The 144,179-nt window shown below is 35.3% G+C and overlaps 12 protein-coding genes across 12 annotated transcripts in view; 11 read left to right on the forward strand and 1 right to left on the reverse strand.

Annotated features, from left to right (window-relative positions):
* Positions 1-17,688: 17,688 nt before the first annotated feature.
* LOC105973590 (putative disease resistance RPP13-like protein 2) lies at positions 17,689-24,597 on the reverse strand. The gene is made up of 3 exons (XM_012998624.2): positions 23,874-24,597; positions 18,061-20,278; positions 17,689-17,964 (listed from the first exon to the last, which is right to left on the reverse strand). Exons 1-2 carry the CDS (start codon positions 24,369-24,371, stop codon positions 18,083-18,085), a joined length of 2,694 nt encoding a protein of 897 aa, XP_012854078.2. The 5' UTR covers positions 24,372-24,597; the 3' UTR covers positions 17,689-17,964; positions 18,061-18,082.
* Positions 24,598-31,983: 7,386 nt separating this feature from the next.
* LOC105973586 (putative late blight resistance protein homolog R1A-10) lies at positions 31,984-34,867 on the forward strand. Its single transcript, XM_012998620.2, has one exon. The coding sequence runs from the start codon at positions 32,042-32,044 to the stop codon at positions 34,169-34,171; it is 2,130 nt and encodes a 709-aa protein (XP_012854074.2). The 5' UTR covers positions 31,984-32,041; the 3' UTR covers positions 34,172-34,867.
* A 2,260-nt stretch (positions 34,868-37,127) lies between these two features.
* Positions 37,128-40,170, forward strand: LOC105973413 (putative late blight resistance protein homolog R1B-16). The gene is given in 2 exon segments (XM_012998433.2): positions 37,128-37,508; positions 37,511-40,170. Coding segments are annotated over 2 exon segments (2,745 nt in total). The 5' UTR covers positions 37,128-37,182; the 3' UTR covers positions 39,930-40,170.
* A 6,742-nt stretch (positions 40,171-46,912) lies between these two features.
* Positions 46,913-51,772, forward strand: LOC105973559 (putative late blight resistance protein homolog R1A-4). The gene is made up of 2 exons (XM_012998595.2): positions 46,913-50,007; positions 51,366-51,772. Exon 1 carries the CDS (start codon positions 47,264-47,266, stop codon positions 49,994-49,996), a length of 2,733 nt encoding a protein of 910 aa, XP_012854049.2. The 5' UTR covers positions 46,913-47,263; the 3' UTR covers positions 49,997-50,007; positions 51,366-51,772.
* A 10,931-nt stretch (positions 51,773-62,703) lies between these two features.
* LOC148771215 (putative late blight resistance protein homolog R1A-4) lies at positions 62,704-65,471 on the forward strand. Its single transcript, XM_088816954.1, has one exon. It carries the CDS (start codon positions 62,717-62,719, stop codon positions 64,076-64,078), a length of 1,362 nt encoding a protein of 453 aa, XP_088673080.1. The 5' UTR covers positions 62,704-62,716; the 3' UTR covers positions 64,079-65,471.
* On the forward strand, positions 64,397-65,287 carry LOC148771216 (putative late blight resistance protein homolog R1A-10). The gene has a single exon (XM_088817540.1). It carries the CDS (start codon positions 64,397-64,399, stop codon positions 65,285-65,287), a length of 891 nt encoding a protein of 296 aa, XP_088673666.1.
* Positions 65,472-115,994: 50,523 nt separating the features above from the next.
* On the forward strand, positions 115,995-117,524 carry LOC148771217 (putative late blight resistance protein homolog R1A-3). The gene is made up of 2 exons (XM_088817541.1): positions 115,995-116,081; positions 116,865-117,524. The coding sequence occupies exons 1-2, from the start codon at positions 115,995-115,997 to the stop codon at positions 117,522-117,524; spliced, it is 747 nt and encodes a 248-aa protein (XP_088673667.1).
* LOC105973296 (putative late blight resistance protein homolog R1B-8) lies at positions 117,107-119,417 on the forward strand. The gene has a single exon (XM_088817668.1). The coding sequence runs from the start codon at positions 117,661-117,663 to the stop codon at positions 119,119-119,121; it is 1,461 nt and encodes a 486-aa protein (XP_088673794.1). The 5' UTR covers positions 117,107-117,660; the 3' UTR covers positions 119,122-119,417.
* Positions 119,418-121,056: 1,639 nt separating this feature from the next.
* On the forward strand, positions 121,057-124,149 carry LOC105973591 (putative late blight resistance protein homolog R1A-10). Its single transcript, XM_088816955.1, has one exon. It carries the CDS (start codon positions 121,281-121,283, stop codon positions 123,993-123,995), a length of 2,715 nt encoding a protein of 904 aa, XP_088673081.1. The 5' UTR covers positions 121,057-121,280; the 3' UTR covers positions 123,996-124,149.
* A 2,978-nt stretch (positions 124,150-127,127) lies between these two features.
* LOC105973295 (putative late blight resistance protein homolog R1C-3) lies at positions 127,128-128,814 on the forward strand. The gene has a single exon (XM_012998316.2). It carries the CDS (start codon positions 127,218-127,220, stop codon positions 128,604-128,606), a length of 1,389 nt encoding a protein of 462 aa, XP_012853770.2. The 5' UTR covers positions 127,128-127,217; the 3' UTR covers positions 128,607-128,814.
* Positions 128,815-136,917: 8,103 nt separating this feature from the next.
* On the forward strand, positions 136,918-139,564 carry LOC105973581 (putative late blight resistance protein homolog R1B-16). The gene is given in 3 exon segments (XM_012998614.2): positions 136,918-137,515; positions 137,517-137,898; positions 137,901-139,564. Coding segments are annotated over 3 exon segments (2,340 nt in total). The 5' UTR covers positions 136,918-137,041; the 3' UTR covers positions 139,385-139,564.
* Positions 139,565-143,646: 4,082 nt separating this feature from the next.
* LOC105973483 (PLASMODESMATA CALLOSE-BINDING PROTEIN 3) overlaps positions 143,647-144,179 on the forward strand; it is a 3,437-nt gene continuing 2,904 nt past the window's right edge. The window contains exon 1 of the mRNA XM_012998512.2: positions 143,647-143,945. Coding sequence (XP_012853966.2) covers positions 143,891-143,945 — 55 coding nt within the window. The 5' untranslated portion in view covers positions 143,647-143,890. The remainder of the gene's footprint in view (positions 143,946-144,179) is intronic.

The raw sequence follows: 144,179 nt of genomic DNA on the forward strand, positions 1-144,179 counted from the left end.
ATCAATTCCATCCATTATGCTCTAACTTTCTTAATATTACACATTGACCCCTTGATTGAAACAAATATATCACATTAACCCCCAAATTTTTTTTTTCAGAAAATAATTTTTTTTTTGAATTTTTTTTCCCGGCCAGATTCCGGCGTTGAATTTTTTTTTATTTTTTTTTTGAATTTTTTTTCTTAGAAAAAAATATATTTTAATTAATATTACTGTCTTGGCTACTAAATTACTGTCTCAGACAGTAATATTACTAGGGGTGAGCAAAAAAACCGAAAAACCGAGCCGTTTTAAACCGTACCGAATAGCAAACCGCATGTACGGTTTTTAATTTTTGAAATACCGAATTATTCGGTTCGGTATGGTGGAAAGGTAAATAACCGAACCGAAACTATAAAATGACTTCATTTTATATAATATATGTATTATTTTACCCTAATATTTATTTTCTATCTTTCAATTATTTGTCTCATTCTAAGCATTTGTTCATAAATTGAGACATTGTATTTTATTTATTTAGTAATTAAAAATTTACTTGAGTTCATGGTTTTAATAATGTGGTAGATGAAAGTAGGAAAAAAAAATGAAGCATAATACATCATCTATAAATTACGTCAAGTTCTATGAAATTAAATATTTTATATTTTCATTGCATTAGTAAGTTGTGAAAGTAATTGTAATTGTATTCTTTTGTTTGTACAACTTGAATATATAGTTGCGCTTGAACCGAAAAAAACCGAAACCGAACCGAAAAAAACCGAAACCGAACCGAAACCGAAAGCAACCGAACCGATAAAAAACCGACATACACGGTTTTTAATTTTACAAAAACCGATATATTCGGTTCGGTTCGGTTTTTGGCTAAAACCGAACCGAACCGACCCGTGCACACCCCTAAATAGTCTTGGATGTCCTGTGTGTTCTCATAGTTTGTAATCTCTCCATGTTTCTGGCCAGAGCTGACTAAGTGATGATTAGAGAATTCGATTATCTAAGTCATGCACGTAACGATTACAACACTTAGAACGATCTCACATCCATTGAACTACTAAGGAGGTCTCGATGAACCAATGCCTCTAGTTCGGGACATATGAATCGAAGGGATTGTACTGTACGCTAACTATACCAAAAGGTTCTTGCAGGCACTTCATTTGTATCTAGGGAATCATGACGCGTAGTTGCTAGACGCCAATCTTGATTCGTTGGGTGATTAAGGTGAAACGAGCTTCATCTTAATCGTAACTCTAAGGGACGAGTTTTTACCATAAAGGGTTGTGGGCCGCTGGCTAGCTTACACCTGAACCATCGAGGGTCACACTGCTCGTGCACATGAGATCTTTGAATAAACGGTCAAAGGTAAAAATGGTTTATCTTTGCATGATTGGAAGTCAATATGATTGGGTCCAACATTCGTAATTTGGAATTATGAATGAGAACAAGAAAAGGAAAAGAATAGGCGAACATCTCAGTGGACTTTCTAAATCGGGAAGTTTCCAAATTTATAAAGTGCACTGAATTAGGGTTTCCACTTTTAGAAAGTTGGAAATTGAGAATTGGCACTCGTAATGACAAGGACCTTATAATGATTCCGAAAATTTAATTGTTACAATTTTCCGATCATCGAATTGAGCCTAAGTATTCTTTGGATTTTCACAAATCGTTGTTCGGCAGGGGATCAACAAAACTAAAAGGTTGAGCGTAAATACCTATTATTCTTTCAGGTATTTTCGGTGAAGTCGGTTAACATATTTTCTAAGAATTTGTATTCAATTTTTTTAACTCAGTCATATTAAAGCTTTTGCAAAATAATTGTATTTAAATTTATTTTTCTCATTTTAGTTCGATGAAACCTTTTCCATAATAGCTGTATATTTGGTTTTACGCTGTATTTTTTTAAGAGAGTATCAAACCTTTCAGAATGCCAAAAGGGATATGCAATATGCAAAAAAATTTCAAGAAAAGATACAAAGAATTGAATTGTAAGACTTCACGCTTTGAGCTCTTAGTTTGAAGTAAAATATGTATGAACATCTCATATATATATATATATATATATATATATATATATATATATATATATATATATATATATATATAACTGGATGTCTAATAGAATAATTTTCTTTGAAAATAGAAATATCAAGTATATTTTTCATTGTGTTTTGGTTTTATACACTTTTCACGGCTTTCCCAAATGTCAATCTTGAGGATGTTGAGAAACAACAGAGCATGGGAAATGATGGTTTGTTGGACTACGGCAATCTATGAATCCTTTAGTGTGATTGCTCAATAGTGAAAATTATTGTTAATTGTATTGATCAAGTTCTTGACATTATTAATTCATCTACTTACAATTTTTTTTAGTGTGATGTATTCTCAATTACTTATTTTGTTATGTTCAACATATTAAGTTTATCTTTTTACTCTTTTGTAATAATCCCCGTGCAATGCACGGGGCATGGTTACTAGTTTTAATGAAAATAGAATCAATTGTTATGGTAAATTTTTTAAGGTTCAATATGCTTTCAGAGAGAATATGCACGTCCTGCAATTATCTAGTGAATTATTGTGATTTTTTCAAATGGGTCGATCCTCCTTGTGTGAACGAGCACGAGTTTGTGGTTGTATTATCAACAAAAAGATTTTAGAGCTTAAGAAAAAACGAAGAGCTTCAGCAAATGGTTGAACATTTTTCACGTGCAAATGAGGAACTAAAGGCAAAAAGTTTAGAGTTAAGACTCAAAACAAAAGAAGTTGAACAAATAATTCACCATTTCTGTACTTTTCAGACCTTGACTAACGGCTTCAAGGTCAAAATCGTGGAAATTGACGGAAAGGGTTACATGGACAATTGTACAAGTCCACAGGGTAAATCTATGCAATTGAGACTACGAGGGGATAAAGTAATTTGAAGTCAGAGGACGAAGAGAGAAAGTGAAATTTGTCCTCAATAAATTTATATATTAAATTGAAATATGAAATTTCAAAGTAAGTTATGATATATGAAAGCAGGGGGGTAACTAAGGTACCCAAGGGGGGAGCCACTCCTCCCGGAAAAAAAAAATTGATTTTTGTTTATCAGTTTCTTATTTATATTTATATGCTTATATTACATTAGTTAGACTTTCGAATTATTTTAGCATTCTAAAGAATTCAAAGAAACAAGAAAAATTCTGGGGCGTTGCCCCGAACCCCGTAAACACCCCCCCCCCCCCCCCCCCCCCCCCCCCCCCCCCCCCCCCACCACTCCCTGGATCTGCGCCCCTGGATGAAAGTATTACAAAATATATGAGAGAAAACATAAATTATAAATTATTCTTGATATTTTCTTTATGGGCAAATCGCAAATAGGCCCATGACAAGGGTCTTAAATGCACATAGGTCCAGACAAAAAAAAGTCTTGCAAATAAACACATCCCCAATGTCTTTTGTCTAAAATACCCTTCACAATATAATTTTCATCAATTCCATCCACTATACTTCAAATTCATCAATATTGCATATTGACCCCGGATTTGAATAAATATATCACATTAACCCCCATTCTTATATTTTTTTCAGAAAATATTTTTTTTTCATATTTTTTTTTCAGATTTTTTTTGGCCAGATTCCACCGTTGACTTTGTTTATAAAAAACTTTTTTTTTTCTAATTTTTTTTTCCAGCCGGTCAACCGCCGTTGACTTTTTATTTTCTTTCTTCTTGAAACTTTTTTTTCTCTCTAAATTACTGTGTAAACAACAAAATTATTACTAAATTAATTTTTTGAATACCAAAACAATAATATTACTAATATTACTGTTCCAGACAGTAATATTATGAATAGAAAAAACAAGTTTTCTAAAAAAAATCGACGCCGAAAGCTGGTCAACGGCGGTTGACCTGCCGGAAAAAAATAATTCAGGAATAAAAAAAAATTCAACACAGGAGACTCGCGGTCTCTGGCGGTGGGGTCAAAATTGAGATCAAAATTTGTTAATTTATGAAATTGGGGTGTAAACCATGAAATTGGAGGTGAATTAGGGTTTTAAGGAGTTGGGGGTAATTTATATATATAAAGGTTTTCCACCCTTATTTGCTACTCCCTCCATTCCATTTTAATTGTCTTTCTAGAGATTTTTTTTCATTTCAAAATAATTGTCACTTTAGGATTCCAATGAAATATTTATTGTGTTTTCTCAACTATACCCTTATTACTATTTAGAGAATTAATGGTTAAACATTTAATAAAAGTGGTTTTTTAGTCATTTTATTTTGATTTTTCTAGAATCCATGCACATTTATTAGTTTTCTTAATATGTGTGAATTAGGCCAAAAAGACAATTAAAATGGCATAGAGGGAGTAATAAGTTTGGATGAAGTGGATTTATTTGGGAGACAAAAAAGTTGGGTGTCCCTATTTTAATTAAGTGCTCTTGTCATGGGCCTATTTGCCATTTGCACTTTCTTTATACCGCAGTTCTTAAAATACTACAAAAGTTTATAATAATATTTTATATAAAATAAAATTTTATTTTTTCTTAATAAGATATCACTTTTTATATATACGGAAAATGGTTATACATTAGCATTTTTTCGTGTCAATCTATGTGATTTTTTTTATGACGGTTTCTAATTTCTCAATAATTTAATTATAATTGTATTTTCTCTTTAAGTGATTCTATTTCTAATATAGTCTTTAGAGATGTGTCGAAGAAAAAGAAAAATATCATAATAAAAAAATAATCGCATAAGAAAATATTTTTCAGTAAATATTACAACTTGATTAAATAAATGATGATGCTAGAATTTCGAGAGAAAAAAATGTCACCAAAACTGGATTAGATGAAAGAAGAAGAATAACGATAATTGTTACACTGGTCTTTACAAGTTTTTAAGTAATGAATATGAATATTATGTTATGCACTGTGCTATATCGAGGTCAAGCAAAATCAATATGATCGGAAATCTACATAAACCTAATACTAAATCATATCACTAATTTATTAAATATTTATTCATAGGGGTTATTCTATATACACCCATGGATACCAAATAAACTAGGGATAAACCCAAGCCAAAATCATCCTTTGACATACCCCCTGAAGATGTGAAAGTACTATACTACCCTTTTATGCAATTTTCGACCAAACTGCATTCAACATTTCTTGTCCTGCATTTAGCATTTTCGCTGATTTATTTATTATTATTATTTTTTTAAATAAACCTGTTTGTTTAATTCATATATATATATATATATATATATATATATATATATATATATATATATATATATATATATATATATATATATATATATATATATTAATTTAATTTTGTTTAATTTTTTTTTAAATAAATATGTTTACTGTACTGAAAATAACTACATGTAACTATAGTAATTCATTGTTATGTTTTTTTTACCCCATATTTTAAGTCGATCAATTATGTACACACACGAATATTGGCTTATACTAATAAATTCATAAACCCCAACAACAAAAAATTACAAATTTCAATATTTTTATTATAAATCACCTCAAAACCAATAAAATACAAATAGAAAATACACAAATATATGCATATGTAACTAACTACATATTACTATATGTAACTAGTAATGTATAATAAGTTATACTAATGTATACAGTCTGGTGAACACTGTAACTTGAAGCAGATGTAATATGTAACTAGTAATGTATAGTAAGTTATACTTATGTATACAGTCTGTTGAACACTGTAACTTGAAACAGATGTAACTTCAACCAAAATTTTTGACATCTTCAAGGAAAGAATCAATGGCCTTCATTAAGCTGCAATTACAAAATAAAAAAAAAATATTTTAGTGCAAATCAACAAAATTTGAAGAAACATCAAAACACTCAGAAATCAACAAACACTGAGAGAGAGAGAGAGAGAGAGAGAGAGAGAGAGAGAGAGAGAGAGAGAGAGAGAGAGAGAGAGAGAGATGCCATAGCTGCGAAATGCTGCGAATTTTAGACCAAATTGAGAGAGAGAGAGAGAGAGAGAGAGAGAGAGAGAGAGAGAGAGAGAGAGAGAGAGAGAGAGAGAGAGGGAGGGGGGGGAGAGAGAGAGAGAGAGAGAGAGAGAGAGAGAGAGAGAGAGAGAGAGAGAGAGAGAGAGAGAGAGAGAGAGAGAGAGAGAGAGAGAGAGAGAGAGAGAGAGAGAGAGAGAGAGAGAGAGAGAGAGAGAGAGAGAGAGAGAGAGAGAGAGAGAGAGGGAGAGGGAGAGAGGAGAGGGAGAGGGAGAGGGAGAGGGAGAGGGAGAGGGGGAGGGAGAGAGAGAGGGAGAGAGAGGGGGAGAGAGAGGAGAGAGAGAGAGAGAGAGAGAGAGAGAGAGAGAGAGAGAGAGAGAGAGAGAGAGAGAGAGAGAGAGAGAGAGAGAGAGAGAGAGAGAGAGAGAGAGAGAGAGAGAGAGAGAGAGAGAGAGAGAGAGAGAGAGAGAGAGAGAGAGAGAGAGAGAGAGAGGGAGAGAGAGAGAGAGAGAGAGAGAGAGGGAGAGAGGGAGAGAGAGGAGAGAGAGAGAGAGAGAGAGAGAGAGAGAGAGAGAGAGAGAGAGAGAGAGAGAGAGAGAGAGAGAGAGAGAGAGAGAGAGAGAGAGAGAGAGAGAGAGAGAGAGAGAGAGAGAGAGAGAGAGAGAGAGAGAGAGAGAGAGAGAGAGAGAGAGAGAGAGAGAGAGAGAGATGCTGCGAAATTTAGAGAGATTGAGAGAGAGAGAGAGAGAGAGAGAGAGAGAGAGAGAGAGAGAGAGAGAGCCATAGCTGCAAAATGCTGCTAATTTTAGACCAAACCGCCAATGACTCCTCACCCCAAGCACCTTCTACAAAAACTCTAGCCGCCGCTAACCATCCAAAGTTCCGCACTCACTAATGAAAAAAAATATAGAAATAAGTATGAAAATAATAAAATGAACGAAATTACTTCAAAATATAGATCTCGACGTGTGATAAGTGTTCGTTTTGTGCAACTTTTACTTATCTAATCTTCGTGTTTTGGTCTTCATTCGTCCGAGTTTTCGGCTTTATTTGTATATATTATGTTGTTTTTGTTTTATTTATATTTTAGGTAAAGAGAAGCTATTTTTGCCGATTCGAAACGATTTTGGAAGCGAAGCCGAAAATCAAACCAAACACGTGCAAAAGTGCATTCTCGCGGATTGTGGCAGTGTTTGGTATTTCAAGCATAACTTTTGCATACGACCTCCGATTGAGCTGATTCAAGTGTCCTTAGAAAGCTAACTTCAATATCTACAACTTTTGTGAAATGCACAATTGTCGAATTCGGACTGAAAAAGGGTAAAAAAGGTGTTTGAAGTTGATGCAGAGGCCAGATCGCGATCCAGAATCACCGGATCGCGATCTGGTGGCAAATTCCAGTAGCAGCGAAAAGTTGGGGCAGATCGCGATCCGCACTTCCTGGATCGCGATCTGGAAGGCGGTGCGCAGTTTTCGAGGTTGCCAGATCGCGATCCAAGAAGCCCAGATCGCGATTTGGGCACAGAAATCGAGACTAGTGTTTTTCTTTGATATCTAACTATAAATAGAAGGTCTCCTTTTCATTTTTCGACCTCTCGATAATATCTCAATTATCTCTCGACTTTTCTTCGGTTTTCTCTTCGGTTCTCGCCAGTTCTTCGCGGGAAGCTTCGACGAGGGTTTCGACTCGGGTTTTTCATAAGCTTTTCTTTACGTTTAGTTTATGATTTCTCGTGTTCTTCATTTGAAGGCTATGTTTGTAATGAACTGAGCATTTTCTTTTAGGGGAAATGAAACCTTGTATATATTGATTTTGATTTCCAGATCTGTGATCTATTTGTCGTTCTTTGATTCTGTTTATGTTTTCCTGTATTAAATGCTTTCGATTGTTTGGCCAACAGTTGAATTGATTCTAAATGGGAATGAACTCGAGAGAGGATTTCTCGTTTGATTTTAGGAAAGCATAGCTCGGGTTGTGGAAACGGAGACGTGATGCACCTCGGGTAGCCCTTAAGGACTTGACCTAAATGCTCTCTTAATATCAGGTTCTGAACGGAGACGTCGGACCTGTGGGTAGACTCTAACTACACTGGAGACGGGGGTTAGGGTACTTTAGTGTCTGGGTTAGCGAACATAGAATTGACAATAGATTTCGATTTGTAGATCTTTATCGATAGTACACTGGTGGATTTTACCCTAGAAGCCATCACACGTTGGAATTCCTCGCGTATACTGGCGGACCGTTGTTTTCATTATTTTTGTTTCCTTTTGGCTTCATGTCATCTCCCATCTTTTTCTCCCGTCTAGATAAAGTTTAGGATAGTATAATTACGGTACTTGGTAGATTTAGGAACTTAATTCCCTGTGGATCGATATCTGGAATTCACTATTCTACAAAACGCGATACTGTACACTTGCGGTTATTTATACGTAGGTTTTACGCGTATCAAGTTTTTGGCGCCGTTGCCGGGGAATTAGTTAATCTTGAATTTACTAATATCGTTACCAACTATCCTTACTTTACTTTAGACATTTTTTTTTCTTTTTTTTCATTTGATTTTTTTTTTTTCATTTGTTTTAGCAGATTTGTATACATCGATGGCCTCGATTTATGATCTCTCTCTTTGCAAGATTCAATCCAGAGCTGATTACATTCAACATGAGTTGGAGGATATTGAAAGACATCGAAGGTTGAACCCAGAAAATGGAATTGCACAAACAAATGAGCACTTCTGCTATCTACAAGAAGAACTCCACTTTTTGGCAAATATTTTCGAAAATTTTCAGAGATGTCACATTCATAAACCACATCCGACCATCATATATGAAGACAACGAGGTATTTATAGATTTTCGTATGAACGACGAGGTTGAGCACCTTGAGGGAATTATTCATCCCAGTTCTGTAGATACTTTTGCGTGTGATGAGAGTGGGATGAAGATGATGGTACAGGAACTTGACGAACTAAATCCTATCCACATTGCTACTCCGGATTTGAGTGTGAGCGAGGAGACGAGTTTCAAATTTGAGGTAGAGCTTACTCCAAAGCTCGAATATCTTGTGTACGAGTTTGAGAGATCGGTAGGCAAGCAACCCATCCTAGTCTCCTACCGACTGATTTCTAAAGCAAACGAAAAGTACCATGGGTTGGGATGGTCATTACAAGATTGCAATCTAGTCCACGATATGATTACAAAGTATGTATCAAGACTGACGGATGGATGCGCAATCTACAAGGCTTTGGATTGGACATAATCCGTCCAAATTGTGTCGAGCCGTCGACTGTAAAACAGGCGCTGAATGGGAGGCAACCCATTATTTATTTTTCGTCATTTATTTTGTTAGTTTTCTTTTATTTTGCATTTTTTTTTATTTAAAGCTAGATTTCACCCATTTTTCTTGATTTTTGCCGGTATCTCGTTCCCAAGAAAAGAAGAGTTAGAAGTCGGGAAGTCTAGGCAATTCTGGCAATTCGCCCTCGGTGCCAAAATTCATGGCACCCCGTGCAACCAAAGAACACTTTCGCAACCGTAGAACACTGATCAATCTGCGGCACGACTGTTCAGGGCATATTTCTTTCTCCTTTCTTTTATTTTCGCATTGAGGGCAATGCATGATTTAAGTTTGGGGGGAGTTTAGCTAATTTTGATTTGGTCTTTTGCATGCATATCATATAACTTAGTTTTATTTATGTATTTCGATTTCCGTAATTGTGTTATGTTTGTCACATGCATTTCATTTAGGATCGAGTGTAAGTTGCATTTCCGGATTCTATTGAAGCAAAGCAATTAATGAATTAGTAGATGGGCTAGTTGATTTTAAAATTGAAATTATGGATAACCGGCTAATTATAGATGTACCTTCCGACTGCGTTTTTGCAACTTGTGTGGATAGCCTTTCGAATCCTTTCCGATTAAGCTTGAGCGCACTTTTCTGAGGGGTATAATAGTCTGACGTTTGGGGGGCGAGTTAGAATTGAATTATGTGTTCACGATTTCCAGGTGTTGGCTAAAAGTTCTATCAATGGTCTTTACGTTTTTATTTTATGTTCGATGTTAAAAAAAAAAAAAAAAAAAAAAAAAAAAAAAAAGAGAAAAATAATAATTTGTGGTATTGTTGTGATTCACGCTCTGATTTCCCCGCCTTTCTGACTCGAGCTTAACCCGTTGGGTGCACCTCGTCGCCTAAGTCTCTCGAGTTGTCAAGCTTGGGGGTTTCTTGGACTAAAGTTCGATACATGGGTCAGGGAGATAACACAGTGGTGTCGAGCCTTGCACGAGTCACGATTATTCCCGTTTCAAAAAAAAAAAAAAAAAAGAAAATAGTTGTGATGAAAATCACAATATATCGTTGTTGTCATTTCTTATTGAATAAAAAGACCTACTTATGCCCAGCTCGAGTTTTTGAATTTCAGAATCAAAACTTACTTTTCACCCACATTTCTACTCAAAACCCTCGATAATTGTGTTTATTGTTTAAATTACGGATTCTTGAGTCTATCTTTCATTTTGGTGTAGAAACAACTAATTGCGTCGGTAAGAAAGTCGAATACCTTAAGCCGTATGCCATTCTAAGATTTTAGGTTATCTAGCTCGTTTCATCTTTGGAATTAATTGCAATGCTTTGACCAATCCGGCAACTTTGTGGGTGTGTTGTCTGAAAACCCTCACGAGACACAACTCGTCCTTTGGGGGTACCCAGGGGTTCAACGGCTTGTTGCATACGCTAAATGCAATCGTGATTCCCTACGTTAGTGGCCTAGGTTTAGTTTTTCTTTCGTTTGTCGTTTTTGTTTTTGTGTCGTAGTTTTGTTTTGATTTACTCGGGACGAGTAAAGATCTAAGTTTGAGGGTGTGATAAGTGTTCGTTTTGTGCAACTTTTACTTATCTAATCTTCGTGTTTTGGTCTTCATTCGTCCGAGTTTTCGGCTTTATTTGTATATATTATGTTGTTTTTGTTTTATTTATATTTTAGGTAAAGAGAAGCTATTTTTGCCGATTCGAAACGATTTTGGAAGCGAAGCCGAAAATCAAACCAAACACGTGCAAAAGTGCATTCTCGCGGATTGTGGCAGTGTTTGGTATTTCAAGCATAACTTTTGCATACGACCTCCGATTGAGCTGATTCAAGTGTCCTTAGAAAGCTAACTTCAATATCTACAACTTTTGTGAAATGCACAATTGTCGAATTCGGACTGAAAAAGGGTAAAAAAGGTGTTTGAAGTTGATGCAGAGGCCAGATCGCGATCCAGAATCACCGGATCGCGATCTGGTGGCAAATTCCAGTAGCAGCGAAAAGTTGGGGCAGATCGCGATCCGCACTTCCTGGATCGCGATCTGGAAGGCGGTGCGCAGTTTTCGAGGTTGCCAGATCGCGATCCAAGAAGCCCAGATCGCGATTTGGGCACAGAAATCGAGACTAGTGTTTTTCTTTGATATCTAACTATAAATAGAAGGTCTCCTTTTCATTTTTCGACCTCTCGATAATATCTCAATTATCTCTCGACTTTTCTTCGGTTTTCTCTTCGGTTCTCGCCAGTTCTTCGCGGGAAGCTTCGACGAGGGTTTCGACTCGGGTTTTTCATAAGCTTTTCTTTACGTTTAGTTTATGATTTCTCGTGTTCTTCATTTGAAGGCTATGTTTGTAATGAACTGAGCATTTTCTTTTAGGGGAAATGAAACCTTGTATATATTGATTTTGATTTCCAGATCTGTGATCTATTTGTCGTTCTTTGATTCTGTTTATGTTTTCCTGTATTAAATGCTTTCGATTGTTTGGCCAACAGTTGAATTGATTCTAAATGGGAATGAACTCGAGAGAGGATTTCTCGTTTGATTTTAGGAAAGCATAGCTCGGGTTGTGGAAACGGAGACGTGATGCACCTCGGGTAGCCCTTAAGGACTTGACCTAAATGCTCTCTTAATATCAGGTTCTGAACGGAGACGTCGGACCTGTGGGTAGACTCTAACTACACTGGAGACGGGGGTTAGGGTACTTTAGTGTCTGGGTTAGCGAACATAGAATTGACAATAGATTTCGATTTGTAGATCTTTATCGATAGTACACTGGTGGATTTTACCCTAGAAGCCATCACACGTTGGAATTCCTCGCGTATACTGGCGGACCGTTGTTTTCATTATTTTTGTTTCCTTTTGGCTTCATGTCATCTCCCATCTTTTTCTCCCGTCTAGATAAAGTTTAGGATAGTATAATTACGGTACATGGTAGATTTAGGAACTTAATTCCCTCTGGATCGATATCTGGAATTCACTATTCTACAAAACGCGATACTGTACACTTGCGGTTATTTATACGTAGGTTTTACGCGTATCAAGTTTTTGGCGCCGTTGCCGGGGAATTAGTTAATCTTGAATTTACTAATATCGTTACCAACTATCCTTACTTTACTTTAGACATTTTTTTTTCTTTTTTTTCATTTGATTTTTTTTTTTTCATTTGTTTTAGCAGATTTGTATACATCGATGGCCTCGATTTATGATCTCTCTCTTTGCAAGATTCAATCCAGAGCTGATTACATTCAACATGAGTTGGAGGATATTGAAAGACATCGAAGGTTGAACCCAGAAAATGGAATTGCACAAACAAATGAGCACTTCTGCTATCTACAAGAAGAACTCCACTTTTTGGCAAATATTTTCGAAAATTTTCAGAGATGTCACATTCATAAACCACATCCGACCATCATATATGAAGACAACGAGGTATTTATAGATTTTCGTATGAACGACGAGGTTGAGCACCTTGAGGGAATTATTCATCCCAGTTCTGTAGATACTTTTGCGTGTGATGAGAGTGGGATGAAGATGATGGTACAGGAACTTGACGAACTAAATCCTATCCACATTGCTACTCCGGATTTGAGTGTGAGCGAGGAGACGAGTTTCAAATTTGAGGTAGAGCTTACTCCAAAGCTCGAATATCTTGTGTACGAGTTTGAGAGATCGGTAGGCAAGCAACCCATCCTAGTCTCCTACCGACTGATTTCCAAAGCAAACGAAAAGTACCATGGGTTGGGATGGTCATTACAAGATTGCAATCTAGTCCACGATATGATTACAAAGTATGTATCAAGACTGACGGATGGATGCGCAATCTACAAGGCTTTGGATTGGACATAATCCGTCCAAATTGTGTCGAGCCGTCGACTGTAAAACAGGCGCTGAATGGGAGGCAACCCATTATTTATTTTTCGTCATTTATTTTGTTAGTTTTCTTTTATTTTGCATTTTTTTTTATTTAAAGCTAGATTTCACCCATTTTTCTTGATTTTTGCCGGTATCTCGTTCCCAAGAAAAGAAGAGTTAGAAGTCGGGAAGTCTAGGCAATTCTGGCAATTCGCCCTCGGTGCCAAAATTCATGGCACCCCGTGCAACCAAAGAACACTTTCGCAACCGTAGAACACTGATCAATCTGCGGCACGACTGTTCAGGGCATATTTCTTTCTCCTTTCTTTTATTTTCGCATTGAGGGCAATGCATGATTTAAGTTTGGGGGGAGTTTAGCTAATTTTGATTTGGTCTTTTGCATGCATATCATATAACTTAGTTTTATTTATGTATTTCGATTTCCGTAATTGTGTTATGTTTGTCACATGCATTTCATTTAGGATCGAGTGTAAGTTGCATTTCCGGATTCTATTGAAGCAAAGCAATTAATGAATTAGTAGATGGGCTAGTTGATTTTAAAATTGAAATTATGGATAACCGGCTAATTATAGATGTACCTTCCGACTGCGTTTTTGCAACTTGTGTGGATAGCCTTTCGAATCCTTTCCGATTAAGCTTGAGCGCACTTTTCTGAGGGGTATAATAGTCTGACGTTTGGGGGGCGAGTTAGAATTGAATTATGTGTTCACGATTTCCAGGTGTTGGCTAAAAGTTCTATCAATGGTCTTTACGTTTTTATTTTATGTTCGATGTTAAAAAAAAAAAAAAAAAAAAAAAAAAGAAAAATAATAATTTGTGGTATTGTTGTGATTCACGCTCTGATTTCCCCGCCTTTCTGACTCGAGCTTAACCCGTTGGGTGCACCTCGTCGCCTAAGTCTCTCGAGTTGTCAAGCTTGGGGGTTTCTTGGACTAAAGTTCGATACATGGGTCAGGGAGATAACACAGTGGTGTCGAGCCTTGCACGAGTCACGATTATTCCCGTTTCAAAAAAAAAAAAAAAAAAAGAAAATAGTTGTGATGAAAATCACAATATATCGTTGTTGTCATTTCTTATTGAATAAAAAGACCTACTTATGCCCAGCTCGAGTTTTTGAATTTCAGAATCAAAACTTACTTTTCACCCACATTTCTACTCAAAACCCTCGATAATTGTGTTTATTGTTTAAATTACGGATTCTTGAGTCTATCTTTCATTTTGGTGTAGAAACAACTAATTGCGTCGGTAAGAAAGTCGAATACCTTAAGCCGTATGCCATTCTAAGATTTTAGGTTATCTAGCTCGTTTCATCTTTGGAATTAATTGCAATGCTTTGACCAATCCGGCAACTTTGTGGGTGTGTTGTCTGAAAACCCTCACGAGACACAACTCGTCCTTTGGGGGTACCCAGGGGTTCAACGGCTTGTTGCATACGCTAAATGCAATCGTGATTCCCTACGTTAGTGGCCTAGGTTTAGTTTTTCTTTCGTTTGTCGTTTTTGTTTTTGTGTCGTAGTTTTGTTTTGATTTACTCGGGACGAGTAAAGATCTAAGTTTGAGGGTGTGATAAGTGTTCGTTTTGTGCAACTTTTACTTATCTAATCTTCGTGTTTTGGTCTTCATTCGTCCGAGTTTTCGGCTTTATTTGTATATATTATGTTGTTTTTGTTTTATTTATATTTTAGGTAAAGAGAAGCTATTTTTGCCGATTCGAAACGATTTTGGAAGCGAAGCCGAAAATCAAACCAAACACGTGCAAAAGTGCATTCTCGCGGATTGTGGCAGTGTTTGGTATTTCAAGCATAACTTTTGCATACGACCTCCGATTGAGCTGATTCAAGTGTCCTTAGAAAGCTAACTTCAATATCTACAACTTTTGTGAAATGCACAATTGTCGAATTCGGACTGAAAAAGGGTAAAAAAGGTGTTTGAAGTTGATGCAGAGGCCAGATCGCGATCCAGAATCACCGGATCGCGATCTGGTGGCAAATTCCAGTAGCAGCGAAAAGTTGGGGCAGATCGCGATCCGCACTTCCTGGATCGCGATCTGGAAGGCGGTGCGCAGTTTTCGAGGTTGCCAGATCGCGATCCAAGAAGCCCAGATCGCGATTTGGGCACAGAAATCGAGACTAGTGTTTTTCTTTGATATCTAACTATAAATAGAAGGTCTCCTTTTCATTTTTCGACCTCTCGATAATATCTCAATTATCTCTCGACTTTTCTTCGGTTTTCTCTTCGGTTCTCGCCAGTTCTTCGCGGGAAGCTTCGACGAGGGTTTCGACTCGGGTTTTTCATAAGCTTTTCTTTACGTTTAGTTTATGATTTCTCGTGTTCTTCATTTGAAGGCTATGTTTGTAATGAACTGAGCATTTTCTTTTAGGGGAAATGAAACCTTGTATATATTGATTTTGATTTCCAGATCTGTGATCTATTTGTCGTTCTTTGATTCTGTTTATGTTTTCCTGTATTAAATGCTTTCGATTGTTTGGCCAACAGTTGAATTGATTCTAAATGGGAATGAACTCGAGAGAGGATTTCTCGTTTGATTTTAGGAAAGCATAGCTCGGGTTGTGGAAACGGAGACGTGATGCACCTCGGGTAGCCCTTAAGGACTTGACCTAAATGCTCTCTTAATATCAGGTTCTGAACGGAGACGTCGGACCTGTGGGTAGACTCTAACTACACTGGAGACGGGGGTTAGGGTACTTTAGTGTCTGGGTTAGCGAACATAGAATTGACAATAGATTTCGATTTGTAGATCTTTATCGATAGTACACTGGTGGATTTTACCCTAGAAGCCATCACACGTTGGAATTCCTCGCGTATACTGGCGGACCGTTGTTTTCATTATTTTTGTTTCCTTTTGGCTTCATGTCATCTCCCATCTTTTTCTCCCGTCTAGATAAAGTTTAGGATAGTATAATTACGGTACATGGTAGATTTAGGAACTTAATTCCCTCTGGATCGATATCTGGAATTCACTATTCTACAAAACGCGATACTGTACACTTGCGGTTATTTATACGTAGGTTTTACGCGTATCAACGTGAGGAATCCAACGGGGTAGCCTGTCAAATCCGACTGCCGGAACACAAATTAAACCTCCGGCAAGACCCACGATTGTCGAAATACGCCATGACTGTAAAAAGATTTCATAAATAGATCGAGTGCTCCAAATTGAATGAACTCACCACCAAAAGAAAGAGCTCGACGAGAGCAATCCAACGGTAGTTAAACCATCGAATTCCGACATCGGAAATAAAATTATGACTCCGGGAACCAACTTCGCCGGTTGAATATCAATGGAGGCGGGATTTAGATCTGAGAGTTGAGAAAGGAAAATAGAGACCGAAATGAGTTGGTTAGGGTTAAAAACTGATTTAAAAGAATATTCTGAGTATTTCAAATCTACCAAGAGGTATGTCAAATTATTATCCAAATAGAAGGGATTTGCACTATGGTATAAACATCATGGTGGTTAGTTATATATAATATCAATATGAGAGATGTGTCCAAAATAATCCCTTATTAAATATTTATTTATAATATAGTTTAATTTTAATAAAGTAAATTATTAATAAATATATAAATAATTAACAAATCATAAACCACGTGCAATCGAACGTGTCACTTACTAGTAAGATTAAAGGGAAAATTTGACAAAACTCCCTCACCACACAATTATCATTACAATAAGTCCAATTTTGTTTTACATTTTTAAGATAAATCCAAAATAATTTTTATTAATTAAAAACACTTAATTATCACTATTATACCCCTACTTAAAAGATAATGTATATTTAATTTTAGTATTAAAGATATATAATATATTTTCCATTAAAGAATCCTAATAAATAAGAAGTTAGTTACTTGAATTAATGACCGTATTATCTCTTTCCTATCCAATAACCCCCCGTCTCTCTCCTCTCTCTCTCTCTGTCTCTGCGTGTTGAGTTTTGTGTTGTCATTGGGTCTTATCATTCTAACAAGGCAAGCAAGAAACCCTATTGGTTATGAGTACACCTTTTATTTATATATATATATATATATATATATATATATATATATATATATATATATATATATATATATATATATATATATATATATATATATAAAGTAGTTTTCATGTTTATATAGAATGATTTTTATTTAAAAAAAACTGGAAAGAAAAAAAAAACCATTTTTTAAAAAATATTGAAATTAAGAAAAAAGAAAAACCATGAAAAAACGAAAATAAAAATAAAACCATTTTTTTAAATTAAAATAAAAAACATTAAAAATATAAATAAGAAAAAAAATAATTTAAAATAAAAAAAAACGAAAATAAAAAAGTAAATTAATTACAATTTATTTTTGAAATCGAAATAAAGAAAACAATTAAACAAAATAAAAAAGAAAAGGAAAAAAAACTGAATTGGCGTAATTAGGGGAATAATTTTTGGAGAAGATTTGGGTGTAGATTATGGGTATAATTTTTTTTAAAATTAAATAATTATACTAATTAATACTTAGTGGGGGCATACATGGTTTTTCAGACTCATTGGATTTATCTCAAATATCATTTATAAATAAAGATTTATCAAGAATTAAAATCCCAATAAAGGGTGTTTGCCATATAACCCCAAGATTAAAAGCTGAATGGAACAAAAGTTTTTGGAATTAAAGAAACACACAAAGTAATACATGGAAAAACGATGACACTTATTTCAACGTTCCTCATTCGGAACAAGATGACAAAGACCAGCAGTTATTGAAAGGGATTGTGCAAAAAGCCACAAGAATCTGGCGCCACACACATAATGCACGTCCACTTTTATTCACCTGCATAAACGAATCAACAGTTTTATAGATACACCAAAGAACAAATGTTATTACGAACACTGTGTGAACCAAAATGTACGGTATGTACGTACGTACCTGGTGATCATACGGTAATTTATCAATAGTTTAAGACAGATCCAACGGAGAGCTTGAATTGGACCCCCCATCTCGTTTTCTGTTCTCCTTGATGATTGTCTTTTTGTTTCTCAATTTCCTTTGCCGAATCGGTAGCCGATTTTTGAAGGGAGTCTATCTCCAATCTCTGGAGTTTCTTCGCCAGCTCAAGTGGAATCTTTTGCAGCTTTCCACATTTCTTGATCGAGAGACACGTCAGACTAGGAAAATGATCGACGGTCGTCTCCCAATTAACGAGATCAGCTTCTGAAACGAGCAAGAATTGGAGACTACAAAATGTACGACTAACTACCCATGTTATTCCGGTGAATGCATTTTGTTTCAACTTGAGGACCTGCAGCTTTTCGATTTGTGCTAGTATAGACATATCACTCCAATCGAGGCATGTTTTCCTTAGACTCAGCCTCTTTAGATTTTTCGGGAAACAGTTGGTTTTCGGAAGGCGAATCATCGATTTTTCGTGCACCAGCTTCAACTTTTCAAGGGAACGCAGTTTCTCCAAGAAATTGTTGTTGCCATCGAAAAGAGTTGATAAATTCCCACGAACCCGCAGTTCCTTCATGTTGCGCGCCTTTTTGGCTACAGTTTCCGTGCAGGACTCGGGCGATAATGTGCTCAGTGTTTGAATGTTTTGACCGCCCTTACCTTCCTTTTCTTGGTCCAGAACAACGGCCGCTTTTGTCTTGAAATGCCTCAGACAAAGCATTGCCCATAAATTTGCACTCATTGTAAACGTAGGAGAATCCGTGTCGACTAGAAGAGTTTGTAGGTTCCATAGCTTGGAGATGGACTCGGGAATGACTTTGAGATTATCAACGTATAGCGTGACGTACCTCAAATGACTTAGTTTGCTTATCGTTTGAGGGAATTGATGGAATTTGATGGAGTAGGAATTCAATACCCGGAGCAACTGGAAGGTATCGGGGATAGCATTGATGTGATCTTTGTCCAATTTCACGGGATCTTTGTAGAAACAAAGAAAGGAACGAACGCTCGGGTACTCTGTTTCTCTAGAGAGGAATTCGGATAGATCGGAGTTGAAGCAAAAACGATGGTACTTTTCCGTAGCGGGAATTTGCGGCGGAACAAGTCCTCTCTCCGATGGTTTGATCTCTTGGAAAAAATTCATCTCTTTGGCTTTGGAAGTGCAGAATGCATGTATGACATCATGAACACCACATATTTTGTTCTCGCCCATTTGATTTGCTCTACCGACCATCACTAACTTCCGGTTAACAAGATCATTCAAATACTCCTCCGCGGTTTTCTCCAAAGTTTGGCCTTCCTTTTGTAGTATAAATCCTTCAGCAATCCACAAGCGAATCAATATCCAAGCAGGGATGTCGTAATCTTCAGGAAACACCCCCATATAGACAAGACACTCTTTCAACTCATCGGGCAATATATCGTAACTCAACGCCACAACTTCCACTATGCGCTTATCTTTGTCTGTTGCCAAGAAACGAATAACGTCTTCAGACACCTCGGTCCATTCATCTTTCCTCACGCCCATCGGCCGCTTTCTTGCGTCTTTGGCCAGAAGAATTCCTCCTATCACCACTATTGTCAGAGGCAGTCCATCACAATTTTTGGCTATCTCTTTACCAACGTCTTCCAACTCTTCGGGACATTCACCGACATCCTCAAATACCTCCAATTGAAGTAGTTCCCAACTTTCTTTTGGTGTTAGGAATCGCAAATTATACGGTTCTCTTCTACCAACACCTGTACCAACGTCCTCAAAGCGGCTGGTTATTATGACTTTACCTTCCCCATTGTTCGTCGGCAAGAAACTCCTAATAGTTTGCAAGTCTCTGACCTTCCATACATCATCCAAAACAATCAAGAACTTTATGTCTTTCAGACACCTCCGAACGTCCTGCTCTAGATCGAAATTATCTTTGCCGGACATGTTCTGGTCCGTGAACTCCTTTAGAATGCTGAGAAGCACGTCCCTCTTGTTGAACTTTTGCGAAACATTAACCCATATACGAATGCGGTACGGACCTTTGAGTGTGTCGCTATCGAAAATCTTCCAAGTCAATGTTGTCTTGCCCAGGCCAGGCATACCGATGATGGAGATAAAATCAAGTGCCTTCGTTTCTTCGGCGATGTAGCCAAATATGGTCTTTTCCACATCTTCCAGAGCTACAACCTTGTCTCTCCTGATCGACTCATCCTGTTGAATGTACAACAATACTTAAAAAAATACTCTATAAAACTATTTCTTAATGTTGAAGTTAACAAATGTTGAGTCACCTAACCAGAGCTTTGACGATCTACCACCGGAAAAAAGTTAAAAGAGAAAAAAAGATAAAAGAAAGAAAATGGAATGTCAAATGTTAACTAATGTTGAAGTTAATTAATGTTGAGTCACCAGAGCTCCGATGACCTAGGCCACCATCGCAAAAAAAAAAAAAAAAAAAAAAAAAAAAAAAAAGTACAATAAAAAAAAATCGGCCGGGTCAGACGGAACTAAGTCGGGTCAGACCGGATGGACTGGGTCGGACCGGCCTGGTGGGCGGGCGGGATGGAATGGTGTGGGTTGGGCTTATCTCAAATAGAAATATGAAAGGCTACTTTGGAAATTTTATGTTTTTGTGGGTTTATATTTGAAATGAAGTTAAATAGTGGGTTGATTTGTAGTAAAACTTTATTTCATGGACCTAACACAAATTCACCCATATAAATCCACTTTTTAGCCGATCAACCAATTTTTCAACATATTAATTATTAACTATATATGGGTTAGCATTGTTGACCCAAATTGAATGGATCGGTGATGATTGACTACCATAAAAAAAAAGGGTGAAAATTGGATTGATTATTGGGTAAAACCTACTAAGGGTATAATTTGTATTCTTCTTCAATTAAATTGGAGAAGGTAGGGAGTTCTATGTTAAAAAATGGTCTACTATAAATAAGCCCATCATGAGCTACTTATTTATAAAAGACTCTAGACAAAAAACTATTTTACAAAAAAATCTAGACAATGTCGAGAGGTACGTAAAAGACTAAAATACCTCATCACATCTTAATATGCTCCAATTTCATCATTTAATTCAACTTAACCTCAAATTTCACCAATCATTCAATTTTGACACCTAACACAATTTTGACTACAATTTCGCTCGTCGCTGCCGTTGACTATTTTTTTCTCTCTTTGTCTTTATTTTTCGTCGGTTTTCAAATGGAGCTCAAATTTTAAAGAAAAAATAACATAATATTAATACTTGTAATATATATAAATAAATAAAAAATATCCAAAAGAATTTACTTTTAAGGGTAAATTACAACCACCCTTGAGGTATGGTCAAATTACGAAAACCCTCCTCTTGTTTGGATAATTACAATCACCCCCTCAACTTCTCAAATTTAGTGGAATCTTCGAGATTATATGGAATATTATCACTTTTGTACCCATTTTATCCCATTCGAACTCTACGTTTTGTACCCATTTTATCCCAACTTCTCAAATTTAGTGGAATCTTCGAGATTATATGGAATATTATCACTTTTGTACCCATTTTATCCCATTCGAACTCTACGTTTTGAAGCAAGATGATCATAATATGTGTTTCTTGGCTTGTATATATCAGATTGTGGTGCATCAGAAACTGTATTTTTACAGAAAACAAGTACAAACTAGAGCACATTCTACGAAATCTAGATGATTATATTGAATTTGACACCATAAAGGTAGATGTGTAAGAAAAAATCATAGTTGAGGGATATATGTAATAATCCAAACAAGACAGATTTTTTTATAAATTAACCATACCTCATGGGTGTTTGTAATTTACCCTCTTACTTTTATATTAAAAAGTTAAAATAAGGCCCCAAATTTATTTTTTTGCAAGGATCTAATAGGGGGCTTGGGCACCTAACTCCATGGAAGTTAGGCAATCGCGGAGCAAATATAGGGCCAGGGGAGGTAGACATGGCCACGGGGCGGGTCGGGTCCGGGTCCGGGTCCGACTTTTCGGGGACCCGAAACCGACCCGCGGGGAGGCGGGTCCGGGTCCGGGGCGGGTCCACCCGGGTCCATCCGGGTCCGGTCCGGGTCCGGGTCGGGTCCGGGTCCACCCGGTTTTTCAATTTTTTTTTTTTTTTTTTTTTTTTTTTTAATAAGAAAGGAAAAAAAAATATATTGAAACTTGAAAAAACATGAGATTAACTTTAAATTCAAAATAATAAAAACATAATTGAATTTAAACACTAAACAATTTTAGAAAAAAAATGAAACAATTAAGACTTTGAGACATAAACTAAATAAAATTAAAGTTGTGAAGATTAAATTATGGGTATTTATAAGTGAAAGTAATAAGTGAGAAATTTTTCAAAATTCAAAAAATATCAAAAAATCTTTCTTTTAAATTAAATCGTATTTTTTTATATTTTTCAAAATTAAATATATATGCATTTGTTACTAGTGGAGATTTTTGATATTAATAATTTATAAATATTAATAAGTTATTGTCAACAATTGAGGTTAATCGATTTAAATTTGTTACTAGTCGAGATTTATATTTTTAATTAATCATCTTATGATAAGATACTCAATAATATTAATAAGTTCTTGTCAATAATTGAGGTTAATCGATTTAAATTAATTGAAATGAGTTATAATCTATTTTTTTTAAATAAACACATTATTTTATTTTTCATTCGATTTTTCACACGGTCGATTTTAATAACATAAGTTAATTTGTAATAAGCCAACGCATTTGTTTATATATTGAATTGATTCAATACTTTATATTTTTCAATAGTGGAGATTATATTGATACAGTAATTAATAATAGATGTTTTGATGTATTGAACGGTTATTCTATATATTTTTTTTAAAGTTTCTTATATTGCATTTGTTAATTATTTAATTAAAATTATTTAATAATAATTAATATGAGAAATGTTTCATAATTTCAAAACTAAAAAAAAATTAAAATTCAATCTTTCTTTTAAAATAAATCGTAATTATTTATATATGCATTTGTTATTAGGGGAGATTTTTAAATATATATATGTATTTGTTTTAGGTGAGATTTTTAATATTAAAGATAACGAACCTGACAATTAATAATTTATTAACATTAGTTATTCAATTGTTATAATTATTTTATAGTATTATTTATAATTATATATACATAGTTAAGATTAATATTCCAATAAGTAACTTTGCCCGAGTGGTTAGTGCTCACTAAACCACTCGGGCTACCCGGGTTCGAACCCCAAAGCCTGCATTTTTGGTGATTATTTCATCAAAAATCCGGGTAGACCCGACGGGTCCTCGGGCCGGGCCCTCGGGTCCGGGTCTTCGGGTCCATCCACCGGGTAGACCCGACGGGTCTCGGGTCCAAGAAGTCGGGACCCGAAACCGACCCATACTTGGCCGGGACCGGGACCGGGACCGGGTCCGGGTCCACGGTCAACGGGCCGGGTCCGGGGCGGGGCGGGGCAGTCAACGGGTCCGGGCCGGGTCCGGGTCAGACCCGACCCGTGGCCATGTCCCCCGAAAATTTCTTAAATTTCTATTATTTTATATAAAAATGTTAAAAAGTTGTGTAATTAAAAATCATAATCAGTCCCTCTCACAATTTCTTTAATGCATTTAGGCCCCCGCGTACTAAAAAACCCGGCTCCCATGATGTTAAAAGGTAAGGTAAATATAATTTAGCATTGAAATATTTATACAAAGGTGATTTTGCAAGTAAATCTACAACCGAAGAATAAAATAATAAAATAGATGGGTCAAAGTGTAAGAATATATTCACCTTCTTCACCAAGGCCAGCGATTCTTTAGCAGATGAGCCAGATCCAGCTTGCGTGGTTTTCAGGTTGTGTAGTTCGTTCTTTGCGTCTTCGTAGATCGGTTTCAGCTCCGCTCGGAGTTTCTGGACGGTTTCCGCCATGCTGATAGTAGTTACTAGGCCTGCTGCCGCCTTCTTCCCGTGGCTCAAAAAATTATATTTCTTCTTGGGCTTCGCCGCGGGAGCCGTGGCGGCGGCTTCTGCTTCTGCTTCGGCTCGGCTCAAACAAGTGTCGAGGGCGTCCTCGACATCGTAAATGGCCTCCCTCATCCGCTTCTCTATCACTTTGAAGAGCGGGCCCTTGTCCGGCATCTCTGCCGCCTCCTTAAGGCACGCCCTCACGGGTTCGAGATCCTTCTGCAGCTCTAGGAGCTGTTCTTTTGCCTCGGCGATCAGAGTTGCGTAGTGTATCACTATATTCGTCACCATTTCCACCAGCGACTCCACTGCTGTTTCCGCCATCTTGATACAGATCTAGAGAGAGAGAGATTTTGGAGAGAGAGACTTTGGAGAGAGTCAATGTGAATGGATATTGATCGGTGTTCAAGTTCTCAAACGATGTAGATTCATATTTCTATATGGTCAATACATATGTAGATATATTATACTTGCATATAGAGAGAGAGAGAGGGAGAGTATAATAATACCACTACTCGAGATTAACGCATTTGATGGAGAAAAAAAATACAAATTTAGTAAGCTTTTAGTGAGTAGTTATTTATTTAAATTTGCGGTAGAAATCCACCCATAATAGATAATTCAATGAAAAATATTTTACTTTTAAATTTTAACTATGTGTGACAAGCTCCACTTAATGACCGTTGGCAAGGAGATTCGAACTTGAGTTAATTAACATAAGTTCCCTGTCCAATGATGTACTACGTTGATGTATTTAATTGGCGTAGATTTATCAAGAAGTGTGCAAGAACAAAAATAGTAGTTTAGTACTTGTATAGATGATGTCACAAATATTTATTTATTTATTTATATTATCTTTTCATTTTAAGTTATCCCAATTGCTAATAGTCCTATCCCATAACTCCAAGTACCAAACTAAGTCTCTACCCATCAAAGTTTGGCATTTTGTGCTCCAAGGTCAATAGGTCAATATAGTATAGGGTAAATAGCAATTAAGCACATGTGCTGTGAGCTTAGTGCACATAATTTCTTTGTACTTTCAATATAAGCAGATACCTCTCTATAGTTTGAATTATATGACATGCTCCATTTATATTTCCAATATAAGCACATATTATAAAATATATTAAATAAAAGTAATTAAAAATATGCTTTTTTTTTTTTTGGTAAATTCCACTTTCTTCCGTGTATTTTGGTTTGATATCACTTTACCCATTCTCCCATTCTACTCTCAATTGTATCGATTTGCCCCCTTGTACTTTGGCTCGATATCACTTTACCCCCTTCTACTCTTAATTGCATCGATTTGCCCCCTTGTACTTTTGCTCGATTTCAGACCCTTGACCTTTACACCGGTTGATCTAAATATGAAAATTACTACAAAGCCACTCCTCCAAGTTTAAATAATTATTAAAAAAATAAAAAATAAATTGTGGCTGGCGTCGTGGACTATGTTTTCTCGTTGTCTTGAATTTTTTATTATTTTGTTTTTTGTCTGTTTTTTTCTTATTATTATTATTTTTTTTGAATAATTATTTAAACTGTGAGGGTGACTTTTTAGTAATTTTCAGACTTAGATCAAACAGTGTTAAGGTCAAAGGTTTGAAAACTAACGGCGATGGCACATTGAGACAACTTTTCAAGTACATTGGCAAATCGATGCAATTGAGAGTAAAATGGGGTGAAGTGATATCGAGCCAAAGTACAAGGGGGAAAGTAAAATTTACGGTTTTTTTTTTTTTTTTTCTTTCAGGGCTGCCCTCTTGCAATTACATAGTTACGGCCGTAATTGAAGCAACATTGGTCGGAAAGTTTTACGTTGTCGACACTTTTTTTAATATTGAGGCAGCAACATTGGCTGAAGGGATATAACAATGAATATGTAACATGTGAAAAACAAACTTCGCCCCTCATTGAAGCACCAAATATATTCATTTAATAATTGGCTAAACCACATGGATCCATACACAGCCTTTAATAGACCATGTGGAGCTACTAAAGAAGTGTGTGCTAAAATTCTCTCATTTCGGCACACTATCTATTTTACTTTTTTTGGATAAATTGAACTTAACCCCTGTGGTTTCATTTTTTTTGCATTTAACTCTCTTGTACTTCTAATATAAGTAAATGACTCCCCTGTAATTTAAACTTTGTGCACATGAGTCGAGTCATGACCCCTTTTATTTTCTATTATTTTACAACACAATTTCTAATCCACCATCATCAGTTTATACTCCTCAATCATTTTCGTCTTCACTTTATCGTTCACGATGAATGTAATAAAGCTCCCCAGTCACACGATTTTGAATAATTGCAATTATTAAATGAAATATATTTGTTATAATGAGCTAATTGCACATAACCCTCTATGTAATTTCGAATTGCCGAAAAAGTCCTCGTGTTAAAAATATTAGCAAGGACTCCCCTGTGTTGTGTTTTACGAAGCACACCACCCCTTACTTCAAAATTGATGGTTGACTTATATGCAATGACTAAACTACCCCTAATACATTCTTAGTAATTTTCAGTTTTTAACAAAAAGAAACGAAAAAAAATCACACAAAACAAAGCAAACCAGCTTCTCTCCCCTTCATTGCCCGTCTAGGTAAAGGAGAAGAATGGTTGGTGACAATGGTGGGTGGGGGTTCTTTTTTTGTTTTTTTTTCTTTTCAGATCCGAAGAAAAAAGTGTTGCAAGCAATTTTCGGTGCACGGAAATTGTGGATTAAGAAGCTAAAGTAGCGGTGGTGGCATTGAAAGGCAGCGGCGGCGACATGGTGGAATCGGAGAGTCGGCTTCGAGTTTGGCGGAGTAATTTGCAGTGACGGCAAATGATTCTTCGAGTTTGACATTATTCTTCTTCTTCTTCTTCCTCAAAGTACGAATTAAGTTTTCACAAATTGGAAGAAAATGCTATGGAAATTGGAAGAAAGTTCTTTGAAGGGTTTTTGTATTTTTTTTTGTTTGGTGCTCTTGAAGGTTGAAGAAAATGGCTTAATTGAAAATATAAATGACTCAATTGAAAATCTTAAAAACTTCATTTTGGTACTTATAAAATTTCTGGTTGCATTTTGGTATTTTGTATCAAAAAACGAACCCTCACTCTCATCCATGGCGAGTGAAGTGCACGGTGAGCTCTTAAGGGCCTTATTGCCTTTGACTAATTTTTATAAGGGAATATTTGCTAATTGTTTTAACACAAGATCTTTTTCAGCAATTCGAGATTACACAGGGACAGGGGTGGTTTTTGCAAAAAAACCATTGTTATAATATATATATAATATATATATATATATATATATATATATATATATATATATATATATATATATATATATATATATATATATATATAATAAAAGCATATATAAATATGAGTTGGTCCTAACCTGTTCAATTTGACTTGCCTTTTTGCAATTGTCATTGTTAGCTTTTTGGATGAAAAAAAAGTATCGTGTCCCAACTTGAATTAATTGTAAACTATTGTGGTGAATTTGGCATTAAATTAAATTTATATGGAGTCCTTTGCAACTTCCTTTTCTAGTTAGTTTTTTTTTTTCTCTAAATCTTCCACATCCCATAGAATGTATGTAACTAATAGTTCCTACTCTCTACCTATCACATTTTTTGCATTTTGTTGATAGCGAGATTGATACCTAACAACTTGCCATTGAATACGCAACTCAATTATTGGGTGGTGTGTTTACCCACATGGGCGGAACCAGGATCAAACGTAGGGGGCTGAGCTACAAGGGGGGGCCGAGCTAATTTTTGGGGTTCAGGGCAGCATTCCGAAAAAAAATTTAGGTTCACAAGACACTACTAAAATAGGTTTATATTGTTTGTTTTTAATAAAAATAATATATATTAGGGAAAATTGCACTCACCCCCTAAAAAAATTCGCTTTTAGCGTTTTCCCCCTTAAAATATAAAAATGAGACTGTCCCCCTTTGAAATATACAACACGGTGCACTTTGTCCCAAATATGTATTTTCGGTCTAATTCTCATCGAATTGAGGTTGTGTATGTCATTGTAATTACTCCACGTACTTGAAAATTCTTCTCTCAGAATTACTTAGGTTTCCCATGTTAACAAAATTTTCTTCCCAAATTGAAGAAATTTGCTTCCAAATTAGACGAAATTTTCTTCCAAATTCGACAAAATTTGTTATTTTTTCTTCATAGTCATTGTAATGTAGGGTGAAAAAAGGTTAGATTACTTTTTAAGTCTTAAAAGACAAAATTACCCTTCCAATTTACTCGATCAAATCCGACAAGAATTAAACCGGAAATACACATTTGGGGCAAAGTGCACCGAGTTGTATATTTCGAAGGGAGACAGTCTCTTTTTTGTATTTTGAGGGGAGAAAGTGCAAAAAAGGCATTTTTTAAGGGGGTGGAGTGCAATTTTCCCTATATATTATGGTCTTATCATATTTCAAGCATGCAAAAAAAAAAACAAATTACTAATTCATCCAAATAATTCTCATAATGTATTGCACTTAACATTTTGAAGATTTGAGATATTGTTCTAGATTATTTTTAGAGGTATTGATTAAAAAAATATAAAAAAGAAATTAAATAATTCATAAATTTCACTTAAAATAGTACAATTTTCGACCATGTTATTTTTTATTGTCATATAAAATATGATATATATATATATATCGATAATTATTTTAATATTATGGAGAAGAAACAAAAAGAAATTAAAGAGTTGAAATACATATTATAAAAATTAAAAACTTGGATGGCCAAAATTAATATTCAAAAAATTTAATCACAAAATTCCTATTTTTTTAATCTTCTGCAATCAACTTGATTTATTTAGCATGGTCGGCCATTGAGAACAATCGAAGTCCTGTTCTTAAATTTGGAACGACAATCCACTATTCTTTCACTTGGACAAACATTAGTTACGTATTATTTCAATAAAAATGGGTTAAATTGATACAAATAAAATGGTAATATTAATACATGATTTTCTTAGAAATGATTGTTCAATTATTGTTAAGGTTCTTTTTCTTAATAGTATTGGTTTAACAACCGATGTGATTGAGCCTTTAAAGTAAGAAATATATATATATATATGCACACCATATACTTTGCTGTGGAATTGAATACAATAACTAAATGTGTTCTTTTATTTGTTGAAAATTGTAAGAGAAAATAATATTATATGCAGAAGATTCCCACCACATTAAGAAAATCAATAGTTTGTTTATTTTACTTGTCTTGATGTCAACGTGTTTCGTGGACTTCAAAATTCATAGCTGTAAGTTGTAATACTAGTATAATTTAATATTTCATTCATGTGGATGCAATGTACCAAGTCGAAAATTACTCCAATTTAATATTGCTTATTTGTATAGATCATGGCACATTATTTTTTCTTTTTTTAATCAATTATGTCACGTTTGTTTTAAAAACCGTAATTATTTCATTCATTGTAAATTGTAATATATTTAAAAAACGAAAATTAGTTGGAGACCCTAAAAAATATTCTCTATAACTATAAGGACATGCTGATTTTGTCATTTTGCTAAAGGTCCTTGTGCGCTCTCCGCTCTGCATCTGCCACTAGGTCTGATATCTCTTTAATGGAATTTGCTAACAGTAACCGTGACGCGGTGATTTGCAGAGCTGAATTATATTAATAAGCAACACCTTAGTTAAAATAAACTGAAGAAAAAACTAAAACTAAAATAGATGCATCCCACAACAGAGACATAACTCACACACACAACTTAGAAAACTTATTTACAGAGCTTAGTTATATTAACGAACAAAAGTTTAAAAAAATTACATTTTTTTATGCAATTTTACTATGAAGTTGGACAGTTTAGACAACTTAGTAACACGGCTTAGACAACTTAGTTAAACAACTTAGACAGTTTAGTTACACAGTTTAGACAACTTACTTGCACAGCTTAGTTAAAGTAAGCTGAAGAAAAAAACTTAAATCTCTGGTGCGTACATCATCGTCAATATTACCATCACCTCACCATCACCAAATAATTCTTCATTTTTTTCTTTTCGGTTTCCATGATTATTAGTTTACAGCGGATCGGAGATGAATGTGTGTAACCAAAATTGTATGTGGTGCGTGTGTGTGGTTGTGTATTTTTGTATGTAGGTGAGTGATTATGTGTGTATGCATGTGTGACAAAATTTCGGCGATGGCAATGATGAAGAGCGGAGGCGGGGTAGATTTGACGGAATGCAACAAGGTTGGACGAAATCTGATGGAGGCAGTCAGATCTAACGGGATGAATGAAGGCGCGTTTGGTGAACAAAGGACTTTTAACGAATTGCAAAAGTCCGCTTATCCTGATTTGAAAGAGTATTATGATGGAGGAGTGTTTTGCAAATTGCCCCATTTAAAAATTGGTAATTATTTTTCATTGTAAACTATAAAGTATCTCCTCATAATATAACTATTAAACATAGAAAATATATATATATAATAATTAAACATATCTTGTAACATTAACCGTTTTTTATTTGTTTTTTTTTTTTTTTTTTATATTCTTATAATTTTTTATTCAATAAAATTGATCTTACATATTTTGGAAAAATATTCTCTTATTTCTTATTTTAGGTTACAAATATTTTTGTACTATTTAATGATATTTCAGTTTTAAACAATTGAAATGCAAAAATTATATATGAAATATAAATATATCATAAAAGAAAGGGTTGCAACCCAATGTGATCAGAGAAGTCATCGCTTTTACTTTTTTCTTTAAGAGAGACTAGCAATTCTTCCCGTGCACGGGGTAGCATTGCAAAAAGGAAGAAAAAATAAATATATGATAATTAAATTGTATAAAAAAATATATTACACAATATTAAAATAATTAGTTGTGCAATTTAAATTACCAAAATAACATCAAAAAAAAATAAGGCAGGGCAAAACAATTAAAAAAGAATTCACTTTGGTGTGTGTCGAGAGATTTTGCTTTACTCTTCGGATAATTGAAATAAAAAAATTCCACATCAGTGTGTATAAAAAAGAGAGATTTCCAAAGAGATTACTAAAATAAAATATAAAAAGTACTATCTGAGGGATTAGAATTTTGCTAGCCGATTTACAAATCTGATGTGCTATGAAAGTAAAAAAGAACATGAAAATGAAAAAGGAAAAAGAAGTAATAATAATAATAATAATAATAATAATAATAATAATAATAATAATAATAATAATAATAATAATAATAATAATTAATTTAAAAAAATTACAAATATTTTATTAGGGTTTCTTAGGTTGCCCCAATGTTTCATTCTTATATATATAAATATATATATTAGAGGTAATTGTCAATATATTATTTTATTCAAAAGTAATATTGTAGGAGGGGCTATATAAGATGGCAACATATCTCGGGGGATTTTTGTAATCAAAAAAATGTGTTGTGGATTTTCGTAATTAGACCTTATCTCAGGGGGTTTTTCGTAAGTTACCATTTATTGGTTTTCAAATAACTAAAGGATAAAACGGACAAAATTATATTTTCTATGAATTTAAACGGTCGAACACGCTAGTTAGAGGGAAATTTTCGCAATTACACAAACATGAGGGGATTTTTTATAAGTTTAATTTACCTCGAGATTTTTTTTTTCATAATTTGCCCTTTATTTTAAGTTACACTAGTAGTCCCATAACTTTGTTGAAATTTTGTGCGCCTGTGTCAATCATTGAACGTACACTAATAAAAATGCTTACTTCAACCGTTAGGTAGAAATTTGATCAAATATTTATAATTGTGGTTAGGTAAATGATATCCGACTTTGTGTATTCCATGCAGTCACATTTGAATTTAATTATTTCTACCGCATATTAAATGAAATATAATATTAAATATATAGTGACGTTTCTTCAACAAACTTATGCAATCTTTAAAGCTTAAGTTATTGATCACAGAAACAAAAAAACAGGTTAAAAGAAGAGAGAGAGAGAGAGAGAGAGAGAGAGAGAGAGAGAGAGAGAGAGAGATGGCTTATGCTGCTGCGATTTCTCTTAAAAACACAATTGAGCGCCTTTCAAGTTCTTCTCATATTTCCATTGTCACAAAATACTCTCGTCGAAACATAAAACTCCTCTACAAAGAGGTTCTTTCTTTACTAGAAGTTCTTGAAGAATTGGATAGCAACAACAACATTATCGACAGGGCGAGGGTGGATGCTTTGGATGGACTAATCAGAGAAGCAGTATATCGATTGGAGGACGCTCTTGATAGCCATGTCTCGGATCAATTTATTTCACAATCTGAAGGAATCGACGCAGATAAGATTCATCAACTGATGTTAATCTCCGTAGACTTGAAGGATCTAAAGGAGGATATTGATTTCTTTATCCACACTGTAAACAAGATGATGAAGGCGTACGCTAGTGAGTTACACGACCTCTTACCTGTAGTAGAAGAAGAAGACGAGGATGATGATGATGTTGATGGTGATGCTGATGGTAGTGATGACTTTTTCGATTCAAGAACCGATTTTGTTGAAAATGAGACAATGATGGTTGGATTATCCGATCTATTTGTGGAAATCAAGGAAAGACTTATGGACACTTCAGCAGAATCTGAGCGAGTGACTCTCACACTAGTGGGGATGGCAGGCATTGGTAAGACAGCTATTGCCAATAAACTATTTCAAGATTCATCGATTTCGAGTCATTTCGAAAGGTGCGCGTTTGTGACAGTTGGCCCAGAATACGTACTAGAAGGTGTCTTGGTAGATATTCTAGAGCAAGTCCATGATGAGGCCGATGAAAAAATGGATGTGGAAGGACACGAAATACTTGATGGCTTGGAAATGATGACTTACACGAGTTTAAAGGAACGAAGATACTTGATCATGCTGGATGATGTGTGGCACGCAGAGATTTGGGATGATTTGTTAAGCGTATTTCCGGACGATAATAATGGAAGCCGGGTCTTGCTCACGACTAGGCTACTAGATATAGCTTCGAGCGATTGGTGCGAAATACGGTTCCTAGATAAAAAAGAAAGTTGGGATCTTCTTCGCCACAAGGTGTTTGGCGAAATGACTTGCCCTCATGAGCTTGAGAAACCTGGAAAGAAGATTGCAGAGAATTGTGAAGGTCTTCCTCTAACAATCGTCACAGTTGCGGGTATTTTGTCGAAAGCAGAGAGAACAACAGAGTACTGGAACAAAGTAGCTGAGAAACAGACTTCGGTTTTCACAGAAGCGTATGATCAAATGTTTGAGGTACTATATCCAAGCTACAACTACTTACCTCAACATTTAAAAGCGAGCTTTCTGTATGTCGGAGTTTTCCCTCAAAATTGTGAGATCCGCAGCTCCACACTCACCAATTTGTGGAGTGCTGAAGGATTTCCTGATGCAAAATCAGAATTTGTCGATGAAAAATCGTACGTGTTTTCGGAACATTACACGACATTCCTTGAACTTACCTCAAAAAATGTTATCATGAGCCACAAGGAGAGTTATAATCGTATAACGAAAACTTGTAGCCTTCATTCTCCATTTTGGTACATGTGTAACAAAGAAGCTCGAAAGAACAAGTTCTTCTATGGCGTAAAAAGTCTTGAGGACAGTTTAGCGGAAGAAAATATGAAGAATCAACGCAGGTTGTGCATTCGAAATAATGTTTTATTTGCCATCAAAGATGCGTACGACTCAATGGAGTCCATTTCAACGGTACGTTCTCTCCTATGCACTGGTCAATATCATAAATATCCGGTACCACTATGTTCGGGTTTGAGGTTGCTTAGGGTACTTGATGCTCTTTCAATCCGATTCTACGAGTTCCCAGTGGAACTACTTAATTTAGTCCAATTAGCATACCTTGCAGTTACATTCAATGGAAAGGTCCCTCCTTCAATATCTCGACTTTGGAACCTTAAGTGGTTGATTGTCAATCGGCATTGGAGCATCATTTCCCATGGTGCTCCATTGCAATATATGCCGATAGAGATATGGAATATGCAAGAATTGAAGCATCTCCAGGTAATGGGAATCACTCTATTTCCTCCTACCGAAGGATCTTTATTACCAAATCTCTTAACACTTTTAGATGTGAGTCCTCAAAGTTGCACCAAAGATGTTCTTGATAGAATTCCTAATCTAGATAAGTAAGGAATTCGAATCGAATTGTCTGTTGATGATGTTGAACCGGTCTTACGCTGCTTCGATTATATTTCACATCTCGATGAACTACGATCACTCAAATGCGTCGTTTTGAATCCTATATTCAAGACCGACATTGTTGCCCCACCAGCTCCTCTTTCGATATTCTCATCAAGTCTTCAAAAGTTAAGTTTGAGCGGCTTAGGATATCCATGGGAAGAAATGCGCAAGATTTCTTTATTGCCAAATCTTAGAGCGCTCAAACTGCGGTGTTATGCCTTTCGAGGCCCGAAGTGGGAAGTTCGTGGGAAGGGTTTTCGAAGGCTTAAATTTCTTCTGATTGAAGACACTGATTTGGTTCACTGGACATTTCGAGATATTCCATGCCTCTATGTGCTCGAGTCGATTAGCATGAAAAATTGCTACAAGTTGGAAGAGATTCCTCTGAGCTTTGGTAGATTTCTTTCGAAGATTGAATTTGTTGACTGCAATCCTAAAGTTGTGGCTTGTGCAAAGATGTCGAAAAAATATTGGGACAAACGATATTATGATACAAAACCGTTAGATCTCGATGTCCATTCTTCATGGGATGATAAGAAGCTAGTTTCATGAGTTTAAGTTAAATTGATCCATTTATTTTATTTGTTTTTGTAAAATTGAATAAACGGTTGTTTTCTATGATTTGGGAATTAGTTTTAATTGTCAGACCTTATTATTAATGCTGGAACACAATAATCAAATTATTGATTTATAATAGGAAGATGCAATGAGCATTGTATGCTCATAACATGGTCTAAAAGAATTCAAAGAAAAGGAAAAATAAAAAATAAAAATTATACCTTAAATGTCGAAAGTGTACTCCTAGCCTCTTTTTCATCTCACAAGCCCAAAATTAAAAAACCTGCATAAATGATTAGCAACAAATTATTAAGCCCACAAATTAGATAATTAGGTTTATGTATTTTGAGTTCATTTAATATTAGAGAATTTAATAATACTAATAAATAATAAATAAAGTTAGTTGACCGATATTACTCGACCGTTCATTTTTTAGCATATTATTGATCCAACTTGAATGAGTTAGTTGATGGTTGATTATCCATAAAAAAAAAAAAAAAAAAAAAGCAGTCGAAAATTAGGGGGGTTTTGCAAGAATCATCCATGTGTAGTCTCTAATTGCTAAAAAAACCCTCATGTTAAAAATATTAGCAAAAACCCCCTATAAAAATTAGTCAAAGCCAATAAGGCGCCGACGAGCTAAATGTATGTTGCACGCGTGGATTTCGCGACTTGTGGTATGTTTCTTGATCTGGAAAGACCAAAATACCATTTAAAACATAAATTTAGAAAATTATAATTCATGCAATAATTTTTGTAAGACCCAAAATAAAAGTTTCATAATTTTCTTTTATATTAATTTTGTTTATTTAAATTGAAATATTTTTTAAAACGTAATATAAGGGGTTATTGCTAATTTTTTTTTTAACATAAGGGTTTCTTCGACAATTAGAGATTACATTTCGTGCTAATAATTCTTCGAAAATAGGTTGGTTAATAGGTAAAACAAGCCCTAGACAACCCAAAAACAAAATTTATATTAATTAGCTTAAATCTTTCATAGAAAAATATGGACGTAATTAAGAATCTTTTGAATTATAATAGGGCCAACTAAAAATAATATCAAATTTTTCTCACTTGAATACCACCAAAATAAAAATTAAATAATAAATAGGTAATGATATAAATAACCTTACTGAAAATCAATACCACAAAAATATTAAAAATCTCATTTTTCTTTCTTTAATACCAAGCACACAAAACCCCTCAAATCCCTTTCCTTCACAAATCCCTCAACCTCCTCTTTCTCCTCCTTCTTCTTCCTCACAACAAACCCTCCTAGAAAATCTCAAAATTAAAGAAATCAAAACCTCACACAACTTACTAAATGGAGTCAAATGATAACAAAATTGTAGCCAAGGAGAACTCATTGAGGTATGTATCCATGTCTGTTTTGAGTTTCAAAGCCAAATTTGAAGTTTTTTTTTATTTTTGAAACCCGCATACAATTTTCGCCACATACAAGTCAATTTTCGACATCAACTTGTCGAAAAATATATTTAAAAAAGAAACAAAAAAAAAAACCGAATTTCGACATATATGTGTCGAAATTTCTCCAAATTTTGACATGCATGTGTCCAAAAACCGCTGTTGCTTGTAAAATTTTTTTTAAAGCAACAATGGCTTTTCGACATGTTGGTGTCGAAAATTGACAAAAAGACTTGTATGTGTCCAAAACTGTCGACGGGTTCTAACAAAAGCTTCAATATCGACTTCCTAGCTCAAAAAAGACATGGATACATACTTTAATAGGTTCTTCTACCATGTAGACTACCATTTTATTGTTCTGTGACTCTAATTCATAAGTTTTGTGAGTTTTTGATTTTTTTGAATTTTGAGATTTTTTGGAGGGTATGTAAGAAGATGAAGAAGAAGAGAGAGTTTAATAAGTTTGGGTTTGGGGGAAAAGAAGAAAGTATTTTTTTTTCTCTTTTTTTATTTTTTGGTATTGAAGTGAGAAAAAAAATGTTTGTATAAATTGTATTTTGTTTAATGAGGGGGGTATTTTAGTAGTTTGATAATGAAAAAAATTATTTATGGTATTAAACTAAGAAAAATTGTAAAAACTTCTATAAAATATGGTATTAAAGTTAATGATATTGAAGTGACTAAACATTGGTATTATTTTTAGCAGTTTCTTATAATAATTGAATTGAAGTGAGAAAAGAAATTGTAAAAACTTCTATAAAACATGGTATTAAAATTATCTATAAAACATGGTATTAAAATTAGTGGTATTGAACTAAGAAAAATTTGATATTATTTTTAGCCGCGCCTTATAATAATTGAATTGACTTTGCTCATGCGGGACCCACTTATATTAACTCATTGTTAGTGAGGTAGAGATTTGGCAATCGCCGGAGTTTACTTCGTTCTGAAACATTACACGAAAATTTAAAGAGATGGCAGCTTATGCACCTCTTGTTTCTCTCACAACTACTGTGGATCACATCCAAAAACATCCTCGCCTTTCAATTTCTTTCGACACGAACCAGATGGAATCTATCATTGAAAAAGTTGGTTTGTTGCTAGATTTTGTAGAGAATGATACTCATGGTGCTATAAGCACACAAGTTGAAGTTTTGGAGAGCCAAATTGCTTCTGCAGCCTATGCGGCTGAAGATGTAATCGAATCTCACGTAGTTGACCAAATTCACGCAATGAAAGATTCCAAAAGAAAGTTTATCATGAATTCGATGCGACTCCTCTGTTGCTTCAACAAATTAAAGCTGTAACTACTGAATCTGATCTAGTAGAACACCAAATTCACGGTGGCTCGATTTCCGTGGTCGATCTTCAAACGGTAATAGAAGACATGGATTCCGTCACGAAAAAGGTTATGTTGTTTAAAGATGAAAGTGGATCCAGAGATGATATGCAGCCCACATATTCGATGCCTACAACTAGTTCATCAACACCTCTTATTACCACCGACAAGAATACCATGGTCGGATTTGAAGAACAGTTGACTCGACTTTTGGACAAGCTCACGGGGCAACGATCTAACCGTCAAATAATTCCAATCGTAGGCATGGGCGGCATTGGTAAGACTACTCTCGCCAAAAATGCTTATGGACATTCACTTATTGTGCAACATTTTGATATTCGCACTTGGGTCACAATATCTCAAAAGTATAATGTCACTGAACTTCTCTTACAACTTCTGTCCACGCAAAGTAGTGAAAGCAAGAGCGTAACTAATGAGCAATTGTTAGGACAAAAGTTGCACAAAATACTATGGGGTCGGAGATATTTGATTGTAATTGATGATATTTGGGGCATTGAAGCTTGGGACAGATTAAATCTTTTCTTTCCAGAAAACAATAATGGAAGTCGAATTGTTGTGACTACGAGGATATCGAATGTGGCTACTCATTTCGACTCTTCATTGTTTGAGTTGAGTTTTCTAGATGAGGATCAAAGTTGGAAACTATTATGCAAGAAGGCATTTGGCCATGCCGGTTGCCCTTCTAAGCTAGTGGATATTGGAAAGGAGATTGTTCAAAAATGCAAAGGACTTCCCCTTGCGATTTGTGTGATTGGTGGGCTTCTTGGAAGGTCCCATATGACGCAAAAATACTGGAAAAATATTTCAAAAGACTTAATCTCAATTTTGTACTCCGGAGAGGACGGGAATTGCTCGAGTATATTATCTTTGAGTTACACATACTTGCCTGCTCATCTTAAACCGTGTTTTCTCTACATGGGAGTTTTTCCAGAAGATGATGAGATTCGTGTCTCCCAACTGATCAAACTTTGGGTAGCTGAAGGATTTATTAAATCGAACGAATCTCAAAGCTTGGAAGAGATTGCACGAGGTTACTTAAATAATCTCATTGACAGGAATCTCATTTTGAAGCAATTGGGATCCAATGGAAGAATTAAATTTTGCAGGATTCATGATCTTTTGCGAGACTTAAGTCTAAAGGTAGCTCAGAAAAACGAGTTTATCTGTGTGATGGAAGACATTCAACAAGGAGTAGAAAGGGGGCGTCGTATTGTATGTAATGAAAAAAATCTACAAGCAAAGTATCGATCTCAAGTCCTTCATACTTTGCAATTACCATCACTTACTCGAACTTTGGTAACCCACATGGATGGCCGATTTTCCAACAATAGATTGATGAGAGTAATGTCGTTCAACTGTGGAGCCAAGAAAAAATATTTACGCCGGCATATTGTTGATCAAGTTAACATGCGGTATCTTGCTTATAACAAGCGCACAAGATTCCTTGCTGTCAAGCTTCCTTCATCAATAGACGTTCTCTAGAATTTGCAAACAATAATTATTAGAAAGAATAAGATTAAAGCACCATCTGAAATTTGGGAGATGCGACAACTTAGGCATGTGGATATATATGAGCTACACCTTCCTGATCCTCCCCAGAGTGGTGACCAACAACAACATGAGTTTGTTCTACAAAATTTGCAAACACTTAAGAATGTAGTAAACTTTGTGTGGAGTGAGGAGGCTTGTAAGAGAGTCGTCAACGTCAGGAAATTGCAGATAGAGTATGATAGACTCTCGAAAAGCTCAAATGACTATTTGCTCTACAATATTTGCCACTTGCATAAACTTGAATCACTTACGTGCTTGCCGTATAGTGTACATAATTTGTTGCAGAAGCTCACATTCCCAAGTTCGCTCAAGAAATTATATTTAATAGGTAGCAAAGTTTATTGGAAAGATTTAACAATAATTGGTTCTTTACCAAATCTTGAAGTTTTGAACCTCGATGATGTTTCGGCCGTAGAACCTGTGTGGAATCCTGTTGAGGGGGAATTCCTTCGCCTGAAATATCTGTTTATAAGTTACACCGATCTGGTTCAATGGAATGCAGACAGCTCACATTTTCCGGTTCTGGAGGAACTTTTTCTCTCACAAATGTACAAACTGGAGGAAGTCCCTCTAGATATTGGAGAAATACCAACACTTGGATTTCTTCAATTGCTTGAGTGCAGTGAGTCTGCCGCCATTTCTGCTATGAGAATAGCAGAGGAACAAGAGAATAACGGTAACGAAGAACTTCAAGTTCGAGTTGTGTTCGATGGTAAGGAAAAATTCGAGAGTTTTCAGGAAAAGATGAAACAATCAGCAGATGATCACATCAACTTCACAAGAAATAATTTTCAAGCTATGATGTTCTAGGACTTCTAGCAGCCTGGTGGTACAATGTATTATTACTCCTTTTTTTTTTTTTTTTTTGGGTCAGTTTGAATCACTTTTATCAATTTATTTTCGATCATCTATTGTACATAGTTTTTTTATTTCTTATTTTTCTATTGTATTTGGTTTCGCGTCAAAAAATTAAATCTACCACTGTGAATAGTATCATGTATATTGAGTTTTCTTTTTTAAGAAATCACAATAAAATATGTGTTTTTATTTTCTTGTTTGGTCTACTTGCTGGGGGAAATTGCATTCAAAATATGTGTTCAAATAACTTTAAAAAAATTCCGGTAAAAAACACGCCGGAAGTTTGACTTTGAGGCAAAGTGCAACATAAATATATTTTGCAAGGACGACGTCTATTTTTTGAATTTCTAGGGGCGAAAGTGCGAATTGTTAAAATTTCAAGGGGATGAAGTGCAATATGTCCTAAATATATTTTTATGTAATGTTAGTTAAAGAAGAAAATAAATAACGAAACAGACAAAAAAAATTTACTTAAAAGGAAAAATAATAAAAAAAAAAAACAAATAATTAGCAAATAATGATAAAAGAAAATCCGAAAATGATTAAAAATTATGAATGCAGTTAGGAGAAAATTTATGTGAAGAAGTTTCGAATAATAAAATTGAAGGGTATCTATAAGGATGAAATAAAGTTGGGTTTAGCTCTATTAAATAATGTTTGAAATCTATGTAGCACGGACACGAGAAAGCGGACACGGTGAAATGGGGAAACTGAAACCGTGAAACCCCATTGTTCAAAATGTTTGAAAGAAAACGTGAGGGCAACGTGTATATATTAAAAATATAGGAGTACATCTGTAATTTGTAAAAAATATTATGACGTCTAACTTAATACTTATCATCAATTACATATTTATATATACAAATTAAATATAATTTACATGTTACAATCCGAATTATCATTCTACAAATCACATTCGGGGCATATAAATTTATTTTAATATGAAATTAGCATCTACAAAAAAAATATTAAAACACCACTAGAAACGAAAATGATACATAAGATTTAAGATCTTCTTAAGTGTAGTCAATTACTTGTATTTATTTAAAACATGCTTATGATTTTTATTTGTTTTGGCGGAAACGCATTTCCATTTTTTCATTATTATCAAAAACATCCCGAAACTTCTAAATATTTACCAAAACGGCCCCCAAACGTTTCCGACAAGTGTCAAGGGCGTTTCGGTTTTCAAAACATTTCCCAAACGTGGAAATAGGTGCAAATAGAAGTTTCCATGCATCATAGTAGACACGGCCACGGGCCGGTTTTGGGCCCGGAACCGGCCCGAACCGGCCCGTTGACCGTGTGAACCGGCCCGGAACCGTGAACCGGCCCGTCCTACCCGGGACGGGCCCGGTTCTTAGATTTGGTGAACCGTGAACCGCCGGGCCGGCCCGGCGGTTCACCCGAATTTAAAAAAAAAAAAAAAAAAAAAAAATCAAAAAAATTCAAAAAAAAGTGAATACCCGGCGGCCGTTATTTACTTTTTTTTGAATTTTTTTGAATTTTTTCCCCCCCAATTTTTCCTATAAATACCCTCACACCCCAATTTTGCTTTTTTTTGAATTTTTTTTGCCCCCAAACCCCCCCAATTTTTCCTATAAATACCCTCACACCCCAATTTTTCCTATAATTTACTTATTCATCAAATATTTCAAACTTGTGCTTCTAAATTGACTTTTCATTTATTTCCTTTTCCTTTATCTATTTAAAAGTATTTCCCGTGAACCGGCCCGAACCGGCGGGCCGACCCGGCCCGGTGAACCGTGCACGCCACGGGCCGGTTCCGGTTCCGGAAAATGTGAACCGTGAACCGGTCCGAACCGGCCCGGAACCGGCCCGAACCGGCCCGTGGCCGTGTCTACATCATAGTTTGGAATGTATTTCAAATGGCCCATTTTTAATGTCTAGACTCTAAAGGGGGTTTAGTGCAAAAGTTGAAATTGTTTCGGGGTGTGAATGCAATTTGTCCTTTCAAAAACCACAAGCTGATTTGAGATATGTGTCAAAATTCAAAATCGAGAAGAAATAAGTGCTCCGACTTCAAATTATTTTGGCAAAAAAGATAATTCCGTTCGTACCAGAGAAACAAAAGTCGTTACTCAGCTAACTTCGTTCTGAAACATTACCCGAGAGAAATTTGAGCAAACAAGATGAAACAATCAGCAGATTTTTCAAGCAGTCGGGACCTACAATTTATCACTTAATCATGTAGGGATAATTACACTTTTCGTCCCTATACATTGCCACTTACACGATTTTCGTCCCTAAACAAGATGAAGTTACAATTTTTGTCCCTAAACATGCACTTTTATGTTGTTTATGTCCCTCCGTTTATTTGTCCAATTAGTATGGACGGAAAATCGCACGTGCACCGCACATGACATACAAAAGCACCTCTCCCCCTCATAACGTTCAGATGGCACATTACAGGTAAACACAATCTGCCCTAATTCTCTCTTGAAATCCATATGCCCTCTTTCTAAATCCTTAATTTCTTCCACATCTTACCTGTAACTAGAAGTTAAAAGTGTTCAATCACTAACAACAGACTGAAAGTGTAAAATTACCGGTTATTTGAGGACAAATTTCATGGCAGAAAAAATTAAGGATCAAAACTGAAAAAGGTGTATAATATAGGGGATAAAAGTGTAATTATCCCAACGTCCCCAAATATAAAATGACAATTATTTGGTCAAGATCACAAATATATAATTCGATAGAGTTGTCTCATCTTGGATAACATGCACTCACATGGATGGAAATTAAAAAATGTACAACTTGTTACTTAACAACTACCTATTCCAATTTCCAGCTATGGTTTTCAAGTCACCGCCACAAACAAATACAATATGTAAAGTTCCACACCAAACAACCAAATAATGGTAAAAAAATAAAAATAAATTATGGTTAGCATCTCCAAAAACTTAATTTAATTACAAGAAATCTCTCTTGTTTGAAATATTTCAATAATTTCTTGATATTTGTAATAAACTGGTAAGTGACACGTGCGTTGAACGTAGTTCATGATTAGGGTAAATTACGACCACCCCTAAGGTATGGTCAAATTACAAAAATCCTCTCATGTTTGAGTAATTACAACTACCCCTCAATTATGAATCTTTTACACGTCCACCCTTGCGGTGTCAAGTTTAGTGAAACTTTCTACATTATATGGAATATTCTCAAGTTTGTACCCGTTTTATCTCATTCGAGCTCCACATTTTGAAGCAAGATGATCATAGGATACGCCTTTTGGCTTTGTATATATCAGATTATGATGCATCAGAAACTGTATTTTTTGCACAAAAACGAATACACAAACTAGAGAACATTCCACGGAATTTGAAGATTATGCAGAATTTGACACCATAAAGGTGGAAGTGTAAGAAGATTCATAGTTGATGGGGGTTGTTGTAAGTATCTAAACAAGAGGGTTTTTTCATAATTTAAATATACCTCATGGGTGGTTGTAATTTACCCTTATTTATATGTGTATAAATAATTTACTTCATCAAATTAACATTACAGGCTAATATTTGTTTAGTATTTTTTAACAAATTGGTAAGTGACACGTGCGTTGCACGTAGTTCATGATTTTTGTTAATTATTTATGGGGTCATTATCAATAAGGCCCTCCTATAGAGAAATGGTGTTATGTCCATATCATAATTCTTCCTTAATGATAACTCCATATAGATTTTATTCCGACTATTACCCTTGCAACAATTATCAAGCTTTGTAACAATTAAGGGATAATTACACTTTTCGTCCCTATACTTTGCCACTTACACGATTTTCGTCCTTAAACAAGATGAAGTTACAATTTTTGTCCCTAAACATGTCACTTTTACGCTGTTTTTGTCCCTCCGTCCATTTGTCCAGTTAGTATGGACGGAAAATTGCACGTGCGCCGCACGTGACACACAAAAGCACCCCCTCCCCCTCCTAATGTTCAGATTTTCAGAATAATTTCATAAATATCCAAATTCTCAGCAAAATCCTCAGCCCAAATTTTCGAAATCTCTCAATTCCTCATGAATTCATCATTGAAAGCACAATTAGAAAGTGGGCAATTCATATTTTGAAGCTTCTTCAGCGTAGCTAGCTAATTTCAGCACTTGCAGTCGCGGATTCGAAGTACATTTCCTTCTCTCTTTATTTATCCTATATTTTAATTTGGAATAAAAAGTTAAGAATTTGTTGCTTTATATTGGAGAATGGAGCCTAAAGGATGAGTCAAAACAGTGATTCTAGCTATAATTCAAGATATGCTGCTATAAGTCAATTATTTTATTGTAAATGTGGAGATGAGATGCCCTTGTTGACCTCATGAACTCCTAGTAATCTTGGAAGAAGGTTTCGTGCCTTGTCCACACTATGAGGTAATTTGTTTATATATATATATATATATATATATATATATATATATATATATATATATATATATATATATATATATATATATTATTGGTGACACACAATAACTGTGTTTCTTTTGGAACAGAGAGTAAAATATCCTGGTGCATTTAAATGGCATGATCCTGAAATGTGTGCTTGATCAAAGAATATTATCCCTAGATTGATAAGAAGAATTTATTGTTTGAAGGATGAATTGGCTAGCTATAAGGAAAAAGGAGATATTATGGAAAATGAAGAAGATATGGCTGATTAATATACTATGTGGTTGAATAATACAGGATCACTAGTCGATTAACGAGATCCATAGTCGAATTAGATCAATGAGATAGTCTACTACATGATATGGGATAGTCTAACAATATTAAAACACAAATCCGCCGCCATCACTTATCAGATCTAGGATTTTGTTGATTCTTCGGCCCAATAGTCAAATAACTAAACCCATAGTCGAATTAGATATATGGGATAGTCTATTAAATGATATGAGATAGTCTATTAATTTTAAAACACAAATCCGCCGCCGTCACTTCTCAAATCTAGGGTTTTGATGATTCTTCGGCCCATAGTCGATTAACGAGATCCATTGTCAAATTATATCAGTGGGATAGTCGATTAAATGATATGAGATAGTCTATTAATATAGATGTAATTCGACTATGCATCTCGTTAATCAATTATGGGCCGAAGAATTATCAAAACCCTAGATTTGAGTAATCTTAGATTTGAGTAACCCTAGTTTGGAGCAGTGACGGCGGCGGCGGCGGCGGCCAACGACGATATCACTCCTAAATTGATTGTTACGACCTTGGAGGCGGGAGCGGCGGAGGTCTTGGTCGTTTTTGGTGGTCTTGGAGGTGGAGGTGGTCGGATCTGGTGGTGGTGGAGGACTAGGCGGTGGTGGAGATGTTGCTTATGGCGAATATCGTTGTTATCGTCGTTGGCCACCGGCGACAACAGTGACGGAGGTGGCGGCGGTCGGAGGGAAGCGGCGAACCCGGCGGGAAAATAGGGAGGGATTTCGGAGTGCAGAAATCGTCATTCGCCGGTGTATAAATTTCTGGGTTTCTTTGGGACGTTTGCAGATTTTGGTAGTGGGTTTGTGGGGATAGTGTTTTAACGGGAAAATAGGGAGGGATTTGATATTATTTCAAAAGGTAAAGTAACGGGATTTGTGGGATTTGATTGAGGGTACTGATGTAATTTAGAAAAATATGGGTTTTTATCAAAATGACAAATTTGAGTTTGGGTCTACCGCTATTATTTGTAAGACTAAGGGGGTTATATCTAATAGACCCTTCTTTTTTTGCAATAAATATTTATTACAAGATCTTTAAACTTCCATATTAGATAATCGACAAATTATATATGTTTTTTTAGGAAACAAAATTATATTAATCAAAACTGGCCAACTCTGGAGGAAGTTTAGTACCTCCCATACAAACACTCTTAATTTATTTTTCAAGAACGTGGATTCCTGCTCTTTTTGACCTTCAGAAATGGTTTTCTCTGACGAAAATATTATTCACTTAAGGTGTAGACGGTGAGATTTCGCGGTAAAGATTCCACTGAAAATGGTGGGGGTTTATTTTTATAAATATTTTAATTATTTTCTCGGTGGACGGTTTATAAATTTGTAAAAAAATATAGGTGAAAGAAGAAGAAAGGGTAAAATGGAAAATATATTTAATTTGGTGGTGAAATAAGATATTTGGAGGGTGGAAACAGCACGTCTCATAAAAAATGACGATAACTTAATAATAATAATAATAATAATAATAATAATAATAATAATAATAATAATAATAATAATAATAATAATAATAATAATAATAATAATAATAATAATAATAATAATAATAATAATAATAATAATAATAATAATAATAATAATAATAATAATAATAATAATAATAATATAAGTTACTAATAAATGAAAGAACAAATAATAACAATTATTTTATTGATAACTTCATATTTTGCTAAATTAATAGAATTTTGTTGGTATTAATTTGGATTAGTAAACGAACAAGTTGGATTAGTATAATCTTTCGATTTAATTTATTAATTTAATGATAGTCTATTTCAAATTAATTTTCATCTCAAATTGCAAAATGTCAATGAACCTATCAGGGTGCCACTGACATGAAAAATATAAAACAATTCCATCAGCTTTCCAAGTTGATGTGTTAACATTAGCAAATAGGATTAGTACTCTAATGGGAAAATTAGCTAAACCTTGCACCAACTTACCACCTCCGGAACCAGTTGAGCTAAAACCCATGCGGGCAAAATTAGCTAAACCTCCTTCGGTGTTTAATGGTTTATCCTATGTTACATCGGGTGAAATACATCTCGTAGATCTTTACTATTCATATACATACAAACAAAGACTTACACATATTAGTGTATGTAAATCAATTGTAAAAAAAACACCTAGTATAGTCTTCATCAGGTATAGCATAAAATAACTGTTATTAAACATAATAAATAATAAGGACGATGCTACGCCTCTCGTGGCCCGACGTGGGAAGTTGACCTTCACAAATTTAATATATATCTTGTTTTATGGAGGAGCATTTAATATAAACATGCTTCCTCACAAAAAAAAAATAAAAATAAAACGAAAAATAAAATTAGTTCATGCATTACTGAATTTCCATTTCTATAAAATGCATCCATTTGTAACATTCCATTTCATCAAACCAAGTTATATCAATCAATATTTTCTTAGCCTTTCATTCCTCTTTCAATTCTAGTCAGTTTTGCACCCATAAAACCCACCCATTTTTTCTTAACAAATGCTTTAGTTGATAAGAGAAGATTCAGTTTACTGAAATATCTTTCAGAGAGAGAGAGAGAGAGAGATGGCTCATGGTGCTGTTGGTTCTCTTAAGCTAACAATTGAGCGCCTAAAAAATTCCTCATATATTTCGATTGTTCAAAATTCATCCCCAGGAGCAATAGAGCTGTTGTACGATGAGGATTGTTCCTTCCAAGATGCTCTCGAAGAATTCGATAAAAGGAGGAACACCATTAACATGAAGATGGTGAAAACTTTGGAGGCAGAAATCATGGATGTTGTATACAAATTTGAAGATGCAATAGAATCTTACGTCTTAGATCAAATTCAATCACAATCGGAAGAAAGCCATCATGACGATCAGATTCATCCTCCATTAATGTTATTCTCAGTAGACATGCAAGAACTCAAGCAAGATGTCGATTCCTTTATCGAAACGGTGAAAAAGATGAAGAAGGCCTACATCCACGAGTTACGCAACCCTTCACCCGAAGAAGAAGAAGAAGATGATGATGTTGTCACGTCAAGAATTAATTTTGGTGGAAATCATGAGCCGATGATTGGATTTTCAGAACACTTTATTGAACTCAGAGATTTATTCACGAACAACTACGAAGATCCTTCACGGATGATATTCTCCCTCGATGGGATGGCGGGCATTGGTAAGACCACTCTTGCCACGAAACTCTTTCAAGATCCATCAATTGTGAGTTGTTACAGCAGACGTGCGTTTGTCACCATAGGCCCGAAGTATCTTTTAAAAAACGTCTTGCTGCATATTTTAGTACAATTGAATCCTTCTCTTCAACTAAGTGATGTCGATGGAGAAACGTTGGCCATGTTGAAAAGGATGGTGCGCAACAGTTTAAAGCATCAGAGATACTTCATCGTGCTAGATGATATATGGGATGAAAAGCTCTGTTCTGCCTTGAAGAAATTATTTCCAGACGACGATAATCGAAGTTTAGTACTGATGACAACCAGGATAGGCGATGCAACTGATATTGCACATGATTGTCGGTATGATTTACCCCTCCTTGATAAGAAAGATAGTTGGGTTCTTCTCCGTCAGAAAGTATTCGGTCAAGAAACATGCTCCTATGAACTCGAGAAAGCTGGAAAGAAGATTGCAGAGAATTGTGAAGGTCTTCCTCTTACAATCGTCACAGTTGCCAACATCCTATCCAAATCCGAGAAGACAACGGAGTACTGGAACAAGGTATCGGATGAAAAAGATTCGATTTACTACGATGCATATGATCAAATGTCAAAGGTATTACTTCCAAGCTATGACTATTTAGATCAACGTTTGAAGGCATGCTTTCTCTACATGGGAATTTATCCTCAACGTCATAAGATACCTTTACTAGAGTTCTTCATCTTGTATAGCTTGTGGAATGCAGAAGGAATTGTCTACTCTGTTGAACAATTTCGTGAAAAAGTTTATCGGCTAAAAATGGCCGAGATGCTTGATGCAGACCCTTGTAGTTATTATATTCTTGAGCTTTCTCTAAAAAATCTTATCATAGATGACAAAGAAAAATTATGTTATTCCCTTCATTCATCCTTTTGGTACATGTGTAACAAAGAAGCTGTCAAGAACAAGTTTTTCTATGCCTTCAATTGTTCTGCCGGTGCTTTACCAGAAGAAGATCTAATCTACCAGCGCCGACTGTGCATGCAAAATAACGTTCTACTTGCCATACAAGATGTGCAATTAGACTCAATTGCCTCATCTTCAATGGTACGCTCTCTCCTCTGTACTGGTAATTTTCATGAATATCCAGTACCATTGTGTTTGGAAAAATTAAGGATGCTCAGAGTAGTGCACGCTCTTACAATCAGATTCTACGAATTCCCAATGGATGTATTAAAATTAGTTCAACTAAGATACCTTTCCCTTTGTTTCAATGGAAACATCCCTTCTTCCATATCCAAACTTTGGAACCTTCAGTGGTTGATCATCGGTCAAAAACTGATTGTTGAAAACAAATCATCATGTAATATGCCAATGGAGATATGGGATATGAAAGAATTGAAGAAACTTGATGTTGGGGGAAAAAAACTATCAGATCCTCGTGAAGGATCTTTCTTACCAAACCTTTTAGGACTTCATTCCCTGCATCATCAAAGTTGTACCAAAGATGTTTTTGGGAAAATCCCTAATCTAACCGAGTTATCGATTGCAATTAGTTCGTCTCATGATAATGGTGATCAACCCTTGAGTTGCTTTGATCATGTCTCCCATCTACATAAACTACAATCACTAGCATGTTTCATTCCAAACCCTACATTCGAGGCTGAGGTCGTTGCCCCACTTGCTCCTCTTTCATACTTGCCATCAAGTCTTACAAAGTTATATTTGAGCGGCTTAGGTTATCCGTGGGAAGAAATGAGCAAAATTTCTTCATTGCCAAATCTTACACATCTCCACTTGAAATTCTATGCCTTTCGAGGCCGAAAGTGGGAGGTCCGTGACGATGAATTCCAAAGGCTGGCGTATCTTGAGATTGAAGACAGTGATCTGGTGCAATGGACATTTCAAAATGATCGATGCATCCCTAATATTCATGTTGTTCGCATCTTACATTGCTACAAGTTAAAAGAGATGCCTCTGATGTTTGGGGCATCACTTATAGCCGTTAGCGTCGTGGACTGCAGCCCTATGGCTGTGAATTGTGCAAACAAGTTACAACAGGATTGGGACGACAAATATGAGAAAGATAAAGGTTCAGTGGAGTTTTATGTCCATTCTTCATGGGATGATGGGAGCTTCAGTCATGATTCACCATACTGATTCTTCACAAGGTTAGTCCTTCAATTTTAATCCTATTTAAGGGTGAATTATTGAACACTATATTAAGGCTTCATCTAATTTAAATATGTATAGTTTGTCACAGTTAATTTTGAATTTTACTTTTTATAATTTTGTCATACGTGGTACCCTTGTTTTTCGGAGATTTTATGTGCCTATGTATTTTTATTTACTTTTATGTGCTATAATTTATGTTAATTGAACATAATTATCAATGGGTTATGTGTTAATGTGCTTAAATTATGCTTATAAATGTGATTATGATATATTTTTATGTATCAATTAGCTTCGATTTCCTGTTAATTCGGATGTAATAATGATAAACAAATGATAATTAATTGATGTTTATGTCAATGACAATTACTATACTATATTTGAGCTATGTGTAAGATTCAATGCGTTAACTGATTTAATTACATGGTTGAACTTAAGTGCATGATTATGTTTTTTTTTTCTTGTTTTTTTGTGTGTATTAAGTGCATTGCTTAATGGGAAAAATACAATTTTCACTTATTAAGTTTGCAGCGATTTCACATTTGATTCTCCATGTTCACAAAAAATTGCATTTAGTCCATCATGTTTGAAAAATTCAACACTTTATGTCCTTCCATCAATTGTCTGTGATTACTAATGGAATCGAGCATGTGCCCGTCACTCCTTAACTGATGGACCTAAAGTGCTAAATTATTGAAACATGAAGGATCGCGCGAATGTATTTTTTGCGAATATGGGGGACCAAATGTGATAAAATCAGTGCAAACTTGAGGAAAGAAAATTGTAATTTTTCCATTGCTTAATTGTACCTTCTCTGAAATTAATTCGAAGTTGGGGTTAATAAATTAATTTTGCGTGTTTAGTTCGAAATTGGTTAGAAATGGTAGGGTTTGAGTCTAATTGAATTCGGACTTCATAATTAATCTAGAGTCTTGGTTTCCTACTGTGGGAGCCTTAGTGCTGAATTTTTTATTGGGAGTATTATAATTTTTATCCCTCAAGTTTATACTGATTTCACATTTAGTCCCTCATGTTTTAATAATTTAACACGTTTGTCATTTATGTCAATTTACTGTTAGTTGGATAGTTAAGGCAGTGATGGGTACACAACTGATTCCATTAGTACTAATGAAATATTAACAGAAATAACTAAAAGTGTTTAATTTTTGAAACATGAGGGACCAAATGTGAAATCAGTGCAAACATGAGGGATCAAACTGTATTTTTCCCATTTCTAATTTGTTGGTGTTTTAAATTGATAAATTGTGCTTTATTTGACTGCAATTAGCTCAAGGGATCCTTGTTGCATCTTATTTGTGTTTGTCCCAATGTTGTGTATGTGATTTCTCTTTCTCAGGTGAGGCATGTGATTCCACGGATGCTTAGGCGGACCGGTTGAGACTGTCGGAGTCATGTCATAGTATGCGACGAGTTGCGTTGTAGTCTCTCTGCTTTGTGACCGTTCATTTTATGTGGTTTTTTTTTTTTTTTGGTTGTCAGATGTTGGACTTTATAAAAATGTATCATTTCTACATTCGGGTTTTCGGTTATTGTTGGGACTAATGTTTATGTATGTGTAAGGGCTTCATTCTATTCAGCCCAGGGTTTCGTGTACGACGTAGTACATTTCGTGTACGGCGAAGTACATTTTGTTGTGTCGTGTCACAAGCATTTGTTAGTCAAAGTACTTTTGCGTAATCAAAGATTAGACAAAAGAGAGACAACTATATCAAATTATAGACTTGTCTCCACCTAATAATTGTTGAATAATGCAGCAACACAAGTGTTATTTATTAGATAGCAACATTCAAATCTTACGCTTTAATAAAATCTAACGGTTTACGATTTTATTCTTACATATGCTAGAAATTAAATTTATTATTTTTTATGATAAAAATTGAATTAAAAAGATATATAAAAAAAATACTCACATTTATTGACAAATAATACAATTTAACTAGCACGTAATGATAATACACAACAAGCCCACATCAAGCCAAACACATCAGACGACACTTTAATAATTTCCACAGCTCTAGTTGTGAACTATTCTTAATATATGATTCGGCCGCCTTCATGCTAGAGAGTTGTTCGAGTTCATTAAAAAAAAGATTATTGAAAGATTAATAGATTGCTCGTTTATTGCCCTCTTTCGTGCGTTCACATTCATAGTTTGACTTCTTCTTTACACATACATACATTGAATAAGGCAATGATTTTCAATAACAAATACTTGTGACAAAGAGCTGTTCCATTGTGTGAGAAAAAAGAAAAATAAAAAATTAAAGAGCGCTCAGATCAGAGCTAGAGATGGCTTACGCTGCCGTGATTTCTCTTAAAAAGACAGTTCAGCACCTTTTAAATTCTTCTCGTATTTCGATTGTTCTTATACATTCCTCTCGACAACTCATGGAACATCTGTACGAGGTGGCGTGTTCGTTGCAAGAAGTTCTCGAAAAGAAGCAGCAGAGACAAGGTGAATTGCTTGGATAAACAAATAAGAGAGGCGGTGTCCAAATTAGAGGATACTATCAATTCTCATGTCTCGAATCAGTTTCTTTCACTGTTGTCCGAACAGATTGATCATACTCCAATAATCTCATTTTCAGTAGACTTGCTGGAACTAAAGCAAGACATTGATTCTTTTATCCAAATGGCGAAAACGATGAAGGCGGACTACCGCAGAGAAATATGGAATGAATCGCCAGAAGAAGAAGAAGAAGATTATGATTATGATCATTTTGATGGGAATGAGTACTCAAAAATGGTTGGATTAACTAATCAGTTTACCCGGATCAAAGATGAGCTCACAACCAACTATTCCGTTCGTGACACGACCACGCTCGTGGGTATGGCCGGCATTGATAAGACTGCTCTTGCCAAGAAACTCTTTCACTATCCATTGGTTTGGAGTCATTATGAAACCCGTGCGTTTGTCACCATGGGCCCAAAAAGAAAATTAGAGAATGTCTTTCTCGATATTCTAAAGCAAGTGAATCATGACCAGTTCCATGGGAAATTGACATTTACGGAAGGAGATCAAGGGAAACTTCATGGCATGAAAATAATGATGCGCAACAGTTTAAAGGATAAGAAATACTTGATCGCGCTCGACGATGTTTGGCACAATGAGATATTTCTCAGTGAATGTTTTCCAGACGACAAAAATAGGAGTCATGTATTGGTGACAACCAGGCTGCCACAATCTTTGACTTGTTTAAAGTTCCCCTATTACATGATATGGTTCCTGGATAAAAAGGAAAGATGGGATCTTCTTCGTGAGAAGGTATTTGGTGAACGAGAATCGTGCTCTTACGAACTTGAGAAAACTGGAAAGAAGATTGCTGAGAACTGTGAAGGTCTTCCTCTCACAATCTTGAAAGTTGCCGAGATCTTGTCCAGAGCCGACAAGACAATAGAGTACTGGAACGAGGTAGCTGCTGGTAAACAAAACTCTATTTACATGGATGCATATGAACAAATCTCAGAGGTATTACTTCCGAGCTACTCTTACTTACCTCAACAACTCAAACCATGCTTTCTATACATGGGAGTTTTCCATCAAAATTATGAGGTTCGTCGCACCAAGCTATACAATTTGTGGGTGGTTGAGGGAATTCTCAAAACGAACATGAATTTTTATTCTTATGCTGACCAAATTTTGGGGAAACTTGTTTTCGGTAACCTTGTCATGGTTCGCGAGAAAAACTACCGTGGTGGAATGTAAATCGCCAGTCTTCATTCTTCCTTTTGGTACATGTGTAACAAAGTAGCGAGGGAGATCAAGTTTTACCACGGCTTAAGGACTCTCTCCAAGGGTCTCTTGGAAGGAATTGAAAGCCATCGTCGGTTGTGCATTTACAATAGCATCTTATTTGGGATCAAAGAAACCTACAACTCAATGGCGTTCGTTTCGAGCACACGTTCTCTCTGGTGTAATGCTCCATATCATCAATATCCAGTACCGGTATGTTTGGGTTTGAGTTTGCTCATAATCCTGGATGCTCTGACAATTCGTTTCTACGAGTTCCCAGTGGAAGTACTGAAACTAGTACTGCTAAGGTATTTTTCACTGACTTATGATGGAGAGTTCCCTTTTTCCATATCCAAACTTTGGAACCTTCGTTTCTTGATTGTCCGTCAACATCTGAGCATCATAAAATCTGACGCAAACTCATCATATTTGCCTATAGAGATATGGGATATGAAAGAATTGGAGCATCTTCAAATCATGGGAAGGGACCTACCAGAACCTTGTTGTGAAGTTTTTGTCTTATCAAACCTCTTAAAACTTTTGGATGTGAGCTCTCGCAGCTGTACCAAGAGAATTCTTGAAAGAATCCCTAATCTAATGAAGTTAGGAATTCGAACCGAATTGCCTCCTGATGGTACTGTTGAACCCCCGTGTTGCTTCGCTCATACTTCCAATCTCCGCAAACTAAATTACTTAAATGCACCATCGTAAGTCCTATATATAATCATGCCCGATACAATTGCAGTCTCGCCTGTTCCTCTTCAATCTTTCCGTCAAGGCTTGTGAAGTTAACTTTGAGTGGCTTAGGATATCCCTGGAAAGAAATGAACAAGATTTATTTGTTGCGAAATCTTAAAGTGCTCAAACTGCTATGTTATGCCTTTCGCGGCCCAACATGGGAAGTTTATTTCCATGAATTCCCATGTCTTGAAAGTCTTGTGATTGAAGACACTGATCTGGTGCACTGGATATTCGTCCATGATAACTCCTTACACTTGCTGAGAAGGCTTTTAGCATAAAGCATTGCTACAAGTTACAAGAGATCCCGACGGTGTTGTATATGGGGTTCGGGCTTGAAGAGATTGTGAACTAGTTGATTGCAACTCTCTAGCTCCGAGTCGTGCAAGGCAGTTCATGGAGAAACAAAAGGAAGACTTCTGTCATTTGGGTATTAATTTCCATTCTTCATTAAATGATGGGAATATATTGATGACATCGAGTCATGCATGCATACATGATGGGAAGCAACTTAAGTAGTTCTACATAAGGTGAGAACTTGTAGCGTGAGATCCTAGGAACACAACTCGCATGAGATATGTCTCTAAATCGCGCCATGTATCCGTAGAACGCACATAATTATTTTTTGATTTATGTATCTGAAACGTTTAATGCAGGCGGAAATCCAATTGTTGCGGACGGAAATATTCATTTTTTTGCCCCAACAAAATCAAAGTCTCATGTTTTTGCCCCCGAAAAAAAAAATAGACTCTCTAAATTTTCAATTTTGACAAGTACTCATTAGGTTTCTTCCGATACCTTTGGGCGGAAACACGAAAGATTATCAACATGGATCATCAGAAATCATCTGCCAAGGTATAAATTTTGTCAAAGGTTCAATATGGATCTATCCAAACTCGAACCACCGAGTTCGGATAGATCCATGTTGAACTCTCATATGTTTTTTGTTTGTTATTTTTTTTGTTTCCGACTATAAATTTTCCGATGTCAACTATAAGCTTTCCAATGACAACTGTAAAACAGTGATAGTCAACTATAATTTTTCTTCATTTAACTATGATTTTTCAGTTTAAGAATGAGGTTATAATGTTTCTAAGTGGAATCCCCACATGATATACCTCATCTCAGGCGAAAATAATGACATATGGTATCCAAAGAGTAGAAAAGAAGACTGATTTGCACAAAGAGAAAAGAAGATGAAGAAGAAAGAGAGAAAGATGGGGAATGAAGAGATAGAACGATAATGAAAATAGAACAGAGAGACAAGAGAGAGGGTTGAAGAAATGAAGGAGAGAGATAGATGCATATAACGTGCAATAGAGGAAGGGGGGGAGGAGAGAGAAGGAAAACAAAACGGAAAAGGAGAGAAATAGTGAGGAAGAAACAGAGAAAATATGGAAAAAAAATGGCATAATGGGCATTAACATAAGATTAGGAGATCACACAATTCAGAAAATATTATGTGGCCTTGTTTACAAATGGTCAATTATAAATTGGACCCACACTATATTATTTTATGTAATGAGGGGTTATCTCTCATTTTCCATTTATCTTATTTTGCGTGAAATTCCCTATATTGTTTACAATTAACACCGTTAACTATTGAGGGGGTTTAATACAAGTTTTCCTAAGACGATGGGGTTTGGTGCATGATATTTACAATAAAAGTGGAATTTATGCAAAAACTATTTATGTATTTAAAATTTGAATTATTTGTTCAAATTAAGTCAAGAACATTTATTCAATCTTTCAAAGTCGAATTTTCGAAATTACAAATATAAATATTTATATCCAAACTAAATTCAAATTTTCATATTATTTGTAATCTTTCGGCATATAATACATCCAAGCTAAATTATATAAATATTTAACAGTTTTGATATTTTAAAATATATAGTTTTGAAAAAAATATTATTATTAAAATAATTAATAAATTAAAATTTGAAGGATAAATAGCTCTTAACCCCATGGTTACAAGCTTTTGAGATGACCCTCTTCTACCCGTAATATCAACACATAATCCTCTTGTGATTTATGCAGTTTACCCACTATAGCTGCTAATTTCTACAAATTTTTATTGCTTTCTGAAATTGAAAAATAAAAAATGAGATTGATGGCCTCTGTGAGAGAGAATGATGAGTTTTTGTGAGGGAGAGTAAATAGTAATATTGATTATTAACCGTAATTTCCAGCTCTCACTGACAGTAGACACGGCCACGGGCCGGTTCGGGCCGGTTCCGGGCCGGTTCGGACCGGTTCACGGTTCACATTTTCCGGAACCGGAACCGGCCCGTGGCGTGCACGGTTCACTGGGCCGGGTCGGCCCGCCGGTTCGGGCCGGTTCCGGGTCGACCCGGAAATTTTGAATTTTTTTTTTTGTTTTTTTTTTTTTTTTGAAATATTTAATGAATAAGTAAATTAAAAGAAATACTTTTAAATAGATAGAGGAAAAGGAAATAAATGAAAAGTCAATTTAGAAGCACAAGTTTGAAATATTTGATGAACTAGGCAGGTGCACGTGCGTTGCAAGCCAGGTGGTGTTTTCAAAACCTTGTAGAAAAACAGAAGTTGGTTATTATGAGTTAAGTTAATGATTGTTTATTTCTTAAAGTCGGAGGTATTTGCAAACTCCATGAAAAACCAGTTCCAATAACTTATTTTAAGAGAAGTTGGTCCATACATGCTTTTTATATTTTAGCTTAGAACAACTTATTATTAGAGAATTAGAAGCAAAAGTTTGTACTGCAAACACTTTAAAAGTGATTTTGAGTCAAAGAAAACTCAAGAATGACTTTACAAAAGTTTTTGCAAACTCCACCTAAATGCAATTTCGAGACCTTATTTAGAAAAAAAAAAACCACTTTGAAGAAATAATACAATTTGGTCACCGGATAACTGACTTGTTTATAGCAACATTGTTTGTTTCATCAAAAGGCCCTACAAATTTCCCCATCTACCTTAACAATATAGAAGCACGTGGCACAAATAAATTGCGACATAACTTACATGTAGCAAGAATATGAATCATAATATGTTGTTGGTGTAAATACTTACACGCAAGTGCACATATCGTACAACTAATATAGTTGACTAAAAGTTTGAGTATCGATTCCAAAAGGAATATTTAAGCGCCTAATCCTAAGTGCTAGATTCTCACAATTATGTTCAAGCTCACCCAACGCAGTCGAATTGATGATAATTTATCCTAAATACTAAACTAAATTATAAAACACAAATAAGAGCAATTAAGAATAATTAAGCAAATAAACACGAAGAATAGGCAAATTAACTCAACAAGCTATGATTGTATCTTCCCTTATGTGATTATTGATCTCTCTATTCATTCAATTATGCAATAAAATAATTCGGATTACTAACCTAAGATGTTAATTTAATCATAACTCGCTTTTGCGTGTATTATGATTCTATTATTCATAACTAAATTATTTTATTCCTACGCAAGTCAATTAAGAACAAAGCATTAAGCACAAATCTCAATAATGACTACCTAGGAGGTTAACTATGTTCCTATGCTAACACAACAAATGTTCTTCTACCACAGTTCTAACTGTTAAACCGGTCTTCCAATTCTTGCATTCAACAATAACAATAAAGCACATAAAGTGATCAAGTTCACTTAAATCAAGTAGAAAAAATATTCCAAAATTAATACTTGCATAAAATCATAGAATTGGGTTCACAAATCTCACATAAGGTTCGATTAAAATTCTAGCAATCAAGAGTTTAGCTACTCGTAACTCTTATGATAAACAAAATTGAATTCATAAAATAAGTAAGAAAAACTATACTTCAGTCTTCGTTGATCTTCGTTCTTCGCATTTTGTGGTGTAAAACCTCGTGCTTACGGAGAGTTGATAAGGAAATAGTGGAAACCTAATAGAATTCAATTTCTACCACTTTGGCACACCAAGTTTTGTTCTCCGATTTTGACCATGTTAGAGTCTGAATGTTGAAAAGTTGCATGGAATAAGAAGTATAGCCCTTGCAAATAGCTTTCCAATGCCACTGCAATCAAGTGATTTGGAGTTCGTATGAGAGAGATATAATTGAAATTGTGGTCACTGGCAAAGCTGTTGCCGGATTCCTTCTTCCAATTTGATTTATTTGCTTATTTGCAACAATTTCCTTTATTTTTGATCATTTTTCCCTTATGGATACCTAACTTTCTATTATCACCTATAAAACACAAAATCTATCAACTAAAGCATAAATATAATTAAGTTTGAACAAAAGATTCATGTAAAGTACACGTATTGAATGTAAAATGTATACTGAACATATGTCACTGATTAATGTGAGTAATGATTTCTTCTTTGCATGTTGTATATTCCAAGTTCCAAAACCCAAGAAAATTATTAATGTCTCTACAATGCATAAAAATTATACAGAAGAAAACAAATACAACCCACATTTTTGTAAGCCTATAATCTAAACACATCAACTTATATTGGGATTTCTAATTACAATATGAATATATTAGTCAGTACAACAACTTTTCCTAATAAATAAAAGAAAAAGTAAGAACAAAAATTTAATTTTACGCACTCACACTCTCCCCGGATGCATATTGTCTCCATTTGTTATTATTTGAAATGTTCAGCACGGAAATGGGTATCTGACATAATTATATAAATGCTTGTTACTTCTTCAAACGTCATGATTTGCTCATTTTGTGACCGCCTAGCTCATTTTGGGAAAAATACTTACCAGAATGTTGTAAATGTTGAATATTAAAACACCACAAACACATTATTTGTATACTTACATGGTAAAAGTGTATGTATGTGCAGTGGCGGAGCCAGAAATTCGAGACAGAGTGGGATTAACATTAACAGGGGTTCGGGGGCAGCGCCCCCGATTTTTGTTTTGATTCATTGACATAAAAATATAGCACAAAATAACAACACAATTTATAAACTTAAACTAATATAAGCTACACTAAATTACTTGGGTGAGTGGGCTTAACATTGACAGGGGTTCGGGGGCGGCGGCCCCGATTTTTTTTTTATTCATTAACATAAATTAGCATAAAATGACTACAAATTATAAACTTCAACTAATATAACATAAATTTTTTGGTAAATAAGCTAAACTAAATTATTTGGGTGGGCTAAATTAAACTATTTGGGGGCTAATTATATATAAATATAATATATAGTATAATTTTGTAAAAAATGAGAGTGGGCTGGAGCCCACCCTTGCCAAAGGGTGGCTCCGCCACTGTGTATGTGTGTATTGGTTATTTGATTTCCCCTCTAACAAACAACAATAAAAACATCTAATATAAAATCTTGTGTAAATCAATAAACTTTTAAACACTTAAATAGTACTGCAGATGGGAAAAATAAATATGGTTGAGATGCCCCTTAGAACAATTCTTTTAACTATGATGTATATCTTACTTATTTAGATCAAGTGGCCAACGAAATATTGAAGTTTTCATTAATTATCACAATTCTAATTCTCGCCCCCCTACAATAAGTTTAATTAGTCTTTAGCTTTGTTGATATCCGAAACCAATTTAACTTATCTCAAGGTTTATATACTTGCTTCTTCATCAATCATAACCAACTTCCTAAATATTGGAAGCAAATTAAAGTTTGTTCCGCAACTTATTTCACTTCCAACTCGGACGACTTTTAGTCGGACTGCTTTTTGTTTCTTCAGAATGTGATGTCACGACATATTGGATTGCCTTGTTTTGATTTATAACCTTGTGAGCATTGATCACGAAACTGCCATGATCAGTGCAACCTATGATGATGGCCGGTGAACCCAAGAGGTGTGTTTAATAGAGTCTTAGTCCATCTACGTACCTACCTAATTAACGAAAAAAATTATGGAATATTAATAAAGCAGTACAATACATTTTCAATTTGGATAATGTCCAATTTCTACACGGGGACACAAATTATCGTTTTGACCAATTATCGTGAATCTCGAACTTGCTCAATCATGGCTTCATTCCTTCTAGATTTAGAGTTTTAGATATTAATTACATGTATTTAATAGAAATTATAAACATAAACACCGGCCATAAACATACCTGAAATATTTGTCTGGTTAAATATATTTATGTAGTGATGCGCGTTTGTAAATACCTGGATGTAACATGTAAACAACTTAGTGCTTGTGGAAAGAATTGAGTTACGTATATTTTTTTCCTTTCTAATTTTCTTTCTTGGGTGTAATATGAAAAGTGCACACAGCTAAATGATAAATTAGAAACGTCCCCTTGTGATGAATAGTGAAGAATTGCATGGATTTAATATTTGAAAATTGTTATCAATTAATATCCTTCTACTCATTTATCCTTGCATGTATGCGTGACGGAAGTTGCTTCCTAAATCCTAATGAATGCAGAGAATTTCATCGGTTACTAATGGGCATCAACTTTTGATAATTAGGGTATAATTAATTTCTTTTAAAAGAGAAAAGTTAGGTTATTATTAATATGATATTTCCAATTAACCTTGTATGACTTTACAAATGGATGTTACCGTTATAAAATAATAATAATAATAATAATAATAATAATAATAATAATAATAATAATAATAATAATAATAATAATAATAATAATAATAATAATAATAATAATAATAATAATAATAATAATAATAATAATAATAATAATAATAATAATAATAATAATAATAATAATAATAATAATAATTACCCAATCATCCTTGCAACCCTTAGTAAATTAACTAATGAAAAGGGTATTTTAGTCTTCACATAAAATGGAAGAAACTCACCTAACATTCCTACTTTTATAGATAGTATAGATAAGTAAATTATAGGAAAAATTGGGGTGTGAGGGTATTTATAGGAAAATTTGGGGGGGGGGGGGGGGGGGGGGGGGGGGGGGGGGGGAATTCAAAAAAATTCAAAAAAATTCAAAAAAAAGTAAATAACGGACGGTTCACCCGGGCCGGTTCACCCGGGCCGGTTCGGGCCGGTTCACCGGGTGAACCGGCCGTTATTCATTTTTTTTTGAATTTTTTTGATTTTTTTTTTTTAAATCCGGGTGAACCGCCGGGCCGGCCCGGCGGTTCACGGTTCACCAAATCTAAGAACCGGGCCCGTCCCGGGTAGGACGGGCCGGTTCATGGTTCCGGGCCGGTTCACACGGTCAACGGGCCGGTTTGGGCCGTCAACGGGCCGGTTCCGGGCCCAAAACCGGCCCGTGGCCGTGTCTAACTGACAGCCTTTGGCCATTTCGAAGCACATTTAATGGGTAAACAACATAAAATCCCCTCTGTTAAGGAAAATTTACGTCAAACCCCTATATAATTTTTTTCTTGTGTAAAACCCCCTTGTGTTTCATTTTTTCTTGTATAAAATCCCCATTTCCGTTAATAGTTAACATCGATAACTATGGAGAGGATTTATGCAAGTTATTTTAAAATTCAAACTATTTTCTTAAATTAAGTCGCATAAATCTATTAATTTAAATATGATACTAAACAAATAATATTCGAGATGGAAGTTGGAACGAATTCTGAAATTAGTAATGTTCTTTTCACATATAATTAATCGAGAATAAATTATAAAAATGTACAATAATTCTAATAAAATAATTATATATTTAAAAACTCATTTTTTTAAATACATTAATAAATTATATCATATAAAAATTGATTTAAAAAAAAAATCACGACACCTATTAAATTTCTATTTTTCCTATTGTAACTAAATAAATGTGTTCAACTTAATTTAAGAAAATAATATGAAATTTAAACGATTAATTTTGCATAAGACTTCCTTGTATTGAAGAAAATATGCCTTAAATCCCCCCATGTTATAAAAAAATTGTATAAAATCCCCTTTGTAATTAATGGTGTTAGATTTTAACAGAAAAATGGATTTTGTGCAAAGTAAAATAAAACAGTAAAGGTTTTACGCAAGAAAAAAAATATAAGGGGGTTTGGCGCAGGTTTTCCTTAACATAGAGGAATTTTATGTTGTTTACCCCACATTTAATCAACAAACATTGCATTGTATTTTATGTAACCAGAATTTGTAAAATCGAGAAATATTATATTAATGATTTAGTTGTCCAAAAATGGCCAGCAGAATCTTGGGCAACAAGTTGTAAACACAACGGTTGACTTAGTACATCTCTGCAAATTAACCAGCTCTCATTTATATTATATCTAATTATTGGGAGAAAGAAAGAGAAAAGGAGAGACATGGCTTATGCTGCTGTGATATCTCTAAAATCCGTAATCGAGCGCCTTCTAAAATCTTCCGAAATTTCGTTTGTTCCACCCTCAAAGAAAATCATTAAATCCGCATACAAACATGTTCAGTCCTTACAACATGTCCTCAAAAGATTCGACGATAATATCAGCAGCAGCAGCGAGAGGGTGGATGCTTTGGATGGAGAAATCAGAGAGGCGGTGCGTAAATTAGAAGACGTAATTGAATCACACGTCTCAAACCAGTTTCTTTCTCAATCGGAACAATGTCATCCATTGTTACTACTCTCCCCAGACATGGTGGAACAAAAGCAAGAGATTGATTCCTTCAACGAAGAAATCAAGAAGATGGAGGACGAGTACGTCAACTTGCCATGCCAAGAGTATGATGCCGTTTCATCAACGATTGGTTGTCGCGGAAAAAAATCGAAAATGGTTGGACTTTCCGATCAATTTCAAGAAATCCAAACGCGGCTTTTAGATCCAACGGGACCTTGTTACCACACGCTTGTTGGAATGGCGGGCATTGGTAAGACCACTCTTGCTACACAGCTCTTTGAAGATCCGTTGATTGTGACTCATTTCGATTGTCGTGCTTTTGTCACCGTAGGCCAAAAATATCGGTTAAAAGATATTCTTATTGGTATTTTAGCTCAAGTGAATCCCGAGATTGACAAAACGAGGAAATTGGATGATTTGAAAAAAATGATTTACCAAAATTTAAAGGGTAAAACATACCTCGTTGTGTTGGATGATGTGTGGACGACGCAAGTTTGGAATGACTTGAGAAGGTTGTTTCCGTACAACAAAAGTGGATTTCGAGTCTTCATGACAACTAGGCTACAAAATATGATTGTTTATAGTAGTGACGATTACAAAATCCGGTTACTGAACAAAGAAGAAAGTTGGGATCTTCTTTGTCAGAAGGTGTTTGTTGAGGATGGGCTATGCCCTTCTCATCTTGAGAAAGCTGGAAAGAAGATTGCTGAAAATTGTGAAGGTCTTCCTCTTCTAATCATTACTGTTGCCAATATCTTATCCGAAGCTGACAAGACGCCAGAGTACTGGAGGAAAGCAGCAGATAGAGACAATTCCGTTTTCATGGATGCAAATGATCAAATTATGTCAAAGGTACTATTTTCGAGCTATGAATACTTACCTCAACATTTAAAAGCATGCTTTCTATATATGGGAATTTTCCCACAAAACTATGAGATTCCCCGTTCCAAGCTCATCAATTTATGGAGGGCCGAGGGATTTCTCGAACACTCGGCTAGGCAGTGTTTGGAGGAGCTTGTCACCAAAAGCCTTGTTATGGTGCACAAGAAGAGCTTATATTCGCCTTATAGATAACCAATTCATCAAATCAAAACTTGCGGTCTCCATCCTGTATTTTGGCATTTGTGTAACAGAGAAGCTGAGAAGAACATTTTTTTCCATGTCATAAATGGTTTGGCGGAGGCTGTGGAACACGAACGCCGATTGTGCGTCCACAAAAATATTCAATTTGTTATTAATAAAGAAGTGTATAAGTCGATAGCATCCAGTTCGCGCACACGCTCACTCCTATGTTTTGGTCCATATCACAAGAACCCGATACCTATTAGTTTGGGTTATTTAAGGTTGTTGAGGGTATTTGATGCACTTACAATCCGTATGTACGAGTTCCCAATGGAAGTACTTAAACTAATTCATCTAAGATACCTTGCTCTCACTTACAATGGAAACCTCCCTTCTTCCATATCAAAACTTCGAAACCTTCAGTTCTTGATTATCCTTCGACATTTAAGCATCATTAATTCTTGTAAGGATTTATCCTATTTGCCGATAGAAATATGGGAAATGCAAGAGCTAAAGCATCTCCAGATAACGGGGAGTAATCTCCCGGATCCTTGTGGGGCCATCTTGCCAAATCTCGTAACACTCTTAGATGTGAGTCCCCGTTGTTGTACTAAAGAGCTTCTAGAAAGAATCCCTCTTCTATCAAAGCTAAGAATTCGATTCGATTTGTCGGTTGATACTAATGAATCATCGAATGACTTACTAGATTTTATCTCTCATGTCAGTTTAAGTTCACTCAAATGTGTCGTTCTAAATCCTATACCGAGGTGTGAGTTTGTTGTTCTGCCACGAGCTCCAATTGTAACCAATTTCGATTCGCTTGTTGTGAAGTTGAGTTTGAGTGGGTTTGGATATCCGTGGGAAGATATGAGCACGATTTCTTCAATGTGGAGTCTTCAAATGCTGAAACTGAGACGCTATGCCTTTCGAGGACCGAAATGGGAGACTCGAGACAGGGCGTTTAAATTACTAAAGGTTCTTGTGATCGAAGACTCTGATCTGATGCAATGGACGGTCGGGATTAAAACGTTTCGATGCCTCGAGCATCTGACCATGAGACGCTGCCATAGACTAGAAGTGATCCCTTCGAGTTTTGGTGATTATTTTGGTCTGAGTATCGAACTGGTTGACTGCAACCCTTTGGTTGTAGCTTATGCACAAGAGATGGACGAGAAAAGAAAAAGAAAGTTCCTTAGTGTCTCGACGTCAATTCATCGTTGACAGCCTGTAAATAATAATGTGTGATTGCATTGATGAACATATTTTAATCTTTGGCTGGCATTCATATTGTCATGGGCTATTATTAACAGTGGTGTTAGATGTTAGTATATTGTGTTGGCTAAATAAAACTGTTCTTACTATTATCTTTGTGTAGATGTTTTCTTCAAATTTAGTTTGCTTGAAATTGGGTGGAGAGTACCAAGACATAACTAGTTCAGTGTGGAGCTTTTGTATTAGTTTTTTCTGCAATGTGTTTAATTAATTGTTTGGGTAAATTATAAATACTTTTGTGCAAGATTATAATTATCATTCGAAGAAAAATATAATTAGTGTAACTCACTATTTTATATTTATTTGAATTTGTTTGTAGATGTGTTGTGTTGTGACATCTAAAACAAAATGGAAAATTAGTGAAAATCCCCGTTTTTGAAATTGCACTGACATAGATTCAACATTTGGAAATAATTAATGATAACCCCCTTCTTGTTGTAAATAATATATAATGTGGTTATTCCTATCTTAAGTCACTCGAAGTTTATAACTCCCCACTACGCCACTGGAGATTCTCAACTTACCAATTATCCCATAACTGCCTCCATGATGTATGTAGGGTATAACTCCCATGTAACTTCCGGTGGTTTGCACCTATATAAATGAGAATCTCCCCTCCCCTAAGTATCCAACAATTATCTCTCTACGGATCTTGTTTACTTGTGTTCTCTCATTCTCTCTCTATTATTGTTATTATGTTCTTATGTATTTCCACAATAACAATCCAAAGAGCTAGATTAAATAGGCGATTTTACAACACGTTATCAGCACGAAATGCTCGTCGTGATCGTGGAAAGACAATCGTTCGTGGGACTAGGATACTTGAAGAATTTGTGATTCAGGTGCTCGTGAAAAATGAACCATTTTTGGCATGTGGATGCTTGAAGAACTTGTGATTCGAGTTCGTTCGTGAAATGGTAATCTTGTTCGAAGAATACAATATATTCTTCAATATTTGGGTTTAAGCGTTTCAAGTAAGCCGTAATCCCTTGCAATTTCGATTTCGTAAGAGATGCACTAGATCTATTTAATGGCATGAAATGCATGAAGTACATATTTATTTTCAAGTCATTACTTCATTTATACCGTGGATAATTTCAAATTATGATGTGATTCGTAATTATTGGAAGCATGCTTAATATGTTATAGTATGATATAAATATCACAATGATTGTTTTTGGTATGTGCTGTAGCAAATTATTTTATCATTTGCATTCATTCCGGATTCAATGAATAGCGACGATAAATGTGTGATTGTATATTGTAAAAGGATTATAATACCTTGCTGGTTTATTTCATGTTTCGAGGATTTGATATGAAACTGTATTATGAATGTTTTAATTATCATAATATTTAGAATACAGTGCACTAAGAAGCTTATGAATAAATATGCACTGTAGAATGAGGGGTGAATATATTTGATCCTGAATGTGAAATTGTTTATGTTTCTTACTGAACGTGATTTTAGCCATATTAATAGAATTTTTTTTTTGTTGGTTGAATTTGTATTGCATGAATTGTTAGAAAATTTTGCTACAATAACTTGGTCATTTCAATTTAAGATGATGTAATGCACTGCTGATACTTGATAGCATTATGGATCTATTTAGTTAATTCATGATTACCAACCGGAATAATTTCAGAATTAGTTCGTGGAATTTATATGAGATTGTACATGTTATATATTGTTTATATTTGAAAGAATTTATGGTCCCGAATTCGTTTAATACAGAGGTGTTATCTTGAGTGTTATGACACGTGAACAAACATGCAGCGGAAATATAAAGATAAAAGAACAATACTCAGAATTAAAAATGTTCACAAGTAAAGACTTGTGAACTTGCCCTTTACAGGACGGAAAAATATATTAAAATCAATATTCCAAGAATACAAACAGAAGAGGTGCGAAAACTTCTTCCTTATGAATGAATCATTCTCATGATCATTCTTACATTCAAATCTAGATACAAAAAGAAAAATATTAAAAATTCTAGATTTCAAAGATGTACTCGTGAGGAGTACGTAAAGAACTTATGAATGAATCACTATCTTGATCATTCTTACAACCAAGTCTAGAAACATATATACTAAACAATCTAGACTACAAAGAATGTACTTATGAGAAGTACGTAAAGAATGTACTCATAAGAAGTACGTAAAGATTGTACTCATGAGGAGTACATGTTGGTCGAAAACCTACACGCAAGTGCACGTATCGTACAAGTAATATAGTGGACAAAAAAGTCCGGATATCGAACCCACAGGGAATATTTAATTATCTAATCCTAGACGCTAAATCCTACCAATTATTATCAAGCCCACCCTACACAGTCGAATTTTTAGAGAGAATTAACTAAATTAAATTAAAAGGCAAATTAAAACGACAAAGCAAGAAAGCAAATTAAACACGAAGATTTATCAGAGTAAACAAGCCTAGGATTTTATTCTTCCCCCTATGTGATTATTATTCCCCCAATTCCTTCAATTATGCAAGTTATTAACCCGGATTATTAACCTGAGATGCTAAACTTATCATAACCCGCTTCCGCGTGTATTACGATTCTAATCCTCTAGATTCAATTACTATATTCCTATGCAATTAATTCTAGAACACAGCATTAAGCACAAATCTCAATAATGGCTACCTAAGAGATTAACTATATTCCTATGTTAATACCACAAAGGCTCTTCTACCACAGTTCTAATTATTAACCCGATCTTCCGATTCATGCGATTAACAATAACATAAAAGCACATAAGTTGATCAAGTTCATGCACTTAATAAAACAAGTAGAAGAAATAATCCGGAATTAAAAGTTGCATAAAATCATAGAATTGGGTTCATAAATCCCACATAGGGTTCCAAATAAAATCCTAGAAACAAGAAAATTAGCTACTCATGATTAAAGGAAAAACACAAATAAAATAAGTCATAAACGATAAATCTATGCTTAGAGTCTTCGAATTCTTCGTCTTCGTTATTGCTTTGTTGCTCTTCAAATTGCGTAAAAAAAGATCCCTAATTGTGTGCTTGGCTTGGTCTTATATAGGGTGAAGAACTTGGGGAAGAAGGCAGTTTCCTTGTGCAATTAAAATCCCTAAACTGCGCAAATTCGGAGTCTCGGACGGGGGTCCCATAATTTGCACTAAAACTGGGACGGGGGTCCGAGCCTTGTTTCTTCAAAATTTTGATTTTTTCACTTTTGGCCCACATTTTCTCCAAAATTGCAGTTTTGACCCCATACTTTTCCAATTCTTCAATTTGTACCTAAAATACAACAAATCAACTTTTTAAGCACCAATCATCGTTAAAACACACCAAAAGCTCAAATAAAAAGATACGATAAAGTGTAAAAATATACACTTAACACACCCCCAAACTTGAACTTTTGCTTGTCCTCAAGCAAAATCTACCAATAAGCAAATAACTCAACTATTACATCTCATCACATAGATCAATGATCAATTTAACGTTTTCAGAACTTGTAATTATAATGACAATTCTTAGGCATTCGCAAGCTCAAAATTCAACAACACTTAGTCACTCACCATTACCAAAAACCACAATTCATACAATTGCTTCAAGCATCCAATATTTGCAAATTAAAGATAGAAAGAATTTATACTTACATGCATATGCTTGACTCCAAATACTCACCAAACTATTCTACTCTACTAATATCGAACATTAAGCTATTGGGATCATTGGGGCTTTGTGGCTTTCAATTGTTAGGCTCTTTGGTTCGAGGTAGGAAATATGGGTATATGTGGCTATTCTTCTTGCATTTAGGTGATTACGCCAAAATTTGAAAGATAGGCGTTTGAAACAATGAATTCACCTCTACGGACTTTAATAAACTCGACTCTCCAAAATTCACACGTCAACACTTTTGCCTTTGAGGCAATGGATCGAGTTTTCAACACAATTCAACAACTAGCCCTTATTTCTCCCTTATAATCTATTCTTCTTCTTCTTCTATTTTTTTTTTTTTTTCTTTCTTTTTTTCTTTTTTCTTTTTTTTTTTTTTTTTTTTTTTTCGAAGAAGAAGGACCTTATAAAAAATTTCGACCGAACTCCAAGGGGTAATTTTCAAGAATCTCCACCTATTCTACCTTACATATTGGCTAAAAGAAAGAACACCTTTTCTCCGAGGCTCAAATCAAGGTTCTAAGGATAATTTCGATAAAAAGGTCGGCTTGAAAGGCTCAAACGGTTCAAAGAAGGCCCAAATCATATCCGAAATCACTCACTACTCAATACTTCGTATCATAAATTTCCTAAGGTGAGTCTTAAAACCGAACATAGCATGATCTAGCACAAATTAATTCCAAATTTAAAATACAAAACATTCAACAAAAGCAATGCACAAAATGTGATTCCTAGCAATAATTCGCTTCTAAGTCCCGTTGAATCGAAAGCTAAACAAACATCAAATCCTTATCACATAAAACAAGCAATTTCATCATCAAACATTGATCATCTCTCATCATCATAAATCATAGATGCATTTGACTCAAGCAATTTTTTTTTTTTTTTTTTTATATTCCGGAAAAAACGATAAAAGCAATAAAAACAAATAAAACCTAATGCATGCAAACTAAAACAAATAAGCACAACACCCCCAAACTTAAAATTTCCGTTGCCCTCAACGAAATTAGCACAAAGTTCAAGGATAGAAAACACCTGATTTAGTCGGAGTCGATGTGATCGGGGTGCTCCTCCCTAGCTCTCTCATCGGAAAGCTCTCTCGCTCCATCGTCATTCGGAATCGTCGATCGGCATGGGAGCTTGAGGCTTCGGGGTCGTCTCGGGCTTGAGGAGCGGCTTTGGAAGAGGAATCGTCGTTTTGGTGGCACTTTTCTTGCCTTTTCCTTTGCCTTTAGAAGATGAAACTTCACTCGTGCGGCTTCTTTTGTTGGAAAAAAAAAGTTGGGAGAGAGGTTGGAATAGATTCGTTGAGAATTGGTTGACAATCGAACTCAAAATTTGGTTGGAGCAAATTATCGAACACCTTGTGGGCGTGCCTTGAAAGAGTAGGTTTTGGAGAATTTGGTTTGATTCTCTAGCTTCCTTTTGTGTGTGAGAGTTTGAGAGAAGGAAAGAGGAGGGTTTAGGAAATAATGGGGGAGAAATCTAATTTTTAAACATTTAAAACGCCCCAACTAGGTTCGGACGGCCGTCCCGGTTTTTGTGCTAAATTTCGGACGGCCGTCCGAAATTTGTTTCTCCTTACTGGTTTTGGGACGGCCGTCCCACATTTTAGGCATATTTTGGGACGGCCGTCCCACAGGCAGTGGTGCAATTTTTTTTTTTTTTTTTTTTTTTTTTTTTTTTTTTTTTGCGGATGTCCGACTCGACTCTCGATCACGTTTTCGACCCTGAAAAGTAAAATTAAAATTATAAATTAGAATGCATGCTTATGATATTAAAAAAAACGAAAAATTAAAGAAAAATACGAAAAACAATAAAGCTCGGGTTGCCTCCCGAGAAGCGCTAAGTTTTAAGTCTTCAGCCAGACTTTTCTTCTTAAAATTGTTATGTCCAATCCAACGCCTTATAGATTGCGCATCCATCCGTGAGCTCTTTCACTTCAATTGCAACCGATACAGGGATAGGATTGCAATATGTCAGGGTCCACCTTAGCTTGTAGTCTTTCTTAGTTGTAATCAATCGGTACGAAGCCAAGTTGGGATCTTCATCACCCGCTCCCTCAAATTGGTACACAAAAACCTCACGTCCGCGTATAACCTCCACTTCAAACACATTCGCCTTCTTTTCAACCTCTATTGATGCCTTCAAAGCCTCGTCATGAACAACGATAATATTCTCAATTTGAGTATTTGTACTAACCACATCCATCTCCTTCTTCTCTTGTTCCGATACATCTTTGGAGTTTAGCTCGATTGCATTGTCATATTCATCATCCTTAAGCGTCTTCGTAAGTTCCTTTTCCTTCTCATCGACAATATTTTCTAGGTCTAAAGGATTTTTCTCACTACAAATTTCAAACGGATTTTCTTTGTTGCAACCATTCTCGATATCGTCTGAAATATTTTCAAGAGACCTTTGGCGCTTGAATTCTTCCAACTGTAACTCCAGTCTTCGGATAGATGCTTGAGTGGATTTCATAAATTCTTCAAGGACGGAGTTCAAATAACACTCCTGAACAGTGGGCTCTCGTGGCGTGTTGGTGTATGTGTTCCAATAACCGCCGTTGGTATTATCAATGAAATTATTCGCCTTCGGTGCATACCAACATTGGTTAGTGTAATGATCTCCACCACATATTGAACAAAGTAACGGCATATCATAGGTATTTTGGAGGTATTCGCCAGACGGAAGCCATTCATATCCCGTTTGAGGAGCGCGAAAATTGTAACCTGACATGTAACCAAAGAAAAAAAAATATATTTAAAAAAAATTAAAACGAAAAAAAAAAAAAAATAATAATTTGGGTGAATCGTGAAAATTGTTCAAATCTAGAGCTAGAATAAAATAAATAATTAAAATATTCCCCGGCAACGGCGCCAAAAACTTGTTGGTCGAACACCTACACGCAAGTGCACGTATCGTACAAGTAATATAGTGGACAAAAAAGTCCGGATATCGAACCCACAGGGAATATTTAATTATCTAATCCTAGACGCTAAATCCTACCAATTATTATCAAGCCCACCCTACACAGTCGAATTTTTAGAGAGAATTAACTAAATTAAATTAAAAGGCAAATTAAAACGACAAAGCAAGAAAGCAAATTAAACACGAAGATTTATCAGAGTAAACAAGCCTAGGATTTTATTCTTCCCCCTATGTGATTATTATTCCCCCAATTCCTTCAATTATGCAAGTTATTAACCCGGATTATTAACCTGAGATGCTAAACTTATCATAACCCGCTTCCGCGTGTATTACGATTCTAATCCTCTAGATTCAATTACTATATTCCTATGCAATTAATTCTAGAACACAGCATTAAGCACAAATCTCAATAATGGCTACCTAAGAGATTAACTATATTCCTATGTTAATACCACAAAGGCTCTTCTACCACAGTTCTAATTATTAACCCGATCTTCCGATTCATGCGATTAACAATAACATAAAAGCACATAAGTTGATCAAGTTCATGCACTTAATAAAACAAGTAGAAGAAATAATCTGGAATTAAAAGTTGCATAAAATCATAGAATTGGGTTCATAAATCCCACATAGGGTTCCAAATAAAATCCTAGAAACAAGAAAATTAGCTACTCATGATTAAAGGAAAAACACAAATAAAATAAGTCATAAACGATAAATCTATGCTTAGAGTCTTCGAATTCTTCGTCTTCGTTATTGCTTTGTTGCTCTTCAAATTGCGTAAAAAAAGATCCCTAATTGTGTGCTTGGCTTGGTCTTATATAGGGTGAAGAACTTGGGGAAGAAGGCAGTTTCCTTGTGCAATTAAAATCCCTAAACTGCGCAAATTCGGAGTCTCGGACGGGGGTCCCATAATTTGCACTAAAACTGGGACGGGGGTCCGAGCCTTGTTTCTTCAAATTTTTGATTTTTTCACTTTTGGCCCACATTTTCTCCAAAATTGCAGTTTTGACCCCATACTTTTCCAATTCTTCAATTTGTACCTAAAATACAACAAATCAACTTTTTAAGCACCAATCATCGTTAAAACACACCAAAAGCTCAAATAAAAAGATACGATAAAGTGTAAAAATATACACTTAACAGTACAACCAACCGATCCTAAAAACACACTAAAACACTCATGTATTCTTTTCAGCTCTCGGTGTTTTTCTTTTCTTCGGGATCGATCAATTTCTTGAGTCTTGAGTTTGGTATTTATAGACTTTCCAAGCTTCCACTACTCAGCCCATGATCTGCAAGAAAACCAACCACAAGAGCACTCAAGAAAATGGGTTAGTGGGTTAGTTTAAGGAGTTAGAATAATATCCATAATTAATCCCACTAAGCACTACTTAGCCCACTAAGCATTATACTTAACCCACTAAGCACTATACTTAACCCACTAAGCACTATTAATTTCGTAACTAAAATTTAGTTTAGAACATAAGAAAGTTAAAAACAAAATGTGGAAATAATCCACGTATTTCAAACTCCCCCTTTTTAACTTTCTGATCAAAACTAAATTTTAGCTTAACTCCCCCTGAGTCATTGCTTGAACTCCCCCTGAATATGATAACCAATATAGCAAATAACAAAATAGTGCAATCCTAGCATAAAAATTCAGAGGGAAAATAACAAACTGAACAAAGACAAATATTGTTCATAAAAGCAGAATATCCAAAGTCTTGTCAGTATCAGCTGCTGATCCTCCATCACTAGCACTGGATCCACTGCTTTCCTCCGCTCCTTGAGCTTCACCCTCATTCTTTGCTCCTTCTTCATTAACTCCTTGCTCTCTGCCTCTGGCATCCAAAGGATGAGAAGTTCCTGCTTCAACTTCATGACTAGCTTTTTCTCCCCCTTTTTGATCAGAAAGAGCTTTTTGAAGCATTTCCACCATGGACTGGTGATAAGTAATCTGAGCTAGGGATTGAGTAAGCTGTTGTAACAAGAGATCTCTAGGAACAGAGACAAGATTGTCAGGGGTGTTGTCAACATGAGGAGCAACACCTTCAATACCAAGATTATTTTGACCTGATTCAGTTGAGAGAAAATTATCTCCATTCCAGGGAAGATCTTGGACATGAGGAGCTTTGAGAAAATTTTGAGAAACAGTTATCATGCCAAGTGGAGTGTGAAGATATTATTATTCATCTTGGCCCAAATTTTGAGAAAACGGAATGGAGTAGATGAGAGAAGGATACGAAAGATGAGTGGAGGATGAAATTTTCTGGGCAAGATGACCTAAATTATTAAAGAAAAGTTGCCAAAATCAACTTGTAATCCCATCCACAATTTGTACATTAGTACTGCATGAGGTTTAGTAACCACAGAGACATTTTTGGATGGAATCCAATTCATCACTGTGAGTCTGAACAAGACAGAATAAAATGTAGTGAGTTGAGAAACTTTGAATTTTCTGGGGTGAGCAGGCCAACATTTTAAACGATTGCCAGAAAGAGTCTTACAAACCTCAGTAAAATCACCATAATTATCCTCATCAATCACAGTAGGAGTTTGTAAATGAGAGTTGATAATTTTGGGAGAAAAGGGAGAAAATGGAATTTCGCACAAAAACTTTGCCAAAGTTTGGAGAATTTTTCTTTTTAAAAAAAAAGAGGTTTGTAAATTGGCATAAAATTCCTTCACAACAGAGGGATCATAAGGACAGGCAATCTCAACTAGACTAAGGATTTTTCTTTGATCAAGAAAATCAGTAATCCTATGTCTATCAAACTCATCCTTGGAAATTTTCTTCTCCTCAATGAATTGGCAATTCATGATTTGAGAACTTCAAATTTGAATCAGATTCAAAATAAAAAGTAGTACTAAAAGCATTGTTTACCTCAAAAGGAGTTGACAGATCCTTCCCATCCAAGTTCAGCTCTTCCTCAGAATATTCCTCTTCTTCAGAGTCTTCAAGTTCATCCGAGATGTATGTTGGCTCAGGTGATGCAACACGTGGGGCAGCATCTTCCTGCATCTGAGAGGAATCCTCAGACGAGTCACTGTCTGACTCTGAGGATGGCAATTTTTTGCGAAAAGTGGCAAGGGGAACTTCCCAGCTGTCATCACTTTTCTCTGGTTCATCAGCCTGAGGAGGTGATGCATCTACTTGAACAGCTGCTTCTGCAAGAGTTTCCAGAGGGTCTGCATGTGGTGCTGAGGGTGTTTCTTCAGTGGTAGTGAAATCCTGAGCATCAACAGAGGAAATGTCAACATGCTCGGCAGAGGACATCCCTGAAAAATCAGGCATTTCTTCATCCTGGTAGGGAGCAGCATCCTCAGCAGCACTCTGAGAAACATTGGCTGAGACAGTGGGTGCAACAACATCTTCTGGAACATGTGCAGCAACACCTTCAGAAACAGGATGTTGAGAGGCTGCTGCTGCCATGCTGGGCTGAGATGTCTCCCCCTGAGTTGATGCTGGGGGAGGTGAGTTGTTGGATGATGACTCAGAGGAGCTGGAGGATAGAGCCTGAGCCTCTGGTGTTGCAAAGGTAGGATCTCCTTCTTCATCATCAGTTTCTTCATCCACCAAATGAAGGCCTCTTGGTGGATTTGGCCTAACTGGAGTACGGCCACCTCTGCCTCCTCTTCTTCCACCTCTGTCTCCTCTTCCGGGAGAGTTTTCTCCCCTCCGGCGTTGTGGCCCAGCAGTATTCAGATCTGGGAAGGGGTTCATGCGCTTGGACCGGCGAGTTGGAAATCTTCCGGCAGTGGAAGAGGGACCCACGAACTCGAAGTTGTCTGGGTCAATCGGATTCAGCTCGTCTCCGGGCTCAATGTAGCTGATAGGTAGAGCTTTCAGGTGCTGCAGCATCGTTGTGGACATCACCAACGGCGGCTGGAAGAGGATTTCTAGGAGGAGATGCCATGATACAGTAGATAAAGAAAGATTGCTTCTTTGTGCTGTTGATTTTTTAGTGTGAATTTTCGAAAGAAGAAGCACAAATTTATAAGCCCTAATTTGTTGCAAAAAAAATTGAAGTGAAGAAGGTGAAGAAGTGGTGTGCGTTTTTCTTGGAGAAAGTGTGATTAAGGAGAATAAAAATTTCTTTGGCAGTTTAAAGCAAACCTGTGACACATGGCACAATAAGGAGTGGACTTAGTGGAAAATGAAAGACTAACCCATGTACCCATGACCCATATAAATAGGGATAATTCAAAAAATATAAAAATAAAACCGTAGCACTCATGAAATATTCACAAAAATAAAAAACACATTTATTAATGATTAATAGTGTGAGAAAAAATAAATTGGCTGACAGGCATAGAATTTTCTTTTTTTTTTTTTTTTTTTTTTTTTTTTTTAAACTCTTATTTTCAAGTCAAACAATTCACATGGAACATGATCAAGTGTTAAGTTTGAAGGTTCCTCAGTTACTAAGATATGACTATCAAAATAGAGGAGTTTGACTTATGTGATTATGATTGTTCTCTGAATGTTTACATGAAGCATGATCACGTTTCAAGGTGGAAGACTTCCAGTTACTGATTTTAGAGAATAATCCATCACAGTGAAGTCATTATTTAAAGAAGCTAAGCTTCAGGAAATTATGTTGCAGCTTAAGATGTTTGATGAGGTGCTGCAATATATTTTAGGACATGTTTATTAAGTACACATCCCGAGGGATTTTCTAAGTTTAGAGAACCTCTCATAATCTAATGCCTTTGTAAAGATGTCAGCCAGCTGATCTTGTGTAGGAATGTGCTTTAAGCACACTATATTTTTCTCAACTATATCACGAATAAAATGATGTTTAATATCTATGTGTTTAGTACGTGAGTGTTGAACATGATTTATTGAAATATCAATAGCACTTGAATTATCACAATATATGGCCAGGGTGCCACTGGTTAACCCATAATCCCCCAACATTTGTTTCATCCAAATTAGTTGACCACAACATCCTCCAGCAGCTACATATTCTGATTCAGCTATTGAAAATGATACACAATTTTGTTTTCTACTAAATCAAGAAACCAAATTATTCCCCAAAAATAAACATGCACCTGATGTGCTTTTTCTGTCACTAATATCCCCAGCCCAATCAGAATCACTAAAACCTATCAAATTTGTATTAGTGTCTATGAAAAACTGAATCCCTAAGTCTACTGTACCTGCAACATACCTAATAATCCTCTTCACAGCTTTAAGATGAGTGACTTTGGGATTAGCTTGATACCTAGCACACACACAAACACTAAACATAATGTCAGGCCTGCTTGCTGTTAGATACAGAAGACTTCCAATCATGCTTCTGTAAAGGGTGATGTCAACATCTTCAGCAACATCATCCTTGGACAGTTTTTGACTTGAACCCATTGGAGTTTTCATGTGCTTGGCTGACTCCAACTCAAACCTTTTGACCAGATTTAGAGCATACTTCTTTTGATTTACAAAAATTCCTTCACCTGTCTGTTTGATCTGGAGTCCTAGGAAGTAATTCAACTCTCCTACCATGCTCATTTCAAAAGTGTGAGACATAGAATCTACAAAAGACTGTAAGAGGTTAGCACAAGTAGAACCAAAAACAATATCATCAACATATATCTGTACAATAATGATATGGTTATTTGTTCTTCTAACAAATAGAGTTTTGTCTGCTTCTCCTCTAGTGAATTGTATTTCAAGTAAGAAGTCAGTGAGTCTTTGATACCAAGCTCTAGGAGCTTGTTTAAGACCATACAAAGCCTTCTTAAGCTTGAGCACATGATCAGGTTTGGCAGAATCTTCAAAACCCTTGGGTTGCTCTACATATGCTTCTTCATTTAAAACCCCATTTAGAAATGCACTTTTGATATCCATTTGATACAGTTTGATTATAAGAAAGCAGGCTATAGCAAGAAGTAACCTAATAGATTCAATTCTAGCTACTGGAGCAAAGGTTTCATCAAAATCTATACCTTCAATCTGAGTATAACCTTGTGCTACTAACCTAACCTTATTTCTAACAACTGTACCTTTTTCATCAGTTTTGTTTTTGAAAATCCACTTAGTTCCTATCACATTTACATGGCTTGGTCTGGGAACTAAGTACCAAACATCATTTCTGATGAACTGATTCAGTTCTTCATGCATTGCATTGATCCAGAATTCATCCTTCAGAGCTTCTGCAATATTCCTTGGTTCAACTGAAGACACAAAGCAAGTAGTTCCAGTTAGTGCACATTCAGAAGATAAATTTGCAAATCTTACCATATCTCTGTAATTCACTCTCTCTTTTCTTCTGGTTCTTATCCCATCAAAGATATCTCCCACAACTTGAGTAGAGCGGTGATTTTTCTGGATTCTACTTGATGGTTCCTTTCTGCAGACATCATGAGTTAGCTGCAATTCAGCTTCTGTACTCTCTGTAGGCTGTATTGAGTCAGGTGTGGTAACACTTGGTTCAACACCCTCTTCTCTTGAGACTGGACTGTTTATATCTGGAGCATCTGTGGCAGTAGTGTCTCCTCTGGTTGTTTCACCTTCAGCAATCAGGTCATCAACTTCATCTTCAGTTGTTTTACTGCGGAGATCAGCAAAATCATCAAATACCACATTTACATATTCAATAATGGTTCGAGTTCTTAAGTTATATACTCTATAAGCATGACTGTTATTAGAGTATCCCATAAATAAACTCAAATCACTTTTTGAATCAAATTTAGCTAGATGATCTGTGTCATTTAGGAAAAAGCAAACACATCCAAACACATGCATGTATTCTAGATCAGATTTTTCTCTTAAAAAATACACCAAAGTATATCTCGAAAAATCATCAACACACACAAATACATATTTTTTACCACCTAGGCTTTCTACCTCTATAGGACCTATAAGATCCATATGTACAAGTTCAAAACAAATGGTGGTACCAACGGGTTGTAACACTTTGTGTGGTACTCTAGTTTGCTTTCCCTTCTGGCACATTCCGCATATAGGGATGTCCTTGATCTTGAGATCTGGAATTCCTCTTATGGCATTGTACTTGTTGAGCAGCATTAGATTTTTGAAGTTTGTGTGCCCTAGTTTCTGGTGCCACAGCTCTACTTCACTTACTCTTGAGCTCTTGCATGAGATGGTGTCACCTGTTTCATAACAATTATCCATTGACCTAGACCTGATGAGATTTGACCCCAATCCTTCAACATGTAAGGCATTTGAAAGTTTTGGAAGTCCCTCAATACTGAGTGTTCCACGTCCAACCACTTTGCCTTTAGCTCCTCCTCCATAGGTTACACATCCTCCATTGAGTGTATGGTAGTTTGATAGAATTTCTTTAGTTCCTAGAGCATCCACTATCAAAGTACCATGAACCTGAAATGTTAGCATTTAAAGAAGTGTATACTGCTTTGCACATAAGTTTACCTTTGGGAGTCCATATTCTACACTCCTTTTTGGTAAATTCTACCTTTTTCTTGGAGGTGTTCCCTGGAGTGTTGTGACTCATCATGTACAACATTTTGTCACTACTTAGTTTCTCACAAAATGGACGGATATGACCTGGTGAGAAACATTCATGACAAATGTATCCCCTTATTCTGGACTCTGAAGTGGTGACTGTGGAATTTCTGCATTTTTTTCCATTTGAACCCTTCTCTTTTACAAAGACAATCTCCTTCTTCTTTACTGGCTTGTGTTTCTTCACTTGGTTTTTGAACCCTAGACCTTCATTTTTGTTGTACTTCTCCAGTGACACAATCTCTTTGAGTTTAGTTGTGCCGGTATTCATCCTCTTGATTGCTAGAGTCGCTTCTTTGAGTTCATCTTTCACCTTTGCCAGTTCAAGATCCTTCTTGGTGATACCAACCTCCAAATGAGTGATTGTTTCTTTGAGAGAAGGATTTTCCTTGTTGGCTGCATCTAGAGCATGAGTCTTCTTCTCCAAGTCACTGAACATTTTCTTGTACATTTCTTCCTCATCTCCTACTGCTTCTTTACTGTATTCTGCAGCATTCAAAGAAATAGAGTTCAAACATGTATAATGACTATTATCTAACTCAGAAATTTCAGTTACTGAAAGTGTTTCAGAAAGTGTTGCAGCATCTAGAGAAACTCCTTGTGATTCAATTTCAAAACAGTTTTCAGTGATGTATCTGACTGAAAGAGCCTGTTTAGCGGATTGCTGCTCCTCTGTCTGTTCAGGTTGCTCTTCCTCCTCATCACTGACAGCACAGATCAGACTCATTCCTCTTCTTCTCAAGGCATTTGCACATTCATTAGCATAATGTCCAAATCATGAACATGCCCTGCATTTAATATGATCCAAGTTAGGTGGTTCAGAATTTGAACGAATAAATGAAGAATTTTTTAAAGTGTTTTGAGAAGATGTTTGAGGAAATGTTCTCTGTGGAATAGATCTGTTTCGGGGCTGAGTTTGTCGATTTTGTGGAGAGCCATCTAGAAATAACTGTCTGGGCTTGATTCCACCTCGTCTGTATGACCTATTGAATTTCTGAATCTGAAATGCCACATTGTTGAGACATTCCTCTGCATCATCATCATACTCCGTAGCAACTTCTTCCTTTTCTAGTTCTGCCTGGAGTGCATTTGATAGATCGTCTACTGTCCACCGTAATTCTGGTGTTGGAAATACATCCCCATCCGCATCTGTGATAGTTGGTGGCTTCCATCCAGTAAGAATAGATCTCCAGGCTTTCTCATCAATGGCTTTGATGTACGCCCTCAACTTGACTTTCCAGTAGGTGTAGTTTGTGCCATCAAGTATAGGAGGTCGCACAGAAGCAGTCATCTGAGTATCCATCACGAATTCGTTTCTGTAAGAAAAAATAGGAACAAACACTTAGTATACGTCAAGTGTTGGCTCTTGATGCCAATTGAAAGAATTTATGGTCCCGAATTCGTTTAATACAGAGGTGTTATCTTGAGTGTTATGACACGTGAACAAACATGCAGCGGAAATATAAAGATAAAAGAACAATACTAAGAATTAAAAATGTTCATAAATAAAGACTTGTGAACTTGCCCTTTACAGGACAGAAAAATATATTAAAATCAGTATTCCAAGAATACAAACAGAAGAGGTGCGAAAACTTCTTCCTTATGAATGAATCATTCTCATGATCATTCTTACATTCAAATCTAGATACAAAAAGAAAAATATTAAAAATTCTAGATTTCAAAGATGTACTCGTGAGGAGTACGTAAAGAACTTATGAATGAATCACTATCTTGATCATTCTTACAACCAAGTCTAGAAACATATATACTAAACAATCTAGACTACAAAGAATGTACTTATGAGAAGTACGTAAAGAATGTACTCATAAGAAGTACGTAAAGATTGTACTCATGAGGAGTACAACCAACCGATCCTAAAAACACACTAAAACACTCATGTATTCTTTTCTGCTCTCGGTGTTTTTCTTTTCTTCGGGATCGATCAATTTCTTGAGTCTTGAGTTTGGTATTTATAGACTTTCCAAGCTTCCACTACTCAGCCCATGATCTGCAAGAAAACCAACCACAAGAGCACTCAAGAAAATGGGTTAGTGGGTTAGTTTAAGGAGTTAGAATAATATCCATAATTAATCCTACTAAGCACTACTTAGCCCACTAAGCATTATACTTAACCCACTAAGCACTATACTTAACCCACTAAGCACTATTAATTCCGTAACTAAAATTTAGTTTAGAATATAAGATCCGATCACTTCATCCGGGTCATATGGAAAGCGATTGAAGGGCAGCACATCCTCTTCTTGGGGGTTGGAAGTGGAAGGGCTGGCAGCTGGTTGCTGACGACTTTGTGTAGAACTTCCATTAGCGTCAGTTTTGCTTTCTAGTAGGTCAGTCCACCCGGAGTTTACGCCCGAGTTGCCACTTTCAGTCACTTGCATCATCCCAGCAAAAGATGACAGAGAAAATGTTGCTGTCACATTCAGTAAAGATTTATGATACATGTATAGGATGTACTCAATGTGTCCGAGCGTGTCCCACCGATGTATTAGAAATGATACCCTGGGACGGATGTAAAGCTAAGCAAATAGCTTCTGCTCCAAGGACAGAGGACTGTGTTGGTTGTAAGAGATGTGAATCTGCCTGTCCAACGGATTTTTTGAGTGTTCGAGTTTATTTATGGCATGAAACAACTCGCAGTATGGGTCTAGCTTATTGATACCTTCCATAAAATTATACTTGAATCCATTTTATTTTTTTTAAGCCTGATCCTTCTAGTGCTGTCATGTCCCCCATTCCATGCTCTAACTCAGTTTCAGTTCCTTGCTTCCCTTCTTTTCTGTTTTGGCTTTAGCTGCGAACTCCACTTTCGGGTTGATCTTTCAATCTGCTAAGGTGTATGACGACAAGCCGGTGTTCCTTTTCATAGTTTCTTCTTTGTCTCCTGCCGGACTCCCTTATTCATCGAGAAAGAGAATGGAGAGAACCCCAACTAGCCGTATGACTGCCATGCCTTGGTTGTCGGAACACTATCATCCTGGATGCCTGCTCGAAGAGTAGCTATTCTAACAGCAGCCGTTTATGCGTAGAGTTAGCCGGTTGATACCTGGTATACTATTTAATTAAGGTCAAGAGAACCCTCGTGGATCGATCTGCTTCTCCTTAAATCAAAATCAAGTTAGAAATCAAAAACAAAATGTGGAAATAAGCCACGTATTTCAATATTATTTAGCATGTTATATTTTATATATTTGACAATTTACAAAGTCTTAATTGCATGAAGATTTTGGTCCATCTCTAATGGAGAATTCTATTCAATTGATCCATATCTGCCATATGTAATTTTGTGATATGAAAATGGTAAGCAATATTTCGTTCGTCGTTATGGTTTATCGTATGTAATCCATGAATGTGTATGAACATGTGGTGTATGAATTATTAGACCGGAAGTTCTAATATGTGCAAAATATTCATGAAATTGTTTATGGATGTTACATTCCCATAAAACAATAATACTCCATATTGTATTTGATTTGAGATAAAACACATGAGCAATATCAAGTTTACCCAACTTAATGTATCTGGTGAAAGTTATTTAGTTGGAGAATGGATGTTAAGATCCATACGCTTAGTGAGCAATTGAGAATGGTTGTTTTCGAGGATAATTTATTAGGTACAACCCAGAAGGCTGAGACTATGTTTCTGATTACGAGATAATTAAATGAAGTCCTTCGTCTGGACTATTCATCAAACGAGGGTCCCCATAAAGAATGGGATAACCTGGTTAGTCGTTTTGATAACCAAAAGACAATACACTTGCCGGAAGCAAGGAACAAGTAAATTCATAAACGATTTGTATATGAATTTTAAAATCTGAATTGAGCTCAAAATCAAAACATAGATATATGTTTTATATATGGTGGATCTAAGAATTGGTCGCGCACCTGAAGTGCGAGGAACGTTGGGGCTGGAGATGCAAATAATAATGCACCAGCATAGACTGAGTTGGTAGAGGTAAATGTTTTCAATGTATAGCGCATCACTCAACTTCCATACTTGGGCACATCTGACCAAATAACCCATATTGGATTATGATTGAACTGTTGATTTCATGCAATATGTTTACTTTATTACTTGGGTTTATTAGTTTATTGAATTCCAATCATCTTACTTCATATGCTCATATTATAAACCATATTCGTATTTTGATTATGTTTAGTTTATGCCCTAGATCATATATTTATGTCACTATATGTTCTAAGTTAATTATTATGTTATTCAGTGGTTGGTGTTTGCTTGATGAATTTATTTAGTATCTGAAGTACTGAATATATATGATTAGATTTATATAACTCAGTAGACATGACATGTGGGGATAAATGTCTGGCAGATAGTGCGACAACACATACTATCCCGAGAGATAAGTCGTACTTTATTAATTTCATGTCAATTTGTAGCATAAAGCATTGCTACAAGTTACAAGAGATCCCGACGGTGTTGTATATGGGGTTCGGGCTTGAAGAGATTGAACTAGGTGATTGCAATTCTTCATTAGATGATGGGAATTGATCACATCAAGTCATGCATCCATGCATGATGGGAAGCAACCTTAACTAGTTCCACATAAGGTGAGAACTTGTAGCGTGAGATCCTAGGAACACAATTCGCATGAGATATGTCTCTAAATCGCGCCATGTATCCGTAGAATGCACATAATTATTTTGTGATTTATGTATTTGAAACGTTTAATGCAGGCGGAAATCCAATTGTTGCGGACGAAAATATTCATTTTTTTGCCCCAACAAAATCAAAGTCACATGTTTTTGCCCCCGAAAAAAAATAGACTCTAAATTGTCAATTTTGACAAGTTCTCATTAGGTTTCTTTCGATACCTTTGGGCGGAAACACAAAAGATTATCAACATGGATCATCGGAAATCATCTGCCAAGGTATAAATTTTGTCAAAGGTTCAACATGGATCTATCCAAACTCGAACCACCGAGTTCGGATAGATCCATGTTGAACTCTCATATGTTTTTTGTTTGTTATTTTTTTGTTTTATTTTTTAAATTTTCGCACTTTTTGACCGAACTTTTTAACTGAATTGCGTTGACTGATTATGTGTAATCGGAACTCGAATTCAACCTTTGTAATCCGAACTCGACGAAACAAGTTCAACCTATTCCGGTCGAACTAATTTTTTTTCCTTAGTTACATTTTTCTTACATAAAGTATCAACTGGGAAAAGTTCTACTATAGTTCGAGACGTCGATTCAATTTTTACTGTGAAAATTTGGTAGTCAAGTACTATAAATTTTCCGATGTCAACTATAAGCTTTTCAATGTCAACTGTAAAACAGTGATAGTCAACTATAATTTTTCTTCACTTTACTATGATTTTTTAGTTTAAGAATGAGGTTATAATGTTTCTAAGTGGAATCCCCTCATGATATAACACATATCAGGGGAAAATAATGACATATGGTATCCAAAGAGTAGAAAAGAAGATTGATTCTCACAAAGAGAAAATAAGATGAAGAAGAAAGAGAGAAAGATGGAGAACAAAGAGATAGAACGATAAAAAATAGAACAGAGAGACAAGAGAGAGGGTTGAAGAAATGAAGGAGAGAGATAGATGCATATAACGTGCAATAGAGGAAGGGGGGGAGGAGAGAGAAGGAAAACAAAACGGAAAAGGAGAGAAATAGTGAGGAAGAAACAGAGAAAATATGGAAAAAAAATGGCATAATGGGCATTAACATAAGATTAGGAGATCACACAATTCAGAAAATATTATATGGCCTTGTTTACAAATAGTCAATTATAAATTGGACCCACACTCTATTAATTTATGTAATGAGGGGGTTATCTCTCATTTTCGATTTATCTTATCTTGCGTGAAATTCCCTATATTGTTAACAATTAACACCGTTAACTATTGAGTGGGTTTAATACAAGTTTTCCTAAGACGAGGTGGTTTGGTGCATGATATTTACAATAACAGTGGAATTTATGCAAAAACTATTTATGTATTTAAAATTTGAATTATTTGTTCAAATTAAGTCAAGAACATTTATTCAATCTTTCAAAGTTGAATTTTCGAAATTACAAATATATATATTTATATCCAAACTAAATTCAAATTTTCATATTATTTGTAATCTTTCGACATATAATACATCCAAGCTAAATTATATAAATATATAACAATTTTGATTATTCTAAATATATAGTTTTGAAAAAAATATTATTATTAAAATAATTAATAAATTAAAATTTGAAGGATAAATAGCACTTAACCCCGTGGTTACAAGCTTTTGAGATGACCCTCTTCTGCCCGTAATATCAGCACATAATCCCCTTGTGATTTATGCAATTTACCAACTATAGCTGCTAATTTCTACTATTTTTTATTGTTTTCTGAAATTGAAAAATAAAAAATGAGATTGATGGCCTCTGTGAGAGAGAATGATGAGTTTTTGTGAGGGAGAGTAAATAGTAATATTGATTATTAACCGTAATTTCAGCTCTCACTGACAGCCTTTTGGCCGTTTCAAAGCACATTAGATGGGTAAACAGCATAAAAATCCCCTATGTTAAGAAAAATCTACGTCAAACTCCTCTGTGTTTTTTTTTCTTGCGTAAAACCTCTTTGTGTTTCATTTTTTCTTGCATGAAATCCCCTTTTTTGTTAATAGTTAACACCGTTAACTATAGAGGGGATTTATGCAAGTTATTTGTAACATATGGGGATTTGATGCATGGTTTCGCAACACAAGAGGGCCTATGCAAAATTATTATTTTAAAATTTAAACTATTTTCTTAAATTAAACCGCATACATATATTAATTTAAAATATGAAACTAAAAAAATAATATTCGAGATAGAAGTTTGAACGAAGTCTGAAATTATTAATGTTCTTTTCACATATAATTAATCCAGAATACATTATAAAAATGTACAATAATTCTAATAACATAATTATATGATTAAAAACTCATTTTTTTAAATACATTAATAAATTATATCATATAAAAATTGATTTAAAAAACAAACATTCACGACACTTATTAAATTTCTATTTTTCCTATTGTAACTGAATAAATGTGTTCGACTTAATTTAAGAAAATAATATGAAATTTAAACGAATAAATTAATTTTGCATAAAACTTCCTTGTATTGTAGAAAATATGCCATAAATCCCCCTATGTTAAAAATAAATTGCATAAAATCCCCTTTGTAGCTAATGGCTTTAGATTTTAACGGAAAAGGGGATTTTGTGCAAAGTAAAATGAAACACAACGGGGTTTTACGCAAGAAAAAAAACACATGGGAGTTGGTGCAAGTTTTCTTTAACAGAGAGGGATTTTATGCTGTTTACCCCACATTTAATAAACAAACATTGCATTGTATTTTATGGGGAAAATTCCATTTTTCGTTCTCAAACTTTACTCACTTTTTCGAGATTTTCCCTAAACATTTTCGAGTTACAATAGTAGTCCTTAATGATGCAATTTTTTAACAAAAATGGTCCACCGTTCAATTTTCCAGTTAAATTGGATGGAAGTTGTACGTGCCACCCACGTAACTTCTAATGTCACACTACAGGAAAAGAAAGTGTTTTAACAAGATGCATTGCATCTTGTTAAACCCAAAATACAAGGTAAATCTCATAATTAGTTGATTTAGACATAAAAATTGTATGCAATTTTGATATGAACCAGAAGGAAATAAAACAAAACATATTATAAAACACAACAAAATCTACAAAAATATATTTAAAAAAGAGAAACAACACCGTACCATAATCAGCCCTTCCAAATACAACTTTTTATTCTTTCTTTTCTATTCTTTTCTTTCACTCATGAGACACAAGTAAGAACCACAACCACTTGTTCTTTATGAGAATTACATAATTGAGAATCAAATAAAAAGGAGAGCAACGACCCTCACACAAAATCATTAAACCTCTTAACATATTCAAAATGTAACCACACATGATGTCTTAAACATTAAATTAAACAAACTAATGGTGCATAAATATATATTCGTTGTTTACCTTCGTATGGCTTTAGTTTCATGGGTGCGCGAACATGTATTATTTTTTTGTGTGGATTCCACCGAACAAGGAGTTCTACCAAGAAACGGAGAATGGCAAAAACGCATTATTTGAGCACTTATCTTTCGAAGTTTCAATTTTTAGGAGCAGGATATACAAAGTAAGAAACATGGCGAAAGTCGCGAGGCCTAGCTACCAAACTAACTGTATGAACAAATTCTTAATTCCTTGGTACTCTCCTGGATTCTATTTCCAAAAAAATATGTTAATAAATTTTTAATCTAAAGATTTAGTAATTCCCAAACAGAGATATATAAACAAAAGAATAGTTTAACCCAATTATAACTCCAACCACCGATCATGACCAAGTAGATTGATGCATAAGCCTAGCTTTAGGGCATACATGGGGCATTTTTTAGGCCGGTCGGAGCTGCCGTTTGCCAGAGTTAGGAATGCAGATGAAGGTCTGCTGCAAGTGTCACAGACTGCGGTGGTGGTCATGATGTAGCACATATGATTTATGGAGAGAAAGATATTGGCCTTTCTTGTTGATAAGCCATTTTTTCTTGTATTTCTGTTTTAACAACATCCGTTGCACCGTGTTAAAATCCCTTTCTTTTCTTTGTTGTGTGAAAAATAGAAGTCACGTGAGTAACATGTGTAGTTTCCGTTAACTTAACAGAAAAACTAGACGGTGGATCACTTTTGTTAAAAAATGGCATCATTAGGGACGACTATTGTAACTCAAAAATGTTTAAGGACAATATCGAATCAGTCAATAAAGTTTGAGGACGAAAAATGTAATTTTCCCTATTTTATGTAACCAGAATTTGTAAAATGGAGAAATATTATAGGGTAAATTACACACACACCCTTGAGGTATACTTAAATAACTGTAAGGTCCCTATGGTATCGATAATTACACTCACCCCCCTGAAACATAGTTATAAACTCTAATGGGATAATGCATTGGATACATTATTACGATAGAGTTCTAACGGACTATTGATTTCAGGAAGTGGTGGAGACGACAAAGAGTTATGGGTGATTTAAGTAATATTTCGGGAGGCATGTCACCTCATTACTCCCCATAACTCTATGTTATCTCCACCACTAGCTAAAAGTAATAGTCCATTAGAACCCTATCGGAATAATCTATCCAATGCATTATCCCGTTAGAGTTTCTAACTACGTTTCAGGGGGTGATTGTAATTATCGATACCATAGGGACCTTACAGTTATTTAAGCATACCTCAGGGGTATTTAAGCATAGGAACTAAAGCAAGAGATTGATTCCTTCAACGAAGAAATCAAGAAGATGGAGGACGAGTACATCAACTTGCCGTGCCAAGAGTATGATGCCGTTTCATCAATGATTGGTTGTCGCGGAAAAAAATCGAAAATGGTTGGACTTTCCGATCAATTTCAAGAAATCCAAACGCGGATTTTAGATCCAACGGGACCTTGTTACCACACGCTTGTTGGAATGGCGGGCATTGGTAAGACCACTCTTGCTACACAGCTCTTTGAAGATCCGTTGATTGTGACTCATTTCGATTGTCGTGCTTTTGTCACCGTAGGCCAGAAATATCAGTTAAAAGATATTCTTATTGGTATTTTAGCTCAAGTGAATCCCGAGATTGACAAAATGAGGAAATTGGATGATTTGAAAAAAATGATTTACCAAAATTTAAAGGAGAAAACATACCTCGTTGTGTTGTATGATGTGTGGACGACGCAAGTTTGGAATGACTTGAGAAGGTTGTTTCCGTACAACAAAAGTGGATTTCGAGTCTTCATGACAACTAGGCTACAAAATATGATTGTTTATAGTAGTGACGATTACAAAATCTGGTTACTGAACAAAGAAGAAAGTTGGGATCTTCTTTGTGAGAAGGTGTTTGTTGAGGATGGGCTATGCCCTTCTCAACTTGAGAAAGCTGGAAAGAAGATTGCCGAAAATTGTGAAGGTTTTCCTCTTCTAATCGTCACTATTGCCAATATCTTATCCGAAGCTGACAAGACGCCAGAGTACTGGAGGAAATTAAAGCAGCAGACAGAGACAATTCCGTTTTCATGGATGCGAATGATCAAATTATGTCAAAGGTACTATTTTCAAGCTATGAATACTTACCTCAACATTTAAAAGCATGCTTTCTGTATATGGGAATTTTCCCACAAAACTATGAGATTCCCCGTTCCAAGCTCATCAATTTATGGAGGGCCGAGGGATTTCTCGAACACTCGGCTATGCAGTGTTTGGAGGAGCTTTTCACCAAAAGCCTTGTTATGGTGCACAAGAAGAGCATATATTCGCCTTATAGATCACCAATTCATCAAATCAAAACTTGCGGTCTCCATTCTGTATTTTGGCATTTGTGTAGCAAAGAAGCTGAGAAGAACAATTTTTTCCATGTCGTAAATGTTATAGCAGAGGCTGTGGAACACGAACGCCGATTGTGCGTCCACAAAAATATTCAATTTGTTATTAATGAAGATGTGTATAAGTCGATAGCATCCGTTTCGCGCACACGCTCACTCCTATGTTTTGGTCCATATCACAAATACCCGGTATCTATTAGTTTGGAGTATTTAAGGTTGTTGAGGGTATTTGATGCACTTACAATCCGTTTGTACGAGTTCCCAATGGAAGTACTGAAACTAGTTCAGCTAAGGTACCTTTCCCTCACTTACAATGGAAACCTCCCTTCTTCCATATCAAAACTTCGGAACCTTCAGTTCTTGATTATCCTTCGACATTTAAGCATCATTAATTCTTATAAGGATTTATCCTATCTGCCGATAGAAATATGGTAAATGCAAGAGCTAAAGCATCTCCAGATAACGGGGAGTAATCTCCCCGATCCTTGTGGGGCCATCTTGCCAAATCTCGTAACACTTTTAGATGTGAGTCCCCGTTGTTGTACTGAAGAGCTTCTAGAAAGAATCCCTCTTCTATCAAAGCTAAAAATTCGATTCGATTTGTCGGTTGATACTAATGAATCATCGAATTACTTATTAGACTTTATCTCTCGTGTCAGTTTAAGTTCACTCAAATGTGTCGTTCTAAATCCTATACAGAGGTGCGAGTTTGTTGTCCTCCCACGAGCTCCAATTGTAACCAATTTCGATTCGCGTGTTGTGAAGTTGAGTTTGAGTGGGTTTGGATATCCGTGGGAAGATATGAGCACGATTTCTTCAATGTGGAGTCTTCAAGTGCTGAAACTGAGACGCTATGCCTTTCGAGGACCGAAATGGGAGACTCGAGACAGGGCGTTTAAATCACTTAAGGTTCTTGTGATCGAAGACTCTGATCTGATGCAATGGACGGTTGGGATTAAAACCTTTCGATGCCTCGAGCATCTGACCATGAGACGCTGCCATAGACTAGAAGTGATCCCTTCGAGTTTTGGTGAATATTTTGGTTTGAGTATCGAACTGGTTGACTGCAACTCTTTGGTTGTGGCTTATGCACAAGAAATGGACGAGAAAAGAAAAAGAAAATTCCTTAGTGTCTCAACGTCAATTCATCGTTGACAGCCTGTAAATAATAATGTGTGATTGTATTGATGAACATATTTTAATCTTTGGCTGGCATTCATATTGTCATGGGCTATTATTAACAGTGGTGTTAGATGTTAGTATATTGTGTTGGCTAAATAAAACTGTTCTTACTATTATCTTTGTGTAGATGTTTTCTTCAAATTTAGTTTGCTTGAAATTGGTTGGAGAGTACCAAGACATAACTAGTTCAGTGTGGAGCTTTTGTATTAGTTTTTTCTGCAATGTGTTTAATTAATTGTTTGGGTAAATTAGAAATACTTTTGTGCAAGATTATAATTATCATACCAAGAAAAATATAATTAATGTAACTCACTATTTTATATTTATTTGAATTTGTTTGTAGATGTGTTGTGTTGTGACATCTAAAACAAAATGGAAAATTAGTGAAAATCCCCCGTTTTGAAATTGCACTGACATAGATTCAACATTTGGAAATAATTAATGATAACCCCCTTCTTGTTGTAAATAATATATAATGTGGTTATTCCTATCTTAAGTCACTCGAAGTTTATAACTCCCCACTACGCCACTAGAGATTCTCAACTTACCAATTATCCCATAACTCCCTCCATGATGTATGTAGGGTATAACTCTCATGTAACTTCCGGTGGTTTGCACCTATATAAATGAGAATCTCCCCTCCCCTAAGTATCCCACAATTATCTCTCTACGGATCTTGTTTACTTGTGTTCTCTCATTCTTTCTCTATTATTGTTATTATGTTCTTATGTATTTCCACAATAACAAACCAAAGAGCTAGATTAAATAGGCGATTTTACAACACGTTATCAGCACGAAATGCTCGTCGTGATCGTGGAAAGACAATCGTTCGTGGGACTAGGATACTTGAAGAATTTGTGATTCAGGTGCTCGTGAAAAATGAACCATTTTTGGCATGTGGATGCTTGAAGAACTTGTGATTCGAGTTCGTTCGTGAAATGGTAATCTTGTTCGAAGAATACAATATATTCTTCAACATTTGGGTTTAAGCGTTTCAAGTACGCCGTAATCCCTTGCAATTTCGATTTCGTAAGAGATGCACTAGATCTATTTAATGGCATGAAATGCATGAAGTACATATTTATTTTCAAGTCATTACTTCATTTATACCGTGGATAATTTCAAAATATGACGTGATTCGTAATTATTGGAAGCATGCTTAATATGTTATAGTATGGTATAAATATCACAATGATTGTTTTTGGTATGTGGTGTAGCAAATTATTTTATCATTTGCATTCATTCCGGATTCAATGAATAGCGACGATAAATGTGTGATCGTATATTGTAAAAGGATTATAATACCTTGCTGGTTTATTTCATGTTTCGAGGATTTGATATGAAATTGTATTATGAATGTTTTAATTATCATAATATTTAGTATACAGTGCACTAAGAAGCTTATGAATAAATATGCACTGTAGAATGAGGGGTGAATATATTTGATGCTGAATGTGAAATTGTTTATGTTTCTTACTGAACGTGATTGTAGCCATATTAATAGAATTTTTTTTTCTTGGTTGACTTTGTATTGCATGAATTGTTAGAAAATTTTGCTACAATAACTTGGTCATTTCAATTTTAGATGATCTAATGCACTGCTGATACTTGATAACATTATGGATCTATTTAGTTAATTCATGATTACCAACCGGAATAATTTCAGAATTAGTTCGTGGAATTTATATGAGATTGTACATGTTATATATTGTTTATATTATTTAGCATGTTATATTTTATATATTTGACAATTTACAAAGACTTAATTGCATGAAGATTTTGGTCCATCTCTAATGGAGAATTCTACTCAATTGATCCATATCTGCCATATGTAATTTTGTGATATGAAAATGGTAAGCAATATTTCGTTCGTCGTTATGGTTTATCGTATGTAATCCATGAATGTGTATGAACATGTGGTGTATGAATTATTAGATCGAAAGTTCTAATATGTGCAAAATATTCATGAAATTGTTTATGGAGGTTACATTCCCATAAAACAATAATACTCCTTATTGTATTTGATTTGAGATAAAACACATGAGCAAACTCAAGTTTACCCAACTTAATGTATCTGGTGAAAGTTATTTAGTTGGAGAATGGATGTTAAGATCCATACGCTTAGTGAGCAATTGAGATTGGTTGTTTTCGAGGATAATTTATTAGGTACAACCCAGAAGGCTGAGACTATGTTTCTGATTACGAGATAATTAAATGAAGTCCTTCGTCTGGACTATTCATCAAACGAGGGTCCCCATAAAGAATGGGATAACCTGGCTAGTCGTTTTGATTACCAAAAGACAATACACTTGCCGGAAGCAAGGAACAAGTAAATTCATAAACGATTTGTATATGAATTTTAAAATCCGAATTGAGCTCAAAATCAAAACATAGATATATGTTTTATATATGGTGGATCTAAGAATTGGTCGCGCACCTGAAGTGCGAGGAACGTTGGGGCTGGAGATGCAAATAATAATGCACCAGCATAGACTGAGTTGGTAGAGGTAAATGTTTTCAATGTATAGCGCGTCACTCAACTTCCATACTTGGGCACATCTGACCAAATAACCCATATTGGATTATGATTGAACTGTTGATTTCATGCATTATGTTTACTTTATTACTTGGGTTTCTTAGTTTATTGAATTCCAATCATCTTACTTCATATGCTCATATTATAAATCATATTCGTATTTTGATTATGTTTAGTTTATGCGCTAGATCATATATTTATGTCACTATATGTTCTAAGTTAATTATTATGTTATTCAGTGGTTGGTGTTTGCTTGAAGAATTTATTTAGTATCTGAAGTACTGAATATATATGATTAGATTTATATAACTCAGTAGACATGACATGTGGCGATAAATGTCTGGCAGATAGTGTGACAACGCATACTATCCCGAGAGATAAGTCGTACTTTATTAATTTCATGTCAATTTGTAGCATAAAGCATTGCTACAAGTTACAAGAGATCCCGACGGTGTTGTATATTGGGTTCGGGCTTGAAGAGATTGAACTAGGTGATTGCAACTCTCTGGCTCTGAGTCGCGCAAGGCAGTTCACTGAGAAACACAAGAAAAGCTTCCGTCATTTGAGTATTATTTTCCATTCCATCAAGTCATGCATCCATGCATGATGGGAAGCAACCTTAACTAGTTTTACATAAGGTGAGAACTTGTAGCGTGAGATCCTAGGAACACAATTCGCATGAGATATGTCTCTAAATCGCGCCATGTATCCGTAGAATGCACATAATTATTTTGTGATTTATGTATTTGAAACGTTTAATGCAGGCGGAAATCCAATTGTTGCGGACGAAAATATTCATTTTTTTTGCCCCAACAAAATCAAAGTCACATGTTTTTGCCCCCGAAAAAAAATAGACTCTAAATTTTCAATTTTGACAAGTTCTCATTAGGTTTCTTCCCATACCTTTGGGCGGAAACACAAAAGATTATCAACATGGATCATCGGAAATCATCTGCCAAGGTATTAATTTTGTCAAAGGTTCAACATGGATCTATCCAAACTCAAACCAACGAGTTCGGATAGATCCATGTTGAACTCTCATATGTTTTTTGTTTGTTATTTTTTTGTTTTATTTTTTAAATTTTCGCACTTTTTGACCGAACTTTTTAACTGAAGTGCGTTGACTGATTATGTGTAATCGGAACTCGAATTCAACCTTTGTAATCCGAACTCGACGAAACGAGTTCAACCTATTCCGGTCAAACTAATTTTTTTCCTTAGTTACATTTTTTTTACATAAAGTATCAACTGGGAAAAGTTCTACTATAGTTCGAGACGTCGATTCAATTTTTACTGTGAAAATTTGGTAATCAACTATATCGTTCCCAGAGTCAACTATAAAAAGTGGGTAGTCAAGTACTATAAATTTTCTGATGTCAACCATAAGCTTTTCAATGTCAACTGTAAAACAGTGATAGTCAACTATGAAAGAATTTATGGTCCCGAATTCGTTTAATACAGAGGTGTTATCTTAAGTGTTATGACACTTGAACAAACATGCAGCGGAAATATAAAGATAAAAGAACAATACTCAGAATTAAAAATGTTCACAAGTAAAGACTTGTGAACTTGCCCTTTACAGGACGGAAAAATATATTAAAATCAGTATTCCAAGAATACAAACAGAAGAGGTGCGAAAACTTCTTCCTTATGAATGAATCATTCTCATGATCATTCTTACATTCAAATCTAGATACAAAAAGAAAAATATTAAAAATTCTAGATTTCAAAGATGTACTCGTGAGGAGTACGTAAAGAACTTATGAATGAATCGCTATCTTGATCATTCTTACAACCAAGTCTAGAAACATATATACTAAACAATCTAGACTACAAAGAATGTACTTATGAGAAGTACGTAAAGAATGTACTCATGAGGAGTACAAACGACCGATTCTAAAACTAAATTTTAGCTTAACTCCCCCTGAGTCATTGCTTGAACTCCCCCTGAATTTGACAACCAACATTAACATAAACGTTCAGAGGAAAAAAAAAACAGAACAAAGTCAACAATGTTCATAAAAATAATTAAAGTCTCCTCAGTATCAGCTGCTGCTCCTCCATCATCAGCATTGGATCCACTGCTTTCCTCTGCTCCTTGAGCTTCTCCTTAATTCTTTGCTCCTTCTTCATTGACTCCTTGCTCTCTGCCTCTGGCATCCAAAGGATGAGAAGTCCCTGCTTCAACTTCATGACTAACTTTTTCTCCCCATTTTTGATCAGAAAGAGCTTTTCGAAGCATTTCCACCATGGACTGGTGATAAGTGATCTGAGCTAGGGAGTGAGTAAGCTGTTGTAACAAAACATCTCGAGGAACAGAAACAAGATTGTCAGGGGTGTTGTCAACATGAGGAGCAACACCTTCAGTACCAAGATTATTTTGACGTGATTCAATTGAGAGAAAAATTATCTCCATTCCAGGGAAGATCTTGGACATAAGGAGTTTTGAGAAAATTTTGAGAAACAGTTATCATGCCAAGTGGAGTGTGAAGATATTCTGATTCATCTTGGCCCAAATTTTGAGAAAGCAGAATGGAGTAGATGAGAGAAGGATAAGGAAAATGAGTGGAGGATGAAATTTTCTGGGCAAGATGACCTATATATTATTAAAGAAAAGTTTGCCAAAATCAACTTGTAATCCCATCCCCAATTTGTACATCAGTACTGCATGAGGTTTAGTAACCACAGAGACATTTTTGGATGGAATCCAATTCATCACTGTGAGTCTGAACAAGACAGAATAAAATGCAGTGAGTTGAGAAACTTTGAATTTTCTGGGGTGAGCAGGCCAACATTTTAAACGATTGCCAGAAAGAGTCTTACAAACCTCAGTAAAATCACCATAATTATCCTCATCAATCACAGTAGGAGTTTGTAAATGAGAGTTGATAATTTTGGGAGAAAAGGGAGAAAATGGAATTTCACACAAAAACTTTGCCAAAGTTTGGAGAATTTTTCTTTAAAAAAAGAGGTTTGTAAATTGGCATAAAATTCCTTCAGTAAGGACAGGCAATCTCAACTAGACTAAGGATTTTTCTTTGATCAAGAAAATCAGTAATCCTATGTCTATCAAACTCATCCTTGGAAATTTTCTTCTCCTCAATGAATTGGCAATTCATGATTTGAGGACTCAAATTTGAATCAGATTCAAAATAAAAGGTTGTACTGAAAGCATTGTTTACCTCAAAAGGAGTTGACAGATCATTCCCATCCAATTTCAGCTCTTCTTCCTCAGAAGATTCCTCTTCTTCTGAGTCTTCAAGTTCATCTGGGATGTATGCTGGCTCAGGTGTTGCAACACGTGGGGCAGCATTTTCCTGCATCTGAGAGAATTCCTCAGACGAGTCACTGTCTGACTCTGAGGGTGGCAATTTTTTGCGAAATGAGGCAAGGGGAACTTCCCAGCTATCATCACTTTTCTCTTCTTCTTCAGCCTGGGAAGATGATGCATCCACTTGAACAGCTGCCTCTGCCAGAGTTTCCAGTGGATCTTCATGTGGAGCAGAGGGTGTTTCTTCAGTGGTGGTAAAGTCCTGAGCATCAACAGTGGGAATGTCTACATGCTCAGCAGAAGACATCCCAGAAAAGTCAGGCATTTCCTCATCCTGGTAGGGAGCAGCATCCTCAGCAGCATTCTGAAGGGCATTGTCTGAGACAGTAGGTGCGGCAGCATTTTCAGGAACATGTGCAGCAACATCTTCGGAAACAGGATGTTTGAGAAGAGGCTGCTGCCATGTTAGGCTGAAGCGTCTCCCCCTGAGTTGATGCTGGTGGAGTTGAGTCGTTGGAGGATGACTCAGCAAAGCTTGAGGAGAGAGCTTGGGCTTCTGGTTTTGCAAAGGTTGGATCTCCTTCTTCATCATCGGTTTCTTCATCAACCAAATGAAGGCCTCTTGGTGGGTTTGGCCTAACTGGAGTACGGCTACCTCTGCCGCTTCTTCTTCCACCTCTGCCGCCTCTGCTGGGAGATTTTCTTCCCTTCGGCGTTGTGACCCAGTAGCATTCAGATCTGGGAAAGAATTCATGCGCTTGGACCGGCGAGTTGGAAATCTTCCTGCAGTGGAAGAGGGACCCACGTACTCGAAGTTGTCTGGGTCAATCGGATTCAGCTCGTCTCCGGGCTCAACAAAGCTGATCGGCATAGCTTCAAGGTTGATAGGATGAACGATGATGGCTAGATTCTGGTCTGCTGGTTCAGGTGCTGCAGCATCGTTGTGGACATCACCAACGGCGGCTGGAAGAGGATTTCTAGGAGGAGATGCCATGATACAGTAGATAAAGAAAGATTGCTTCTTCGTGCTTTTGATTTTTGAGTGTGAATTTTTTAGAGAAGAAGCACGAAATTTATAAGCCCTAATTTTTGCAGAAAAAAAATTGAAGTGGAGAAGGTGAAGAAGTGGGGTGCGTTTTTCTTGGAGAAAGTGTGATTAAGGAGAATAAAGGTTTATTTGGCAGTTTAAAGCAAAACGTGACACATGGCACAATAAGGAGTGGACTTAGTGGAAAATAAAAGACTAACCCATGTACCCCATGACCCATATAAATAGTGATAATTCAATAATAAATAAAATAATAATAAAAATAGTAGCACTCACGAAATTTTCACAAAAATAAGAAACACATTTATTAATGATTAATAGTGTGAGAAAATAAATTGGCTGACAGGCATAGAAACTTTTTTTTTTTTTTTTTTTTTTTTAACTCTTATTTTCAAGTCAAACAATTCACATGGAACATGATCAAGTGTTTAGTTTGAAGGTTCCTCAGTTACTAAGATATGACTATCAAAATAGAGGAGTTTGACTTATGTGATTATGATTGTTCTCTGAATGTTTACATGAAGCATGATCACGTTTCAAGGTGAAAGACTTCCAGTTACTGATTTAGAGAATAATCCATCACAGTGAAGTCATTATTTAAAGAAGCTAAGCTTCAGGAAATTATGTTGCAGCTTAAGATGTTTGATGAGGTGCTGCAACATATTTTAGGACATGTTTATTGAGTACACATCCCGAGAGATTTTCTAAGTTTAGAGAACCTCTCATAATCTAATGCCTTTGTAAAGATGTCAGCCAGCTGATCTTGTGTAGGAATGTACTTTAAGCACACTATATTTTTCTCAACTATATCACGAATAAAATGATGTTTAATATCTATGTGTTTAGTACGTGAGTGTTGAACATGATTTTTTGAAATATCAATAGCACTTGAATTATCACAATATATGGCCAGGGTGCCACTGGTTAACCCATAAACCCCCAACATTTGTTTCATCCAAATTAGTTGACCACAACATCCTCCAGCAGCTACATATTCTGATTCAGCTGTTGAAAATGATACACAATTTTGATTTCTACTAAACCAAGAAACCAAATTATTCCCCAAAAAGAAACATGCACCTGATGTGCTTTTTTTGTCACTAATATCCCCAGCCCAATCAGAATCACTAAAACCTATCAAATTTGTATTAGTGTCTTTGAAAAACTGAATCCCTAAGTCTACTGTACCTGCAACATACCTAATAATCCTCTTCACAGCTTTAAGATGAGTGACTTTGGGATTAGCTTGATACCTGGCACACACACAAACACTAAACATAATGTCAGGCCTGCTTGCTGTTAGATACAGAAGACTTCCAATCATGCTTCTGTAAAGGGTGCTGTCAACATCTTCAGCAACATCATCCTTGGACAGTTTTTGACTTGAACCCATTGGAGTTTTCATGTGCTTGGCTGACTCCAACTCAAACCTTTTGACCAGATTTAGAGCATACTTCTTTTGATTTACAAAAATTCCTTCACCTGTCTGTTTGATCTGGAGTCCTAGGAAGTAATTCAACTCTCCTACCATGCTCATTTCAAAAGTATGAGACATAGAATCTACAAAAGACTGTAAGAGGTTAGCACAAGTAGAACCAAAAACAATATCATCAACATATATCTGTACAATAATGATATGGTTATTTGTTCTTCTAACAAATAGAGTTATGTCTGCTTCTCCTCTAGTGAATTGTATTTCAAGTAAGAAGTCAGTGAGTCTTTGATACCAAGCTCTAGGAGCTTGTTTAAGACCATACAGAGCCTTCTTAAGCTTGAGCACATGATCAGGTTTGGCAGATTCTTCAAAACCCTTGGGTTGCTCTACATATGCTTCTTCATTTAAAACCCTATTTAGAAATGCACTTTTGATATCCATTTGATACAGTTTGATTATAAGAAAGCAGGCTATAGCAAGAAGTAACCTAATAGATTCAATTCTAGCTACTGGAGCAAAGGTTTCATCAAAATCTATACCTTCAATCTGAGTATAACCTTGTGCTACTAACCTAGCCTTATTTCTAACAACTGTACCTTTTTCATCAGTTTTGTTTTTGAAAATCCACTTAGTTCATATCACATTTACATGGCTTGGTCTGGGAACTAAGTACCTGATAAGTGTTCGTTTTGCACAACTTTTACTTATCTAATCTTCGTGTTTTGGTCTTCATTCGTCCGAGTTTTCGGCTTTATTTGTATATATTATGTTGTTTTTGTTTTATTTATATTTTAGGTAAAGATAAGCTATTTTTGCCGATTCGAAACAATTTTGGAAGCGAAGCCGAAAATCAAACCAAACACGTGCAAAAGTGCATTCTCGCGGATTGTGGCAGTGTTTGGTATTTCAAGCATAACTTTTGCATACGACCTCCGATTGAGCTGATTCAAGTGGCCTTAGATAGCTAACTTCAAGGGCTACAACTTTTGTGAAATGCATAATTGTCAAATTCGGGCGAAAAATGGGTGAAAACAGTGTTTGAAGTTGATGCAGAGGCCAGATCGCGATCCAGAAACACCGGATCGCGATCTGGTGGCGAATTCCAGTAGCAGCGAGAAATTGGGGCAGATCGCGATCCGCACTTCCTGGATCGCGATCTGGGAAGGCGGTTCACAGTTTTCAAGGTTGCCAGATCGCGATCCAAGAAGCCCAGATCGCGATCTGGGCACAGAAATCGAGACTAGATATTTTTCTTTGATTTTTCACTATAAATAGAAGGTCTCCTTTTCATTTTTCGATATCTCGATAACATCTCGATTATCTTCTCGACTTCTTCTTCGGTTTTTCTTCGGTTCTCGCCAGTTCTTCGCGGGAAGCTTCGACGAGGGTTTCGACTCGGGTTTTTCATAAGCTTTTCTTTACGATTAGTTTATGATTTCTCGTGTTCTTCATTTTGATGCTATGTTTGTAATGAACTGAGCATTTTCTTTTAGGGAAATGAAACCTTGTATATATTGATTTTGATTTCCAGATCTGTGATCTATTTGTCGTTCTTTGATTATGTTTATGTTTTCCTGTATTAAATGCTTTCGATTGTTTGGCCAACAGTTGAATTGATTCTAAATGGGAATGAACTCGAGAGAGGATTTCTCGTTTGATTTTAGGAAAACATAGCTCGGGTTGTGGAAACGGAGACGTGATGCACCTCGGGTAGCCCTTAAGGACTTGACCTAAATGCTCTCTTAATATCAGGTTCTGAACGGAGACGTCGGATCTGTGGGTAGACTCTAACTACACTGGAGACGGGGGTTAGGGTACGTTAGTGTCTGGGTTAGCGAACATAGAATTGACATTAGATTCGGATTTGTAGATCTTTATCGATAGTACACTGGTGGATTTTACCCTAGAAGCCATCACACGTCGGAATTCCTCGATTATACTGGCGGACCGTTGTTTTTATTTTTGTTTCCTTTTTGCTTCATTTCATCCCCCATTATTTCCTTCGTCTAGATAGAGTTTAGGATAGTATAATTACGGTACTTGGTAGATTTAGGAACTTAATTCCCTGTGGATCGATATCTGGAATTCACTATTCTGCAAAACGCGATACTGTACACTTGCGGTTTTTCATACGTAGGTTTTACGCGTATCAAGTTTTTGGCGCCGTTGCCGGGGAATTAGTTAATCTTGAATTTACTAATATCGTTACCAACTATCCTTACTTTACTTTAGACATTTTTTTTTCTTTTTTTTCATTTGATTTTTTTTTTTTTTTTCATTTGTTTTAGCAGATTTGTATACATCGATGGCCTCGATTTATGATCTCTCTCTTTGCAAGATTCAATCCAGAGCTGATTACATTCAACATGAGTTGGAGGATATTGAAAGACATCGAAGGTTGAACCCAGAAAATGGAATTGCACAAACAAATGAGCACTTTTGCTATCTACAAGAAGAACTCCACTTTTTGGCAAATATTTTCGAAAATTTTCAGAGATGTCACATTCATAAACCACATCCGACCATCCTTTATGAAGACAACGAGGTATTTACAGATTTTCGTATAAACGATGAGGTTGAGCACCTTGAGGGAATTATTCATCCCAGTTCTGTAGATACTTTAGCGTGTGATGAGAGTGGGATGAAGATGATGGTAGAGGAACTTGACGAACATAATCCTATCCACATTGCTACTCCGGATTTGAGTGTGAGCGAGGAGACGAGTTTCAGATTTGAGGTAGAGCTTACTCCAAAGCTCGAATATCTTGTGTACGATTTTGAGAGATCGGTAGGCAAGCAACCCATCCTAGTCTCCTACCAACTGATTTCCACAGCAAACGAAAAGTACCATGGGTTGGGATGGTCATTACAAGATTGCAATCTAGTCCATGATATGATTGCAAAGTATGTTTCAAGACTGATGGATGGATGCGCAATCTACAAGGCTTTGGATTGGACATAATCCGTCCAAATTGTGTCGAGCCGTCGACAGTAAAACAGGCGCTGAATGGGAGGCAACCCATTATTTATTTATCGTCATTTATTTTCTTTATTTTTGTCGTTTTTGCAATTTTTTTTTATTTTAAAGCTAAATTTCACCCATTTTTCTTGATTTTTGCCGGTATCTCGTCCCCAAGGAAAGAAGAGTAAGAAGTCGGAAAGTCTAAACAATTTCGGCAATTCGCCCTCGGTGCCAAAATTCACGGCACCCCGTGCAACCAAAGAACACTTTCGCAACCGTAGAACACTGATCAATCTGCGGCAGGACTGTTCAGGGCGTATTTCTTTCTCTTTTCTTTTATTTTTCGCATTGAGGGCAATGCATGATTTAAGTTTGGGGGGAGTTTAGCTAATTTTGATTTGGTCTTTTGCATGCATATCATATAATTTAGTTTTATTTATGTATTTCGATTTCCGTAATTGTGTTATGTTTGTCACATGCATTTCATATAGGATCGAGTGTAAGTTGCATTTCCGGATTCTATTGAAGCAAAGCAATTAATGAATTAGAAGATGGGCTAGTTGATTTTAAAATTGAAATTATGGATAACCGGCTAATTATAGATGTATCTTCCGACTGCGTTTTTGCAACTTGTGTGGATAGCCTTTCGAATCCTTTCCGATTAAGCTTGAGCACACTTTTCTGAGGGGTATAATAGTCTGAGGTTTGGGGGGCGAGTTAGAATTGAATTATGTGTTCACGATTTCCAGTTGTTGGCTAAAAGTTCTATCAATGGTCTTTACGTTTTTCTTTTATGTTTTTTGTTTAAAAAAAAAAAAAAAAAAAAAAAAAAAAGAGAAAAATAATAATTTGTGGTATTGTTGTGATTCACGCTCTGATTTCCCCGCCTTTCTGACTCGAGCTTAACCCGTTGGGTGCACCTCGTCGCCTAAGTCTTTCGAGTTGTCAAGCTTGGGGGTTTCTTGGACTAAAGTTCGATACATGGGTCAGGGAGATAACACAGTGGTGTCGAGCCTTGCACGAGTCATGATTGTGCCAATTTCAAAAAAAAAAAGAAAAAAAAAATTGTGATGAAAATCACCAAAAATATTGTTGTTGTCATTTCTTCTATTGAATAAATAGACCTACTTATGCCCAACTCGAGTTTTTGAATTTCAGAATCAAAACTTACTTTTCACCCACATTTCTACTCAAAACCCTCGATGATTGTGTTTATTGTTTAATTACGGATTCTTGAGTCTATCTTTCATTTTGGTGTAGAAACAACTAATTGCGTCGGTAGGAAAGTCGAATACTTTAAGACGTATGCCATTCTAAGATTTTAGGTTATCTAGCTCGTTTCATCTTTGGAATTAATTGCAATGCTTTGACCAATCCGGCAACTTTGTGGGTGTGTTGTCTGAAAACCCTCACGAGACACAACTCGTCCTTTGGGGGTACCCAGGGGTTCAAAGGCTTGTTGTTGCATACGCTAAATGCAATCGTGTTTCCCTACGTTAGTGGCCTAGGTTTAGTTTTTTTGCTTTCGTCGTTTTTGTTTTTGGGTTGTTGTTGTTTTGTTTTGATTTACTCGGGACGAGTAAAGATCTAAGTTTGAGGGTGTGATAAGTGTTCGTTTTGCACAACTTTTACTTATCTAATCTTCGTGTTTTGGTCTTCATTCGTCCGAGTTTTCGGCTTTATTTGTATATATTATGTTGTTTTTGTTTTATTTATATTTTAGGTAAAGATAAGCTATTTTTGCCGATTCGAAACAATTTTGGAAGCGAAGCCGAAAATCAAACCAAACACGTGCAAAAGTGCATTCTCGCGGATTGTGGCAGTGTTTGGTATTTCAAGCATAACTTTTGCATACGACCTCCGATTGAGCTGATTCAAGTGGCCTTAGATAGCTAACTTCAAGGGCTACAACTTTTGTGAAATGCATAATTGTCAAATTCGGGCGAAAAATGGGTGAAAACAGTGTTTGAAGTTGATGCAGAGGCCAGATCGCGATCCAGAAACACCGGATCGCGATCTGGTGGCGAATTCCAGTAGCAGCGAGAAATTGGGGCAGATCGCGATCCGCACTTCCTGGATCGCGATCTGGGAAGGCGGTTCACAGTTTTCAAGGTTGCCAGATCGCGATCCAAGAAGCCCAGATCGCGATCTGGGCACAGAAATCGAGACTAGATATTTTTCTTTGATTTTTCACTATAAATAGAAGGTCTCCTTTTCATTTTTCGATATCTCGATAACATCTCGATTATCTTCTCGACTTCTTCTTCGGTTTTTCTTCGGTTCTCGCCAGTTCTTCGCGGGAAGCTTCGACGAGGGTTTCGACTCGGGTTTTTCATAAGCTTTTCTTTACGATTAGTTTATGATTTCTCGTGTTCTTCATTTTGATGCTATGTTTGTAATGAACTGAGCATTTTCTTTTAGGGAAATGAAACCTTGTATATATTGATTTTGATTTCCAGATCTGTGATCTATTTGTCGTTCTTTGATTATGTTTATGTTTTCCTGTATTAAATGCTTTCGATTGTTTGGCCAACAGTTGAATTGATTCTAAATGGGAATGAACTCGAGAGAGGATTTCTCGTTTGATTTTAGGAAAACATAGCTCGGGTTGTGGAAACGGAGACGTGATGCACCTCGGGTAGCCCTTAAGGACTTGACCTAAATGCTCTCTTAATATCAGGTTCTGAACGGAGACGTCGGATCTGTGGGTAGACTCTAACTACACTGGAGACGGGGGTTAGGGTACGTTAGTGTCTGGGTTAGCGAACATAGAATTGACATTAGATTCGGATTTGTAGATCTTTATCGATAGTACACTGGTGGATTTTACCCTAGAAGCCATCACACGTCGGAATTCCTCGATTATACTGGCGGACCGTTGTTTTTATTTTTGTTTCCTTTTTGCTTCATTTCATCCCCCATTATTTCCTTCGTCTAGATAGAGTTTAGGATAGTATAATTACGGTACTTGGTAGATTTAGGAACTTAATTCCCTGTGGATCGATATCTGGAATTCACTATTCTGCAAAACGCGATACTGTACACTTGCGGTTTTTCATACGTAGGTTTTACGCGTATCAGTACCAAACATCATTTCGGATGAACTGATTCAGTTCTTCATGCATTGCATTGATCCAGAATTCATCCTTCGGAGCTTCTGCAATATTCCTTGGTTCAACTGAAGACACAAAGCAAGTAGTTCCAGTTAGTGCACATTCAGAAGATAAATTTGCAAATCTTACCATATCTCTGTAATTCACTCTCTCTTTTCTTCTGGTTCTTATCCCATCAAAGATATCTCCCACAACTTGAGTAGAGGGGTGATTTTTCTGGATTCTACTTGATGGTTCCTTTCTGCAGACATCATGAGTTAGCTGCAATTCAGCTTATGTACTCTCTGTAGGCTGTATTGAGTCAGGTGTGGTAACACTTGGTTCAACACCCTCTTCTCTTGAGACTGGACTGTTTATATCTGGAGCATCTGTGGCAGTAGTGTCTCCTCTGGTTGTTTCACCTTCAGCAATCAGGTCATCAACTTCATCTTCAGTTGTTTTACTGCGGAGATCAGCAAAATCATCAAATACCACATTTACATATTCAATAATGGTTCGAGTTCTTAAGTTATATACTCTATAAGCATGACTATTATTAGAGTATCCCATAAATAAACTCAAATCACTTTTTGAATCAAATTTAGCTAGATGATCTCTGTCATTTAGGAAAAAGCAAACACATCCAAACACATGCATGTATTCTAGATCAGATTTTTCTCTTAAAAAATACACCAAAGTATATCTCGAAAAATCATCAACACACACAAATACATATTTTTTACCACCTAGGCTTTCTACCTCTATAGGACCTATAAGATCCATATGTACAAGTTCAAAACAAATGGTGGTACCAACGGGTTGTAACACTTTGTGTGGTACTCTAGTTTGCTTTCCCTTCTGGCACATTCCGCATATAGGGATGTCCTTGATCTTGAGACTGGAATTCCTCTTATGGCATTGTACTTGTTGAGCAGCATTAGATTTTTGAAGTTTGTGTGCCCTAGTTTCTGGTGCCACAGCTCTACTTCACTTACTCTTGAGCTCTTGCATGAGATGGTGTCACCTGTTTCATAACAATTATCCATTGACCTAGACCTGATGAGATTTGACCCCAATCCTTCAACATGTAAGGCATTTGAAAGTTTTGGAAGTCCCTCAATACTGAGTGTTCCACGTCCAACCACTTTGCCTTTAGCTCCTCCTCCATAGGTTACACGTCCTCCATTGAGTGTATGGTAGTTTGATAGAATTTCTTTAGTTCCAGTCATGTTCCTAGAGCATCCACTATCAAAGTACCATGAACCTGAAATGTTAGCATTTAAAGAAGTGTATACTGCTTTGCACATAAGTTTACCTTTGGGAGTCAATATTCTACACTCCTTTTTGGTAAATTCTACCTTTTTCTTGGAGGTGTTCCCTGGAGTGCTGTGACTCATCCTGTACAACATTTTGTCACTACTTAGTTTCTCACAAAATGGACGGATATGACCTGGTGAGAAACATTCATGACAAATGTATCCCCTTATTCTGGACTCTGAAGTGGTGACTGTGGAATTTCTGCATTCTTTTCCATTTGAACCCTTCTCTTTTACAAAGACAATCTCCTTCTCTTTTACAGAAGCAGTCATCTGAGTATCCATCACGAATTCGTTTCTGAAAAAATAGGAACAAACACTTAGTATACGTCAAGTGTTGGCTCTTGATGCCAATTGAAAGAATTTATGGTCCCGAATTCGTTTAATACAGAGGTGTTATCTTAAGTGTTATGACACTTGAACAAACATGCAGCGGAAACATAAAGATAAAAGAACAATACTCAGAATTAAAAATGTTCACAAGTAAAGACTTGTGAACTTGCCCTTTACAGGACGGAAAAATATATTAAAATCAGTATTCCAAGAAAACAAACAGAAGAGGTGCGAAAACTTCTTCCTTATGAATGAATCATTCTCATGATCATTCTTACATTCAAATCTAGATACAAAAAGAAAAATATTAAAAATTCTAGATTTCAAAGATGTACTCGTGAGGAGTACGTAAAGAACTTATGAATGGATCACTATCTTGATCATTCTTACAACCAAGTCTAGAAACATATATACTAAACAATCTAGACTACAAAGAATGTACTTATGAGAAGTACGTAAAGAATGTACTCATGAGGAGTACAAACGACCGATTCTAAAACCACTCTAATAACAGTGGAATTTATGCAAAAACTATTTATGTATTTAAAATTTGAATTATTTGTTCAAATTAAGTCAAGAACATTTATTCAATCTTTCAAAGTTGAATTTTCGAAATTACAAATATATATATTTATATCCAAACTAAATTCAAAGTTTCATATTATTTGTAATCTTTCGACATATAATACATCCAAGCTAAATTATATAAATATATAACAATTTTGATTATTCTAAATATATAGTTTTGAAAAAAATATTATTATTAAAATAATTAATAAATTAAAATTTGAAGGATAAATAGCACTTAACCCCGTGGTTACAAGCTTTTGAGATGACCCTCTTCTGCCCGTAATATCAGCACATAATGCCCTTGTGATTTATGTAGTTTACCCACTATAGCTGCTAATTTCTACTATTTTTTATTGTTTTCTGAAATTGAAAAATAAAAAATGAGATTGATGGCCTCTGTGAGAGAGAATGATGAGTTTTTGTGAGGGAGAGTAAATAGTAATATTGATTATTAACCGTAATTTCAGCTCTCACTGACAGCCTTTTGGCCGTTTCGAAGCACATTAGATGGGTAAACAGCATAAAAATCCCCTATGTTAAGAAAAATCTACGTCAAACTCCTCTGTGTTTTTTTTTCTTGCGTAAAACCTCGTTGTATTTCATTTTTTCTTGCATGAAATCCCCTTTTTTGTTAATAGTTAACACCGTTAACTATAGAGGGGATTTATGCAAGTTATTTGTAACATATGGGGATTTGATGCATGGTTTCGCAACACAAGAGGGCCTATGCAAAATTATTATTTTAAAATTTAAACTATTTTCTTAAATTAAACCGCATACATATATTAATTTAAAATATGAAACTAAAAAAATAATATTCGAGATAGAAGTTTGAACGAAGTCTGAAATTATTAATGTTCTTTTCACATATAATTAATCCAGAATACATTATAAAAATGTACAATAATTCTAATAACATAATTATATGATTAAAAACTCATTTTTTTAAATACATTAATAAATTATATCATATAAAAATTGATTTAAAAAACAAACATTCACGACACTTATTAAATTTCTATTTTTCCTATTGTAACTGAATAAATGTGTTCGACTTAATTTAAGAAAATAATATGAAATTTAAACGAATAAATTAATTTTGCATAAAACTTCCTTGTATTGTAGAAAATATGCCATAAATCCCCCTATGTTAAAAATAAATTGCATAAAATCCCCTTTGTAGCTAATGGCTTTAGATTTTAACGGAAAAGGGGATTTTGTGCAAAGTAAAATGAAACACAACGGGGTTTTACGCAAGAAAAAAAACACATGGGAGTTGGTGCAAGTTTTCTTTAACAGAGAGGGATTTTATGCTGTTTACCCCACATTTAATAAACAAACATTGCATTGTATTTTATGGGGAAAATTCCATTTTTCGTTCTCAAACTTTACTCACTTTTTCGAGATTTTCCCTAAACATTTTCGAGTTACAATAGTAGTCCTTAATGATGCAATTTTTTAACAAAAATGGTCCACCGTTCAATTTTCCAGTTAAATTGGATGGAAGTTGTACGTGCCACCCACGTAACTTCTAATGTCACACTACAGGAAAAGAAAGTGTTTTAACAAGATGCATTGCATCTTGTTAAACCCAAAATACAAGGTAAATCTCATAATTAGTTGATTATGAGATTCCTAGGAGGAGATGCCATGATACAGTAGATAAAGAAAGATTGCTTCTTCGTGCTTTTGATTTTTGAGTGTGATTTTTTTAGAGAAGAAGCACGAAATTTATAAGCCCTAATTTTTGCAGAAAAAAAATTGAAGTGGAGAAGGTGAAGAAGTGGGGTGCGTTTTTCTTGGAGAAAGTGTGATTAAGGAGAATAAAGGTTTATTTGGCAGTTTAAAGCAAAACGTGACACATGGCACAATAAGGAGTGGACTTAGTGGAAAATAAAAGACTAACCCATGTACCCCATGACCCATATAAATAGTGATAATTCAATAATAAATAAAATAATAATAAAAATAGTAGCACTCACGAAATTTTCACAAAAATAAGAAACACATTTATTAATGATTAATAGTGTGAGAAAATAAATTGGCTGACAGGCATAGAAACTTTTTTTTTTTTTTTTTTTTTTAACTCTTATTTTCAAGTCAAACAATTCACATGGAACATGATCAAGTGTTTAGTTTGAAGGTTCCTCAGTTACTAAGATATGACTATCAAAATAGAGGAGTTTGACTTATGTGATTATGATTGTTCTCTGAATGTTTACATGAAGCATGATCACGTTTCAAGGTGAAAGACTTCCAGTTACTGATTTAGAGAATAATCCATCACAGTGAAGTCATTATTTAAAGAAGCTAAGCTTCAGGAAATTATGTTGCAGCTTAAGATGTTTGATGAGGTGCTGCAACATATTTTAGGACATGTTTATTGAGTACACATCCCGAGAGATTTTCTAAGTTTAGAGAACCTCTCATAATCTAATGCCTTTGTAAAGATGTCAGCCAGCTGATCTTGTGTAGGAATGTACTTTAAGCACACTATATTTTTCTCAACTATATCACGAATAAAATGATGTTTAATATCTATGTGTTTAGTACGTGAGTGTTGAACATGATTTTTTGAAATATCAATAGCACTTGAATTATCACAATATATGGCCAGGGTGCCACTGGTTAACCCATAAACCCCCAACATTTGTTTCATCCAAATTAGTTGACCACAACATCCTCCAGCAGCTACATATTCTGATTCAGCTGTTGAAAATGATACACAATTTTGTTTTCTACTAAACCAAGAAACCAAATTATTCCCCAAAAAGAAACATGCACCTGATGTGCTTTTTTTGTCACTAATATCCCCAGCCCAATCAGAATCACTAAAACCTATCAAATTTGTATTAGTGTCTTTGAAAAACTGAATCCCTAAGTCTACTGTACCTGCAACATACCTAATAATCCTCTTCACAGCTTTAAGATGAGTGACTTTGGGATTAGCTTGATACCTGGCACACACACAAACACTAAACATAATGTCAGGCCTGCTTGCTGTTAGATACAGAAGACTTCCAATCATGCTTCTGTAAAGGGTGCTGTCAACATCTTCAGCAACATCATCCTTGGACAGTTTTTGACTTGAACCCATTGGAGTTTTCATGTGCTTGGCTGACTCCAACTCAAACCTTTTGACCAGATTTAGAGCATACTTCTTTTGATTTACAAAAATTCCTTCACCTGTCTGTTTGATCTGGAGTCCTAGGAAGTAATTCAACTCTCCTACCATGCTCATTTCAAAAGTATGAGACATAGAATCTACAAAAGACTGTAAGAGGTTAGCACAAGTAGAACCAAAAACAATATCATCAACATATATCTGTACAATAATGATATGGTTATTTGTTCTTCTAACAAATAGAGTTATGTCTGCTTCTCCTCTAGTGAATTGTATTTCAAGTAAGAAGTCAGTGAGTCTTTGATACCAAGCTCTAGGAGCTTGTTTAAGACCATACAGAGCCTTCTTAAGCTTGAGCACATGATCAGGTTTGGCAGATTCTTCAAAACCCTTGGGTTGCTCTACATATGCTTCTTCATTTAAAACCCTATTTAGAAATGCACTTTTGATATCCATTTGATACAGTTTGATTATAAGAAAGCAGGCTATAGCAAGAAGTAACCTAATAGATTCAATTCTAGCTACTGGAGCAAAGGTTTCATCAAAATCTATACCTTCAATCTGAGTATAACCTTGTGCTACTAACCTAGCCTTATTTCTAACAACTGTACCTTTTTCATCAGTTTTGTTTTTGAAAATCCACTTAGTTCATATCACATTTACATGGCTTGGTCTGGGAACTAAGTACCAAACATCATTTCGGATGAACTGATTCAGTTCTTCATGCATTGCATTGATCCAGAATTCATCCTTCGGAGCTTCTGCAATATTCCTTGGTTCAACTGAAGACACAAAGCAAGTAGTTCCAGTTAGTGCACATTCAGAAGATAAATTTGCAAATCTTACCATATCTCTGTAATTCACTCTCTCTTTTCTTCTGGTTCTTATCCCATCAAAGATATCTCCCACAACTTGAGTAGAGGGGTGATTTTTCTGGATTCTACTTGATGGTTCCTTTCTGCAGACATCATGAGTTAGCTGCAATTCAGCTTATGTACTCTCTGTAGGCTGTATTGAGTCAGGTGTGGTAACACTTGGTTCAACACCCTCTTCTCTTGAGACTGGACTGTTTATATCTGGAGCATCTGTGGCAGTAGTGTCTCCTCTGGTTGTTTCACCTTCAGCAATCAGGTCATCAACTTCATCTTCAGTTGTTTTACTGCGGAGATCAGCAAAATCATCAAATACCACATTTACATATTCAATAATGGTTCGAGTTCTTAAGTTATATACTCTATAAGCATGACTATTATTAGAGTATCCCATAAATAAACTCAAATCACTTTTTGAATCAAATTTAGCTAGATGATCTCTGTCATTTAGGAAAAAGCAAACACATCCAAACACATGCATGTATTCTAGATCAGATTTTTCTCTTAAAAATACACCAAAGTATATCTCGAAAAATCATCAACACACACAAATACATATTTTTTACCACCTAGGCTTTCTACCTCTATAGGACCTATAAGATCCATATGTACAAGTTCAAAACAAATGGTGGTACCAACGGGTTGTAACACTTTGTGTGGTACTCTAGTTTGCTTTCCCTTCTGGCACATTCCGCATATAGGGATGTCCTTGATCTTGAGACTGGAATTCCTCTTATGGCATTGTACTTGTTGAGCAGCATTAGATTTTTGAAGTTTGTGTGCCCTAGTTTCTGGTGCCACAGCTCTACTTCACTTACTCTTGAGCTCTTGCATGAGATGGTGTCACCTGTTTCATAACAATTATCCATTGACCTAGACCTGATGAGATTTGACCCCAATCCTTCAACATGTAAGGCATTTGAAAGTTTTGGAAGTCCCTCAATACTGAGTGTTCCACGTCCAACCACTTTGCCTTTAGCTCCTCCTCCATAGGTTACACGTCCTCCATTGAGTGTATGGTAGTTTGATAGAATTTCTTTAGTTCCAGTCATGTTCCTAGAGCATCCACTATCAAAGTACCATGAACCTGAAATGTTAGCATTTAAAGAAGTGTATACTGCTTTGCACATAAGTTTACCTTTGGGAGTCAATATTCTACACTCCTTTTTGGTAAATTCTACCTTTTTCTTGGAGGTGTTCCCTGGAGTGCTGTGACTCATCCTGTACAACATTTTGTCACTACTTAGTTTCTCACAAAATGGACGGATATGACCTGGTGAGAAACATTCATGACAAATGTATCCCCTTATTCTGGACTCTGAAGTGGTGACTGTGGAATTTCTGCATTCTTTTCCATTTGAACCCTTCTCTTTTACAAAGACAATCTCCTTCTCTTTTACAGAAGCAGTCATCTGAGTATCCATCACGAATTCGTTTCTGAAAAAATAGGAACAAACACTTAGTATACGTCAAGTGTTGGCTCTTGATGCCAATTGAAAGAATTTATGGTCCCGAATTCGTTTAATACAGAGGTGTTATCTTAAGTGTTATGACACTTGAACAAACATGCAGCGGAAACATAAAGATAAAAGAACAATACTCAGAATTAAAAATGTTCACAAGTAAAGACTTGTGAACTTGCCCTTTACAGGACGGAAAAATATATTAAAATCAGTATTCCAAGAAAACAAACAGAAGAGGTGCGAAAACTTCTTCCTTATGAATGAATCATTCTCATGATCATTCTTACATTCAAATCTAGATACAAAAAGAAAAATATTAAAAATTCTAGATTTCAAAGATGTACTCGTGAGGAGTACGTAAAGAACTTATGAATGGATCACTATCTTGATCATTCTTACAACCAAGTCTAGAAACATATATACTAAACAATCTAGACTACAAAGAATGTACTTATGAGAAGTACGTAAAGAATGTACTCATGAGGAGTACAAACGACCGATTCTAAAACCACTCTAATAACAGTGGAATTTATGCAAAAACTATTTATGTATTTAAAATTTGAATTATTTGTTCAAATTAAGTCAAGAACATTTATTCAATCTTTCAAAGTTGAATTTTCGAAATTACAAATATATATATTTATATCCAAACTAAATTCAAAGTTTCATATTATTTGTAATCTTTCGACATATAATACATCCAAGCTAAATTATATAAATATATAACAATTTTGATTATTCTAAATATATAGTTTTGAAAAAAATATTATTATTAAAATAATTAATAAATTAAAATTTGAAGGATAAATAGCACTTAACCCCGTGGTTACAAGCTTTTGAGATGACCCTCTTCTGCCCGTAATATCAGCACATAATGCCCTTGTGATTTATGTAGTTTACCCACTATAGCTGCTAATTTCTACTATTTTTTATTGTTTTCTGAAATTGAAAAATAAAAAATGAGATTGATGGCCTCTGTGAGAGAGAATGATGAGTTTTTGTGAGGGAGAGTAAATAGTAATATTGATTATTAACCGTAATTTCAGCTCTCACTGACAGCCTTTTGGCCGTTTCGAAGCACATTAGATGGGTAAACAGCATAAAAATCCCCTATGTTAAGAAAAATCTACGTCAAACTCCTCTGTGTTTTTTTTTCTTGCGTAAAACCTCGTTGTATTTCATTTTTTCTTGCATGAAATCCCCTTTTTTGTTAATAGTTAACACCGTTAACTATAGAGGGGATTTATGCAAGTTATTTGTAACATATGGGGATTTGATGCATGGTTTCGCAACACAAGAGGGCCTATGCAAAATTATTATTTTAAAATTTAAACTATTTTCTTAAATTAAACCGCATACATATATTAATTTAAAATATGAAACTAAAAAAATAATATTCGAGATAGAAGTTTGAACGAAGTCTGAAATTATTAATGTTCTTTTCACATATAATTAATCCAGAATACATTATAAAAATGTACAATAATTCTAATAACATAATTATATGATTAAAAACTCATTTTTTTAAATACATTAATAAATTATATCATATAAAAATTGATTTAAAAAACAAACATTCACGACACTTATTAAATTTCTATTTTTCCTATTGTAACTGAATAAATGTGTTCGACTTAATTTAAGAAAATAATATGAAATTTAAACGAATAAATTAATTTTGCATAAAACTTCCTTGTATTGTAGAAAATATGCCATAAATCCCCCTATGTTAAAAATAAATTGCATAAAATCCCCTTTGTAGCTAATGGCTTTAGATTTTAACGGAAAAGGGGATTTTGTGCAAAGTAAAATGAAACACAACGGGGTTTTACGCAAGAAAAAAAACACATGGGAGTTGGTGCAAGTTTTCTTTAACAGAGAGGGATTTTATGCTGTTTACCCCACATTTAATAAACAAACATTGCATTGTATTTTATGGGGAAAATTCCATTTTTCGTTCTCAAACTTTACTCACTTTTTCGAGATTTTCCCTAAACATTTTCGAGTTACAATAGTAGTCCTTAATGATGCAATTTTTTAACAAAAATGGTCCACCGTTCAATTTTCCAGTTAAATTGGATGGAAGTTGTACGTGCCACCCACGTAACTTCTAATGTCACACTACAGGAAAAGAAAGTGTTTTAACAAGATGCATTGCATCTTGTTAAACCCAAAATACAAGGTAAATCTCATAATTAGTTGATTTAGACATAAAAATTGTATGCAATTTTGATATGAACCAGAAGGAAATAAAACAAAACATATTATAAAACACAACAAAATCTACAAAAATATATTTAAAAAAGAGAAACAACACCGTACCATAATCAGCCCTTCCAAATACAACTTTTTATTCTTTCTTTTCTATTCTTTTCTTTCACTCATGAGACACAAGTAAGAACCACAACCACTTGTTCTTTATGAGAATTACATAATTGAGAATCAAATAAAAAGGAGAGCAACGACCCTCACACAAAATCATTAAACCTCTTAACATATTCAAAATGTAACCACACATGATGTCTTAAACATTAAATTAAACAAACTAATGGTGCATAAATATATATTCGTTGTTTACCTTCGTATGGCTTTAGTTTCATGGGTGCGCGAACATGTATTATTTTTTTGTGTGGATTCCACCGAACAAGGAGTTCTACCAAGAAACGGAGAATGGCAAAAACGCATTATTTGAGCACTTATCTTTCGAAGTTTCAATTTTTAGGAGCAGGATATACAAAGTAAGAAACATGGCGAAAGTCGCGAGGCCTAGCTACCAAACTAACTGTATGAACAAATTCTTAATTCCTTGGTACTCTCCTGGATTCTATTTCCAAAAAAATATGTTAATAAATTTTTAATCTAAAGATTTAGTAATTCCCAAACAGAGATATATAAACAAAAGAATAGTTTAACCCAATTATAACTCCAACCACCGATCATGACCAAGTAGATTGATGCATAAGCCTAGCTTTAGGGCATACATGGGGCATTTTTTAGGCCGGTCGGAGCTGCCGTTTGCCAGAGTTAGGAATGCAGATGAAGGTCTGCTGCAAGTGTCACAGACTGCGGTGGTGGTCATGATGTAGCACATATGATTTATGGAGAGAAAGATATTGGCCTTTCTTGTTGATAAGCCATTTTTTCTTGTATTTCTGTTTTAACAACATCCGTTGCACCGTGTTAAAATCCCTTTCTTTTCTTTGTTGTGTGAAAAATAGAAGTCACGTGAGTAACATGTGTAGTTTCCGTTAACTTAACAGAAAAACTAGACGGTGGATCACTTTTGTTAAAAAATGGCATCATTAGGGACGACTATTGTAACTCAAAAATGTTTAAGGACAATATCGAATCAGTCAATAAAGTTTGAGGACGAAAAATGTAATTTTCCCTATTTTATGTAACCAGAATTTGTAAAATGGAGAAATATTATAGGGTAAATTACACACACACCCTTGAGGTATACTTAAATAACTGTAAGGTCCCTATGGTATCGATAATTACACTCACCCCCCTGAAACATAGTTATAAACTCTAATGGGATAATGCATTGGATACATTATTACGATAGAGTTCTAACGGACTATTGATTTCAGGAAGTGGTGGAGACGACAAAGAGTTATGGGTGATTTAAGTAATATTTCGGGAGGCATGTCACCTCATTACTCCCCATAACTCTATGTTATCTCCACCACTAGCTAAAAGTAATAGTCCATTAGAACCCTATCGGAATAATCTATCCAATGCATTATCCCGTTAGAGTTTCTAACTACGTTTCAGGGGGTGATTGTAATTATCGATACCATAGGGACCTTACAGTTATTTAAGCATACCTCAGGGGTATTTAAGCATAGGAACTAAAGCAAGAGATTGATTCCTTCAACGAAGAAATCAAGAAGATGGAGGACGAGTACATCAACTTGCCGTGCCAAGAGTATGATGCCGTTTCATCAACGATTGGTTGTCGCGGAAAAAAATCGAAAATGATTGGACTTTCCGATCAATTTCAAGAAATCCAAACGCGGCTTTTAGATCCAACGGGACCTTGTTACCACACGCTTGTTGGAATGGCGGGCATTGGTAAGACCACTCTTGCTACACAGCTCTTTGAAGATCCGTTGATTGTGACTCATTTCGATTGTCGTGCTTTTGTCACCGTAGGCCAGAAATATCAGTTAAAAGATATTCTTATTGGTATTTTAGCTCAAGTGAATCCCGAGATTGACAAAACGAGGAAATTGGATGATTTGAAAAAAATGATTTACCAAAATTTAAAGGGTAAAACATACCTCGTTGTGTTGGATGATGTGTGGACGACGCAAGTTTGGAATGACTTGAGAAGGTTGTTTCCGTACAAAAAAAGTGGATTTCGAGTCTTCATGACAACTAGGCTACAAAATATGATTGTTTATAGTAGTGACGATTACAAAATCCGGTTACTGAACAAAGAAGAAAGTTGGGATCTTCTTTGTCAGAAGGTGTTTGTTGAGTGGGCTATGCCCTTCTCATCTTGAGAAAGCTGGAAAGAAGATTGCTGAAAATTGTGAAGGTCTTCCTCTTCTAATCATTACTGTTGCCAATATCTTATCCGAAGCTGACAAGACGCCAGAGTACTGGAGGAAAGCAGCAGATAGAGACAATTCCGTTTTCATGGATGCGAATGATCAAATTATGTCAAAGGTACTATTTTCGAGCTATGAATACTTGCCTCAACATTTAAAAGCATGCTTTCTATATATGGGAATTTTCCCACAAAACTATGAGATTACCCGTTCCAAGCTCATCAATTTATGGAGCGCTGAGGGATTTCTCGAACACTCGGCTATGCAATGTTTGGAGGAGCTTGTGACGAAAAGCCTTGTTATGGTGCACAAGAAGAGCTTACATTCTCCTTATAGATCACCAATTCATCAAATCAAAACTTGCGGTCTCCATTCTGTATTTTGGCATTTGTGTAGCAAAGAAGCTGAGAAGAACAATTTTTTCCATGTCGTAAATGGTATAGCAGAGGCTGTGGAACACGAACGCCGATTGTGCGTCCACAAAAATATTCATTTTGTAATTAATAAAGAAGTGTATAAGTCGATAGCATCCGTTTCGCGCACACGCTCACTCCTATGTTTTGGTCCATATCACAAATACCCGGTACCTATTAGTTTGGAGTATTTAAGGTTGTTGAGGGTATTTGATGCACTTACAATCCGTATGTACGAGTTCCCAATGGAAATACTGAAACTAGTTCAGCTGAGGTACCTTGCCCTCACTTACGATGGAAACATCCCTTCTTCTATATCAAAACTTCGAAACCTTCAGTTCTTGATTATCCTTCGACATTTAAGCATCATTAATTCTTGTAAGGATTTATCCTATTTGCCTATAGAAATATGGGAAATGCAAGAGCTAAAGCATCTCCAGATAACGGGGAGTAATCTCCCGGATCCTTGTGGGGCCCTCTTGCCAAATCTCGTAACACTTTTAGATGTGAGTCCCCGTTGTTGTACTAAAGAACTTCTAGAAAGAATCCCTCTTCTATCAAAGCTAAGGATTCGATTCGATTTGTCGGTTGATGCTAATGAATCATCGAATCACTTACTAGATTTTATCTCTCGTGTCAGTTTAAGTTCACTCAAATGTGTCGTTCTAAATCCTATACCGAGGTGCGAGTTTGTTGTTCTGCCACAGGCTCCAATTGTTACAAATTTCGATTCGCGTGTTGTGAAGTTGAGTTTGAGTGGGTTTGGATATCCGTGGGAAGATATGAGCACGATTTCTTCAATGTGGAGTCTTCAAGTGCTGAAACTGAGACGCTATGCCTTTCGAGGACCGAAATGGGAGACTCGAGACAGGGCGTTTAAATCACTAAAGGTTCTTGTGATCGAAGACTCTGATCTGATGCAATGGACGGTTGGGATTAAAACCTTTCGATGCCTCGAGCATCTGACCATGAGACGCTGCCATAGACTAGAAATGATCCCTTCGAGTTTTGGTGAAATTTTTGGTCTGAGCATCAAACTGGTTGACCGCAACCCTTTGGTTGTGGCTTGTGCACAAGAGATGGACGGGAAAAGAAAACGAAAGTTCCTTAGTGTCTCGACGTCAATTCATCGTTGACAGCCTGTAAATAATAATGTGTGATTGTATTGATGAACATATGTTAATCTTTGGCTGACATTCATATATGCCATGGGCTATTATTAACAGTGGTCTTAGATGTTAGTATGTTGTGTTGGCTAAATAAAACTGTTCTTACTATTATCTTTATGTAGATGTTTTCTTCAAATTTAGTTTGATTGAAATTGGGTGGAGAGCACCAAGACATAACTAGTTCAGTGTGGAGCTCTTGTAATAGTTTTTTCTGCAATATGTTTAATTAATTGTTTCGGTAAATTAGAAATACTTTTGTGCAAGATTATATATACCATACGAAGAAAATATAATTAATGTAACTCACTATTTTATATTTATTTGAATTTGTTTGTAGATGTGTTGTGTGACATCTAAAACAAATGGGAAAATTAGTGAAAATCCCCGGTTTTGAAATTGCACTGACTAGGTCCAACTTTTGGAAATAATTAATGATAGAGATTAAATTCTGAGCGGATCAGCCGATATTTAATATAAATCGGATTCCACTAATTTTTTGACATGTGGTACTCTTAAGTGTGAACTTTTAATAAATCACGGTATTATAATTATTATAATTAGGGTTAGAGGGGTTACGGATTATGATGGGTTTTTTTTTTTTTTTCTCCAATTATTAGAATCATAATTATATTTTTATTTGAAACATCCACTTGTCAACCATCCTATGACATCCGATTTTCGTATTATAACAGGTCATCCGGTCTAAATTTGCACCATTAATAATAACCCCCTTCTTTAAATATTTTTTTGCAAAATAATTAAAAGATGGTCGATTCTCCAACAATAGATTGTTGAGAGTAATGTCACGCAACGGTCAACGCAAGAAACGTTATTTGAAACGTTATTTACGATGGCATATTGTTGATCAAGTTAACATGCGGTATCTTGCTCATAAGAAATTCATAGCATCCTCCTCTGTTGTCAAGCTTCCTTCGTCAATAGGCGTCCTCTGGAATTTGCAAACAATAATTATTTGGAGAAACAAGATTAAAGCACCATGTGAAATTTGGGAGATGCGACAACTTAGGCATGTGGATATATATCAACTACACCTTCTCAATCCTCCTCAGAGTGGTGACTAAAGACAAGACAGGATGAAAAGTGTTTTGCAAAATCTACAAATACTTACGATTTATCGTGCTAGATTTCGTGTGGAGCGAGGAGGTTTGTAAGAGAGACCTCAATGTCAGGAAATTGAACATAGAGTATAATAAACACTCGAAAAGCCCAAATGACTAGTCGCTCCACAATATTAGCAAGTACTTGCATAAACTTGAATCACTTACGTGCTTTTCATATGGTCTGGATAATGCTTTGCAGAAGCTAACATTCCCAAGTTCGTTCAAGAAGTAGCACTTACGTTGAGACTGTGAATCAGGTTTTGTAGAACCTACACTAGTTTTACATCATTAATATTAATCTACCGTTAACAAACATCCTTATGTATATGTGCTTAGTTGATAATTATTATATATATATATATATATATATATATATATATATATATATATATATATATATATATATAATTTAAAACCACGTAGTGTCTTTCATCAGGTGTGGGATCTCATAAGGCTCGTGAAATAATCCCCATATTTATAATTGACACATTCAAAGAGGAGAGTGAGAAAGTTTTCACTTTAGCAGTCGTGTGGGAGTTGGGCCTTTTTTAAAGCCTACTGAAAGGCCTTTTAATTGTCCTCTTAAATGGGTCTAAGTGGACATACTAGTCTTGGTATCTTTTAGTTGATTCGATGTGAAAAAGATAATAATTTATTTTTTCTTGCACCATTCATTTCAATTTAAATGTTATTAGTTATAAATAATAATGTTTAATTAATATAGAAATATTGAAGAAATTATATGAGGCAAATAATGTTCAAGTGTGAACTCTAGTTGCAGAGACCAATAAATTTTGTCTACAACCACTCGTTAAATATCATTTCATATGGTTGACTTGACTCTTTTGTCACACGCATCCTTACTAATCATAAGAACAGTTGTTCCAGACCAGTTCAATGGAATTTTTGTGATCTGTTGACACAGAGAGAGAGAGAGAGAGAGAGAGAGAGAGAGAGAGAGAGAGAGAGAGAGAGAGAGAGAGAGAGAGAGAGAGAGAGAGAGAGATGGCTTATGCTGCTGTGAGTTCTCTTCAGCAGACAATTGAGCGCCTTTTAACTTCTTCACATATTTCGATTGTTCAAAATTCCGGCACACATGCCATAGAACTTCTATACAAGGAGGCTCGTTCTTTACACGAAACTCTAGAAGGATTCAACACAAAGAAGAGCATCATGAACATGAAGAGGGTGAAAATTTTGGAGGGAGAAATCATGGATGCAGTATGTGAGTTTGAAGATGTAGTTGAATCCCATGTCTTGAATCAGTTTCCTTCACAATCCGAACAAAGCATCGCCGAAGACGAGATTCGTTCTCCGTTGTTATTCTCCGTGGACCTGCAGGAACTAATACGGGAAATCGGTTCCTTCATCAAAGTGGTTAACAAGATGAACGAAGCCTACATTCACGAGTTATCCAACCCTTTGCCCGAAGAAGAACATAATCGTGTTATCCCGTCAAGAATTGATTTTAGTGGAAATGAGTCAAAGATGGTCGGATTATCTAATCAGTTTATCCAAATCAAACATTTGTTTGTGACAAACTATTCGCTCCGTCCACGGATTATTGTCTCGCTCTATGGTATGGCGGGAATTGGTAAGACTACTCTAGCCAAGAAACTCTTCCAAGATCCGTTTATTTTGGGTACGTTTGAAAGACGTGCGTTTGTCACCATTGGCCCGAAATATCTGTTGGAAGGACTCTTGCTTGATATTCTAATACAAGTGAGTCCCGACTCGGAAATGATTATTATCGATGGAGAATTATTGTCCGAGTTGAAAAGGATGGTGTTCGAGAGTTTAAAGGATCGGAGATACTTGATTGTGTTGGATGATGTATGGGAAGCAAAGCTCTGTTGCGACTTGGTGAACGTATTTCCAGCTGGCGGTATTCGAGGCAGAGTCTTGGTGACAACAAGGTTACATGAAGTAGCTCAAATTGCATACAAGAATTGTGAATATAGATTACCCTTCCTAAATAAGAAAGAAAGTTGGGATCTTCTTCGTGACAAGGTGTTTGGTGAAGAATATCCGTGCTCTTACGAACTCGAGAAAGCTGGAAAGAAGATTGCCGAGCATTGTGAAGGCCTTCCTCTTACAATCGTCACTGTTGCTGATATCCTATCCAAAGCCGACAAGAATCCAGAGTACTTAAACGAGGTAGCTGCCAATAAGAAGCATTCGGTTTTCGTAGATGCATATGATCAAATGTCAGAGGTATTATATCCAAGCTATGACTACTTAGATCAACATTTTAAAGCATGCTTCCTCTACGCCGGAGCTTTCCCTCAGAATTATTGGATACATTATAATGACATCTCAAACTTGTGGAGCGCTGAAGGATTTCTCGATTCAGCTGAACAATTTCGTGAAAGAATTAATTACATGGAACTGGCTGGGACTTTCGCAGAGGCTAGTAATTATTATATGTATGAGCTTTTTTCCAGCAGTGTTCTTATGTTGGACAAGGAAGAAGTCGGTTGTCGCCTCCACTCATCGTTTTGGTATTTGTGTAACAAAGAAGCTACCAAGAGAAGGTTTTTCTATGCCTTAAATGGTTCTGGCGATGGTTTAGCAGAACAAGGTATAAAAATTAAAAACCAACGGCGATTGTGCATCCGAAATAGCATCTTATTTGCCATGAAAGATGTGTACAACTCAATGGCATCCGTTTCTATGGTGCGTTCTCTCTTATGTAGTGGTCCATATAATCAATATCCTGTGCCAATATGTTTGGAACCTTTAAGGCTGCTCAGGGTATTTCACGCTCTTACAATCAGATTCTACGAGTTTCCGATGGAAGTACTGAAATTAGTTCAGGTAAGATACCTTGCCCTGACTTACAACGGAAACCTCCCTGCTTCCATATCCAAACTCTGGAACCTTCAGTGGTTGATTGTCGACCGACACCTAATCATCATAGAATATGCTAAAAAGAGATCGTCGGATATGCCAATGGAGATATGGGATATGAAAGAATTGAAGGATCTTCGAATCATGGGAAGCAACCTATCACATCCTCGTGAAGAATCTTTCTTACCAAACCTCTTAACACTTTATAACGTGAACCCTCAAAGTTGTACCAAAGACGTTTTTGAAAGAATCCCTAATCTAACGAAGTTAGGAATTCAAATCGAATTGGCCCCTGATAGCGTCGATCAACAGGCCTCGAGCTGCTTCGATCATGTTTCCCATCTCCATAAACTAAAAACACTAGAATGCGTCATTGTCAATCCTACCCTCAAGGCTGGGATTGTTGCCCCGCTTGCTCCTCTTTCAGATTTCCCATCAAGTCTTACACTTTTAATTTTGGTTGGTCTAGGATATCCATGGGAAGAAATGAGCAAGATTTCTTCGTTGCCAAATCTTAAAAACCTGGCATTGTTGTGCTATGCCTTTCGAGGCCCAAAGTGGGAAGTTCGTGACAACGAGTTCCAACGCCTTCAATCTCTTACAGTTAAAGACACTGATCTGGAGCAATGGACTTTTCAAAATTATTCGTGCCTCCCAGTGACTAAGTCTCTTAGCATCGCACATTGCTACAAGTTAAAAGAGATCCCTCTCGCATTTGGTAGATATCTTGAACGGGTTGAGCTAGTTGATTGCAACCCTCTTGCAGTGAGATGTGCGGAGGAATTGAAAGACGATTGGGACGGCAAATATGGTGACGAACGTTCGTTAGATCTTTATGTCCATTCTTCATGGGAGGATGTGAATACCTGACTATAGTCGGCTAAATTATTTATTATGTATTTTTCAATGTTTAGTCATTCTTGTTGAAAAACATATACATGTGATTGTGTTTCCTGATCTATATTTGTTGGCTACAAGTTGACGTATAATCAATATTCAAATTGTGATTTTTTTTGTTGGTGCATATTGAAGTTTTCTTTTTTGTACATAATCAGTTTTATTCTTGTACGTAGATAATCGATTGTAAAAAGAAAGAACGTAACTGCAAATGACTATAATTTACTATAGTCATTATGTAGTCGACTATAGTCTACTTTAGTCGATTTCAGTATATTAAACTTATCGGAAAAAAATATTAAAATTAATATTATATATATATATATATATATATATATATATATATATATATATATATATATATATATATATATATATATATATATATATATATATTAAATATATTATGTAAAGAAAGAAAACAAAAATCAGCAAACAATGATACATGCATATCCGAAAAGAGATTAAATTTTGAGCGAATCAGCCGATATTTAATATAAATCGGATTCCACTAATTTTTTGACATTTGGCACTCTTAAGTCTTAACTCTTAATAAATCACGCTATTATAATTAGGGTTAGAGGGGTTACCGGTTATGCTGGGGTTTTCTTTTTTCTTTTTCCAATTATTAGAATCATAATTATATTTTTATTTAAACTATCCACGTTTCAATCATCCTATGGCATCCGATTTTCCTATTAAAACAGGCCATCCGGTCTAAATTTGCACCCATCCGAAAATGATAATACAGATGGTGAAAATGTTCAATACCGTTAGGCAAAATTTTATGTGAAATAGTTTTGGAATAATAAAAGCGAAGGGTATCTATAAGGATGAAATAAGTTTGGGTTTAGCTCCATTAAATTAAGGGAAAATTACAAAAAATCCTCTGAGGTAAGATCTATTTACAAAAATATCCTTCATGTTTGCGTACTTACCAAAATCCCCCTTTGACAAGTGTTTGACCGTTTAAATTTACATAAAATGTGTTTTCTCCATTTTACCATCTACTATTTGAAAAAAAAAAAGTACGGTAAATTACGAGAACCCCCCCTGAGATGTAGTCCAATTACAAAAATCCCCCATATTTGCTTGATTACAAAAATCACCCAAGGTATGTTGTCTTCTCACACAGGCCTCTACGTTGTTACTTTTGACGAAAAAATATAATATATTGACAATTACCCGAATATCCCTTGGAAGAAAGAAGAAAAAGCGATAACTTCTCTGATCGCATTGGGTTGCAATAATAGGAATAGTAGTAATAGGAATAATAGTAGTAATAATAATAATAATAATAATAATAATAATAATAATAATAATAATAATAATAATAATAATAATAATAATAATAATAATAATAATAATAATAATAATAATAATAATAATAATAATAATAATAATAATAATAATAATAATAATAATAATAATAATAATAATAATAATAATAATAATAATAATAATAATAATAATAATAATAATAATAATAATAATAATAATAATAATAATAATAATAATAATAATAATAATAATAATAATAATAATAATAATAATAATAATAATAATAATAATAATAATAATAATAATAATAATAATAATAATAATAATAATAATAATAATAATAATAATAATAATAATAATAATAATAATAATAATAATAATAATAATAATAATAATAATAATATATAATAATAATAATAATAATAATAATAATAATAATAATAATAATAATAATAATAATAATAATAATAATAATAATAATAATAATAATAATAATAATAATAATAATAATAATAATAATAATAATAATAATAATAATAATAATAATAATAATAATAATAATAATAATAATAATAATAATAATAATAATAATAATAATAATAATAATAATAATAATAATAATAATAATAATAATAATAATAATAATAATAATAATAATAATAATAATAATAATAATAATAATAATAATAATAATAAAATAATAATAATAATAATAATAATAATAATAATAATAATAATAATAATAATAATAATAATAATAATAATAATAATAATAATAATAATAATAATAATAATAATAATAATAATAATAATAATAATAATAATAATAATAATAATAATAATAATAATAATAATAATAATAATAATAATAATAATAATAATAATAATAATAATAATAATAATAATAATAATAATAATAATAATAATAATAATAATAATAATAATAATAATAATAATAATAATAATAATAATAATAATAATAATAATAATAATAATAATAATAATAATAATAATAATAATAATAATAATAATAATAATAATAATAATAATAATAATAATAATAATAATAATAATAATAATAATAATAATAATAATAATAATAATAATAATAATAATAATAATAATAATAATAATAATAATAATAATAATAATAATAATAATAATAATAATAATAATAATAATAATAATAATAATAATAATAATAATAATAATAATAATAATAATAATAATAATAATAATAATAATAATAATAATAATAATAATAATAATAATAATAACAATAACATTCACTTATTATGCAGCATTTCGATATTCGTGCTTCGGCAACAATATCCCAAAGGTATAATGTGAGAGAAATTCTCTTACAACTTTTTTGTTCCCAAAGTAAATCGCGCAGTGAAATGGATAAGGAAACAAACGAGCAAATAGGTGAACAGTTGTACAAAAGGATGTGGGGACGGAGATATTTGATTGTAATGGACGACATTTGGAGTGTCGAAGCTTGGGAAACGGTAAAACGTTTCTTCCCAAACAACGACAATGGAAGTCGAATTGTTGTAACTACAAGGATATCGAATTGTTGTAACTCTCTGTCCCTTGAGATGACTTTTCTAGACGAGGATCAAAGTTGGAAACTATTTTGCGAGAAGGCATTTGGTCAAGTACTAGCTAGGTTGCCCTCCTAAACTAGAATATATTGGAAAGGAGATTGTTAAAAAATGCAAAGGACTTCCCCTTTCGATTGTCGTGATTGGTGGGCTTCTTGGGAAGTCCCCTATGATGCAAGAATATTAATACTGGAAAAATATTGAAAAAGATTTGATCTCAATCTTGAATTCAGGAGATGATTGCTCGAGTATCTTATCTTTGAGTTACACTCACTTGTCTGTTCATCTTAAACCATGCTTTCTTTACATGGGAATCTTTCCAGAAGATCATATAATTCGTGTCTCTCATATGATCAAACTTTGGGTCGCTGAAGGATTTATAAAACCAAATAAATCCCAAAGCTTGGAAGAGATTGCCCGAGGCTACATGAACGATCTCATTGACATGAATCTCATTTTAAAACATAGTTTGGGATCAAATGGAAAAATTCAATATTGTAAGATCCATGATCTTTTGAGAGACTTATGTCTAAAGGTAGCTCAAAAGGACAAGTTTGTTTGTATGATGAACGACATTCCACAAGGCGTGGATATGGAGCGTCCCACTATTACGAATAACCGTACTTTGGTGACACACACAGTTTGGGGTATACCTACGCGTAGCATTAGAATGTTGAGAGTTATTGTTGTGTTTGGCAAACTTTGGACGACCAAGAAAATCTTAATTCAAGATGCTTTCGCTCAAGTTAACTTACGGTATCTTGACTATGAATGCTTTATTTATGGCAAGATTCCTAGCTCAATAACCATGCTATGGAATGTGCAAAACCTATATATTAAAGGGCTGAGAGAGGGCGCTGATGCACCATCCGAAATTTGGGAGATGCGACAACTTAGGCATGTGCATATCATTCCGTTGGTCCTTCCTGATCCTCCTCCGAGTGAACAAAAAGACGACTCTGTTTTGCTTAATAATCTTCAGACACTCAAGAATGTAAATAACTTGAGATTCAGTGTGGAAGTTTGTAAGAGAGTCCTCAATGTCAAGACATTGAGCATACAATATAATAAGTTCGCGAAGAGGTTCAAGGACAACTGCCTATACACCTGCTGCCGCTTACAAAAACTTGAATCACTCAAGTTCCAATACCCTCGAGAGCATGACGCACTGCAGGAGCTCACTTTCTCGAGTTCGCTGAAGAAGTTATATTTAAGATGTTGCACGATCAAGTGGGAAGATTTGACAATTATCGGCTCGTTGCCACATCTTGAGGTCCTCAAACTCCGACTCAGTCCAAACACCGCGGGACACGTGTGGAATCCTATTGAGGGAGAATTCCTTCGCCTGAAATTCCTGTTTATAGAATGTATTTATCTAGTTAACTGGAATGCAGACAGCTCCCATTTTCCGGTTCTGGAGAAACTTGTTCTTGAACAAATGGAGAAGTTGGAGGAAATCCCTTTGGATATTGGAGAAATACCAGCACTCGGAGCTATTAGCTTGAAGAGCTGCAGCGAATCATCGGCTATTTCGGCAGTGAAAATAGCGGAGGAACGAGAAAATGGCGGGAACGAGGGCCTTCAACTACAAGTTGAGTTCTTTTACAAGGCACAAATGGAGAGTTTCTTGGAGAAGATGGAACGAGAGAGCCTCAAAATCAATAACCTCGAACTCAAGCTCACATCTAACTGGTAAATTAAAGATAATGAATACTAATGATATATTATTGGTTGTATCGTTTTCCATTGTTTCTCTAAATCTTTTGTTTCACAATATCTTATGCGACTATTTATTAGTGGAGGAGTACGTTTGATTTAGGGCAAATTTTACTTTTCCCCTTTACTTTGGCTTTGTATCATTTTACTCCCTTTTACTCCCGATTGCATTGATTTGCCCCCTTGAACTTGAAAAATTGTCTCAATGTGACCCTAGCGGTTAGTTGTCAGACATTTAACACTAACACCGTATGGTCTAAGCTCTGAAATTACAAAAACGCTACCCATCCCTGTTTAAATAATTATTAAAAAAAACAAAAAAAAAAGAAAAAGAAAAAGAAAATTAAGGAAAAAAATTAAAAACAAAGCATAGTCCACGACAGCAACCACAATTTATTTATGTATATTTTTTTTATAATCCCCTATTAGCGTCGTTGCACGCGTAATCAAATCCCAGTGACACCTCGAGCTCGCCGCAGGCTTAAGAGTGGTGCCGCGCCGTTTCCCAGAAACCTCGAATACGCTGCCTCCAAGCTACTCTTAGCCCCGTTCCACCTCCACTACGCCGATGTTCATTATGTGGCCGGTGTGCGTTGGTGATGTAGAAGTTGTCGTTCTCCAAACACCCCTCAACGGAGTCCCGGTGGCAAAAATTGCAATGACCCAATCGTTAAGAAGTCTTAAATTTCAATTGGTTCCTCTAGGTGGAAAAGAAAGAAATCTAATAAACAAAAAGTGGACTTTTCATTTAAGTCCCTAAAAGTGATGGCAATTTCATATACACCACAAAAAGGCAGGAAACGGGTTTTGGAGCCAACAAAGAAAGGTTCTTAAAAAAAAAAAAAACTCAAGTACTTCAAGTCTCGTCTCACTTTTACTCGATATGGTTCTTTGCTGAGACTGGAAGTGGGAGCATTTGTAGACATAGAAATTTGAAATAAATCACCAATTAATAATCCAATCAATTTGTTAGAATTTATTTCGTGCAGATATAAATTATTTGTGTCAGATTCAGTTTTTCGTTACTGTTGCGTGAAGTGTTGCAACAGTTCGTGAAACAGTTCGTAAAAACAGAAATAAACGAGACACAAATTTTAATGTGGTTCGGATACAACTGTACCCTACATCCACGGGGACCTGCAAATAAAATTTACTAATTTTTAGTTTTACGAATACAATATTAGGACTTAATCAAAATACAAAGACTCCCTCTTTGTTGACGCCGTTCTTGTATACTATGCTGAATTATAAATCTTCAATTTGCAGCACGTCCCTTGCTCCGCACGGTTGAACTCCCTTCAACGCTGAATCCCTCAGTCGGCGGATCGATCTCCTCCCGAGATCTGTTTAAGCCCCTCTCCCGAAGAACCGATCTTCTTTTTGTATAGAAGAAGCAAACTTGTGATACTCCTTGAATCTTGGTGTCTTCACCACAAAGCCTTGAAGCCGGTATATGTTCTATGAAAATCACGTATCACGATGGAGCAATAAAAACAAGAGCAAATAATAATTTCTCTGTGAATTTTTCTCTCGATAAAAAAGACGCTTGAAGAGCGACACAGAAAAGAGAAAATCTTTCTCTCCAAAAAAGCCGCACATCACTAACGTGTATTTGCTCCACTTTTATAAGCCTGATAAAGAATCCTACAAGAGTCCAATTCAAAATACGTATCAGGCATATTAGGATATAAATCTTATCAAAAGATATTAACTCCTATTCAAACACTAATTCCCAAATAAAATAATATCACAATTAATGACAACATATAAACCAATGGAAACCACTTCTTCCTTTTTCAATAAAAAAACACACGGCAGTTTATATGGCAACATGAAGACTTGTTGCCCAAGACTTTGAGAATAATTAGACTCCAATTTTGATTCTAACAATAGGAGACCTGCACACAAGAAAGTCTTGGGTTAAAATAAGAATAACTCTTTAGAAGAATAATTCCTATTATAAATCAATTAATGACAAATTAAAAGAATTAAAAGCTACAAGGACTCTTCCCTTCTTTAGCTCACGGTATATGAAAACTTGTGGCACAAGTTTTATTAATTCTCGTACAATTAGAATCCATAGGATTCTAACAATCTCCCCCTTTGTCGTTTATTGATTATAATCATTTTCTCCCGCTGAGTAAAAAACCTGAAAATAAAACAATCAGATGATTAGACCGAAGCAAATAAAACAAAAGATCATCATCAACTCTTTTCAACAACAAGAGTGGCATCAACTGCTGCAACAGTAAGTGCCACAGTTTCAGCAACTGTTCCCACAGTAGTGGCTTCGGCAGGTGGTTCACAACGGAGTCAGCTCCCCCTGCATGTGTATCTCCCTCTGTGAATGATCCTTAGGCAGCTCCTCTTGTAAATGCATTCATTCTTCCCCTTTGGTTACTCGGATTGATAGACTTGGAAGGCGGTGGATGACAACGTGGTAAATTATCCACGTGATAAGAGATTCAGCAAATAACATCGGCATTAGCTCCTTCTTTTATATTCTTGTGAAGCTCTGGAGAAATCAAACAAGGAAACCAATTAATGACAATTACCACAATAATAATAAAAAGATGAAATTCCTTCTATTTTGGATAGACACGTTCAGGTGATTAATATGGAGAGATAATTTATTTCTTCTCAAATTATCTAATGAGATAACTAAGACAAATATGTTCCTCATATTAATACACATCTCCATAGAATTCCACTTGGTATTGTGGACTTAGAATCCCACCGAGATTCTAACACTCTCCCCCTTTGGCATTGATTGGTCAGAACATTTACTCCCCCTAAATATATGATATATGCATGAACAAGGGTCAGCAAATTCAAAATAACTTCTGCAAATATAAACTGTTGCAACAGTTTATCAAACAGTTCAGAGAAAGTTAGTGGTTTGAACTCAACAAATAAAGAACAACAGAAAATATGCAGTAGCATAATCAACTTCCCTTTACAATGAATTCATCCGTATTTGTCATGTATTTCTGCACTATTCCAACAACTGTATGATGCATTGTCTCAACAGTTGTCTGAACTCCCTCTGCATTCATGCACTGTTCCAGCAACTGTCTGATGCACTGTCGCAACAGTTGTCGGTACTCTCCCTGTGTTCATGCCATCGTTGCTATTCTTTTCTCCCCCTTTCTGGGCAATCACCATGCATAGATAAATCAACATGGACTAATGATCTCGATGTGACGAGCAACCTGTTCAAACACTTAACAAAGAGATCAAACGTAGAGAGAATGTTGAAAGTAAGTAAGAAGAGTCACCAAACATAACGAGCACATAAAATCACAACCTCATAAACTCAATACCACATGATAATTGTAATGCGAAAATCAAGGATAGTGATATCAAATCCAACATTAAATAACAAAGACTACAGACTTTGCCAAACTTCATAAGAAACGTGGAGATGAGAGGAGTAAACTCAATAGATCCGGCTGCAACAAAAGATTAAATTTAACCGGCACATAAACAAAAATCCCGTCTTTTTTTTTTTTTTTTTTTTTTTTAAATAATGCCTAATGCAAAAAAAGAAGTAAACATGAGAAATAAATATGAGTGAAGAGACATATGTGAATAGGATACTGCATGGACAAACAAAACATATGGGATCTATCTTCACATTCACGATAAGCGCAATCCCCAAAAATCCGACTGTCAATGCAACCAACAAACTTAATAATCCCAAGTCAAACACAAAGATGCTCTTATTAGGTAGCGTACACACACGTCTAATGGTAGCTTTTTCTCATGAAAAACAGAGCAAATAAAAGGAACGAGATTATGGTGGTCGTGCAATGTGTAGTCCCCTGGGCTTTCTAATTGAGCTTTGTAGTAAGTGTTCGGTCAAGTGGTTTACTGGCTCGACTCAACTAGGCTTCGAACTATTCACTGACCATATATATATAATTTATATTGGCCGTGCAATGTGTAGTCCCCTGGGCTTTCTAATTGAGCCTTGTAGCGAGCTTTCGGCCACGTGATTTACTGGCTCGACTCAAAAAGGCTTCGAACTATTCACTGACCAAATGGTTGTAGATATATATATTAGTAACAGTAGTTCAAGAGTAGCTTTCACTCATTAAAAGAGGCAGCTTTTCCCTATAAAAACATCCAACCATGACAAGACTATTCAGAGAAATAAATAAGTTGGAGCCTTTTAAGTAATCATTTTGGGAATTGGTGAAGTTCTACCCCACAAAATTTAGAAATACACGAAGTATCAAATTCACATTTGTCTCAATCATATGCAGTATGCTTAATGAGGTCCTATATGAGATGCAAAAACATATGAAGTGTCCTACCACTAAAAGTTGCAAGTCTGGACACACAGACTGTTGCAACAGTTCATGCAACTGCATCAGATTAAACAACATAAATTCCCAGCGATTTTCGCAAGGAATCAAATTTCTGTGCATCAAGGGTTTTTGCAAAAGCATCAGTTAATTCATTCTCCGTTGCAACATAATCAATTGAGACAACCCCCTTTTCGACCAAGCCCCTTATGAAACAATGACAGATATCAGTAAGCTTAGTTCTCGAATGCTGAATTGGATTCATAAACTTATTTTTCGCATTCAAATTATCACAATTCAGATTACCAAGTTTTTTATTCCCAAAACTAGCTTTGTCACCAGAACTGTTGGAACAGTTAGTACTATCATGACATGAGTTTAAAGAAGTAATGGCAGATAAACAATTAAGATCAGACTTCTTTACCCAGATTTTTTGTTGAGTTTTATTCACTAAATCAACCTTTATCTTGGGTTTTTGAGACGACACAAAAGTGTGATCAATTTTGGCGGAAAGTGGTGAGCGGGCCATTATTCTTTTAACTAATTTCAAGTACTTAAAACACCTAGGTCGTATATGACCAGGAGCATGACAAAAATGACAGGTAGGGACAAAACGTTTTCTTTGAGATAACTGAGTTGATGCAACTGTCGCAACAGTTTGTGAAACAGTGGATTGTTTAACAAAATTGATTTTTCTTTTTTGATCTTCTTTCTGTTTCAATGCATCATTAGATAGCTGATTACCCCCTATACCTATACGACAGTAGTTCGGCTGATTTTTGTTCAAAATTTCATTCAAAGTTACTCTACCAGTATTTAATTTTGAAATAGAATCTTGGGTTTTAGCAAATTTGGCCTTCAAATTATCTGTTTCTCTACTAGCAGAAATAACATTTTGTTCAAGAGTAGAAATTCTTACCTTCAATACTTTGTTTTCCTCAATTAGGACAAGCTTCTCTTTTTCTAAAAATTTATTCGACTCGCATACCTGAAGAAATTTTTCGTACATCCTTTCATAGCACTCCTTTAATTCTTCCAAGGATGACACGTCATCATCGCTGTTGTTTTCTGAATCCCAATCATCACCTGCAAGATTTAACGGAGTTAATATTTTATCAGATATTGAATGTAACTTATCATACCTAAGTTCTGTCTTAACAGTCTGTTCAACTGTTGCAACAGTTTCAGCGACAGTCTGTTTGCACTCGTTTATCTGAGTAGTTCCTTCGTAGGCTTCTTGTAGAACATCCCATGCCTCCTTTGCTGATTTGCACATTGATATCAATTTGAATTGGTCTTCATCGATACAACTCAAGATAGCATTGGTTGCCTTGGAATTATAATCTGCGATTCGTACTTCTTCATCACTCCACTTCTCTTTTGGGGTTTGAATGATCTCGTGTGACTCATTCATTGAGGTAGGAGGTGTCCAACCAATTAGAATCGCGCGCCAGGCCCATTCATCGATAGATTTGATGAACATTTTCATCCTTATTTTCCAATCAGAGTAGTTCAATTCACCCAAGAGAGGTGGTAGGAATGCGCCTTCACGATGATTATTCATGTCTGCACAAAAAAATAAAAAAAATTAAATCCCAAAATCTCACTAAGTGTATCTAGTGACAGGCTCTTGATGCCAATTGTTAGAATTTATTTCGTGCAGATATAAATTATTTGTGTCAGATTCAGTTTTTCGTTACTGTTGCGTGAAGTGTTGCAACAGTTCGTGAAACAGTTCGTAAAAACAGAAATAAACGAGACACAAATTTTAATGTGGTTCGGATACAACTGTACCCTACATCCACGGGGACCTGCAAATAAAATTTACTAATTTTTAGTTTTACGAATACAATATTAGGACTTAATCAAAATACAAAGACTCCCTCTTTGTTGACGCCGTTCTTGTATACTATGCTGAATTATAAATCTTCAATTTGCAGCACGTCCCTTGCTCCGCACGGTTGAACTCCCTTCAACGCTGAATCCCTCAGTCGGCGGATCGATCTCCTCCCGAGATCTGTTTAAGCCCCTCTCCCGAAGAACCGATCTTCTTTTTGTATAGAAGAAGCAAACTTGTGATACTCCTTGAATCTTGGTGTCTTCACCACAAAGCCTTGAAGCCGGTATATGTTCTATGAAAATCACGTATCACGATGGAGCAATAAAAACGAGAGCAAATAATAATTTCTCTGTGAATTTTTCTCTCGATAAAAAAGACGCTTGAAGAGCGACACAGAAAAGAGAAAATCTTTCTCTCCAAAAAAGCCGCACATCACTAACGTGTATTTGCTCCACTTTTATAAGCCTGATAAAGAATCCTACAAGAGTCCAATTCAAAATACGTATCAGGCATATTAGGATATAAATCTTATCAAAAGATATTAACTCCTATTCAAACACTAATTCCCAAATAAAATAATATCACAATTAATGACAACATATAAACCAATGGAAACCACTTCTTCCTTTTTCAATAAAAAAACACACGGCAGTTTATATGGCAACATGAAGACTTGTTGCCCAAGACTTTGAGAATAATTAGACTCCAATTTTGATTCTAACAATAGGAGACCTGCACACAAGAAAGTCTTGGGTTAAAATAAGAATAACTCTTTAGAAGAATAATTCCTATTATAAATCAATTAATGACAAATTAAAAGAATTAAAAGCTACAAGGACTCTTCCCTTCTTTAGCTCACGGTATATGAAAACTTGTGGCACAAGTTTTATTAATTCTCGTACAATTAGAATCCATAGGATTCTAACACAATTGATTATTAAATTGAATCTCACTCAAAGTCCAGAATATATTTGGACTTTACAAATGACCGGCCCATCCTACAAGTCAAGAAACCCTAGCTCGTGGCTATAAAAAGATGGCTTCGGTGCATCTAAAAATCCGACGACACATATCGAGCCATCAGGCTCACGTCTCGAGCCTCCGCCTCGAATTCATAACATATTTGAATTCGAGGTGTTCGTTATAGGAAATCACTCGTTTGATTCAAGAACAAGCTTTTAAGCCCTTCAATCAAATCTAGAATAGAAAAAAAATACCAGAGGAATTCACGGAGATTGTAATCCGCTTTCGTTTGATTGTAAATTATTTGTTCCCAATTTTCTTGTCTCGTATTTTTATTATATTTTGCAGACTCGAAAATTTGTGGTTTACACCTCCCATCTGAAATATAAATATCAAAACTTCAAAACCTTGAGTTCTTGATTATCCTTCAACATTTAAGCATCATTAATTCCTGTAAGGATTTGTACTATTTGCCAATAGAAACATGGGAAATGCAAGAGCTATACCATCTCCGGATCATGGGGAGTAATCTCCGCGGTCCTTGTGGGGCCATCTTACCAAACCTCGTAACACTTTTAGATGTAAATCCCCATTGTTATACCAAAGAGCTTCCAGCAAGAATCCCCGTCCAAGAAAGTTAGGAATTCTATTTGATTATGCGCGTGATGTCGCTGAGTCATCAAACTGGTTTTCAAATTACTTATATATAGTTTTAAGGGTGAATTGACTAGAAAATTACTTATATATAAATTGGAACGGATTTTCAAATTACTTATATATAGTTTTACATATAAAAAAATGAAGGATAAATTATATAAATACATAATAATTTTAATATTATAAATAATAACTTTGGAAAAATCCATATTTTTAAATAGATTCATACATTAAATTGTATAAAAAACAAATTGGAATTTTTGAAAAAAATCGACTTAGTTTAACGAAATAATTGAGTTTTGAATAAATTAATTTTGGGTAAATCCCTTTTGTTACAGAAAACATTCATCAAATCCTCCTATCTTACAAAAAGATACTTGCATGTAAAAATAGCGGATGTGCCTCAAAGTTACAAGGAACTAAATTTCCAAATCTTGTGAAAATAAGATAATCAAAATCCCCTTTTACATATGTGTATACAAATAATTATATGTGGAGGTCAGAATCTTTTAACCCGCAGTCGAATCTCATGTCGTCGACCAAATTCAACCCGCAGGCCATCGTCTACGGAAAGTAGTAAAAGATATCAGAAAAAAGGTTGCTAAGATCGTGCGCTCAAAGAAAGTTGTGAAAGATGAAATTGCCATGCTTGATCTCCAGATGGTAATAGAAGACATGGATTCTATCAAGAAAAAAGTTTTGGAGTTCAAAGATGAAATTGGATCCAACGAACATGATATGCAGCCCACACCAACTACTTCATCAAGTACACCTCTTATTACCACCGGCAAGAATACTATGGTCGGTTTTGAGGAACACTTGTTTCAACTTTTGGACAAGCTCACCGGCCAGCAATCTAACCGACAAGTCATTCCAATCGTAGGCATGGGAGGCATTGGTAAGACTACTCTCGCCCAAAATGCTTATGAGGATCCACTTATTGTGCAACATTTTGATATTCGTACCTGGGTCACAGTATCTCAAAAGTATAATGTCAAACAACTTCTCTCAAGGCAAAGTTGTGAAACTGATGAGCATTTATTAGGGCAAGAGTTACATAAAATGCTATGGGGTCGGAGATATTTGATTGTAATTGATGATATTTGGAGTATTGAAGCCTGGGGGCTGGGAGGAGGTAAGTCGTTTCTTTCCAGACAACAATAATGGAAGTCGAATTGCTATGACTACGAGGATATCGAATGTGGCTACTCACTTCGACTCTTTGTTGTTTGAGTTGAGTTTTCTAGATGAGAATCAAAGTTGGGACCTATTTTGCCGAAAAACATTTGGTGAGGCCGGTTGCCCTTCTGAGCTAGAGGATATCGGAAAGGAGATTGTTAAAAAATGCAAAGGACTTCCCCTTGCGATTTCTGTGATTGGTGGTCTTCTTGGAAGCTCCAATAAAACACAAAAATACTGGAAAAATATTTCAAAAGACTTAATCTCAATTTTGAACTCCGAAAAGGATGAGAATTGCTTGAGTATATTATCTTTGAGTTACAACCTCATCTTAAACCATGTTTTCTTTACATAGGAATTTTTCCAGAAGACGATGTGATTCGTGTCTCTCGACTGATCGAACTTTGGGTGGCTGAAGGATTTATAAAATCGAACGAATCACAAAGCTTGGAAGAGATTGCACAAGGTTACGTAAATGATCTCATTGACAGAAATCTCATTTTGAAGCATAAGTCGGGATCGGATGGAAGAATTAAATTTTGCAAGATTCATGATCTTTTGCGAGACTTAAGTTTAAAGGTAGCTCAGAAAGACGAGTTTATCTGTGTGATGGAAAACATCCAACGAGGAACAGAAAGGGGGCGTCGTATTGTATGCAATGAGAAAATTGTGCAACCAGAGTATCATGAATCTCGTGTTATTGATACTTTGCAATTGGCATCAGTCACCCGTAGTTTGATAAGCAACATAAATAGTCGATTGTCTAACAATAGATTGCTGAGAGTAATGTCGTTCAACGATGAACCCGATGAAAACTATTTACGCTGGCATATTATTGATAAAGTTAACATGCGGTATCTTACTTATAACAAACCCATATCATCCGCTCCTGTCAAGCTTCCTTCATCAATGGGCGTCCTCTGGAATTTGCAAACAATATATATTGAAAGGCACATGGAAGCACCATCTGAAATTTGGAAGATGCGACAACTTAGGCATGTGACTATATGGGGGCTACACCTTCATGATCCTCCCTCTAAGAGTCGTGGCCAACAAGATGTGTTTGTTCTGCAAAATCTACAGACACTTAAGAGTGTAGAAAACTTTGTGTGGAGCGAGGAGGCTTGTAAGAGAGTCGTCAATGTCAGGAAGTTGTCTATACATTATGATGATGACTCGAAATGGTCAAGAAAAGACTATTCGCTCTACACTATTGGTAAGTACTTGCATAAACTTGAATCACTTCAGTACTCGTCGTTACGCCCGGGTAATGTGTTGCAGAAGCTCACATTCCCAAGTTCGCTCAAGAAGTTGAATTTGCGAAATTGTATGATTCACTTGGAAGGTTTAACAGTGATTGGTTCGTTACCCAATCTTGAAGTTTTGAAACTCAGTCGGCTTTCGACCAAAGAACCGGCGGTGTGGAATCCTGTTGAGGGGGAATTCCTTCGCCTGAAGTTCCTCTTAATATTAGTTATCAATCTGGTTAGCTGGAATGCAGACAGCTCTCATTTTCCAGTTTTGGAGAAACTTGTTCTTGTATGTTTGGAAAAATTGGAGGAAATCCCGTTAGATATTGGAGAAATACCGACACTTGGACTTATCCAAGTGAATTACTGTAGTGAGCCTGTGGCCATTTCAGCTATGAAAATAGCGGAGGAACAAGAGAACAACGGTAACGAAGAACTTCAAGTTCGAGTTGTGTTCGATAGAAAGGAAAAATTGGAGAGTTTTCAGGAAAAGATGAAACAATCAGAAGATGATGACATCAACTTCACTAGAAATAATTTTCATGTGGGGAGATTCTAGGACTTCTAGTTTCCAATAAGTAGATCACATGAACGTCACATAGGTTTTTTTCTCTTTCTTATTTTTCTATTTTATTACGTCCCAGGTCATCAGGAAATTAAATTTACCATTGCGAATAGTATCATGTATATTTGAGTTTTCTTTTTTAGGAAATCACAATAAAAGACATGTGTGTTTTAATTTACCATTGCGAATAGGTACGATATGTATTTTTTTATTTTTTATTTTATTTTCTAGAGAGTAAGTTGTTAAAATAATTTGGTTTGGTGGGTCCTCGATAATTGATTTCACAATGAATATAGAAGTTTTGTTGGTCTCTGCCACTATGAAAACAAGCAACAAAATTAAATATATCTCAGGAATTTAATTTAAAAAAAAAAAATCGTAAAACATATTTAAAAATAGGGCAAAAAATTTACTTCATCCCTAACAGCTTGAGTTTTGCATTAAACCCCCCTATCATAAAAAAGAGACTACCACATACCCCCCTATGAGATGCTTCATCCGGTGAAAGCTGGTAAAAAATGTCGGATTTTTTTGCACCATAGATCTATACAAATAACTACACACTAAGTACACATACACATGTGTGTATTATTATGTGTATATCAATGGTGCAGGATCATCCGATGTATTTCACCAGGTAAAGCATCTACAAAAGCGGTGTGATACTATTCGATACATATCTATTTTACATTTGGTTTGATTTGGTGTTAAATCAAATTCTTAACTACATAGGTGAAAGGGTTAATTTCATTTGGACCCCTCTTATAACCAAATTATAGATCACTATCCTCTTAAATGAAAATTTACTCTGACTTAATTTTGCATGTAGCCAAAGGGATTTTGTAAAATGGTAGTTTTACCTTACTTTATAATCTACTATAAAGCAGCACGTGTGTTGTACGTGATTATGTATGATTTTACTTATTATATAAATTTATAAATTTAAGTAATTGAAGTTAGGTATTATATTTTACAAAATAAAAATAAAAATTAATATATACAATGAAATACATACAAAATATAATGTTCTAATTATGTATCTATATGAATGACCAAACAGAGCAATTTTCATCACAGAGTATTATTGTACTTCAGATTTGCTTTGTGCAAGCCTGGAATCCACCTCTCACCAAGTGATAAGGTTTTCTCTCTTTTCAACTTGTGGTTAATGTGAGTTAGACCATCTGAATTAAACTGAGTTGCACTAATTAATTAGATTTTTCATTTGATTAGAGTAACTCGTTCAAAATTTAAGCTGCATAATTGACATTTTCTTTTAGAGACTTAACCCCGTGGTTACAAGCTTCTGTACGTAGATGTTTTTTTCTGTGCTTGTAATATCAGCATATAACTTTCTTGTGGTTGATAGAGGTATAATTTATTGGTTTTTCTGTCAAACTAATTAACCGTGCATGTCAAACTTCAAGGGGGTTATCTGCGACAATTACAAAAAAAATTAAGCACAAGGGAGTCATCTTGTAAAAATTTAGTATTTTGATGTTTGACGCGCACAGTTATTTTTAACGAAAAAACTAACAGAAGCTACTCCAACATCACAAGGGGGTTATGTGCTGAGACGTCATGTGCAAAAGTTTATAAGCATAGGTGATCAAGTGCTATTTATCCTTCCTTTTCTCCACACACACATATATATATATATATATATATATATATATATATATATATATATATATATATATATATATATATATATATATATATATATATATTCGGTGTTGATTAGACAAGTTGAGTTAGACTTGTTATTCAGGTTCACTTCAAATTTTTTACCGAAATTTTTTAGGGTAAATTACAAAACTCTCCTTGGACCATGACTTCAAGTATTCGTAATTACCAAAATTCCCTATAACTAACGGTTATAGTTTTTAATATAAATATGTATAATGTCTACACAGCCATTAACTTAAATAAAATAAAATAAAATAAAATCACCAAAATTCAGACATGTTTAAACTACTAAATTGTCTCTCAAGTATCAATAATTACTTAAAAAAACCATAAAATTTATTTACATCTAACAATATCCCATTAGAGATTAAATTCTGAGCGGATCAGTCGATATTTAATATAGATCGGATTCCATTAATTTTTTGACACGTGGCATTCTTAAGTTTTAACTCTTAATAAATTACGCTGATTAATTAGGGTTAGAGAGGTTACGAGTTCTACTCGGATTTTCTTTTTTTCTTTCCAATTATTAGAATCCTAATTATATTTTTATTTAAACTATTCATGTGTCAATCATCATATGGCATCCGATTTTCTTATTAAAACAGGCCATCCGGTCTAAATTTGCACCCATCCCATTATATGCTTAATCCAGCAACCCCTTGCGTATTCCGGTGCCGACATTGGTGAGAGCGTTCGGTGAATTTTTGGCGATCTCCAACGTCATATATTATCGTTCTAACAAAAAAATTTAGTGACATTATTTTGGAATAAATGCCGAGATTTTTGATTTAATCTATTGAAGAAAATAAGTAGAGTAAGGCGGTGGAGATCAATTTTAAAGGATTGATTAATATCAAGATCAATTTGTCGATCTTCACTTTTATTAGCCACTTCCTGTGTTCTTGTCAGTGATGTTTTTTCATCAACATTTACCATTTTATTCCACTTCTTTCTATTCTTACTCGTTGCAGCAGCCGTAGCAAATTTCTTGATTTTGGTATTAGTTTTGACCAAATCTTTGTTGAGGTTGACGGGGACGCCGAAAATTTTGAGTTTCTTGAGGAGGTGGGTGTTCCGATGGTTCTCGTTCTCATTTTTCGTTCAACCTAGCAATCTGCCGACGATCAGTTACCATCGATTCGATTTGTCCATAACCCCGTGTAGCCATAGTGTCGAAACCTCTTCATCTTCACTTATATTTCCTTCATTTTTTTCAATATAATTGTGTGTAGGTGGTGGTAAAAGGAATTTGAAGGGTGTTTTCAGACATTTACCCTCCACTCAAATTGTATCCCTACGAATCAACTCAAGAAAACATTAGAATCATTATTATTTTGCTATCAGGTTCTTGTTAATTCCACGAACCAAAAGACGTGACTAGTGTTACTAATAACCAGTGTTTTAAATATCGGATGTGGCTGCCGATGCCATATTGGTGGCGGACATAAACCTTTATGATATTTGTGTGGCAGTTTTGAAAATCGGTTTTTTGACGGTGAGGCGGTCCGAAGCGGTTTGTGGCGGGTCAAACCGATATATCGGGTCAAACTTCGAGCGATATATCGGAAAAATATTTTTTTCTATTTTTTTTATTTATTTTTAGGGTAAATTATACCCACACCCCTGAAGTATGCTTAAATAATTTTAAGCTCTCTATAGTATCGATTATTATACCCACCCCCCTGAAACGTAGTTAAAAACTCTAATGGGATAATACATTGGATACATTATTCGATATGGTTCTAATGAACTATTACTTTTAGCAAGTGGTGGAGATAACATAGAGTTATGGGGTGATATGACTCCCCCAATATTTCTTAAATCATCAATAACTCTTTGTTGTCTCCACCACTCCCTGAAACCAATAGTCCGTTATAACTCCATCGTAATAACGTACCAATGCATTATCCCATTAGAGTTTATAACTACGTTTCAAGGGGTGAGTGTAATTATCGATACCACAGGGACCTTAAAGTTATTTTAGCATACCTCAGGGGTGTGGGTGTAATTTACCCAATTTTTTATTACAAGGAAAAATAGGTTATTTATCTTTTTTTTTTTTTTCAATTCCAACCAATCATCTCTTTCAATTAAACCCAAACTCACCGACCCAGTAAAAAGAACCTGACCTAAAAATAAAAACATTTAGAATGATGAGGAGATAATCAAGTTCTAAATGTTAAACTTTTGTTATGTGATTAGATTATACGATGATGAGAGAATCAAGTTCAATTTTTTTCATACGTTTTAAGTATAAACAAATAATATTTAGAAATATATCACACTAAATCAAAAAATCAAGTTATTTCCAATATATCTCCGGTTAATCACTGTTGCACCGATTTATCGTGTAACGGTCCCTAATCGTCGCGGACCCAATAACTGATATTTAGAACCCTGCGAATAACCATATGAATCCCAATATTAATTATCCCCATGCCTAATTATCTATTCAAACCGTGCAACAAAAAATAGTAAACAGAAAAAACAGGTAAAGGTTAAATAACACACACCCCAAAGAAAAAAAAAAAAGAAAAAAGAAAAGTAATATTTCACAAGCCGACACACCACTCACAGGCTGGGCCACCTTCATCCCCACAATCAACATACTACCAATTACTTTTGCTCTCTCTCTCTCTCTCTCTCTCTTAAAAAACACTCTCTCACTAAAACACACTCCCCACTCACATTCATTTCTCACTCTTCTAATCTGCTGCTGCTGTAGCTTTATCATTTCTCTTCACCATTTTCTTTCTCCTCCTTCTTCTTCTTGATCCCATTAATTAGTACGTGTTTACCTCTCTTCTAATGGCGGCTGGCTTGGTTTTCATGGTGCTCCTTTTAGCCATGGCTGGTCACTCCAGTAAGCTTTTTCACTTCCCATTTTACCCCTCTCCCCTTTTTTCATTGTTCTTTCCTCTTTCAGTATTACTATGTCTTAAAAATGTTGTCTTTAATGATGTTTTGAGCTGAAATCAGCTCATAACCTTAAAAAATCTTTTCTATTTTAAGGGTTTTGAAAATGGGTTATGGTAGTTACTAATAATTAAAAAAAAAATTAAATCTTGGAAAAGAAAAAGAATAAATATAAAAAGAA

The sequence above is a fragment of the Erythranthe guttata genome, chromosome 4, assembly GCF_056151865.1.
Source record: "Erythranthe guttata isolate IM_541 chromosome 4, IM_541, whole genome shotgun sequence".
NCBI lineage: Eukaryota > Viridiplantae > Streptophyta > Magnoliopsida > Lamiales > Phrymaceae > Erythranthe > Erythranthe guttata.

Excerpts from the sequence above, each read along its gene's own strand:
- LOC105973590 (XM_012998624.2), bottom strand. The coding sequence starts at position 24,371 with ATGGCGGAAACAGCAGTGGAGTCGCTGGTGGAAATGGTGACGAATATA. Across the intron at positions 20,279-23,873 it reads CGCTGGCCTTGGTGAAGAAG|GATGAGTCGATCAGGAGAGA; the intron begins GTGAATATATTC and ends TACATTCAACAG.
- LOC105973586 (XM_012998620.2), top strand. The coding sequence starts at position 32,042 with ATGGCTTATGCTGCTGCGATTTCTCTTAAAAACACAATTGAGCGCCTT.
- LOC105973559 (XM_012998595.2), top strand. The coding sequence starts at position 47,264 with ATGGCTCATGGTGCTGTTGGTTCTCTTAAGCTAACAATTGAGCGCCTA.
- LOC148771215 (XM_088816954.1), top strand. The coding sequence starts at position 62,717 with ATGGCTTATGCTGCTGTGATATCTCTAAAATCCGTAATCGAGCGCCTT.
- LOC148771216 (XM_088817540.1), top strand. The coding sequence starts at position 64,397 with ATGGAAGTACTTAAACTAATTCATCTAAGATACCTTGCTCTCACTTAC.
- LOC148771217 (XM_088817541.1), top strand. The coding sequence starts at position 115,995 with ATGGGGCATTTTTTAGGCCGGTCGGAGCTGCCGTTTGCCAGAGTTAGG. Across the intron at positions 116,082-116,864 it reads TGCAAGTGTCACAGACTGCG|GAACTAAAGCAAGAGATTGA; the intron begins GTGGTGGTCATG and ends ATTTAAGCATAG.
- LOC105973296 (XM_088817668.1), top strand. The coding sequence starts at position 117,661 with ATGGATGCGAATGATCAAATTATGTCAAAGGTACTATTTTCGAGCTAT.
- LOC105973591 (XM_088816955.1), top strand. The coding sequence starts at position 121,281 with ATGGCTTATGCTGCTGTGAGTTCTCTTCAGCAGACAATTGAGCGCCTT.
- LOC105973295 (XM_012998316.2), top strand. The coding sequence starts at position 127,218 with ATGGGAATCTTTCCAGAAGATCATATAATTCGTGTCTCTCATATGATC.